A 137,336-nucleotide genomic window follows, 5' to 3' on the forward strand; every position below is an offset into this window, starting at 1 on the left:
GATTATTTTTTGAGCATGTCAACCTGACTATGGACTGAAGGTGTTTAAGTAGAAAGTGTAGCCACTTTATGCTCCTTCAAGGTCTCTAAAGAATCTGCAAATCCTAGATTCTCATCAAATTGATATCAGAGCTTAGAGATTAGATCCCTTGTAGTTCCGTCACATTCAGCCCTCCAAGTGTTCTATAAAAATCCCGGTAGAGTTTCCCTTAGTTGCAAGTCTTCACGTAGTTCATCTATCACACACCATGTGTTCGGGTAATTTCCCCGTTCGTCCAAATTAGTCAATCTTGTCTGTGAGGGCATCTTTAGGTTGTAGGATCTGTTTCCAGATTAGTTAGGTGTCAGTCTTCACCGTCTAGGGTTATCTGACTCTCTATTTAGGTGTCTGTTGTTCTAGAGCCTATAAGGTTATACTATAGCTCGATTATACATATCTAGGCCATGGCTAACTGGGTCAATGCTCCCATCAGAGAGCAGGTTGAGCCCAGCCCCAAGAGGCCCAGCAATAGAACATGTAGGCCATGATGAATCAGCATTCTAACATGTTGGCCGATATTAGTGTCGCACTAACCCGGTTCAGTGAGCACACATGGATATTACCTTGGGCACGTTTCGTGATACCTAGACCTACACCTGGCCAACCTATGTCAGGTGAGGCTGACACCTGAGATTTAGATATGGACAACTCCTCCGAAGGCTGATCTGACCCTGAAGATGAAGTTGAGACTTATGAGGAGCAAAGGTGGTTCTACGATGGACTCCAGACCAACTTAAGGATGGGATAGTGCGAGCCTAAGAGGGATCTAGAGACTATGGGATTCGAGAAGATGTCGGAGATTTTAAGGGTCACCTCGATCCTCGAGAATTCCTTGAGTGGATAGATAGTATCGACCACTTTTTTAAGCAGAAAGATCTCCCAAAAGATAAAAATGCAAGACTTGTTACCATGAAACAAGAAACCAAATTTTGTTCTAACTTCTTACATTACAAACTCCAACTTTATGGTTTAAAGTGCAGAATCATCTCTGCATAGGATTTCAGTTTTGATCAAAATTTAAGCCTAGGTTGATTTAAAGAACCCGCTTCTATAGGATGGAAATGGCTAAAATATACAAATTGGGCCTCTTCTGCCAAAACAAAAAAAAAAAACTTATGGGGACTGTAAAGCCTCCTAAAACAAAATCAAATTAACTTAGTAAATGCACGGAATGAGAAAATGCATCCCTCCCTGCAAAGGGCGACTCATACATGGGAAATATGGACACAAGCTTTCATTAACATGAATTCAATTTAACCAATAGAGATATTCAGACATTGTCCATTTTCTAATTCATGAAAAATGATTTGAAAATATTTATAAGAAGAAATATATGAGTTTAATGCCCACTAACAGGATGGACGCATGATTATGATCAGACCCTTCTCTCTAAAGTTCACATAAAAAAATCAATGAAACAGAGTGACTCTCTTTATTATGGTAAAAATCAGGTAATGTTTTTTTTATCAAAGCTCCAGTTAACGAGTATAAAAGATCGATAAGAGCAAAGAAAGAAAGAAACCAAAAACTTTCTGTGAGTAATATATTAAGAAGAAACATTGTAAGCATCAAAGAGAATGAAAGGGAGAATAAGTTGAGTTACCTGGTAGAAATTGTTGCCGGAATTGCTTGCTGAAATTTCAGAGATGGAATCTCTTGACACAAAGTCAGCTTTGTGACGGAGACAGCAATGGCGCTGATCAGAGAAGGAAATGGTAGTGCCGGTGGGTGGACTCGAGCTTCTCTCTACAACTTCTCTCCTTCTCTACTCTTTCAAATCTGCTTCTAAGACAGATTTGAAATGAAACAACAAAGATTTATTGCCGGATTCCGGCAAGCCTCCGCCGGAGATGATGACCTTTGATCGGAAAAAATGAATGGGTTTGGGTTTTTTTGCGAGATCCGCTTTCTTTCTCTCTTAAATTTGGGGAAAACTTTAACTTCAATGAAAAACTGAGGGTGAAGTCGTATAGCAAAGTGTTGATATTGGCACTACTTGAATTGATGAGCGCGCGGTTGCGCGGATTTTGATAAGCGCACAGTGCTATCGTGTCTTTTCTTCCCCAGATTCGTCCCTTTCGGGATAAATTCGCCTCTCTCTCATGATACATTCACCCCACCTTTTTGAATTTGCACCATGACACTGTCTTAGCTCGTTCGCTAGGCAAACGCGCTCGGATTTCAACAAAATTTTATGGAGATCTTGGTGGGACCCTAACCTAGCCTAGGGTGGAGTTTGGGGTCCTACCTCACTGATTTGATGGAGTTTTGCACAAAATTGGAAGGTTTAGGGCACGGTCAAAATGGGGTGTCTACAGGTCGTTGAGTGTTCGACGTCTTTCCTCTCTTGTCTAGTAGTAGAAATCATGCAAGGTGCCTTTTCTCCAAATTTGCGCAAGGAGTTTAGGTAGGGCATTGGTACTGCTTTGGCCTGGTTCAAGAATTATATCCCCAGAATTACATGAAAATCAAAGGGCGTCATCACTTCAAAGATTTGACGAGCCGCCATATGTGACAACTCATGCGAATTCTTGTCCATGTGCTGCCTAAGGGTGGTTGCCACGTTCGGAAATGACACAGGCGCATCAGGCTTTGTCCATGTGAGGGAGACTCTGGTGGGTGGAGTAGTATTTAGATTTTCTTCTAGCAAAGGATTTTCCTGGTTAGAAGTCCTTCTATCATGTGTATAAGTTCCCTCGGAAACGTTAGAATCACTAGCATTTCCGGGAGCACTGGGACCTGTAGTTTTGCTTCGTGTATTATGAGCCATTTAAACGCCACACAATTCACTGGGTCCCAATGGGCATGCTACAAAATGGTGTTTGGTCTAAAACGTGTGTATGCGGGCATGCAAGCCTCTCTCGAGGCAAGAAATCGGAAACTCAATTCGAGGGGTTCGAAGACCGAACCTTTCCATCCCCTGGGATTTCATTTCACTCAATTGAGAAGAGAGAGGAACGATACTTCTTCCTTCGGCTCCTCTACCTTTGCACAGATGAAAAAAACTCTTTAGGTGTAGAGTGCGACGCTGAACGTAAGGGGGTGTCAACACGCACAGAACTTGCACGACACTCAAGGTCGACAGACTGTCCGACTCAAGCTACAAGACAAAATGGCACAAACAAGACGTCAGTGTGAGGGATAAACGAATTAAAGAAACAGACTCACTTGAGAAGATGAATTCATTGCTTTCTTAATCCTGGTACAACTACAATTACGAAATGTAAATGGTACAAGTGCGCGAAAAGTAAAGATGGAGACTGATGCCTCCTTATATAGCTTTATCTGCGTAACTGTTCCTTATTACCCCATGTTCTCCTTGAGGGAAACTTTTTTTTATAACTACTTACAATGTGTCCCCTTATTCTCACAAGTCTCATCTACCATTGTCCAGGTGGTTATCATCTATCTTCCCACGTTGGCAATAGTTGTGCCACATCCTCAAATCAGCCCAAACAAAAATGGTAACTTGATGATCCGGTCCCGCTTGACCGATTGTCTCCTCCAAGATGAACGCGCTCTGATAAAGTTTTTAATAAGTGTCTACCCTAATAATTTCTAATACATGCACATTTTCCCACACGTCCATTAGGTGCCAGCGTGGCATATAACTCTGTTGGCCCGGTCCAAGTGGACTATACAATTCGGTCATCTATGACTGATTAAACCCCCAAAATGAGTGTAAACACTTGCTGGTGCCTCGGCGAATGCTGACTGCGCTTTCAAAGAATTCTCCTTCTACAGCTCATGGTCTGGAAGGCCTCGCAAAGCTCGATGGGATGCAATTAGGGTCTGTCCCCTCTTCTCTGTAGTGTAGAGGCATGGTTGTTGCCCTCCTATATGGTTTTCTTAAGCAATTAAAAAAACTTGAGAATTTCAGATAATGAAAGTAGTGATTTTTAAAGAAAAAATCTTCTGGGTCTTGTAAGAATATGCACTAGAAATCAGAACTCCACAAAATTGAGATCTCACAGAAGAAAAAAGAAGCAACAACTACTGATCCATTAAAGAGGGATATGACAAGTTTGAATAGAATTCACCATCTAATCTCACAAAAGAAGAGAATGGAATTTTTCTAAGTAAGAAAATTCCACAAAGCTGTGCTGTTCACGGATGAGAAAGATGAGATTTTTAACCAAACCCCACCAATAGAATCAATCACCCACGATCGGCAAGAATCCGAAAAAAAGATGAAGTAAATAGATGAAAAAACCTCAATAGGCAACAAACCCAGATCAAGGATTCTACAACAGAACTCATAGACTTGTGATAGAACAAATCCATCACACAAAAGAGAAAAGCATATGGGTATTGATTGAAACAATAGATTTAAATAGCTCTAGAACTCTATGATTCAACGAATTTGATTGGAATATAGAAAGAAATGGTCAAATTTGGCCAAATTCTGATCTCTTTTATTATTATTATTAAGGCAGGTGGGGGTCTGCCTAACCCCAGAGAGGTTGAATTTATGATCTCTATTTTTGGGTAGCATGATAACTCCAATAGATCAAAGGGTTTTGGCTCATCTTATGGCCCACATTTTTTGGGGCATAGCCTATCTATTGGTGGGGCGCAAGAATGAATGGTTTAGATCAAGTCAAGTGGACCATGCTTGGCTATCTATTACATAAAAATTTAAATTCAGATTAATAGAATTATCTTGTGGGGGAAGTTTTGGGAGCATGATCCATTCACAATGGTTCTTAGCTACCCAATGTGTGAAGGCTAAAGATCACATTGATCAACCTCATTTGTATAGTTGCTTGGCAAAGGAAAATGCAGTTTATTCTTCTAGTAGGAATGCTAAATTGAAGGGCGCACTATATTTTTATGAGTTAGATATGCACTTTGGTTAGATGGTCCAATGGGTAGTTACAAAAAAGGGGCATCTCTCTCTCTCTCTCTCTCTTCCATTATGGGGCAGATATAATGGAAGAAAGATAGACCCTCCCCACTTATTTGTAACAGCCACATTGGTCCATCTCACCAAAGTGCATGTGTGTAATGGTAGGAAAATTAAGACGCCCTTGCAACTGAATTTTTGTAAGGGCGCTCTTCAATTTAGCATTCCTCCTTGAAGAATATGTTTGATTGAAAACTGCAATTTTCTTTGGTAAGCAACTGTGTAAATGAGGTGATCAATGTGATCTAAAGCATTTTCCTTTGGTAAGCAACTGTGTAAATGAGGTTGGTCAATGTGATCTAAACCCTTCATTACCACTGTGATGGGTCATGCTCCCAAAATTTTCCCTGGTAGGCAATCCTAATAATCCAATTTGAATTTTTTTATGTAGTAGTCCACATGAATTGATGATCTAAACCACTCATTATTGGGCCCACCAATAGATAGGTCATGCACCAAAAAAATGTGGGCCATAGGATGAGCCCAAACCCTTCGATTTATCATGATTTGTGTGCCCAAAAAATCAGCTCCATAGGAATATAGGATCATCCTAACCCTTCGATTTGTGGAGACAAAAATGGACGGATTTGTGAAGGTTTACACCCATCCATCTCCAGAAATCGAAGGGCTAGGATGATCCTATGGAGCTGATTTTTCAGTTTCCTAAAAGCGAATTCAAGACCGTTGATATTGTAGAACAACATCACGAAGATAAAGGCTTGATGATCAAGGGCGTAGGATCATCCGATCAAGGTTTTGTCCGTGGCATTTGGCCTGACTTAGATCTGATTTCATAAATAAGGCTTTATGGATCAGGGGCTAGGATCATCTGATCTATATATTCTCCATCGGATCTATGGATCTGATCACAAAAGTGATTTTTTAGCAGTTTCCTTGAAACGTAACGAGAAAGTTTCCCATAAAGGGGTTCTTTTGGTATTAGATTTTGGGAGCTCGGTGGCATTGTCGCATTGACATAATCACATATCCAACGTTCCCATATCCAACGGCCCACGTTCTCCAGCTCAGAAACGGCAATCACAGAGACAGTACCGTTTGTGTTTTGAACTTCTACGAAGAACCTTTTGTCACTTTAAAGGAAGGCTTATAAGTAGCAATAATTTCAAAAGTACCCCTCCAATTAGGGGTAAGATTCAACCCAATTTTTGCACGGGTTGGGTTGGTATTTCCTCCGGTTAGGTTGGGTTAGGGTTGGAAAAAGCTAACCCAATTTAATTTCGGGTTGGGTTAGGGTTGAGGCTTTGGCAACCCAACCCGACCCGACCCGAACCTGACATCTGTCCTCTAATTTTATCATCATTACCTTACGATTATGTTTCTTTCTTGTTTTTTTGTTTGGCGCTAGGTGAACCCGAACCCAATCCTACAACCCGACCCGATTTGCAAAAGATGGGTTGGGTTAGGGTTGAGAAATTTAGAGGCGGGTTTTCTTAGGATTGACCATCCTCAATCTATGGCTCGGGTTGGGTTGGGTTGGGTTGGGGTTGAGGGAATGCTATTCCGGGTTGGGTTAGGGTTGTTCTGAACGTGACCCAAGTTGTACCCCTAGCAAGAGATTGCCGGTTAAAATAAATAGCTCGTCTGAATTAGGCTTAGCTTTTGTTTGTGGATTTTGGTAGGAAATTTTAGGAATATCTTCCTTTCCAAACTTTAGAAGAAAAGTCCTACAATCCGAAAATCATAAAAAAATAATTTCTATAGAAAATAATATTCCAAGAAAAAAAAAAACTAAGGTCTAAGTAGGTTTGCAATTTCCCTCGAAAAAAGGAAGTTTTCCGAATTTAGAAAAAATATCATGGAACTTGAGTTCACTAGACGATAGAACGTTTGTTTTTCCTAGAAAGTTTTATTGAATTTTTTTTCCATACATAGAAACAGTCCCTTTCAGCAACGGTCGAAAAGCAAGGGTGTATATTGAAATTAAAACAAAACTAGAGGGCATTCTCGTAACCAAACTCTCAAAAACGTGGCGTGCCCTACAAACGGCAAGGGACGCCGTTAATTATCGCCGTTAAAAAACTATCAGTTTGCCACTTTGATTTCCTTCTAACGGAAGCTGAAGAGATCTTTTAAAAGAACTGAAAACAAGTGATAATAAATTCGCTCTCTCTATAGGATAATTCGCACCCTAACGTGAATTGATGTGGCAGACTTTAACGCTTGTTCATGTTTAAGGGGGGGTGCGAATTTATTATCTCCCCTGAAAAATTATATATTTCCGTTAGAACTCCTTTTTCGTGGATTTAATACTTCTCTCTCAGTTTTCCCGCGGCTTCGTGTCGATCTCAATATCTTCGAAGAAAAAAAAACCCTAATTTTGGCTTTTCAAAACCCTAATTTTGGCTTTTCAAAACCCTCTCTCCTCTCTCTAAAGGAGCTCGATTTCTTCGAATAAACCAAAATTTTAATCTTCTTCTCATCATTCTCTGATCTGTTTTAGCTTCTTTTTGAGATTCTTTTCTCAGTTTTAGACCTTCAGAATCCATGTAAAAGAAATAAAGAATTAAAAATCCAAGATTCTGTTAAGATCTTGTTTTCTTCTCGCATTTCGGATTTTGCTCTCGATCGGTTTTTCATTAGCTTTGTCACGTGTTGGATCGTCAATAAATTGAGTTCTTGAACGGGATTTAGGGTTCTCCATTTAGGATTTTGATTTGAATAGAATAGAGATTTTCTTTTTTTTGAACTTTCTTAATTGAAGTTTGATCTATGGAGGAGAGTGATGATAGCAGTGCCGATACGAATCTTTCGAAATTGAGGCCTACTCAAGGGTAATCTTTTTTTCTTTTTTTTTTGGTGAAATCAGTTATTAATTATTTTGTTGTTAGCTTAAATTGATTTGATAGTTTTGATTTGGAGATTGAAAATTTTAGATTCTGTGTGGATTTTTCTTCATGTTGATTGTGTTTACTGATTTTAATAGTTTATTTTGAATTGGAAGGGGATGTGACATTCTGTGCATCTGAATCTTAGGTAATTTAGAATAAACAAAATCAAATTCATCGTTCTTGTTTATACTAGGCCCTTTAAACCTGTCTCATACCTGGCTGGGTCCCACCTAGTCCTATACCTAGGCGGGCCCTACTCAAGACTGTAACATTCCACCATGCTTCTGCATCCGCTGTCCTCGGTGCCCACTCTATGATATAATTGATATGATTATCCGTTCTTATACTCTCATGGAAATTGGAAAAGCAGATAGTCTTTAGTCTTTGGACTTGGATCAAAGGAAAGACTGAGTCACTGCTCTTAGCTGTATTCTAGTCCATGCTGTTCTTTCTGTCCCGATATTCTTTAGAATTGTGCATTTCTTTGCCATAATTGATGGTTTGTTGTGGCTGGATGACAACCTTCATTGATTAATTATAAAAGGTGACTTATTACAGCCTTGGGAACCATAGTAGTTAGTTTTATTTATATTTTGGCCAAGTGCATTGAATTTGAAGTTATTATATAACATATGTTTATAAATGTATAATAGTTGATGCAGTATTATGATAATTTGTCATTTTAATTATATATATATATATATATATATATATTTGAATCTCCTGTGTCTGCATCCGTAATTTTTCCTTTTGAAGTTCATAGCATTTTTTGCGGTGCTATAGTATCCAAATTCACATAGTTTTAGTTTAGTTTCTGGTTTCTGTTTTTCATGTTACTATTGAGATATGAATATTTTGCATAATCACTAACTTGATTTTTTTTGTAATTTAATTTCTAGGAGGATAACTGGTCCAACCAGGCGTTCGACAAAGGGAGGCTGGACGGAGATGGAAGTGAGTAGTTTAATTTGTATGGTTAAGATTATACCATTATATGCTATAGTTACGGGTGTACTGAACGAGGTTTATTAATATGTAAACCTGGTTTCACGTGTGCAGTCCTATCCCATCAATGTACCTATTATATCATGCACTCCAGTCAAATTATTGGAAATGTTTTGCTGAAAGGTTTTCTAGAAGTTTTGTAATTTCTCTAACCAATCTTTGACTTGATCTTTTTCTGTTTTGATATCTTCAAACAGGATAGTGCATTAACCAAGGCAGTTACAATGCACAATGGAAAAAACTGGAAGAAAATAGGTGGGCACTATTATATTTACTCTTTTTTTTTTAAAGATAACTATAATATTTACTCTACCATGCTTCTAAATGTCATTTTTTAGTTGGTTTCTGTTTTCAGCTCATAAGTCATAACTAGATACATTTGCATATTTTATCATCCTTCTTCTTTATACTCTATTCTTATCCAATAACAATTATTGGACATGTTTTCTTTTTAAAAAAATGGCTGAAGGTTTAAAGTTAATATTGAATTTCTACACCATTTTAACATTATATTGATCTATTAGTTTATGAGTTTGCAGGGTAGCTGGGGGATCATTGTAATGCACATGTTTTATAACCTATAACGCATGTATCTTAGTTTTATTTTAAATTTTTTAAAATTTGTTGCACTACTTGTGATTCTCTTTACTTGCGGAAAGCGTTTGGTTAGATAACAAGTATGCTTCGAGTTGAAATCCATATATACTTGCACGTCAAACATTTAATTATTATGTTTTTGTTTAGTGGGACATCTTTGTTACACCATGTTATGAGCCGCGAGTCCTAACAAAGACTTAAAAGATATGGCATATCCATTAGTCTTACATCAGATTTGACTCCTTAATCATCCATGTGAGGATTTTAATTTTTGGGGTTTTGAGGAAATTTTTATTGGAGGTTGCTTAGTTTTAAAACCAATCTGAAAAACAATGTGTTTGTCGAGCAAAATTTTGAATTACTTGGAACGCAAGATTGTGTTGATTTAATTATTTAGTTTTTATCATAGGTTCTCTTTTAGTTTGAGTCGAAAAATATGGATGAGAAAGTTGGCTCTTTGATGCAAACCCGGGGGGTTCGCGGGTAATTCAGAGAAATTTAGGAGCGAAATGAGTTAGTTGTCCAACTAAGATAGCCCGAATCAATCCTACAATTTATTCTAAGCATTCAGAATTAATCGGCCTGAGTAGGATGCTTACTTTATGTTAGCCGTTAAGATGATTCAATCAATGAACTTAAAATCAATCTCAAGCATGCAATGACCATAACAATTCTCATCCAAGTAAGCAAAATATATAAATGGCGGCAATAAACAAAAGGGTCTGAATTTAATTGATAATAAGTGGAAAATAAAAAATAATCAACTATGTAGAAAATAAAGGGTCTCTCAAGGGTAATGGATGTGTAATGGTAGCAGCCCAAAGGGTGGAGGTAGATCAAAGAATGTCTAATATAGTCGTTATGGTAGTAGGAAGGATCTCACCCAAGTCGAGCAGTCCATCAACCTCGAATCTCATGTATCGAAGGCCCAAGAGAGTGGTGGAGAAGCCCAAAAGCACCGGTCAGTCCCAAAGTGACAGCAATCAATGGTATGATGCATCCAAATCAAAGAATATGATGTAGATAGGAGACAAGAGAAGACCGTTATAGGATGATCATCCCCTAAAACAATTTCAACAGTCCTAAGGATAGACGGGATTGCAGGAAAGAGAGAAAGATAGCAAAGGGAAGTAGGAAAGTAGAGAAAGGTGAAGAGGAGGGAGTAGGACGTGAAAGAGATAGGGAATATAGGGGCTGTTGCGATCAAGACTGGTAGAAAGAGTCAAGGGATTGTTTGAGGGGGAAAACCATAGAGATTGGAGGGGAAAGCAGGAATGAGGAAGAAAGGAAGAATGAAGAGGAGGAGGAGAAGAAAAGGGGAAGAAGTGGAAGAGGAAATAGAAGAAATTGGAGGGGGGAAGGATACCTTGTGCAAATGAGGAGAGATTTTTCTCTTTTTTGCGTTAAAGGGGTGGAGAACCTTCACTTTTGGCTGCTCCTTGGGGCTTGCACGAAAATCACTTCAAAAAATAAGCTTTTCTCCCCTCTTGGTCTCTTTAAATAGTTCATAAGTGGCTTTGGTGATTGGCCGACTCCAACAACAAATAGGATATAAGTAACTTAAGTCAGTCATTAGGTTAATGGCTTAAATTGCCCCTACCTAATAATAAAACAAGCACTAACCACTTAAGGGTGATATGGGCAATGCAGTTGATGGGATGTGTTGTGGGCCCTAGTTGATGTGGGCAATCCCCACTTCTAGGCTCTGAAATGTCAACGTAATGAAATATGAAGTCCTTGAAACTAAACAAATGGAAAATCTCTATGTCCTGTAGGCAAAGGCCGGATCACATCAATCAGACAGGGTAAAATCACCACACTTTTGTTGCTCTTTTGGTTTGAGTCCGGAATGGCCGATGAGAAAGTTGGATCAGACAGGATAAGTCAGAAAATATTGATGAGAAAGTTGGATTAGACAGGATAAAATCTCCAAACACTTTTGTTGCATTAGGGTTTTCATTATGGAGCATGTGAAGAGGTTGTGTGGAGGACCTATTCAGCATTGTAAACAACACAAGTCCGACATCATGTAGATGTTCTTGAATAGAAGTGTGTTAATTTTTCCTATTGTGGCATGCATTCCTGGTTAGTCAGCTCCTTCGCTTCACAAGTTTGCTCTTTTAGAATCCGTAAGTAGACATATGTTATTAATACTTGTGACATGTTTTGTTCTTTGATTCAAGTTATAACACTAAATTGCCAAAATGGCAGCTTAACGATATAGGTGTCAGTGGTTGTTCTTTGGGTGAGCAAAACATGGATTTGGGGGGCATTTAGTGGTAAAATGTGCCAAGTTTTATCAGTGGGTCCACAGATATGAATCGCACGGTGGGCAGATATGATGTCTCAGAGGAGGCACGGTCTATAAGCAGCCGGGGATTTAGGGAGAGATATGATTACTATAATTGAACTGCAAAAGGAGTGGATTTGACTAGTCAAAGGTATTGATAGACACCTGTTGCTGATTTTGTAGGGTTAAGCTTGCTACACTAGCTAGTGCTGGAAGGAATGGGGTGTGTCGAGCATGTATTTTTTGTAAGCATAATCTGTAGAACATTCTCGCTCCAAAAAGTCAGTCATCTGCTGTCTTGCCTGTAGTTTTAAAACTCCCCCGCGTCCGTGTCGACTCTTCTGAGTCGACTCCCTTTTACCTTGGCTGCGTTCAGCGTTTTGCCATACAGAGTCAATAAAAACTCCTTTGACTACCGAATTATGACCGCGTCAACCTAATACTCAGCCATGTCAACTGAGTCGTCGACCGCGTCGTGCCGAGTCGACTAGGAGTTTCTTCGGCCGCATTCCGCGTTTTTAAACGACTCTTGCCAATTATTTGCAAAGTATATGCTTATTGGACACATACTGAAAAAAATTGGAATGCCTGTTTAAAGGATTACATTTCCAGACAACTTTAGTAAACATTCTATCTCCGAAAGTCAGTAATCTGCTGTCTTGCCAATTATTTGCAGAGTATATGCTTATTGGACACATACTGAAAAAAATTGGAATGCCTGTCTAAAGGATTACATTTCCAGACAACTTCTGTTTTACTTGCTGCTGCTTAGAATTCCTTCTACTGTGGGGAAGGAAGTTATACTAATACGGGAAGTTAATTTACTGGTGATAATAAGCAGCTAAACATGTAAAAATACTCCATAGTGTCTCCTATGAACTGATGTGACAGGATAAGGGATGGTCTGTCAGATTACTTGTTCAGATAAGTGAATTAATTTTGCTTAATTCTCCCAGGGTAGTTTTCATTTATTTATTTTGAAAATTGCATTTAATTTATGGATCATTCAATTCATGTTTTTGTAAGGCAGTTTTGAAATGATTATTAATAGTAACTGGCATTGCTTTGAAATTATTTAGCTCTGGCCATTGCTAGGGGATACCAAGGATCCCCTTGAATCTCCCTGTTGGTGCTGCCGATTGGGTTGATTATCGGAGACTTTAGGGTCTAGTCGTCGAGGAGGTGGACGCAATCCCTTTGCGAGGATTCTGTCGCATTCCATCAATTATTTTTAAATTTTGAGAAGTGAATGTAGCCATTATATAAAGTTCATTTTAAGTGTAGTTAATGATGTCCATATACATCTAGATGGGCATTATATCAATGGGATATCAAACCAGCAATGAAAATATGGAGAAAGGTTCTGAAACGATACAGGGTATATTGGGTCTTTCCAAGAAGCCTCAAAGATTTGTTAAAGGGTTGGTTCTTGAAATGGCGGGGACTTCTTGGCAAAGGTCTATGCTGTCATTCCTTTTCTGCGATTTAGACCTCATGGAAAGAAAGAAACAGTGGAGTGCTTGAGCCGTGCTACTTACTAATGAAGATCAAGTTGATGACGATTGAATGGTCTCAGTGCGAGAGGGATTTTTGAGGCATTGCAGTGATGGGCATCCTGAGAAATTGGAAGAAGCTCATTTGGTCCAAAATCCCAAGAAGGAAGATACGTGCTAGATGGAAACCAGCTCCTACTATGTACACCAAGTTAAAACTTTGATTGCTGTTCTAGAGGAAACCCATGACCATCTTAATGCAAACCTAGGGTTCGGAAATCAGATCCTTTGAACTTTTAGCAGCAATAATAGGGACTAGTTCAATTGGGGCCGCAAGCATATGATTCCAAATATTTAAAACAAAATATGACAGCCATTTACAGCTCGATATGATGCAGGATGTACCTAATCTAGGGGAATCCTACAAGGATGTGTGGCAGATCATTATCCTTAACTCCTAGGCCGAGAATGAAACTAAGGCTCAAACTAACTAAGGAGACTAACGAGGGTAAACTTTCAGGACAGCATCACATAAATGTTGAAAAACACGCATCATTAAGCATACAGAAGTACAACTCGTATAGCTAATGAATCTAACTAAGCAATTGAATTTTGAATTTTCGCACACTTAGACAATCGAGAGCACCAAATAAAGCCCGCAAATACATGGAAATAAGGCCTTCTTTGCTGTTCTAAAGTGCAATTCCAATTAAAGTAGACAAAAAAAAAATATTAACCAATGTTATAGCTTCATTCCATGGATTCCGACAATAAATTCAAAGTAAGCAAACCATGTAGTCATACATAAGCTTTCAAGAGAGCAAATGGAATTTACAACGGGATAATCCATGCTTTTCTAAACATGTTTCAAGGGAATTAAAGGTTCGAACTCATATCTGATTGTAAAAATCCTTAAGTTTCCAGATTTGAACAAAAGGGGTATTTTGGTAATTTGACCAAGCCAATCAACCACCATATGCAAAATTATGTCAACATCCAAGCATAAGGTCAGTAAAATCCAAAAAATGTCAAAACATCACCCAAAATAATGGATTGGAAGTTGACTTTTGACTTCAAAAGGGTTTCTATGGCTGCAATAGATTAAAATAAAGAGATTTTAGTGATAGATCCAAGATAGCTAGAGAAGGGAGAAGAATAGAACGCTCAATGAGTTTGAACTTTGAAGATTTGAGGGAAAATAGAATTATAGAATGGAGAAACATCACAGCTGGTACTGAGGTTATTATAAGAGATGTAAACAGTAACATTATCCTTTCATTTACATGTCCAATTTGGATGAACCACTCAAATGAAATGGAGCACGTTCCTAGCATGGCTACACATTTTTCAGGATACACCGGCGGGTGACCTGCCAACAAATGTTATTGCTCGGGCAAAAAACGATAGCAAATACCCATAGAGATTTTGGCTACTTATATAGACGAAATAATTGACAGCTATAGAGATAGGGATGTTTCTTCGATGCAAATCCTTAGGAGTACAAAATGATTTGGTGGATAGGCTCATCAAAAGCGGAGTTGGCAGATCTGTATTATCTATTTTGCAATCTCTGCGAGATGATATGTTACCATAATTTTTTATTTTGTTTATAAGTCTCTGAATGTCTTGAAACAATAATATCCATGTGATATCATATACCACCGTGTGCAACTACAATGGAAGTGTAGAAGTTATAGCCTTTCTTTATTTAGTGCGTACCCATGTCACATTTGGGTAGCATTTAGTGATGTACCCATGTCACATTTGGGTAGCATGTTGTAAATAAATTACAATGGGTAATATGGTGTACAAGTCAAATGTGGATGGCATAGTGTCAGTTATAAATTAATAGTTATTATAAAGAACTTCCATTTTTCTTAGTTGCTATGTATTTGATAGTTTTGATTTTTTTGCAGCTGAATGTTTCCCCGGACGCTCAGATGTTCAGTGCCTCCATCGCTGGCAGAAGGTTCTTAATCCGGAACTTATTAAAGGACCTTGGACCAAGGAGGTAAAATCAAAATTTTGCTTTCCTGGCCGAAAATGAGGGCATTATATTACAGTCATGATGCCTACTCGTGATTTTCTTTTTTGTTCGGTGTTCAGGAAGACGACTGTATTATTGGGCTAGTTGAAAAGTATGGTTGCAAGAAGTGGTCGATTATAGCCAAATCCTTGCCGGGTCGAATAGGCAAGCAATGCCGTGAAAGGTAGGAAAACCACAGTTATCACATGGTAAACTGAAGTTAAATTTTGAAGTTGCACTCTTTTGAGAAGCGTTGTTTCTTATTGTTTACTATTGTGCAATTTCTCTATCATATGATTTCATATTTATTTTAGTTTTACTGGAGTGGTGTTGATCTAATCCCAAATCCATGTTCATTTTTATTATTCTTCACATGCATATTTTTAGTCAGCCTTCATTTCGGTTTTTTCCCCAGAAAATTTAAAACTGGGCATTCTACCAGGTTATGTAATTAAGAAAAAAACGTGCGGACGGTTTAAGCATCGTTTATTGAACTCACTGTTCTTATTTCAATTGAAATAGAATTCTTGCTTAGGTTGATCATTGTGTAGTAGAAGCCTTGCTTAGGTTGATCATTGTGTTTACTACTTGGCCTGGAAGAATCAAACTGAGTTCCAATAGGATGGGGTATAGAGTATGTGACTATGTATGGTGAAGGCCTCAGACCTCTTGGGCAAGATGTACGGCGCACTACACAAGAGTGAAAAACTTCAAAAAATGCAACTTTGCCTATGTGAACTATATGTTGCAAGGCAGTTGTATCAACTGTGGACCCAAATGACTAAAAACTGAATCAAAACACATTCCAAAGTTATTAAAAGGAATCTCTGTCTCTTCTAGTTAGGCCCCATGAGGCTTTTATTAGCATTATGTGCAAACTTTATGCACGGATCATGGAAGTCCGATCCTACATCAATATTAGGCTATTTTTTTGTTCGTGACAAACCATTAAATCTATTGCCTAACAACTGAAATCCCATCCTAGAGTTTAAGTTATAGAAGGATTCATCATCTTTTTTCGTGATATTTGCACTCTTTCCTTTTGCACCCATAATTCATCTTTTTTCGTGATATTTACACTCTTTCCTTTTGCACACAGAATTCAAGAAGAGCTCCATGATTGTCCAAACATGCGATTGGTAGAACCTCAGGTGTTAGGAGGTTTAAACTAGACACTATTGGTTGTCTTGGTAGGGCATGCAATTAAGATTTTTTTTCTCTGCTAAAACTTCCTCGTATTTATTGTTCTTCTTATTTGTTTCTAGAACCGGAATGAAATTGTGCATGGTACCACTCATTAAGTTTATGGTATGACTGATATAGGTTTATTAATTGTGTATGAAGGAAAACTTTGTTCTTTAGTAATAATTTCTGTACCCTGCCAAAATATCATAGTAGTTGCTAGACTAAGCTGTTAATCATAAATAGCCATGTTTTTCTTGTGTATTATTCAAGAGAAGTAAAATCATGCTTTAAAATTCCATTGTATTTCTTTTTTCTTTTTCTTTTTTTTAAAAAAATTCCATTGTATTTATATTAGGAATAATCATTGACTTTTCAGGTGGCACAACCATTTGAACCCTGCTATAAAGAAAGATGCATGGACGAAGGAGGAGGAAGTGGCTCTTATTCGTGCCCACCAATTATATGGCAACAAATGGGCAGAGATAGCAAGGTTTCTACCTGGAAGGTATCGTTAAAAGCTCAATTTACAAGCCCTCCTACACAAATTGGCACTGAAGTTCTCATGTTACACTATTCCTGTCGTTGTTGAGAATCTACATGTAGCTTGAGTTGAAAGTGTTCTTTCAAACGGTAACTTATGATGGTGTCTCTTGAGTGGTGGACTTGCCTCGAAAATAGCAGCCGTTGTCTTGGATACGTAAATCCCTTGACACATGCACAAGGTGCCAGACATGGTGACCCTAAGAGAATAGAAGAGTATAGAGATAATAATCAAGAAACATAAAAAAAGGTTAAAATGGACATCAAAGCTTTCACTGCTTGCCGAGTGACGATGCTGTGGCCTGCTGTTCCTGACATGGAAAATTTTAGGAAATGAGGTGTTTTGTTGGATATCATAATAGCAAGCAGTAAGAAGATTATTATAATTTGTTAATTGGCTAAAGGTTTCCATCAAATTTATAGGTTTATATTTGATACATCCTTGCATGACTAGTTAACTTGGGGCGGGCATGTCCCAGGGATCTCTCTCTTACTAAATATTTCGTTGTTGTTGAATATCAGCATGTTATTTTTAACATCTTTATGAATTACAGGGCAGATAATTCAATAAAGAATCACTGGAATTGCTCTGTGAAGAAAAAGTTGGATTCCTATTCAGAAGATTTGTATGATCATGTAAAACTAGAGGAGAATGTAGGAGCTGTGATGGGAAGAAAAAATAGCAGCACGGTAGTCTCTCTGGATCAGAAACTAAGAATAAAAGATGATGCTAAAAATTGTCTGGTACATCCCGTGCTTGGAAATGTGAGTGCAGGGGAGTGGCATTCAGATTTGAACCTTGCTGAGAGAAAAGTTTATACAAGTTCAAAAAATTATCGGGAAAAATCGCCTACTAAGATCCCATCTGATGATAAATATTCTATTTTGAGTGGTCCAAGCAGTGTGAGAAATAGACACGATGGTAGTACTAAAAATTGCTCCCATGACACAGTTGCTTCTCCATCAGACTATGTCACTCATGAGACTGCTGACAACACGTATCCATCTCTTAGTCCACTTTCTGAACGTAGTGTTATTCGCCCATCATTTTCTCCCTCTTCCATTCTTGAAACCCAGTTTCCCCTGGGAGTAACTACTCTATGCACTAAAATGAACAATACTTGTGAGTTGGTACCTTTTGTTGCTACCAAGAGGTTTCTTGAATCTCCTAAAACGCCACGACAGGGTGCAATTATAGGAAAGAGTTTGGATGCTATGGACATGAGACCGAGGTGTGAAGCTAACGATATTTCAACTTTACTAGCATCAGCATGTGAATTTGTTGGCAATGTTCAAATTGGAAACCACAGCAAAGTCCCTGTCACACCCATTAATTTTGGAAATTCTTCAACTTTTGGTGATTTATGTTATGTACCACCAAATCTGCCAAATTTGGATGTTCCCTTTGCTGATGGAAAAATTTCCAACACTGGAAATTGCATTGAGCAGGCACACAGTCCGGCCTGTTATTCTACTCCGCCCAATCATGAACTGAATGTTGTGTCTGTTGACAACGGTAGCAGTCCAGAATCTATATTAAGAAGTGCAGCAAAGAGCTTTAAAAATACACCATCTATAATTCGAAAACGAGGGCGTGATTCAAAAGATGTTGATAGTTCTTCTTGCACTCGTCAAGTAATGGACGAAATTTCTGATAATAGCTTGGGATCTATCCATTTGTGTCTGCCCAAGAGTTATGGTGCAGAGGATCTCAACTGTGGTGATCTTATCAATGTTAAGCGGCTTTTCCATTCTCCCTCAGTTTCTTTGAAACATAGCAGTGGAGCTGCTGTGAACTCTGTAGAAAAACGACTGGAATATGCTTTTGATCTGGAATGGGAAAAAGCCAATGCTAAATGTACCACCTCAGGTGCTGTGGGTGGTCATTCTGATGTCAATATTGATGCAAGTAGTACAACATTTATGCCATTGGACAACTTACATAAGTTACGAGGAGGATCACAAGGTCTGAATCGAAACTTCATGCTGCTTGGTGCCAGAGTCAATTGCAGTCTATGACTTGACTTGGGAAAAGAAATTTCTACATCTCTTTTTGATGTAAGTGATCAGTATTCAGTCTTAAAATTAATATTAATACACCAAAGTTTTGGCTGCAATAATCAATGAATGTTTACTTCTATTTGTTGATGCATATTTAATAATGCATTAAGTTATGTCTATGCATTTAACTGTTAATGTTAATGCCTGTTTAGCTGGAGACTTTACATTCCCTTGGTTCATTATTCTTCTATAAATACTCATTCATTAATAAAATCACAATTGGTTATCCTATCAGAAGATCCCATATTGTGTCTTCAGAATCAAATTTTAGGTACACGTTGTGAGCTAAGCTAAGTAAATTTATTGCTCAAAAATGTTACTTGTTGTGGGATTACTAGGAGGCTTTTCTTTTTTGTAAGTAATGACTTGTCATCATATAGTAGTGTTGTGATAATGGAGTATATGTGTGCCATGCTACATAAATGTGGGTGGGTTGCATCTTTTCAGATTTCTAAGTGTGTACAATGGTTCTTTCAGTTGTGGGGATGTCTGTAACCTTGTGAAGATTGGTGGAATCTTTTCTTGATATCATGGCAATATTTTTCTGGTAGTATACTCTATCTTTGTGTTTTGCTGGAGGCAGCTCAGCAAATGGAACTGTGAAAATCTAAAGACAGCTGGGTTAACAATCAGTGGTTCTTTTAAGGTATTTAGAAATGTCTTTTTGACTGTTTAGTTGCAGATAGAGGTCGAAAGCACCTCATTTAGTCATAATATGCATATATCTTCTTTAATTAGGAAGGGGATAAGTGAAGATTGGGAAAATTATAACAAATATTTTTCTATCAACCCTAATCGGATTCTTTTAGGAACCAAGGAAACACAACCATTTTGGTTCCCCGAAACAATGCGGTATTTCTTCTTGGGTTCCTAGCCTTAGAAGCGGGAATCATACCTCATGGGTGCCGCTCCCACTCCCGCTCCTAAACCGCAATTCGGCGTTCCTTAGGAAGGAGCGACCAAGGAGCATGTCAAACCTACTGATGATGCCATTCTCTCCACACAACCTACACCTATTACTCCATCAGTCCCACCATCACTAACTTCCATGCATCAAACTCCCCCAACTCTTCAAAGTACTTCTTTGGAGCAAGCACAAAGGCATCTTCAGAAGACACGAGGAAAGAGGTCACAAAAACGAAGCCGGTTAGAAACTCCTACTTTTTTATGCACTTAAATTTTGAAAGATGTATATGAAGATAGTTAGAAATTACTATTTTTTGATGTACTTGAATTTTGAAAAACATATAAAGAAAATATTACATAAATGCTCCCATGGCTCTCCCAATCTTACACTCTTTTAGACCCCCATGCTTCCCTCCCCGCCTCCTCACCCGCTTCGTGCTTTTAAGTTCCTGGCCTAACTTTTAGGATGTGAAGCTAGGAAATTATCAAAGGCTAATTATTATTACTTGTCCCTCAGTTTCTAACTACAAAAATACCATGTCAGAGCTAACCAACCTTAATTGAACCCAAGATTTGCTCGGTGTTAGATTTTTATATAGCACATGTAGCCATCATGTAACCTTGCAAACTACTAATAATGCAATTCCAGTTGAATAAAAGTGATGAACAGTCAAATGGTCTTCATCACATGGAATAATGTTTAAATATTGGTCAATTTTTCTATTCCTTCTACTTTTTTGCTCCAATATCAGATGTAGGTAAAGGTATATCGGTCTTACCACTATCGTGTAATATTATTTTTTCTAGCTTTTATATGGTTTATCTTCTTAATGATACTTATATCATCATCATTAATAGCATTACATCATGAATAGCTTTGATAAACCATATGTTTAAATATTGGTTCACCTCTGAAAGCAAATCACATCATTGTTTGGTTATCAAAGCCTTCCCTGATTCGGATGTGACTTTCCTTATTACCGGAGCTCTGGTCTTCTAACACCTCTATTTAGAAATAACTAAAAAAGGTTATCCTGTTCCTTCTTCCCCTTGTTTTCTCAAATAGGGTTCATCTTCCAAAACAACTAGCTTCAGCCATGATTCTAAAAGTAGGTCAAGTCTGAATAAATGAGTCATGAGTCTTGGCAGTACAACTTTATTTTGAGCTCAACCTTGTGAAATCATAACATAACATACATATTACTATATGACTTTATATGCATGCACTGTGCTTTTGATGTATGCAATATTTTATCTCCACTTGACTGGGGAGTGAGCCCAAAAGATTTTCTCAACCTTCTCTGTTTGACTGGTGATAGCTTTTTGGGAATTGTATTAGCCTTTTATAGCTGGTTAAAAATTGTAAAACTAGGTGTACTATTAGTTCCTCAAAACATGGTGTTGAGTATATCAGTTCCTACATACAGGGTGATGCGATGTTGAAAGGGGGGTGAATCAGTTTCCCATGTCTGAATTGCTAGCGTCATCGCAAAAGGCATTTCACGGATGGTCTGTTGCATGTGAGAGCAGCCACCTCGTGAATGAAGACAAAAATCTGCTGAAAAGTGAGCCTGGGTGGCTGCTCTCACCACATGCAACAGACCATCTGTGAAATGCCTTCTGCGCCGCATTATTATTTCAAAACTGCATCTTTAGTAAAATTCCCTTTCTTCTTATGTACAGTACAGGACAAGTCAAAGGAATGAGGAAAGGAAGAGTGCCCAATCAAATAACAGGGTGGATGTCAATTCTGCAAGGAGAGGGAGGGTCTTTCATCATTTTTTATTTTTTTTTTCTTGTAAATTTTCTTGATGTGCCTTTGGTCATTCTATGGAATGATATTCTTTTAGAAATTCTTATTCTAGGGGTGGTGGTATCAAAATTGTAAAAATAAAAGTTTAGAGTATCAGAAGGATTGACTTTGGCTTTGAATATATACAATATATAAGTAGTAGGACCTACTAAGACACTATGATCGGACGGTCTGATTTGAAATGGATCATGACCGAGACATGGGAAGTAGTAAGACCACTGTTTTACACTTGTTTAATGAGATTTTCACCACTGTTACAATACTCAAGATGCTATAAACAACCAATCAAAACAAAGTGGGTAGCACAATTATCAAAATATGGCAGTGCCGATATCAGTCCTCCTTCCACTAACCACAATCAATGCTTGATCCCATCTTCAACGGTTCCTAAGTCATTTATTAGGCCGGCCCCACTTTGCCTTATTTACGCGATCAGATCCATTCGATCCGCTCTTTTTCTGTGGGGAGCACCTTGATAGATTGATCCTACGCCTTTTGATCCATGAACCCTCTTTTAGGATTCTATAAGGAAAAGTTGAACCATGAAGTGACAATATGTAGTGGGGCCCACCTTGTTCGAAGATCCAAGCCATTCATTTGTTGGGGCCCAATGTAAGTGGGCCATGCTTCTAATATCGTCTCCATAGGATAATCCTAACCCTCCCATTGGTAGAGAAACAGAATATTATAGAAACCTCTACAAAACGTGTGGCTAGGATCATCCTGTTGAGATGATATTCAGGGCACAGACTTTTTGTTGGGGCCCAACAAATGAATGGTTTGGATATTCAAACAAGACGGCCCTCTCTGTGTTCTTGATGGCGTGTTGAACGGTGGAGATTAGATGTGTTGATGAAGTGCTTATATATAAATCAAATCATATTCTCTCTCATGTTATCTGATTTACAAAATTTTCACAATTGTTATCAGGGTCACAATTCTCTGATTCTAAGATGGAGGATCTAGATTTTTTCGAGACATGCAGGCCCACTATTCTATAAGTAGGGTTACACTTGAAGTGGTAAGAAAAATTCAGGAAAAAGAGAGGAAAAAACAGGGTTGACACAGTTCAGCTTAAAGGAACAATTACCAATGGGGGACGGAATTATCAACAGGACCCATACTTTTCAGAAATTATCAACGAGGGGCAAAAGAGGTCTTGTCATTAAAAGCTGGACGAAAATGCCCTTTTCTTAAGCAGCACATTTTGCCTTTCCACTTTTCCCTCTTCTCTCTTCTTTCCCTCTTTTTTTTACTTTTTCATTTTCAACTTTGTTTTTTTACCTTACCAGTCATCTTCTTCATCATTTAGCCACCATTAGAGGCGGGAAAGCTCGAAAACTTGAAACGTGAGTTCATTCCCATCTATCTCTCTACATTAGGGCTGGCAATTTCACCCGAAAAAGAGGGGATCCGCCCCGCCCCGCCCCGTTTGGGGCGGGGATTCCCCGATTTGATAGGGGAAGGGGAAGGGGAATTTAAAAATTCCCCGGTGCGGGGAGGGGAAGGGGAAGGGGATGTAGTTGTCCCCTCCCCTCCCCGCCCCGCCCCGCTCGCCCCGTTAATCAATGCCATTTTTTGTATATTTTTAAGTGTTTTTTTTTAGGAAAACTACTAGAAACTCTATGGATCGGCTACAAGATTCCCCCAAACATAAACTTAGCTTGTCTTTTCCTTTTAATTAGCTTCTGAGAGCATTTTGGGAACTATAATAACCTTTTGACAGATGTTGAAATAATAAAGACAAGCTGAGTATATGCCATTATCAAAAAATCGTAGTGCCAACATCGGTGGCGAAAATAAAATAATAAATTGGATTTTTATTTTGGTTAGGGACTTAGGGTTTCCTTAATTCCTTCCCACGAAAGAAACATTGCTCATGTTAGGGACACAGTTCACTTTTTGCATTTTGGTGATTCCCAAGCCTCTGAACATTGCTCAGGCATCTATTTAGGTTTATAACGCATGTTGGTGCGACTGCTGCGAGGACACTCAAGAGTCAAGTCAATACTTCAAGGGATTTTGCTATCTTCTAAAGAGTAAGAAATATATCTCATTCGTCTACAAGTATGTTAGTTTATAATATTTTTATATATTGAAATTGCATCAAGTTGATTAGGGACACCCATCATCAGTGTATCAATGACTAAAGAGGGGGTGATGTTGGAGCGGGGCGGGGTGGGGATTTTGTCCCCGAAGGATGGCGGTAGGGGAAGGGGATTAGATATTCCCCGCGGGGAGGGGAGGGGGATTCCCCACCATCCCCGCAAAGGGGAAGGGGAAGGGGAGGGGGGAAATTCCCCGCAAAGGGGAAGGGGTAGGGGACCCCAACATCCGGCCCCGACCCGCCCCGTTGCCAGCCCTACTCTACATCTAGGTTTTGTTTTTCATTTGTTTTAGGGCTTTGCATTTCTACTTCTCCCTTTCAATGGAGGATGAGGAAGATGAATCGTAGGGTAGAAAGAAAAAAACGGTGAAAATTAACGAGTGAAAAAAAAAAAAACAGGAAGTAAAAACGTGTTCATAAGGGACTTGATAAGCTCATTCGGATTTTCTTAACCCCATTTTGATACTGGATAACCCCAACCCCAGAGACTTGAAAACCCCCTTCCAAAACTCCAGTACCCTCGGCCAATTTTAAGGGACTTGATAAGCTCATTCGTAAATTGGTAACCCCATTTTGATATTAGATAACCCCAATCCCAAATACTTGAAAACCCCCTTCCAAAACTCTAGTACCCTCGGCCAATTTTCAGGGACTTGATAAGCCCATTCAGAAATTGGTAACCCCATTTTGATACTTGATAACCCCAATCCCAGCGACTTGAAAACCCCCTTCCAAAACTCCAGTACCCTCGGCCAATTTTCAAGGACTTGATAAGCCCATTCGGAAATTGGTAACCCCATTTTGATATTAGATAACCCCAATCCCAAATACTTGAAAACCCCCTTCCAAAACTCTAGTACCCTCGGCCAATTTTCAAGGACTTGATAAGCCCATTCAGAAATTGGTAACCCCATTTTGATACTTGATAACCCCAATCCCAGAGACTTGAAAACCCCCTTCCAAAACTCCAGTACTCTCGGCCAATGTTCAAGGACTTGACAAGCCCATTTGGAAATTGGTAACCCCATTTTTTATACTAGATAACCCCAATCCCAGAGACTTCAAAACCCCCTTCCAAAACTCCAGTACCCTCGGCCAATTTTTAGAGACTTGATCACCCCATTCGGAAATTGGTAACCCCATTTTTTATACTAGATAACCCCAATCCTAGAGACTTGAAAACCCCCTTCCAAAACTCCAGTCATCTCGGCCAATTTTCAAGCACTTGATAAGCCCATTCGAAAATTGGCAACCCTACTTTTGAGAGTTACTAACCCCCTCCCAGAGAGTTGATAAAGCCCTTCTGCTACAAAACCCCCTGCCTGTAGCAACTCTTCTAATGGTATTACAATGCTGCTCATGATAGAAAAACAAAAGAAACGGATGTTGTTTTCATTAAATGTGATTCATGTATTACATCCCAATTTGTGTATCACAAATTTTTTTTTAAGTAAATCAAAAAATGTGTAGCCATCCTTTCATGTATTACATCAACTTTTTCTCATACACAACCACTTGTCTTCCAAATAAGTGAGTGAAGCCATCCATGCATTATCTCCGGATCACACCCTAAAATACAACCGCTTAAACCCTAAACAAGATAAGGAATGAAAAAAAAAAAAGAATAAAGAAAAACAAAATCTAGATACAGAAAGAGAGATGGTAAGAACTCAACATTCAAGTTTTCAAGATTTGCCAGCAACAATGGTGGCTGAACAAGGAGGAAGATGACTAGTAAGGTAAATAATAAAAAAGGTGATAATGGAAAAGTAAAAAAAGTGGGAAGAAGGAAAAACCGAGGTCAAAACGTCTTGTAAATGCCAAAGGGCATTTTCGTCCAGCTTTTACTGACAACACCTCTTTTGTCCCTCGTTGATAATTTTTGAAAAGCAAGGGTCCTATTGATAATTTCGCCTAATGTTTGTCCCCCATTGGTAATTGACCCTCAGCATAATGACAAAAGCCACCCAGAAAATGCATAGAACTTATCAGTTGAAACTTGAAAGCTGAATAGCACAGTTTTTCAAACAACTGAGTAGAAGAGCATAAAATTCCTACCATATATAAACTTCAATCAGAGCCCCACTTTGGTCATTATGTGATGTCAGAGTGTAATTCATTATCTTTCCATTTACTTATTTTGAAAAGAATTAGTTTTACTAAAGTTGAATGTGGGAGATTGATTAATCCATTTTCTCTTGAGTTTATAACAAACCACTTGAGTTTAGACTTAAGACACAGGTTGAAAGTGATTCACTTTCACAAATTGAGTGGACTGAGCAACGTGTTGTTCTCTCAAATTTTCTCTTTTTCCTTCTCAATGGTTCATGGCCAAAGAAATGGAATTTCAACAGCAAAATCTGGAAGATGGAGTACCCCTGAAGAAGAATCAATGTTTGGCATTGTTCTAAAAGATTTATCAGAATGACACTTCTTCTCCCAAGATCAATCAACTAAACTAGTAGTATTACACAATGGCTTTGTAGTGACTCCTTTCTACAGTTTTAGGTAGATTGGGGGAAGCCCTTCGCTCCGTTCAGCTAAAAGGGCTTTTCACCCTACTCCTTGCCTGAAAAGGAGCTTCCAGATTCAATACCTGGTAGCGAACTAATGGGGTAACCATCCTTTGTACAGTTTTGATTAGATTGAGCAGAATGGATGTTCTTTCAGTAGATATTTTTTCTCTGATTTTCTTTTCAAGGATACAGTCATAGAAACAGAGTTGGACTACAAAATTTAGGAGTTGGAAAATGACAAGACACCCAGAAGCTTTCATTTGATCTTACTGTGTCTTACAATCATGACACATCAGACATGATGTTCAAATCATAGTCGACCAAAATAACCTAAACAAGCTTCAAAGATATCGGGCCCGAAGTGATGCGGTTAATGGGTATATCGAGGTTTAGTCGAGGACCGTGGTGGTTGGAATTTGGGATTTGGATTTTGGATAGGGGAATAAATGAGTCCTTTGCTCATATTATGTGCCACAATGTGAGGCAAATGAAACAGCAGACAGCTTAAAACTCGGAAGTACCAATAGGTCCGCAAAAGCCCATCTCACCATCCGTTTCTCATCCCTGCAATGCCGGCCGGACCCAGATTACCAAGGCTAGAATCATCGAAATTAAGCTTAAGAAATCCCTCTCTGGAGGTTCCCAAACTTAGATTAAGGGGGGCAATGTTCTCAGAATAGAAGCACACTTCCCCCCATCCATTCCATAGCTCAAATGCAGTAACAAAATTAAAAATAGGGAGGGATTAGCCCAAAAAACCGAGAGTGTCATCACCTTCGAAGCCAAGAAGGAAGCACTTTCCGCATGCTGGTTAAAATTCTCACATTCCCTTCTTTCCATAGAACCCGAATTACCGCAAGGAATGAGATACCCCGTAAGACTTTGCCTTTCTTTCGCCACGGAGAAAACTGCTAACACTCCAACACCTGAATAAGATCCTTGGGAAAACCCCAAGAGATACCAAATCTCCCTTGCCATCTTACAATGTAAGAAGTACCCTCTTCTTTTGGGCAATCTGAAGAAAGGACTGCATAGGGTACACTATTGGCGATCTTCATCGCAAGCAGGGAGAGATCATTAGAGATAGAGTGGGGAAACATAAGAAGTCAGTTAGGTCCTCCAAATGTTATCAAGCTGAATTTTGACAGTGCTGCTCTCGGAAATCCAGACCCCACAGGTACTGGAAGGAATCCTTAGAAAAAGCCACAAGGGGCATTACGCATGTGTTCTCAGCTCCCATCAATAGGACTGATTCGAAAGAAGCAGAAGTAAGGGCTCTTCTAGTGGGATTCAGTGTAGAGGATGGATTGTTAGTAAAGGATGGTTTTTCAAATGTTATCTCATGGGTAAAAAAAGAAGTCCCCGGGTCCATAGAGACTGGAGAACACTATCAATAAAGTTTCAGATCCTTGTCAATCTCTTTCGGTTTGCTTCTAAGATTCTCCTCAGCCCGAATGAAATAGCAGATATGTTACAGTGGTGGGAGAAGAGAGGGTTCTTCATAGGGCAATCTCTGCCCCCTTCGTAAATCTGCATTTCTTTACATATGTTATGTTTTTTCCATTGTTAAAAGAGTTTTCCTCGTAGCTCCAAAAAAACCTTCTTTCATATTCATCTCCCGGTGTTAGTCATCTTTTGCTCAAGGGGTGATCTGCTTCTGCCCTCACTTCGGAATTACCTCCTATGACCAAGTACCACCTTTACATTGGTTCTAGCAAGACGAAGATCATCTAACTTTTGCTATGTGTTTTTTTTTTTTTGAATGATTGCTATGTGGTGTTTTTGTCAAATTAAAATCTAAATATCAAAAGTTCTTAGAAATACAATCACTATTTTAGTTAGTTATACATTCAATAAATATGAATGCATATTTTAAAACTCATTTATACTAACATTCCACTTAGGTGCTCCTGCTCCTATCGTTTTTTGTGAGCTACAACTCCCTTTGATACTTCGTGAAATTAAAATAATTTCCTTGACAAGAATTAACACTACCTATGCAACAATAAAAGAAGTAACACCATCAGAAAGTTAATGACCCATCATATTTGTCAGGATCATAGTTGCTAGAGTATGAAGCGAGTGCAAGAAGCGTTACAGAAAGCGGAAGCAGGAAGCAAGGGATCTAGAAAAGAGAAAATGTAGATAAGAAAAAATTTGTAATGAAAGTAAAAAGGGAACGTGTGGGAAGCGCCATGGAAAGTCAACATGAAGTATGTAATAAGCCTTAAGTGAAAAAGAAGCGTATAGAACGAGATAGAGTTGTAATAAGGAATGAAAGGTTAACATAGGTTCTAGTTGTCAGTAAATAGGGCATCGCGTCTGATTAGAATTACAAGTTTTAGGAATTTATAGATTGACATGTTTAATTCATGTAGATTTAATAAAGTTTTTGTAATAAGCTCCACAGAAGTTTTATTTGTAACGTAAGACGAGTTTTAAGCTTTAAATACACTCCCTCGACATAATCAAAAAGAGAAAACACTCTCTCAGGGAAAAATAATCACCTAAACAAGAAGCTTACTACTTATTAAGAGGAAGCATGTAGGAAGCACGCTTTCCCTAAATTTGGAAAGTGAGAAGAATTAGCTTCCGTGAAAGCGAACTTCCTACCCAACTAGGAAGCTTTCGGTAACTACGGTCAATATTTCTTTACACATCTAACCAACCCAAATAGTGCAGATCACAAAAGCTAACGGCACGTTTGGCTACCATGAATTTTTTTCAAGATAAACTAATGTCTTCAAGTGGTGATGAGGGTGAAGTGGCTAAAAATCAGGAAACAAAAAAAAAGAAACTAGTTTCTCCAAGTGATAAGAAGTGGCAAAAAATTAAGAAACAAAAAACTCTACTCAAAATCAGATGGACTTTTTCCAAATTTTTAGCCACTTTTCATGCTCATCATCTCAATGGCGCCCTCTCAAATCTCTCTCCTCCCACTGCCCTATCCCTCTCTCACCACTTGGAGACACCGATTTATCGTGAAAACAAAAAATTCCTGGCAACCAGACATGGCCTAAGAGTAGGAAGCAAAAGAGTTACCATCTGAACCAAATACAACAAAAATGTTGTGTGGCTCTGACTAGAGCAGGTAAACCAACAAACTTGTGTTAGAACCGTCATGTCACACAGTAATCATGGAGAACCTGACATGCTAAAATTTGCATCTACATGAATCCATAATATGCGCGCGCGCGTGTGATAATCTTAAATGGTGTATGATGGTCTTAGTGAGAACATAAAGAAAAACTAAAAGCATATGTAATACGCTCAAGGACCCGAAGCAAAACAAAATGTGTAATGACCCCGATTTGGGGCAAATTTTTTAGACATGATTTTTTTAAAAAAAATTCCAAAATCCGAATCGCTACCCCAAAAAAGGAAACAATAACTAAACAATTCTATTCCATTAACTGAATGCCTATTACATGATTTATCTCAACTGCTAATATCAAACTATGAACTAAAATAAAATAATAACTGAATCCATGACTAAAACTCAACATCTAAGACGAATAAAAATAACTGAACTTCCATCGGGCATAACCACAAGTCAACCCCAAAAGAAATCCTACGAGTGCTTTCTCCCATCCTAAGTGTCACCTATACTTGTTCATCAACAAATGCTCCTTCACTTTTCTCACCTACAAAGTCTGAAAAATAATCTAAGTCAAACAGCAAGTTCATGTGACTGACTTGGATAATAAAAGTGACAAGAATGAAAATCTGCATTATAAAGGTGTTTCTTATGGCATTCACATGTGATAAGGAAAAGCAATAAGAATTATAAGATTTATTGCTAAGGATGAAGAATATCAATAAGTATGTGAGAATGCCAAGGGAATATACCAAGGATGCAGGATTCTTCCCGAGGAGTGGGGAACCTCGATTCCCGGGTTCTCGAATCCGAAACGGGATTCTTCTCGAATCCCAAAAAACTAGGAATCCCGGTTCAGATTCGCCGGAAACCAAATTCCCACTTTTGGGAATTGCGGTTTATGATCCCCGGAAACCCGATTCCTACTTTTGGGAACCGCGGTTTAATGTTATGTGAAACACGATTTCCCGGGGATTCCCCGACAAATCTCCAGCGACTCTCCGGCGACTTCACGATTTCCGCTTCCGACCATCCCGGGAGCCTTCGATTCCAGTTTCGATTCCCTCCTTCGATTCTCACTCTGGCAACCTTGGAATATACTAAAGATGGCAAATCATGGAATCATATAAGAGAGCCTCAATTATACATAGTACATATAGAGATAGGTAAACTACAAGAAGTATCATGTCATCTTGACGAGGTATATGGGTCATATCTATCTTCTCATAAGTATATAAACAATGGAAATCCTCACAAACCCGTCGATAAGTGGCCACACCTAGCTCTATGGCCTTCCCGTACTATAGTACGAGGCGTAAATAAAAACACCGTGTATATAGATTATGGCATAAAAATAAAAAGTTCTACCACAGGAAATACTACGAGGATAATCAATTAATTCAATGACATAGGTGCAAAAAGAATGCGAACAATCATAGGAAACATAAATATAATCACAAAAATTATAATTGTAACTAATATTATAAAAATCAGTCATCACTTGCCTTGTTATTAAAGCTTAAGTAATCGTATGAAGTCCCCTGCCACTGATATGAAGATGGGGATCCTGAAGTCTAAATTTAATAATTAGCTTGGCATCAATTTTTTTCGGTCTTATGTTAAAGTTATTTAACATATGCCTATTATTGTCCTATAATGTGTATTTTTATTTATTTATTCAACTACTCTCTATGTTGTCCCAAAAATCTTATTTTTATACCCTAAAATATATATTTTTTCATCATAATACTCTAAAAATCTGCAGCTAAATCAGCCCTAATAACTATAAAAATTTGCGACTTCATTTATTATGCCCTAAAGACTGTGAAAAATAAGCACTTATTTATGTGTCTAAATACTCAAAATCAACACTGATTTAGGGATATAAAACAATAAAAATCAGCAACTAATTAGGGACGTAAAGCCGTAAAAATCAGCAGTTTTATGGTACAAAACTCTATAAATTCAGCAGTTTTCATGCCCTAAAAACTGAGAAAAATATGCATGTAAAGAGAGGTGATAAAACTATCTTTAAATCACACGTGTGGGTTAAAATATATATAAACAAACCCTCCAACACCTTAAAATAGATTTAGTAATAGTTCACATAAGAATATTAGGATTTCTACATTAAAACCCTAAAAAGAAAATCAAAAACTCTTTTCTAGATTTAAAAGAAATCAAGATTCATGTGAAATACATTTAAAATCCTAATTTGAACAACCAAAAACACTAAAAGCAAAAACACATCAATTTTTTACCTAAAAATACAAAAAATAGGTTTTCGGGCACTTACTCGAAGACGAAAAATCAATCGATGCAAAACCGTAGCTTTTCTTCTTCCTTTCTTCTTCCTTTCTTCTCCCCTCCCTTTCCTTTTCCTTAAATTTTTAGGTGATTCAAAACAACCCTAGATGGGTTTATTTATAAACTTAGCCTGGAGTTTTACTTCAAGAAGAGTTTTTATTATTAGATTCCTAATTATAATCCAATACTAACTTAAGAGGTGTGGAAATATCAATATTGGGTTTCCTAACTTATTCTAATATATTATTAGTATTTATGTTATATTAGGTTACTTTTACATTTTATCTTTTTTAAATAAAACAACATAAAAGTTGTCTGATAAGACAAAGCTCGTAACTATGCATAACCCTAATAGAAAAAGGGTCATAGCTTGCTCAAATCACGTCTGAATCACTAAATCTTGGGTCTATTGGATAGGTATTCGAAATACCCATCTACCAAGACCAAAATCATGTCGAACAGACAAGATTTGATACCCGAAAAATAGGTTGTGTTAAAAGTGACGAAAATATAGTATGACCGTCAATTTTTAAGATCGTTTAATCTAATACAGGATAGGAAATATACAAGAATCTTACAGATTGGGGATCGATCCAATATCTAATTTATATATATCCTACGGTCTGAAAACTCAAAATCGAAGATTTAGCCGTTAATCTTTGATCGAAAGATCTACGGTCTAGATTTTGTATCTTTACAGGCCCTTGTAGACCTGGCAAACGGGCGGGCCGGATTTGACCCGGCCCGTACGGGTCCGGGTCAAACGGGCCGGGTCAAAGTGACCCGGAAAATTCTACGGGTCATTGACATTGGACCCGCACCCGGCCCGTACGGGCCGGATCGACCCGCGGGTCACCCGGATTTTTGACGTATTTTTTAAGAGTTTTTTTTTTTATTTAGGGATTTGCTAGCCACCTTCTCCTGGGCTATTTTTCGGCTTGTAGCCCCTCCTTTGCTGCAAAGATTGGGTGAAGTACGGTCTGGGGCAAAGGTGGCTAGCAATAAAGAGAATAAAGAGAAGTAATCATTACGGATTTTTGAAAGATTCTCAGAATTTGTAAGTTTGAAATGAAAAATTACCGCAAAAAGGTCAAAAGTAAAAAAATTACATATAAAATATGACAATTACCGAGAAACTACGGAAAAAAGTAAAACAATATGACAATTATAAGAAAAAAACCGTCTTTTGCACTTTTTTACGGGCACCCGCGGGTCCACCCGACCCGGCCCACTTTTGACGGGCCGGGTGGACCCGCGGGTCAATTTCTAACGGGTCACCAATAGGTGACCCGGACCCGTAAATTTACGGACGGGCCGGGTGGACCCGCGGGTCCGGGTCACTTTTTGCCAGGTCTAGGCCCTTGTTAGGAGCGGGTCATTACCCCCCCCCCCCCCCCCCCCGCGCGCGCGCGCGCGCGCACAAGTGACTTATTAGAATGGACTTTTTTATAACTAGGACACGCGACGGATCCATTAGTTTTTGGCCATCAGGGCCTCTATCTTAGCTCCACTAGTAGATCATTGATTGGTATACATGTTTTGTAGGAAAGTAATGGAAAGGAGAAGGCTTTCCGAGTAAAGCCCCCTCTTCGTAAAAAGTCCATCCGATAGTCTGGCCCTCAGGAAGGACATGCATCCAAAGTCTACCTGGGCTTGGAGTCTCTCTGCGGCATCCCCAAATCAATTTCCGATTTAAAATTCCATCAACTTACCACTAATTTCAAGAAGACACCAACCTAACCCAGAAGGCCAATGAAAATGAACCTTGAGAGAGTAACAAAAGCCCGGACTATGGCTACTAAATTGAAGACATTATAAGGGATCTGGCTTTCCCAAAATTGGAAGAAGATACAACCTTCGAATCATTTAGTATGGAAGGGATTTCTAGGAGAAACGATACAGCCAACTAATGTTGTTCGTCATGGGCTTTAGGGATAGCTTCCAGGACATGGAAACAAACATGATCAAGTGCCAGAACCACCATAAAAGAGAAACATGGAATGAAACAAGGCTAATGAGAAACACCAAGTTAACCCAACAGTTAATGCTTTTATCCACCAAAGTTACGGCACGATTTGATGGTTTCCAAAGACCTCTGATCAATTAAGAAAACTCAATCCTTTTTTCAACTACTTTGCTGAATTACAGATATTTCATAATTTACCCGCAAGAAAAGAATCAACACCCAAAAGCCATCAACCCAAAGTATATTCTATGGTTGCTAGAGCGGAAATCGAAACTGGAATCAAAAGCGGGAATCGAAGTTCTCCCGGGATGGTCGGAAGAGGGAATCGTGAAGTCGTCGAAGAGTCACCGGGGAATCGCTAAGGAATTGTCGAGGAATCGCTGGGGATTTGGACATCACCAGGAAAATCGCATTTCACATAACATTAAACCGCGGTTCCCAAAAGTATGAATCGGGTTTCTGGGGAATCATAAACCGCGATTCCCAAAAGTGGGAATCGGGTTTCCGGCAAATCCGAACCAGGATTCTCAGTTTTTGGGGATTTGAGAAGATTCCCGTTTCGAATTAGAGAACCTGGGAATCGAGGTTCCCCACTCCCAGGGAAGAATCCTGCTTCCTTGGTATATTCATCTTCCAAGAAGAATAATAAGAATTCGGTTGCATGAAGTGATACTCAGTTGCATGAAGTGATACGTATATATTATGGTGGATAGTAGATAATTACAAGGTAGTTATCCTAGGTTTATGCATTTTAGATTTGTGGGTGTGAGTTACTTATTATGTGTCATGTAAGTGGGTAAATGGGTTGGCGATGTGGCACACCTTTGTTCTTGTATTTAAAAGGCTGTATCATAATGAAAATGGAGAGAATTTTACAGCAAAAAAGGAAACTTTGTTTTAAGGAGAGTCATGGTTCCTCTCGAATTGAACCATTAGGAGTTCCGTTTGCCTCAAAATAACCTTTCTCCCCCTCTTTTCTATCTTTTTCCTTGTTTGTTTGTGTTACAGCCAATTAGCCATGTAACATAAAGAAAAGGAAAAAAAAGAATAATATCAATAATCAAATAAAGTATACTTATCAAATGAATTTGACCGCACAAAACCTCTCCAAAAAAGGCTACTGGTATTTGCAATACCATGTTTTGATAATGACACAAATTCACCTTGTCTTTTATTACTTAACCAGCTATCAAAAGATGTTACAATTCACAAAAAGCTCTCAACATACAATTAAAAAAGAAAAGACAAGGCAAGTTTGTGTCATTATCAAAATACATGAATCCTTCAATGGTAACACGCAACAAGAACCAAATAAACAATAACAATAACGACAGAAAACAACATCATAACAAACAATAACCAATGTGTCTAACCAAACAACATTATTAACAGAACACAACACAAATTTCTACAGATAAAGACAAACACATTCCATGATCTTGATTTTCCATTCAGCAATCAAACCCTAATATAGGAAATTGGGGACACAATGTGTCCAACAAATAATATACGGTGACACAAACGTAACACAAATTTCTACATACAAAGACAATTAGACAAACCCACTTCAGGATCCTAATTTTCGATTCCGAAATCAAACCCTAATATAGGAAATTGGGGAAATACCGACGGTTGAGATCGCAAAAGAGAATCAGAGCTATGTAGAGATCATAACAAATAATAATAACCAATGTGTCTAACCAAACGACATTATTATTAACAGAACAAAGATTTCTACAGACAAAGACAAACCCATCTCAGGATCCTATTTTTCCATTCAGAAATCAAACCCTAATATAGGAAATTAGGGAAATACCGACGGTTGAGATCACACGAGAGAATCAGAGCCATGGAGATATCATAATAAACAATAATAACCAATGTGTCAAACCAAACAACATTCAACACAAATTTCTACAAACAAATACAAACCCATCTCAGGATCCTATTTTTCCATTCAGAAATCAAACCCTGAATATAGGAAATTTGGGAAATACCAACGGTTGAGATCGCACAAGAGAATCAGAGTCATGGAGAGATAATAACAAACAATAATAACCAATATGTCTAACCAAACAACATTATTAACATAACACAAATTTCTACAAACAAATACAAACCCATCTCAGGATCCTATTTTTCCATTCAGAAATCAAACCCTAATATAGGAAATTGGGGAAATACCGACGGTTGAGATTGCACGATAGAATCTAGATAACAAACAATAACCAATGTGTTTAACCAAACAACATTATTATTATTAACATAACGCAACGCAAATTTCTACATAAAAAAACCAAACACATTCCACAATCTTAATCAAACCCTAACATATGAAATTAGGTCAATACCGACGGTTGAGATCGCGCGAGAGAAAATAGATCAGACGGGCAAGATCTTCTCTGGATAGTTCCCCTCAGGTGCATGATGAACAACTGGCTTTGTGAGCATTAAGGGTCGATCTTTTGCCTCTTCTTCATCTTCCAAATCGGTTGTGCTTAGATTTATACAAGAACAACGCTCTAACGAGGCGAAAAACGCAGAGGCCACGCTCGATCCGACCCAACTCGCCATTCGATCGATCTTATCGCATGATATAAAGCTCGAATTCTCCATTTTAGGGATTTGATTTGGGGAATTTGGTTGCAGGATAAGGGTTTTTTTGGGAAGAGATGAGGGTTTTGAAACCTTTTTTGAAGAGGGGAATAACAGAGAGAGAGAGAGAGAGAGAGACAGAGAGGGCGGGTTGTGGTACGCGTAGAAGGGTATTTTAGTCATTTGAGTTGGATAATCCTAGCCGTTAAACTTTAGGGGTGGCAACGGGGCGGGGCGGGGCGGGGCCGGATGTTGGGGTCCCCTTCCCCTTCCCCTCTGCGGGGAATTTTCCCCCTCCCCTTCCCCTTCCCCTCTGCGGGGATGGTGGGGAATCCCCCTCCCCTCCCCGCGGGGAATATCTAATCCCCTTCCCCTTCCCCTCCCCGCATCCTTCGGGGACAAAATCCCCGCCCCGCCCCCTCTTTGGAACCCAATCAAACCAGCAAACAGAGCTTCTTTCTTCTACGTCCATTACAGACAATATTGTGATGAATGCTATGATTCTATTCATGTGATCAACAAACAGATGGACAAAATCAGAAATGCATGGATGAGACAACAAACATAAATAACAACAGGACCTCATCTTTCAGCAATTTTCTGCATAAATTATGGAATGATAAATAGGAAATGAGCACCAGGATTACCTTCATTAACAGACAGCCAATGTGCAAAAAGTAATTATTTCAGTAGTCACAATGAACTTTAAAAGTCCATAAGTGGGCGCTCACACACGCAAAATAATGTTCATTAGTTCATTCTGTATAGCATGTTAACCCCCAGATGAGCATGAGAATGGAGAAGAGAACAAAATCAACAAATGACTTATTTCTTTAACTGCAATTCAGTCTAGTGCTGAAATGAAACAAATTTCTAGTAGCTAAATTTTTCTTGTTGAAAATTAAAACCTGCAATCCAACCCTAAAATTTTGTTGGCACTACGATTTTTTGATAATTGCATACACTCAGCGTCTCAGGCTCTCAGCTTGTCTTTATTATTTCAACATCTGTGAAAAGGTTATTATAGTTCCCAAAATGCTCTCAGAAGCTAATTAAAAGGAAAAGACAAGCTAAGTTTATGTTTGGGGGAATCTTGTAGTCGATCCACAGAGTTTCTAGTAGTTTTCCTTAAAAAAAACACTTAAAAATTTACAAAAAAATGGCATTGATTAGCGGGGCGGGGCGGGGCGGGGCGGGGACAACTCCATCCCCTTCCCCTTCCCCTTCCCCTTTCAAATCGGGGAATCCCCTCCCCAAACGGGGCGGGGCGGGGCGGATCCCCGCTTTTTCGGGTGAAATTGCCAGCCCTATTAAACTTATGATTTGTAATCCAAGCCGTCCATATGTTGGGCCACAAGTAAATAGGTTGTGCCCCAAAAATCATCTCCATATGATTATTCTAACCCTTTGATCTTTTGAAGTTTCCATAGTCTGCAATCCCTCTATAGATTGGAGGGTTAGGATCACCCTATGAAAATATTTTTGGGATTTTTGCTGATTAGCCCCTACATGGCAAAATAATTGCTTATCAGTCCCTAGGAAAAGCATATTAGCTGAACAGTCCTACTTTTAGAAAATATTTGCTAAAAAGTCCCTAAAACCCACGAACTTCAATTTTCTCGGTTAAAAAAATATAAAAGGACAAATTTACCCCCAACCCATTTAATCAGTTTTAGCGTTTTTTTTTAAATTTCCCTTCCAATATCTTTGGAAAAAAACTAGCAAATAAGCAACAATGTCATCTCTTCCAATATTTAAAAAAAGAAAAGAAAATAAGGTAAACCGGTTCTATTCAATTTTTCAGTTAGGGACCTTCGGTTTATGATGTTATCCTCTAAATTAATCAGACACAATTCCTCAATGAAAAAAAAATTCCATAGAATAATTTTCCATCAGAGATATTTTCTTGCAATCTAACCAAGATAGGAATTTCTTAGAAAAGTTAGAAACGAAAAATATTCCTAAAATTTCTTACTTTATTTATCTATGAAGAAAAGATAACTCAAACCGACTCTATTTAATTCATTTTAGAGGGATTTTCAATTTATTTAATTCCAAAAATGATTTTTTTGTTGAAGGTTTTTTGACGAGAATATTGGAAGAGATAATATTGTTGCTTATCACCTAGTTTTTTTCCAAAGATTTTGGAAGGGAAATCAAAAAAACGCTAAAACTGATTAAATGGGTTGGGGCGTAAATTTGCCATTTAAAATTTTTTAACGGAGAAAATTGAAGTTCCTGAATTTTAGGGACCTTTTAGCAAATATTTTCTAAAAGTAGCAATTATTTTGACAGGTAGGGACTAATCGGCAAAAATCCCAATATTTTTTGGGGCATAGTCTTTTTAAGTTTTGGTTGAGCAAATGGATTGCTTGGATCATCAGATGGAGTGCGCCATACATCATATAAAATCTAACTAAAGTAAGCAGTTTTCAAAATAAGAAGCCAGCATGGCAACAATAACAACAAATTGATAGGTTCAGATGCTGGGGAAATTTAGAATGGCCAAGGGAATGAATGGTTTGGATCGGCTCTACTTAGGGGTTGTTTGGATGTAGGGAAAAAGATTTTCCGAGAATATTTTCCATGAGAAACAAAAAAAGAATTGAGATGTTTGGTAAAGTTGTGGAAATTTTTTCAAGAACTGAAAATTTTCCTTATTTTTCAAGGAAAATGCCAACCTACTTAGACTATCGAAGTTCATTTTCCATTTTCTCTTGTTTCTTTTGGAGGAAAATCGCTTATACAGAGGGATTCATTATAAATTGAAGTTTTTCCTAGATAAAACTTAAACTGTTGCGGTTTTGGGTTAATTTTTCATGTGTAATCAAATAATGAAAACGCAAGAAATTCTGAAAATGTTTTTCATTTTATAACTTTTCCATAAAATTCATGAAATCCAAACAGGGCCTTAGTTCATTGGTTCACATGGATTGTGTTTAGTATTACAATTAAAGAGTGGACAATGAAAAATACATAAGGATTAAGGAGGGTCCCTTTGCATTAACCAAAAAGTGGGAAAATTAAATTAAAAGGACATATTTTCCATTTCAAAGGATTGTTTGCTTGTCATTAGTTTTGGCATGGCAGCTTTTGTCAGCTATGAATTTTTCAAATTGAAGTCGTTTTCTATGGCTTGACTTTAATCTCGAATCGAGAATGTTGGGGGCTAAAATGGGCAAATCATCCCTTAGATGCTTAACACATGGCACCAAGTGTATTTAGAAATCCCCATAAAATTAATGAAAAGGGTCAAATCATCCGTCATGTCACTTCCCTTGTCATTTTCCACACGGCATATTAGGAGATGCCACAGCTGTATACTATTGGGAAAGAAATCTTCACCCATTATTAAGTTGTACTAGCAAAAAACCCCGTGCAATGCACAGGCCGACAGAGAATTGTACAGACTACATCATAGGTTGATCTAAACCGTCCATGTGATGGAACACAACATAAATATAAATAGGTTGTGCCCATAAAATAATTTCCATAGGCTGATCCTAGCCCTCCAATTTATAGAGGTTTCATAATTGTTGTTCCTCTTAAGGTGCCCAGAATTCGTCAATATTTTTACAGGTGTTCTGCATTAGTAATATCAAATTTTCCGTAATTTGACCCGCACATAGTGAATAAAGAAAAGTAGTTCCCGATTTCCAACCCGACTGGGTTCAACCTGACCCAACCCGATTTGCAATTTCCTCAACCCGACCCAACCTAATTTCCAATTCGGGTCGGGTTGGGTCGGTTTGATATGGTACCAATTGACCTCAACTCAAGCCGGGTTGCTTTGGATTTTGAGAACCAATAGTGAGTCACGAATAATAAGTTTTTAACTCACAATCGGTTCTCAAAATCCAAATCAAACAGGGACTAACAATTAACAAAGGGAAATGTTATCTCCAGTACTATATTTTGATGATCACACTCCTCACTTTATTAAAGTACGGTATGGCCCGCACCATAGGATTATCCAAACCGTCCATTGTGGACTGTGGAGACTATTTCAATGTTGAAAAAGAAAAACACATATACAGAACTTCTTCAGATTGAACCCAAATTCGGGTTTTGGGTCAGGTCGGTTTGTCCGACAGCCCAACCCGACCCAACCCGATTTCCAATTCGGGTTGATTTTTCCCAACCCAACCCGATTTGCAAAAAAGCTTAACCCGACCCAACCCAAATTCGGGTTGAACCCGACCGGCGTGGGAACATCCAAGTAACAACGATGGTTTCAAATTATATATAGTGCTAATGTCCTCACTATCATATTTTATAATGGCACTACTCACCGTATTTTGATGATCACACTTCTCACTTTATTAAAATGTACGGTATGGCTCGTACCACAGGATGATCCAAACCATCCATTAGATGGGCCACTACCTACATAGGTTGTGCCCCAAAAATAATTTTCATAGGTTGATCCGAACCCTCCGATCTATAGTGGGTTATAGGTTGATCCAAACCGTCCATGTGATGGAACACAACATCAATCGCCTGTGCCGTAAAATCATTTCCATTGGTTGATCCTAGCCCTCCAATCGATATAGGCTGATCCTAGCCCTCAAATCGATAGAGGTTTCCATAATTGTTGTTCCTCTTCAGGTACCCAGAATCCGTCAATATTTTGCAAGTGTCCTGCATGAGTAATATGAAGTAATTCTTTCGTCATTGTCATGTCTTTACCTTTTCTTGGTAGTTTTTTTTCGTAATTGTCATAGACAGGTAACCGGGTCGGTACTTTTCGTATATAGATTACAATTTTATCCTTAAATAATTTCTCATAGAGATATATGTTCAGCAAATGGGTTAATGGTAAAAGAGTAATGCTGATGTGTAAATCTCACAGAAAAAGGAAAGAAATTCCTTTTTTCTTTAGCTATATAGTAGTAGATATCCCTTGTATATTCCCTTTCATTTCCAGCTTCAAATTAGGTTCCTAAATTATATAGTTTCCCTTCAGTCAAGTTCCTAAATGTAGGATACGTTTTGTTAATTCTTGTATTTATACAGCACTAGCGTCAATGAAGATGTATCAAAGAACTCTTAAATAAATTCTTTGTTCTGAATTTTATCATGGTATCAGAGCACTAGGCTCGATCCATCTGTATTCAGTTCTTATCTTCTTTTTTTGTCTATTTATCTTCCTTGCAGCATTTGCAAGCCAACACCACAGATCCGATCATCCACAAATACTCCATCGCAAAGGCAAACCACCCACACGCCACTCGAAAAGGCAAACCAAAGCACCGAGTTATCTCCAGGACTATCACTGTACTTTAGCAGTGCAACCTCTCCCCAATTTGCCGCCTACTTCGTCGACCAGTTCTCAAGTAAGTACTTCTCATCCTTTGTCTCGATACTTATGTTATGATCATCTTTCCCCATCTCATCGGACATTTTCTGTAGCAATATCTTCCCTCACAAAACCTAAGTCTTTCAAACAAGTTGTTTGTGATCCCAAAATGGAGTGACGCCATGGCTGCCGAAATAAGGGCCCTTGAGGACAACAACACTTGGACCCTCACACATCCTCCTCATAAAAAACCCATTGGTTGTAAATGGGTTTACAAAATTAAGTACAATTCTGATAGCTTTGTTGAACGTTACAAGGCACTCCTTGTTGCTAAGGGTTATAGTCAACAAGAGGGCCTGGACTACCAAGAAACTTTTGCTCCCGTTGCCAAATTGGTTACTCTTCGTACCTTATTAGCCGTGACAACTATCCAACAACGGCATCTCCATCAGTTAGATGTCAACAATGCCTTCTTACATGGCAACCTAGAAGAAGTTTACATGCAATTACCCCCTGGTTTTTCTCGTAAGGGGGAGACACGAGTTTGCAATCTCAATAAATCGTTATATGGCCTTAAGCAGGCATACCGTCAATGGTTTGCAAAACTTTCAAATGCGTTAATGGATGCAAGCTTTGTTCAATCTAAGTCCGATTATTCCCTCTTCACAAAGCTTTCAGGATCTTCTTTTGCAGCTGTGCTCGTTTATGTCGATGATATTATCCTTGCTGGAAATGATATTTCCACTATTACTACTCTCAAAGAATTCCTCAACAGCCGATTTAATTTAAAAGACCTTGGCAATCTTAAATATTTCTTAGGCATTGAGGTCGCTCGTTCAAAGCATGGCATACATCTCTCTCAACGCAAATATGCACTTGAGATCTTGGAAAATACTAGCTTTCTTGGATCCCAACCAGCAACATCTCCCACGGAACAAAATCTTAAATTAACGTCAAAGGATGGTGATCTCTTGCCCGATCCTACCAGCTATCGTCATCTTGTTGGCCGTCTAATCTATCTCACAATTACGCGCCCATATATTGTGTTTTCTGTGCAAATGCTTTCGCCAATTTATGGACAAGCCTAGACAGCCACATCTTGATGCTGTTCATCGTGTCCTTTGATATCTCAAGCAATCTCCTGGCCAAGGCATTCTCTTGTCATCTTCTAGCGCTCTCCAATTACAGGCATTTTGTGATTCTGATTGGGCCCGTTGTACAGAATCTCAAAGATCTACCACCGGATATTGCATCATGTTAGGACTCTCTCCTATCTCATGGAAATCTAAAAAGCAAGGCACCGTCTCTAAGTCATCTGCATAGGCTGAATATCGTGCAATGGCCACCGCCTGTTGTGAAATCACTTGGCTTCTTTATCTGTTTCGCGATTTGCAAGTGATTCATTCTCAACCTGCCTTAATATTTTGCGACAATCAGGCCGCCTTGCACATTGCCGCCAACCCGATCTTTCATGAACGCACCAAGCATATTGAGATTGACTGCCACATCATTCGAGAAAAGATTCAGGCAGGCCTCCTTAGTACAGCCTACATTCCTACTCACCAACAGCCTGCTGATTTATTTACCAAACCTCTTGATGCGGGACAGTTTTATGCACTCATTCGCAAGTTGGGTGTGCTCAACATTCACACATTAGCTTGAGGGGGAGTATTAGGAAATGCCACAGCTGTATACCCTATTCAAGAATATTGGGAAAGAAATCCTCACCCAGATCCTAAATGTAGGATACGTTTTGTTAATTCTTGTATTTATACATCACTAGCGTCAATGAAGATGTATCAAAGAACGAACTCTTAAATAAATTATTTGTTCTGAATTTTATCACGGCATCCCGTGTTTTCCTGCTCCGTTTGGTTGCCAGTAAAATTTTTGTCCTAGGAAGTTTTAGCAAAATTTTGGTCCCATCTCATGTTTGGTTGCCTTTTAGCACTAGAATTTTTTTAATCTCACTCTTGTAATGATTGCTTGTGTGGTGAATTTTTTTAATCCCACTCTTGTAATGATTGCTTGTGTGGTGAATTTTTTTAATCCCACTCTTGTAATGATTGCTTGTGTGGTGAATTTTTTTAATCCCACTCTTGTAATGATTGCCTTTTCATCCCATCCCAAAATAATCCCAGGAGCCAAAAATAAGCTTGAGAAGAATTTTTTTCTTCCCAACAGTTCAAGCAACCAAACAAAGTTTTTTTTTTCCCCACCATAGTCCGGTCAACCAAACATGGGATTTTTATTTTACCGGGATACTTCTAGGACTTTTTTCCCCCTACCATTCTCCTTGGATTTTTTTTCTCCCACATAAATCCCAGGAACCAAAAAAAACCCGGCAAAAATGTGACAAACTCACCTAGTCTTTTCCTTTTCAAGAACTCTTTGGCAGCTGTAATAACTTGTAACAGCTGGTTATATAATAAAAGGACAATATGAGTTTGTCTTATTATCAAATCATGGGAGGGGGAATATAATTAGCTTTTTTTTTTCCTCCTTATTTTGGCTGTTGGGGTCAGAGGAGGCTTCAGACCTGCCATTCCATCCAACACCTACGATTCTTCTTCAACAAACTTCCCAACTTCTTTCTTCTTCCAATGGCAGCCACCTGTCTAACCGGCTCTTCCGGTCAGGGAAAGGCCATTTTTCATATTCCAAAAGTGCCCCATGTGCTAAGACATTTTCTGTGCTAAAATCTGAGAAAAATAAATAAATGTCTGAGATTTTGAGGCATAGTTGATAGGGTGTTATTGGCAAATTAATTATCACAGAGAATAAAAAATAATTTCAAGATATTTTAATCAATATTAGTGAATTAAATGCAGGTAATTACCAAAGTATTGGAAAAAATATTATGAAATTTAATTTCGAAAAATTGATTTCTTCTTAGCTAAATCTGGGGAGAAATGTTTTAAATTGCTTTCTGTAACCATTCTCAACATCGCTTTTTTGATGTGTGTGTTTTTTGTTGCAAAGAATGAATAAAATGAAAAATGGCGTTTGACAAGCTCGACCCGTGTCTCCCATTTCTCCGAATGTCGAATTTCGAGTAGCTAAAATCGCTTAGGGACCGTTTGGATACTCAGATTTTAGAACCCAGGTTTCAGTGTAAAAGAGGGTTCATAATCAAGCAGTTGTATGTTGTACTGACAGCGTTTCTTGGATTTTAAGTGAGAAATTCAGATTTTAAAAATCTCTCCTGCATCTTGAGATTTCTAAAACCTGAAAATATGGGAGGATCTGCTACTCTCTTGTTGTCGGAAAGAAGGGTGAGAAGTCAAAGACGAGTCAAAAACGACGGCTGGCCCGCTTCTTCTCTTGTCTCTTAGCTACAATTTTTTGAAATTCTGGATTCTAAAATCCGTGTATCCAAACGGCCCCTTTCTCGAAGAGATTTTTTATTTTTTTATTTTTTTAAAAAATAGCTGAAATTTGTTTTAGGCACAGTTAATAGGGTATTATTGGCAAATTAAGGATAATAAATAATAATAAAAATTCATTTCCTTTTTGTCTTGAATTTTATCGGAAACTTGTGGCTATGATCTAAAGTTGCATGTGGTTGGTGGTTTTGGGATTCATGTGGAGGATGAAGAGACATGCTTGATGCCACTCGGCATCATTCTAGACGCTAGGATCATGTGGTAAAGAATAGCCTTAACCACCAACAACCATCCATATCAATTTTCAGGAAAACAAAAACAAAAGAGATTGGAAATATAATTTCCCTTGTGAACTACTGAACTATTAAAACTTCCATGGAATAAAGTAGTAGTAGTTTGGTCATTTTGCCAAAACAAGCAAAGGTCTATTTCTTTGACTCCTATCAAAATATTCCTTCCTCCCTAACAAACTTTCCATTGCCTTTTCTTCCACATTAGAAGGAACCCTCGTTCCAAGTTCCACCAACCACCAAGGGACATTTTTTTAGACCTCTTCCCTATATCAAGGAAAGACTATTTTTCTACTTCCTTCTCTTTCTCATCTGTCTTGTAATGTTTCTTGCTCAAATGAGTATTCCAACTGCTGTTACTTTTGCTCTTGTTGGGATATTCATTTGGGCACGCAATATTATACTGGAGATTATGTTGCCTTAGTACAAAGCAAAGCAAACGCCCATTTATACTTCTTATGGTTTGTCCTTCACCCAGCGAGTTTGGATTGCCAGAATCAGGCTTTGGAATCGGTATGTGACTCTAAGGGGGATTTTTTAATCTTGGATTTCGTCAAAATATTGGATGGGAGATGAGAGAAGAAGGAGATCGTCTGTCATTTTCTGATTTCTCGCCCATGTTTCCAGGTTTAGAAATCTCAGGATGGGGGAGAGATTCCTAAAACCTGGATTTCAATTCTTACTTGAAATCCAGGATTGTAAAGATAAGCGAAACGGGCGGTCTCCTTCTTCTCTTGTCTCCCATCAATGATTTTGAGGAAATCCAAGATTCTAAAATCTGCGCATCCAGACAGCCCCAGGATTTGCTTTTCTACTTCATTTAGATTCTCTTTGATCTGTCTTAAGCATATCAGCTAAGGGTTTTGCTAACACCATGAAGGCAGTCGTTGAGGAGCATTTAAATGCTCTTTGAAACATCAATTTACACATTTTTTTTTATGATAAAAAAAAAGACTGTGTAAAAGTTTCAAATCATGTGTAAATTGATGTTTCCAAGAGTATTTAAATGTTCCTTACGGCACTCGTTAGCAAAACCCATCAGCTAAACCTTCATTCATTTGATCAATGGCATTTAATCAAATAATTTTGTATGTCGGTTCTGTTGTTTTTAATATCAACCTCACTTACTCACAAAATTCATTGCTAGTTACCCATTCATTGATCGATCTTCATCCCAATCTCTATTGTTTGACCACTTTTATCAATACAATGTTTTCAAGAATCAAGCACTGCCATATTTAATAAGCTTTCTCTTACCTCCAAAAGTCATTTCAACCTAATAAAGTGTGAAACAAATCAATCTAGTCTTCCCTTATTTCAACTTACAGGTAGATCTAAATATAGCCAAGGCATGCCTATGATTTGTAATACACTTCACAATATCCTTCCATGTCTATCGGTGCCCATTCTTTTGATAGATCTTTGGAAATTAGATTTAAAGTATACACTATGTAAGGAGACCAAAGGATATGTGGACATAATTTAGGAACTTATTTACTAACGTTTACACAATTTATAACACTACCAGTGAGCACTTGAGCAACATTAGAAGACCCTAATTTCTCAGTCTTCTTCACTATTAGTGATGTCATCTATATTGGAGTAATTTTCATCATATAAAAACATTTATAGCCACTCAACTAATCAGGGGAATCTGCTTAATACTAGTGCACCCATAGAAACTATAGAAACTCCAAGCAAGGTTTTAAATTTCGACCGAAATCCAAAAGGATTTATGTCAACAACGAAACCGAAATTCCCCAAAACGTACCAAATTTCATAAATTTCTGTTAAAATTTCAATATAATATTATTATTTTATTTCTTTACGGAATTTCGGCCAAAATTTCTGTAATTTTGGGAGAAAAATTCACTGTTTCTATAACTTGTACCGAATTTCGACCCAAATTTCAGAAATTTCGGGATTTCAGCTGAAATTTCGGTTTCGATGAAGCCCGAAGTTATAGCCGAAACCGAAATTTAAAACCTTGATTCCAAGTATCGGCCAAGTGTCTATTCATGGAATTCCTTGCCCAATTTATGTTTCTCATTATCTAACACTGTCGTACTAGCTTTGTCAAATGACGAACATTTATAACCTTTTGGTCTATTATTTGTTGCACTTATCATATCATGAAAACAACGATATCATAGGGCATTGAAATAAATGCCACCATCACATAAGAATCAAAGGATTTTAGCATCTATCTCATATATTTATTGTTGCTTGAATGAATTTTCAAGTTATCCTTTTCAAATTTGAGGAGTAAAAATACATGATGTCTTCTTTAGTTGTGAGTGTGAGCATTCTTTTTTATCATCTTCTATAATGTTTATTTATTTGTGAAAGTAATGACAGGTCATGTAACAACAATTTACATACTTCTTCTCTCTGAAACAACCAGTTACTCTAGAAGCTTGAGCTTTTTAAGCTTTTAGAGATGGTGTTAATTAATCTTTTATACTTTTAACAACCCCCCCCCCAACGATCTATTTTTTATGAGTTGGCCTACACATGGCACATGTGGCCCGTCCTTCGGATTTGGCAATAAGGAGGTTCGAACCGGTGTTGGAGATGGCGTTGTTTAATCTTTTATACTTTAACGTTCTCAGTCGGTCTTATTCTAAGAACTTAGCATATACTCCTGTATAAGCACTTGTCTACTCTTTGCTACAATGGAGGAATTCCCACTTCTTTGCATCACCACAATTTTTATTTTTGGCAGCTTCATTAATATGTACTTGTTTCCACAAAGGTTTATCAATCTTAATGCTAGTGCTAGATTAAATGTCATCCTCCTGAGATTCAACATATGCTACTTCATCTAAATTTTTAAGTTCAACATCAATTTCGCTTCGATCATTATCTATATTTGGATTTTTCTTTTGCTGCTACGAACAGGGTTAATTATATGTAAAATGATAGGCATCATATGAGGTTGAAAATCAAATTATATGACGTACTGGATTTTGTAAGAGGTAAAATATCGTTGGAAATTTTTGTTGGAAAAAATCTGTGTAGTGGTTGAGAATGAAATGAGAAGATGCTTCAAGGCGTGTAAACGCTCTCCTTAAGACGATATTCGCCCCCACCAGTAGTGTGCAAAGGGGACCACGAACTCGCCTCCAAGATACAATGAAGCCCGATTCCAAACCGATTGCTTGACGACGTTCTGTACTGAACGGAATCAAGCCTGAATCACCTTTGCATTTTGCAAGTATTTGAGACACAAGAGTTCTGTTTCTGCAGAAAACAGAATACTTGAAAGGATTTCTAAAAATAGTAAAACAGTAACTTTGTAGGGGTTTAGAGAGAGAATTGTGCTAGTATTTCTGGGTATGCCAAAGTAGAAATCCGAATTATCTTTAGAATGAGAATTTTCTACTAATTTTATAGAGCTTCTGGTGGCTTTTCCCTTTGAAAAACACCATTTCTGGACATCCTTCAGCGGGTTTGAATTCTGACCGTTAGATCGCGACTCTACGGTTCAAATCAATCCTGGAGTGACCGTTGGCTTATGTAAAAACCCTTTCAACTCCGTAACCGCTAGATCTTCCATCCACGGTGCAGATTGCACCGTTTAGGAACTTGGCCGTTGTGTAGAAGAGACACAATCCAATAGTCATCATCCACTAGCTGTTACACCACGATCCGACGGTTTGGATCGCACCTGCTCACGCACTATCCATTGGAGCCCTTAGGCCTGTTGGGCCAACCGTTGGGCCCGAACTCAGGCCCAACCCGACCGAACCATTTGGTCTACCCACTTGACCGATCCAAGTCGATCTTGATCCAACGGTCCGGATCAAATCGGAAAAAATGAAAGGCTCCAATTGTTCATCGCTACGATGCGGCGTGCAAAGTGCTCCTAAAAAGCGCCCTATAGCCCATTGCCCATTGCCCACGCCGGGCGCGTGTGCGAACGGTGCGTTGCACTCCCGCGGTTCAACCTAAGGCTAAGACCATTGTGCACCATAATAAAGAAGAGAAAAAGGTAAAGCTTTATAAGCCCAATTTATCTTTTCTTATGAATCGGTACGGGACTATCTTTTTTACACTACTTTTGCACTCTTCTCTTTCTCTTGCAAAAAGCAAATCTTTCTAAAGAAAAGTTTTTCCTTTTCCAAAACACACTTAGAAAATATTTTCCAAACACTTTCTTTTGACCAAAAAATCAAAATTTGAAAATCAAAATCTAACAATTTTTCCCAATGCCTTGAGCATAATAGGATGCTTTCTTTTTACAGATTTACATCATAAAGATTACAAAGGATAAAAAAGGATTGGAAAAAAGAAAAGAAGAAAAAAATCATGCCAGGATATATCGTCACTTTATCTTTTTACCATTTTTCTCTCCCGTTTTAACTCTCCTTGACCTCGTTCTCTCTCATATCTTTGTAGTTGCCAGAGATGAAATCCCTAGACCTAGCAGTGTTTAATCGCAAGATATGACCTAAGACCTTTCTCTGCAAGCCTAATCAGCAAAGAAGAAAGGGACTTTAGCATGCATACAAATTGTTGGACGTAGGATCTTACGACCAGCCATTGGGTTGGGATGTGTTGCCTGAGTGAGGCGGCTAATGACAACAGATGTGTTGTCCATTCAAAAAGGATTTCTATAAGACTTTTGTCTGCCAGATTCCGCCTCAGGAATGTGGGCGGCATCCAAATTCGTTGAAATCGGCAAGTGTAGGCTACGGAGGGAAGGTAGATGGAGTAGTTTCTCGGCCGCCATTTCATGTATGAGCATCATTTATCCTTGCAAATATCATTAGGAATAATTAATAAAATTGAGAAAAGAGATGCAAAGTATTCATTAGAAGTAACTATAATATGCAACATTTAAAAATCAAAACATCAAAGAAGTTCTTATTATCAATAACCAATCTAGGAAATGCATATGGATGTAACTTCAAAGGAGACAAAAGGGCTGAAACTGGTGAACCAATGAACAAAGAAGCTTGAATCCTGCACATCAAAGTAAAACAACTATAAGAAGATACTTCAATGATCGGCATTGGGATGCGACTAATATTATTACCGTCAATTTAAATTTGAAAAGCCATCTTGTGTTCCACATTTATCCTTGAAAGGGCTCTTGCAAGCTACATTGATTGCCAATACTTGTTGGATTAGTTGGGACATATCGTTTCTGCGAAAGATATAAAAAATGAATTATTAGCATAAAAAGTAATTAGTTCAAGTTCTTAAAATTTACAACACAATTAAGAAAAAATCTCTATCTAACTTAAAACCATACACTACCTCCTTGCAAGTAGTTTTGGTGTGACCGATTTTAGTGCACTGGCTACATAATTTTGACCTTGTCTTCTTGATGGTTTTCTCTCTAGCAGACTTTAATCTTGTATTTCGTGGGCGCCCCACTCTCATCACTTGAAGAGGACTATGTATAGTGATCATCGGTGATGCTTCATTTACTTGAGTTGCTTCGCTCCCGTGTCTAGTAATGGTCTTCGTGCTAGTGTGTATGCCAACAGTACTTCTATGCTTCCTCTTTTTATTAGATTTCTCGACTCCATCGAGAGATTCATTTGCAAAACAAAGTTTATCTAACCCTTCCTCAAGTATATGTAATGCAACTTTATACTTCTTTGCGGATAGTGCCCCTTCTTCTGCAAAAGCAATGGACCGTTGACACAGATCATCAAAACGCTCCATACAATTATCTGGTTGAACTGGATCACGACCTTGATCAAATATATGTGTGCGCTTTGCATCCTTTCTCCATCGTGGTAGTATGTAATGAGTTTGAATTTTTTCAACATCGGAATTTATAAATACAAGTATTGAATGCTTACATAAATACCTTGGAATTCAAATAAACGACAAATGCAAGAAACTTGCTTTAGAGGCATTAAACAACACTTCATACTCCTTACATTCTATCTCTCCTTTGTGATTTTGTTTCCGCTCTTTCACAACATAAGTTGTTATTTCGATCACCATCTTCCTTGACAAACTTTGCAGTAAAATTGGTGAGAGCAGAAATCTCCTCTTGGAATTTTTTGAATATTCTCCTAGTGTAATAAATGTTAGCAGCCTCTCTTTCAAAAATCGACACAGTCTTCAATGTGGGGTTTGAATGAAATGAATCAAAATCTGCCTGGGCCTCTTTTTCATATTGACTTTGTAGGGCTAACTCATATGGTGGGGTTTGAATGAAATGAATCAAAATCTGCCTGGGCCTCTTTTTCATATTGACTTTGTAGGGCTAACTCATATGGTGGGGTTTGAATGAAATGAATCAAAATCTGCCTGGGCCTCTTTTTCATATTGACTTTGTAGGGCTAACTCATATTGCTCATTAAACTCTTTCAAACTAGTCTTTGAATGTACATATCCATCAAAAAAATGATTTATGCTCTCACTTTTTTTAGAACTAGACATCCCTGCAAAGATAGTATCCTTTAAGAACACAGGCACCCACCTATCGCGAATTTCGTATAATGTTTTCAGCCACTCGTTATCTGTAAGATTATAATCTTTGATCATTTTATCCCATTCTCTTTCGAATTCTTCAGCTCTCAAACAATCATAAATGCATTTATTAAACGTTTCCATAAACATAACATTTTTTTGTCGAGAGCCCAACTTCTGTGGTACTTTCTGCATGATCTGCCATAAGCAAAGACGATGACAGACTGTTGGAAACACCTCTGCAATTGCTGCTTGTATGGATTTACTTTGGTCGGTAATTATTGAGATCGGTGGTCGTTCTGACTTTCCTGCTAGCCATGTCTTAAACAGCCAAATAAAACTCTCTATTTTCTCATCTGAAAGCAAACCGCAACCTAACAAAATAGATTGGCCGTGATGGTTAACTCCTACAAATGGAGCAAATGGCATCTCATACTTATTTGTCAAGTATGCCGTATCAAAGGTAACTACATCACCGAAGTATTTATTGGAAGCCCTAGACTTGGCGTCAACCCAAAAAATATTTCTCAAATGTCCTTCATTATCAAGATCCATTGCATAAAAGAAATTAAAGCAGGATTCTTCTTAGATGCGTTTATGAACAACTGATAAATAGCTTGTGCATCACCTTGTGCTAGAGACATCCATCTTGTCTCATTAATAAAATTTCTAGTATATTTTTCAGTGAACCCCACATTTGCAACTCCTCCTTTTTCCTTAGCAATCACTTTAATTGCTCTACTAGGCCTTACCCCCGAAGCACTTAAAAGGGTCAATCTGCGTTTCACACTGGGCAATAATAATCTATGTGATCTATAGATGTGAGATTTTGATGGACTGACTATATGAGTATGTTCGTCATGAAATTCAATGACAACCCACTTCTTATAGTCATTTATTTTGATCCTCATCACTGCCTTGCAATTTGCCTTCCTGTTATGTCTTGGATTTAACGTGTTTTCACTGTTTCTTTTTTTACCCTCTCTGTCGCATGCAAATTTACAATGAGAAATAGCATCCCTCCCTGAAACCTTATATGATAATCGATCTATCTTGCCTTCAGAGTTATTTTATTACAATGGTAATCGATCTATCTTGCCTTCAGAGTTATTTTTGGAATAATTTTCGTCGATTATCTTCTCAGTTATGGTTTTCTTGATCATATGATTTTCTTCATCTTCATAATGACCCATATCATCTCTATCGCTATCATTATTAATACCAAAATCCATTGATGTAGTAGGAGACTATAAAACATATAAACAAATATGTTACATAATGCATATTTTATAATTACAAAATTAAGCTTACAAGAAGGGAAAGAAAAATTGTGCATCTTTTCAATATTATCGACTTGATCTTTCACCTCCATAAGATCATCAATGGTCACTATAAAGTATTTATGTGCGTTTTTCTTAGCTTAGGCCTATTTTATTTAAGAAAACTTATCGGCGTACGAGATAGAGAAAGAAAAAAAAGACAAAAAATGGTAAAAGAGAGTAAAAAACCTGAGAAAGATGACAAAGAATAAAGAGATGAATATCATAAGAGAGAGAGAAGTAAAGATAAAAAACAAAAGAGAACAATAAGTAGCCATGAAGAGAGACGTGAGAAACAAGAGAGAAGAGAGAGAGAGAGAGAGGAAAAATAAAAATAAATAAAAGAGAGAAGAAATCGTAGAGAGATGAGAGAATTAAGAGAAAGAGGGGGACAGATGGAGAGCGAGAGAGAAGAAGAAAAGAAAAAAAAGAGAGAGAGAGCACGAAGTTATCGTAGAGAGATGGTAAAGAGTTGTAGAGAGGGAGGAAAGAGAGAAAAGAAGCGTGATAGGTATGATTGTGGAAAAAAAATTGGTGGAGAGAAAATAGGCATCAATTTAGGATGGAAAAGTTATTTAGGATTTTCTAGTTACAATAAATATTAAAAATGGAAAAGTCAGTAACCGAGGCTTTGTTTAGCTGGTTTCCCATGACAGGTGGAGTGTAATAATTGGTGGGCTCCTTCATTGGGCGTAATATAGGTCTTCGTAGTAACACTCAAAAGGATTTGAGTTTGTTGTGCCAAGAAGGAAAGAAGAACGTTTATGAGATATTCGTAATCTCCTAATCAATTTCTATGAGTTAGGCAATAGTGTATAAGAAGATATACATGATCTTCTCGATTGCTATGAATTCGGTGACTCAATCCTATCCTTAACACACCCTTGCAGGTGAAATGGTCGTTGAGATACCGTCATCTTGTCAAGTAGGCGTTGAAATTAAGAAGAGCTAAGAAGTTTGGTGAGAACATCGTGTTGAATGTTAATGTCTTTTCTAGGACTTTCTAAAATACTGGAAATCTTTCTTGGAAAAGTGTCCATTCTAGATATTCTCAGAGTGTATTGTAAGACCAAAAGTGATTCATGATCTTCAACAACTTAGCGATTTGATCCTTTTTAATAGCTTGTGATGGAGACATGGTGACGGCTATTAATTTTCCAACCCAAGATTACAAAGCAGATGGAATCCTCTAATCCCTTAGCTATGGTACCAAATAACGCAGGGCGGATTGGAGATAATGGAAACTTGAAGAAGATTCCAAAGAACCTTCAAATCGAGGCTAATCTTGCGGCAACGTAAAGCAAGTAGCAGGTGTTAGAATTTGTGGGATCCAACGGTTAGATTGAGTTAGGATCTCACCGTTGGATCATCTTGGAGGTGGATTGGGTAAGTTGGCTAGATGACGCAACTAAATAAATTAGGCAAGTAGATTAGAAGGGGAAAGCAAGAGAGATTAGAAAGTAGATTTGATTATGATTATTTCCTTCCACGATTATCTTGATTTACTTTCTATGTTCATCATGTAAGTGCTCTATAAAAGCACCATTAATTCTTTGTAAAGCATTCAAGTTTAGTGAAATCTCCTAAAATTATCATGGTATCAAAGCAGAACGATCCTACGCCCTAAGCACAACACTAGGATTATTTTCCTCCGGCGGACGGCGGTGCGCCGTCCGCCCGGCCCGTTTCAATCAATAGGTATCTTGTTTTTTTCTTCTTTCCCACTTTGTTTCATCTAGCACCCACTACCACTATCTATCCTACCTCCATACAGACCCCGAATACCAATCAGTGAGCCAAGGCATTGGCGTCCACAGTCCACTCCAATGGCATTTCCATGCTGCCTTTACTTTTCAATGCCCCGATTGGATTTTGAAAAATTCTTCTTCTCGTATGAACATATGGAAGTCAAGCTGCTGGGTGGATGCACTCACGATGGCTACAATACAAGATGGAAGTTGATGGTTCATAAATGTTTCCTCTTCTCGTATGAACATATGGAAGTCAAGTTGCTGGGTGGATGCACTCACGATGGCTACAATACAAGATGGAAGTTGATGGTTCATAAATGTTTAATCTCCCATTCAATATGGATGTAAATGAGGTTTGAATTCCAAAACAGAAAGTTTACTGCCATTTTACTCGATGTGCCCTCCCTTCCATCTTTAAGACAAATAGCACTCCATTATTGCTCATGACATCCACCTCTTTTGGCTTAGGCAAAATATCTCCCTTCCTATGTATCGGAATAACACATTTTCCTTTACCTCTAGCAAAACAGCACCCATCCAGTTGTCTTAAGAAGGATTTCACATCTAGTCATTGATAATGGCACCCTTTTCCATTTCTAGTGCCAATTTTCTTGCAAATATTCCTTTTGCATCATCCTTTGTGAAAGACCCCCCGAATTTGATATCAACACTCCTTAAAAAAAAAAAATCGTCGCATTGTCTTAATTCTTATGATGTTCGTACTGCCATTGATAATTGTTGTGAGCCTTTTGTTGTCACTCATCTCATTCTCCTTTTCTCACAAATTTTATTTCAGTTGAGGTGCCTTTCTTAAGGTGCGTGCCTAAAATTGATCGCTCTACTCAGTTGAGGGGCATCGATTCTTTGAGGTTCGTGCCTGAGAGTGTTTCAAATTCCATGAGGATCGACTCATGATGTCTCATTCCATGAGAATTGGTCCATGATGTCTTGCCCATCGAGGCTTCTTTTTGCCAATCAAGGCTTTGGTCCATAGTGGCCCACTTTTATGAGGTTCGGTATTCCAAAACCGGCCCATAATAACTCGCCCATCGAGGCTTGAGTTCGATTCAGCCCACCGAGGCTTTTCGCAACACATCAACAAGCGGCATCTTATTCAGTAACCATCATCAATGATTATTGGCAACAACATCCATCTTCATCAAAGGATCTTCATCATCGACTTTTGGAAGTGTGCATCAAATCGGTTGATTTTGATTACATTTGTAATTTGGGGAATTCTATTGTATTGGGGAATTTTTGTTGTTGTTGTCAAACGTATATCGATTTTCAATCTATATACGTTTGAGGGGGCATGTTAGAATTTGTGGGATCCAACGGTTAGATTGAGTTAGGATCTCACCGTTGGATCATCTTGGAGGTGGATTGGGTAAGTTGGCTAGATGAAGCAACTAAATAAATTAGGCAAGTAGATTAGAAGGGGAAAGCAAGAGAGATTAGAAAGTAGATTTGATTAGGATTATTTCCTTCCACAATTATCTTGATTTACTTTCTATGTTCATCATGTAAGTGCTCTATATAAGCCCCATTAATTCTCTTTGTAAAGCATTCAAGTTTAGTGAAATCTCCTAAAATTATCAGCAGGTGGCTTGGCTTTTCTCCGGCGGGACATAGACAATTTCGAGCGCCAAATTGATAGAAATTTCTATCTAAAACAGAATATATTTCATAATCAAAAGCTTGTGATAGTTTATAGAGGTAGTCTAAATTGAAGGACTCCTTTGCATAAATAAGGTGAAAGGGCTCCCCTATTGGTTGAAAGTTATCAATCTACATTTAATACCTTTGACTGTCACATTTTCAGTTCTACTATAAATGCCCTTTGACAATTTTCAACCAATGAAGGCATCCTTTCACCTTATTTATAAAAGGGCGCCTTTAGTTTAGACTTCCTCTAGTTTGCAATGCATGGCCTTTTATAGGAATTCCATTGCCCAAATCCTAGAATCCTAAAATAAAGGGAAAAAACTTCCAACTCCAACATTAATTTTTGTCCAACATAAAATCTCATAAAAACTCTACAACTCAACTCAACTCAACTAAGGCTTTGTCCTAAAAACTGTCTAATTCCTAAAATTTCTCTTAAAGAAATTCGTGCAGTCTATCTCCTATAACTACTAAAATTACACCAACGTTGGACTTTCTAGAAAAAACTCCTAAAATTTCTCTGAATCAAATTCTAAAAGATATGAAATCCACTTTCTTAGTTGTACTAAAACTAAAACTTTGCTATGATGAGCTAAAATAAAGAAGGCTCCTAATAAAACTCCAACTCCCTAAATTATCTCTCTACTTGGATGACCAAAATAAAGAAAAATGTTAATTAAGCAAACATAAAAAGGCATTTTGTGGCTAGTCTGTCGCATGTTAGACCCGCCACCTCGTGAATGGAGACAACAGCTTTTGTCTCCATTCACGAGGTGGCTGGTCTGTCGCATGACAGACCAGCCGCGAAATGACTTTTACGATGGACGCTGGCAATTCCCCAAAAAAAAGAAGGACTCGTTTAAAACTACTAATCAATGAGGATCAACATGGGCTGTCGATCCGGTCGCCGTCTAATATCTTCCGCTCTAAGGGATATAGGTGGTCGATCAGGGATTTGATGATCTTGATCGTCGATCGGTGCGATTTGGAGGGATGCACCTGCGTCAGTTCCTTTGCTTTTCATGGCTTTAATTAGATTCAAACTGTTGACGGTGTTCTGAGTTGAGCGTTGGAGGGTTCCTCCTGGAGTCCAAACTCTGGGCTCTCCAAACGAGTTTCTCTCTGGGCCCTCGTCAACTTCAACAGTGGAGCTCAGCACTAACGGTTCCTCGAAGCTTGGGTATGTAGATTACGGCATCAACCATCTCCATTTCGTTTAAGATTATGGCAACCGATTGCGAGTTCCAAACTGATTATTAGACTCGAAGTTACGTTTAAATTTGAGTCGAACTATTGGTTTAGCACTCATAATCGGTTTTCATAATCTTAAACGATTAGCAGGGCACAATCACGAGCAGATTATAGATCGGATCATGTCATTTTCTTTAACAAGAGACGAGGTTATTTTGCATCAGACCCGGGCCCACTCATCAAGCAAGTATGCCACGTATGCAATAGATCATAATCATTTTTTGTTTTCATCGGATGTCATTTTGCCAACCCATCTCGTGAAAAGAAAAAAAAAAGCAAAGAGTGCGATTATTAAAACAAGGGCCTGCGTGTAGCATATACTTTTTTTTGTGCCCTGCGAGGAATTTGGACCTAATAGCGTCAGCTGGCTCCGAAAATAGCTTTTTGCCCTTTTAATAGAGTAGATAGGATTACCACCATGATAAATTCACCCCCTGTAGAATAATTCGCACCACTGTAACGTCAATTGATGATAAATTCGCAGCTCCTTAGGATAATTCGCACCCTTGTAACATGAATTGGCGTGCAGACTTTAACGCTTTTTAACGTTTTAAAGTGGTGGGAATTATCCTACAGCGGGTGCGAATTTATCATTACCCTAGGATTAATGGCCAGCTATTCATCCTGTGAGCCTCTTTTGGCGCCACCTACTCTCTCTGCCAATTTCTAGGGTTCATATGTTCCCCCAATTTTCTACTACTTCTCAATTGATTCTAAGTGTTGCTCAAATTTCAACTATTTCTTCTTACTTTTGCATCTTATAGCCCTTATGATTCGTCTCTCTAAGTTTTGAGCGTTTTTCAATCGCTTCTGATCGATTTCAATTGGTTACTTTTTTTAGGGTTTCATTTTGGTTACAGTTCTGCCAGGTTTTCTAGGGTTTTTGATTATTGAATTGATATTATAAGGATTTTGTAACTTTTGTTTGATCTCTGAAACTATTCTACTCTCTCTCTCTCTAGGTCTTCTTTTTTCATTTTTTTACCAATTTATAAGCTCTTTGTTACATTTCTCTGTAGTGCTTACTGATTCATCTTTCTAATATTTTTTTTGTTGGGTTTCTATTACTTCCCACAAAATCTCTAAGCAAATTTATAGGGTTTTTGGTCTATATTTCATTTTTTTTTCTATGAACCCTATTGCCATGGGGGACTGGCAAGAGCATGCTCAGTCTATATTCATAGGTCTCATATTCTCCTTCCTAGTTGCAAAGCTCATATCCATGGTAATAACATTTAGAGATGAGAACCTTAGAATTGTCCACTCAGATGATTTATCTATGGACCCAGTTGAAACTAGTCCAGAAGAATTGTCAAATATAGAAGAGATAATTGAACCCAACCCTATTGTTTCGGAGTTTGGCGAAATTAGGGCTAGTGAGGAATCACAAGGAGTTTCTAATAACTCAATGAATGAGAGTCTTTTGGGAGAAGATGAGGATGATTGGGAAGGGGTTGAGAGTACTGAACTTGATGAGGAATTTAGTGCGGCCACTGCTTTTGTGGCTGCGTCTGCTGCTGATCGTTTGTCGCAGAAAGTTTCTAATGATTTACAGTTACAGCTTTACGGGCTTTATAAGATCGTTACTGAGGGTCCTTGTAGTATTCCCCAGCCCTCTGCACTCAAGATTTCGGCTCGTGCCAAGTGGTATGTCTCTGACTTCTTCTTCTTCTTTTTTGAATGGTAAAAGAGATTTCAAATTTTAAAGCTTCTTATGGTCTGACTTCTTATTCGATCGTTTTGATGTTTGATTCACATTTGCACAGCTAGTATGGCATGGGTTACTTGCTATTGGGTCGGTTTTAATTTGTTTGTTTTGTTCTGATTAGTAATGTTATTTTGTTAAGAATAACAAAGGCATAGTACAAAAATAAAATGAAAGAAGAGAGAAAGCGAATAGGGAAGGGGTGGCATGGGTATTTAGATGCACAATGCTCGTCTGTGGAAAGTAGGATTGTGCACACAGTTTGTATATGGTATATACAAGTTGTGATGTGTGTCTGTGTGTGTGTGTGTGTGTGTGTTGCGTATACAAGTAGGGAGTGTTTATATGTTAATGTGTGTATAAGTCGTAGGATTAGGAGCGTACACCAAAAAGGGGAATGATGTAATTTGTTTTATGATTCATTTCTCTCCTCTTCTCCTTGTATTCTTTCTCCTCAAACCCACTATGGGTTGACAAATTTAAAGCTTCTATATTGAGCGATGAGTTTCATTAAGTAAGACAACCATCCATAATAGTTTAAAACCATCGAACGCCTAGTGACATGCACAACCACATGTGTTTAATAATTTAGTATATACCAAATTTCACATGAAATTCATATATTTATACATAATATATGGACCACAATTTGCATACAATTCATATAAATATAATTATTTAATATATACTAATAAAGTATACCATTCAAAAAAATATACTAATAAAGTATACCACTATTACACCGATGATTTTGGTTTATGCATTTCGATCTTTTTGGTTTCGGTGGAAATTTAAAACCATGCCGGGAAGGGTGAAGAAGAAAAGAGGGAAAGAAGGAAAAAACAAAGAGAGACTAGAAGAAAGGAAGAGGAGAAGAGAAAAGAAAGAAAGTGAAGAGGAGTTTATGGATTGAAAACTGATCTAATATGAAGCACCATACTTCAAAAAATGCATCGCACCTCATGAACGCAAGGAAACATCAATTTTTATTCATATCTAAAAAATGCCCCTACCACTTTTTACTCCATCAACTTGGCACGAGTCGCCTCTTCTCACTGGAGCATCCAAAGGCCTATGTTGGATGTGTCCAAACCATCTTAAGCGGTGCTCTCTCATCTTCTCCCCAATTGGTGCCACCCCCACCTTTTTACGAATGTCTTCATTTTTAATTCTATCTAACCTTGTGTAGCCGCACATCCATCTAAGCATTCGCATCTCCGCTACACTCATCTTATGCACATGTTGCTTCTTGGTGGCCCAACATTCTGAGCCGTACAACATGGCTGGCCTCACAGCAATCTTATAAACCACCTTTTTAATCTGTCATAAACTACTGAATTTTCATATCACCTGAAAATCCAGTCCATTTCTAAATCTGCACGTAATACAAACAGTCTAGATCTGTTATTACAGTCCTCTTATTCACCCTATTATTCATCCAACCTATTTCCTATCGGCTACCGATGTGTCTCCTTTATTCCCTTACAATATATCCATCCAATAGTCCAAAAGCTTAACCTATTACCTTACTTCCCTCATATGTGATAAAAAATCAGCATACCTAGATTGCCTTACATACCTAGTACCGCATCAAGTGGTGTTAGAGGTACAATATCTAGTTTCATTCCTTTTGGTCCCGAATCAATTTGGTACCTGGGCCTAGGTTTTTCGTATGGCAATTCTAAGCATAAGGGAAATGGAAACCTGAATCAATTTTGGTTTATGCATTTCGTTCATTTCGGTTTCGGTGGGGATGGAAATGGAAACATTTTAGTCATTTCGTGTCGGTTTTGGTGGGAATTTAAAACCATGTAAAGTGTTTATCCTTTTCCCCTTATCTTTTCTTCACCTTAATCTTCATTCCTTGAAGTTTTCAAGATCTTGATCGTTTCTTGTTTCTTGATCTTGATCTCTCGGATCTTGATCTTGATTCTTCTTTCCTTCATCTTCCTTATCTTGGCTAAGATCAACACATCCTTCTCATATCTCTATCTATATTTCTTTCTTGTGTGGGAGGCTACCCTATACGCTACACATATCCCTACCCTTATTCTATTACCCCTCGTAGATTTCTTTTGGCCATAGTTAGGGAATTTATTTTATATCTTTTTCGCATTGTGGGCAGGCTAGTTCATCATTATTCCATCTTAGTTGCATATTTGATTTCTTTAGCATACTACTTGCTGTTTATTCTACTATGAGATTGTATGGTGCATATTCCCATAAATCAACCAACCAAACCTATACTCGCATTAATTGGTGAGCTCAGATCCTTTACAGGGTTCCTTCATTTTCAGCTCTCCAAGTATTCGATTAAAGTCCAGTTAGAGTCTCCCTTATTTATACGCTTTAGGTAATTTCATCTAGCGCCCTTAAGGTGTTCAATAAAATTTCTAATAACGCCATAGGTCCCAAATTACATTCCTCATTCCTTCGAGTCGATTCGTGATCATCCCCTTCCTGACATCTTTCCTAACATCCTAGATCACACTCTTTTATTCTATCCTAAGAAGTCCAGTGCCGAGGTCGACGCTGTTGTCCACTACATCAAGGTGGTACACCGTTAGGTGTTAGAAACATTGCAACGGAGATCACTTCTACAACATGGGGTTTCTATTGACCATGTTCCTACGATGTGATCGGTTTGCGAATGGATTCTCGTCATACACGCTTTACCATCGTCACTTCTTAGCTTTTGGAGTTTTACCACATGGACGTTCATATGACGGATATGCACCATGGATTTCATTGGAGATACCTTGTTCGTTGGTCAAGGCGTTCACTGATCAGTTGTTCATTGATGGATGTAGTACAGCTAAGAATGCTTTTTAGCATATGACCGACTTTTACTCGACGGAGTTGGGTTCTTTCCACATGGGGGGAACTGATGTGTTTCAGGCATCTTAGCATCCGTTAGATTTATTTTTCTCCTATTGAACAATTAGACATGTTATTTTTTTACTACTATTTTATTTGGGTTACTAGTATTTTATTTAGCCCAGATGTGGTTGATGCCCACATCAAGGAAGCATGATTCTTCCCTGGGAGTGGGGAACCTCGATTCCCAGGTTCTCGAATCCGAAACGGGAATCTTCTCGAATCCCGAAAAACTGGGAATCCCGGTTCGGATTCGACGGTAACCCGATTCCCACTTTGGGAATCGTGGTTTATGATTCCCCTGAAACTCGATTCCTACTTTTGGGAACCACGGTTTAATGTTATGTGAAACGGGATTTTCCGACGATTCCCCAAATATTCCTTGGTGATGCCCAACTCTCCGGCGTTTCCCCAACAATTCCTTGGCGATTCCCCGGCGACTCCCTAGTGACTTTCCGGCGACTTTACGATTCCCGCTTCCGATAATTCCAGGAGCCTTCGATTCCCGCTCTGGCAACCTTGGTCCACATCACCTATGGTCCACCATAATCTTTTTCCTCAACGACCCACCGCTTTTCTCAAGGCATACCATCAATTAAGCCTTAACCCACACATCACCCATTAAAAAAATACGGACTTACTATTTATAGTAGTTGTGAACTTACTATTTATTGTAATCGCAGACTTACTATTGATACTAACCGCGGATTTATTATTTATATTAAGCGCCGAATTAGTTTTCTTAGAAAAATATACAAAATACCCCTTAGCCCTCCTTATAACAGCCCCAAAGTAGGAAGTCCCAGAAAGTTGCTTTAGAAATCTTGTAAAAGATGTGAGAAAAAGTCTCTCTTGTGTCAAGGCAAGCCCTTCTCTCTCCTTTTCTTTCTCTTCTCTTCTTTCTCCTCTTCTACAATCTTCCACTTTTCCATCTTGTTTATTCCCCCTTTTCGGTTGGGTTTATAAATCGTTTCCTCTTTTCCCTCTTTTCATCCTTCCCAGTTGGCTTTATAGACCGTTTTGGCTTTATAAACTGTTTCCCCTCTTTTCCCCTTATCTTTTCTTCACATTGATTTTCATTCCTTGAAGTTTTCAAGATCTTGATCGTTTCTTGTTTCTTGATCTTGATCTCGATCTCTCAGATCTTGATATTAATTCTTCTTTCCTTCATCTTCCTTATCTTGACTAAGATTTACACATCCTCCTCATATCTCAATCTATATTTCTTTCTTGTCTGGTACCCTACACGTATCCCTACGCTTATTCCATCACCTCTCCTAGATTTCTTTTGGCCATATAGTTAGGGAATTTATTTTATATTTTTTCGCATTGTGGACAAACTAGTACATCATTATTCCATCTTAGTTGCATATCTGATTTCTTTGGCATACTGCTTGCTGTTTATTCTACTATGAGAATTTATGGTGCGTATTCCCAAAATCAACCAACCAACCCTAGATTCGCATTAAGATGTATGTTGCAAAGAAAGCTTACAAAAATTTGCTTTCTTCAACTACTACTATTCAGTCTTGTTTGCGTGGGATGATCAACCGTAAATAGATTAACTAAGTTACAGACAAAAGCTGTGATCGTTATCCAAAGTTAGTTCCGACATTGCTTCGCTCGCCTATACTATTTGCGGATAAAGAAGGCAACCATTACTACTCAGAGTACTCGGGAAGGAGCGATTACTAGGAAGAGAGCTACACAAACTTCAAATAGCGGTAGGGGAAACTAGTGCTCTTCAAATTGCCAAGATAAAATTGTATAAGCAAGCTGAAGAACCTACTTGGCATCTACAGGTGGAGTAGAGCATGAGGATTGATATGGAAGAATCCTTAACCAAAGAGAATGCATCACTGTAATCTACAAAATACGCAACTTCAATTTAAGGAAACCATAGCATTGCTGATAAAGGAGCGAGGCTGCAAAAACAGGAACATAAGAGTTCTAAAAAGCCAATTTGTTTCATTCACAGCACATGGATTGAGTTTACCTATAAATATTGTCTGTGGAATTGAAAGGGCAACTTCTAAATTCCTACAACACAGTCAAGAATGAGAAAGATGAATCTGATGATGTTACATAGACAAATGAGCCAACTTTTACTTAAAGCTTGTCTTTCTCAGTTGGAGTATCTTGTCAGGTGTAAAGGACAACAATTCCCTCCTCGCAAGTGGGGATATCTACCGAAGACTTCTAGCATGTCAACCGTAATCTCTATATTCGGCGGAGTCAAGTCTTTTCCAAGCAGGGGTGAATGATGGAGGATGTAAATGAATGAGGACCATCCTTCACTAGAATTAAGTAGTCAACTCGAATGGTGGTGGCCATCACGACTGTTAGGGTGTTTCTCTTATATCTTATTCACAGGGTTGAGTCTTTAATACTATGTTGCATGGATTCGGATTCGCGTGTTGGAATCCGACACGGATTCAAGGTGTCGGATTCGGCAAACCCCAAAAAGGAGGATTCGGTAATTTTTAAATAAAAGAAAATTTTAAAAATTAAAATTATATATATATAGGAAATGGTTTGTGTGCAGCTTCACAGATAGCATATATGTGCATGGCTGCACAAACCATGGGGGGGCACATTTTTTGGGGGATCCAAAGCATTCATTTGGAAGGCCTTTCCATGGATAGGGTGTGTACCAAAAATCAGCCCTTTAGGATCATGCTAACCCTGCCATTTGTGGAGGGAAAAAATGGGCAGAAACATTGTCTGTCCATTTTCCCCTCCAACTTTGATTGGGTTAGGATGATCCTATAGGGCTGATTTTTGGTACACACCCTATCCATGGAAGTGCCTTCCAAATGAATGCTTTGGATCCCCCAAAAATGTGACCCCCACCATGGTTTGTGCAGCCATGCACAAATAAGCTATCTGTGCAGCAGCACACAAACCATATCCATGTCCAATTCACGTGTGGAGACGTGTCGACACGGATTCGGCATAGGGGGGCAAAGAATCCGTGCAACACAGCTTTAATAAGGTTAAGCTAATAAGGGCAAATTAAGGATTTTGATTTTGTCACTTAAATCACTTAAGTTATAAAAGAGGGCCTGCTTTACTATTCATTACACTATTCACAGGGCCTTGAGTGAAAGGTATTTTAGTCCAAGTTATAAGAGGTTTTATTTGCTTTGGTGGTAGTATGAGTTTTAATATCCCACAACCACTTTCTTTTTACTTCAATCTCTGCTGTTTTCACTTCTTGAATCCTCTGGCTTCAAATTGTGTTTCTTGTGAAAGAAAACCACCTGCTTTCATCAACCTATTTTAACCTGAAAATTTCCCACCACAGATCCAACACCTAATCCACGATTCCAAGCAACCCTGCACCTAATTTGTTTTTTAATCTGTCATAAACTACAGAATTTTCTTATCACGAGAAATTCCAGACCAGTTCTAAATCTGTTCATAATACTCCATCCAGTCCCATCAGTCCAGATTTATCAAGCCCAAAACAAATGTTTTCAAGTCAACCTAAACAGATGACTTGAAATAGCTTTTTTTTTTTTTTTGCTGCTAGAATTGTGTTGAAACTTTACTTAGGTTCTTGGCCTGGTATATGATTTGTTTGATTTGCATTCATACAGGTGAAGCTTACAAACTGTACATTGTTTTCAGTTGGAACTCCTTTGGCAATGTGTACAGACTCCAACATCCTTCCATTGAGAAAACCAGCTGAATATATTTCTGTTTTTTCTTTGTGCAGTGAGTTTGTCTTATGGTTAAACATGCACTTTTAGATTTTTTTAGAACAATTATTAATAGATTGTTCCTTTATAGAGATAGTTAATAGTTTTTTCTTTATGCAGTGAGTTTGTCTTATGGTTACCAATGTACTTTTAGATTTTTCAAGAACAATTATTAATAGATTGTTCCTTTATAGAGATAGTTGCCTTGCATGCTTTGTAATTCTCTGGATTCTTTAATAAGCTCTTACACTCTTGATTTTTGTTCTGCTGTAAATTCGTGAAAAGGGTATTATATATTTGATATGCATTTTTTGTTTCTCTAAATCTTCTATTTGTTAGATATTCCAGCAATCTTGCTACTTACGATTCTCTGTATTCTCTACTGGCTTGGAACGGCTGAATATTTTTCACTATATTGGTTATTAGTTCTTGCATGGTTTAGTGATATAAATACTTTTTTTTTTGTGACATGTGAAAGGAATGCATGGCAGAGATTGGGTGCTATGCCTCCAGAGGAAGCTATGCAGAACTACATTATGATCGTGAGTGATCTCTATCCTTCCTGGGCAGCTGGCTCTTCTACTGTGAGTTTCCATCCTTCTCAGTTATATGCATATGGTTCTATGGTATTATTATTTTTTTATTATTTTTTTGACATAAAAACCAGGGTAAGCTCTATGGTATTCTTGTTTTCTATGACTAAATTTATCATGATTTTCATAGTTGATCTCTTTAGTATTCACTACTATCATGCTGATCATCAGAAGAAAGATCGAAATAGTGATGAACCTAGTTCAGCTGCTAAAGGAGGACCGATGGGACCCGTTTTCAGTACTTTTGTTTATGAGGAAGAGTCTGACAATGAATTGTAAGGTTTTCTGCTACACCTATATCAGTAAGGTTCATTGTTGCATGTCGTGTTTTCCAGGTATTGAATTCTTACGTGTCAAAGATGATTGTATATGCACATTGTTTTCATTGTATTATTAGTATGAAAGCAAACATGCCATAGAAGTGATACTTTCTTTTTGTATATGTTGCCTATGCCATTTGAAAATAACAGTGGTAATGATTGGGATCAGGGAAAGGAAGCAAGAAGCTTGAGAGGTGGTTGCCCTCTAGCATGTTCTCAAGTGGGGCCTACATGAGCCTCCCACGACTTATTGAACCCAAGCAAATGAAGCCACATGGGTGAAGGGGCTTTTTTGACAATTTATGACAGATATAACTTTGCTCAAACTGTCGTGGATAATTTAGGGTTCCACTTTGGGTTGCCATGCCATGCCACCTTTTGCGCACATGGAGAAATTTTATTATATTAGTTTCTATTTTAGTTATGGAGCTCCTAGAGTCTAATTTAGGATAGTTTATTTGTTCCTAAATGTTTGTTTCTATTTCGGGACAGTTGTCTTTTAGATATTTGACTGAACATGAGGTACCTAAGAAGGATATCTTTTGCTATCTTGGTTCAATCCTACATAAGGAAGGAGAGATTGAAGAGGATGTTAACCACAGAATAAGAGCAGGTTGGTTGAAGACTTGAAGTGGAAGCATGCTTCAGAAGTTCTGTGCTATCGTAAAATACCTATCAAGTTGAAGGGAAAGTTTTATAAGACAGTTGTGAGGCCGACCATGTTGTACGGCTCATAATGTTCAGCCACCAAGAAGTAGCATGTGCATAAGATGAGTGTAGCGGAGATGCGAATGCTTAGATGAATGTGTGGCTGCACAAGGTTAGATCGAATTAAAAATGAAGACATCCGTAAAAAGGTGGGGGTGGCACCGATTGAGGAGAAGATGAGAGAGCACTGCTTAAAATGGTTTGAGCATATCCAACGTAGGCCTTTGGAAACTCCAGTGAGAAGAAGTGACTCGTGCCAAGTTGATGGAGTAAAAAGGAGTAGGGACAGAGCAAAAACAACTTGGGTGGAAACTGTGAGGAAAGACTTGAGGGCTAGGAACATAATAGAGAACATGACCCTCGATAGGATTGAATAGAAGAAAATGATCCATGTAGACGAACCCAACTAGTGTCAGAATTAGACCTAGTCAATTTGAGCCAGGTAGATCCTTTCACCTTCTTCATGAAAATTTTCTAAAGGATTCATTAGCCGACCCCAACTAGTTTGGGACAATGGCTTAGTTGAGTTGAGTTGTCTTTTAGATATTTGATGCAATATAGATAGTTTTGATTTCGGGACTGTCACGATTTAGAAGGTTTAGTTATTAGGTGTAACGACCCGATTTTTCTTGCATGGATCGCTACGAGCAACAAAACATATTTATTCCAGTAATTACGCAGCGGGAGGTTAAAGTACATCCTGTATTTACAAAAATCCCAAGTATGACATATTTAAAACATTTTAACATCTGAGGAGATTGACTAGGTGCAAGCTTGTGGAAGAAATACTTTACAGTTGTAGCTGTTTACCATTCTGTACATAGTACACATACATATCTACAAATCTACGACTACTAGCACCTAATTTCTGTGTAGATTTTGTTCTTTGGTTGAATGCAAAGTTATTTACCATGAAGTGCCCTTTATTTGTACCTGAACTGAATCCCAGTGCTTAAGAAACGATTTGACTTGTTAGTCTAGGTGCTACTAAATAAAGTTTCGTCAACTCCGTTGTAATGGGGACAAATTTACAGTTCTTAATCCTCACCATCCAAATATTCAAAACCTTGCATACCCGACTCAGAATTCTTCCGAGTTGACTTAGGGCGTGTCTGGCAACCATTCTCCCCTTGAGCGCTTTCGACTTGGGGTGACTTTATCAATCATTCTGCTTGAGTGCTTTTTCTCCTTTTCTGCTCAACAGCTGGTAGCCAAGAAATACGTTTGGCAAACCTGACCCCACTCTGCACGCTTCTCTGATTCCTGATTTTCGAGCAGCGAAAAGAGCAGAATTCCCAAAGCAAATCACAGTCACTTTGGGCGATTCTATTCCACCTTATTTACCTACTTCAAAATCGGAGAATCAGAATTGTTGCCAAACACGCCCTTAGTTTTCAATCTTCCAAGTTCTGCAGAAATCAATGCTTTAGAAACCATTTGACTTATTTAGTTTAGGTGCTAGTAAAAAGTAAAGCTTCATCAACTCTGTTGTAATGGGGACAAATTTACACTTAGTCCTCATCATCTGAATATTCAAAAACTTGCTTACTTGGCTCAGAACTCCGCTGAGTAAACTTAGTTTTCAATCTACCAAGTTCTCTGCGTGCATGAACTTGATGAGTATGAATCGAAGCCTGAACACTAACAGTTAAGGCAGGTTGTTAAGGGGTTTTAGCTGAGTTGTGTCTTTCTCTTTCTTCGCCGCCTTCTTGTTGCTGCTTCTCTTTCTTCCCTGTTTCTTTTTTTTCCCAGTTTCTAGAAGCACCATGGTTGGATAAGCTTGAGAAATTGTGTGGGGCCCATCTAAGCTCTCAATCTTATCTCTTCTTATTCATAATATGATAAGGTAACACATGTAGAATCTCTCAATTATACCCTTAGGATGATGTTACCTACTCATTTTAAATAAACTGTCTCACAAACATTACGAGAAAGAGTAGGGAAGGGAAAAATCCCTTACTCTTCAGGTTACACATTGAGGTTTGTGTTTCATTTATTTTTTGATGTATAACTGCGGTTTTTGCCCTTTAAGTTAAGGGATAATTGTAGTCCAGCAAACCTCTGCTTCTATTCCTTTTAACATTTTCTCACATTTTCTATGAATGTGTTTGTATTGGTTGGCTGACTTTTCTCAGGTGCTTTTGGGCGGTTTTTTCGACTCCTAAGATTTTAAGCATTGCATCATGCTAAATGGTTGATAACTAGATGGCCACATAAATTCCATTTTTAAACCATCAATTTTACTCGGCTAGTGTCATATTTTGATTGTGGGTGGAAAATGTTGTGTAAAACATCCAATTTATTATCTATCTCTACTAGTGGTTGTTCATCGATACCAATTCTGTGCGATTGGATTAAATGTTTTGGAAACCTATGCCAGTTGTGCTAATATGTGGTGGAGTATCATCAGTTTTCTCTGCCAGCAAAGTTTGAAAATACTTTGGTAATCAGGATTGACATTAATTTCTTAGATATAGATCCTGGTAATGATTAGTCAAATTTCTCTGTTGTCTTTTCACAGGAAGCTAGATGCTATACATGCCAGTGCAAGAGAAGGAGAAATCAATGAGTTATTGAGATGTATAGAAAGTAGTGTTCCGGTGAATTTACGTGGTATGTTTGTATTTTTTTATCCTCTATTAGAAGAGGAATGATCGACTGAAGGGCGTCCTTGCAAAAACCAGTTACAAGGGCACCCCTATTGGTCCATCTCAAGAGACTGCATTTATAAGGGGACATGGAAATACAGAAATGGCTTTGACAAATATAATTTTTAAGGAACCAGAAATGCACTTTGTTTACAAGACCAATAGGAGCGCCCAAGGCCGTCCTTCAGTCTATTACTCCTATTAGAAAGCTTTCATTGTTCTTTTTAAATTCACATTTTTACAGTTTTCCTTCTAGAATTACTACCACATTAGATTGTTGATGTTTAGTAATGACCTTCATGATTATAGGCTTACACTGTCAAGGAATGCAGCTTTATAAAGCCTTATAATTAGAGTAGAATTAGGCATAGATGCACAGATCATTATTCGGTGTCCATCCTGGCACCAATGTATGCATCCAAGATTGTTACATCCATGAATAATTTTCGGATTCCATTATTTTGTAAAAAAAAAGAAGGGAAAAAGACACTTAGACCCCCTGTGGTTTCTGACACATTCAACTTAACTCCTAATGTTTAAAAAGTTACAAGTAGACCCCTTGTGGTTTCAATTTGTGTAAGGTAGACCCCCTCAGTCGACGGTTCGTCCACAGATTGAAGGATGATCCGATGGAGCTGATTTTTTAGGCACACCCTATCTATGTCAGGACCCATCAAATGAATGCTTTGGATCATCCAAACAATGTGGGCCCACTGTGTTTTTGGTAGTGTTTGGATTCGGGTATGGGCCCACATTGTTTGGATCATTGTTTTGAAAATCTTACGATTTACGGTTCGATTTCGATTCTTAGGCAAAACGATTTGAATCCCATGATGAATCTTAATTTGTATGAATCTTACGATTTTTTATTGAATCTTACGATTCGATCGTAAATCGTACGATTCATACGATTTATGCGATTTATCCAAATTAAGTTTTGTATTAAAGAAAATATGTCTTTCTTTCAAAAAACCTCATTTCCTTTATACATTACAAGAAGCCTTTGAAATCCCTCTCATTAGAAGGAAGAAGACAGAGGAGGATTAGGGCATCGAATGAATCGAACCGATCGAGCACAGAACATTTGTTGAGGGCATTACTCACATCGAGATGGGAGTCGACGTGAGAGACTACCATAATAAGGACAACATCGATTCCCGTCTTTTATGTTTGATATTTCTCATTTGATGTTTGAGACTTTGAGAATTGATATGATCATGTGTCTTTTTTTAAAGATTATTAACCAAGATTCATGGTTTTGGATGAGAATTAGATGATTAGAATGTGTCAAGTTTGTCAGCAAACAATTTGTATTACGATATTGAATGCTTATCATGGTAGTTTCTGTTTGAATTAATGAATTTGGATGAAAAATGAATAATTGGCTATTTTTATTCTTTAATTTATTTATAATTTTTTATTATACATATTTTTTTAATATTTTTGAATGAATCTTACGATTTACAAACCGATACGATTTGACCCCGATTACGATTTACGATTCGATTCCGATTTTCAAAACATTGGTTTGGATGATCCAAAGTGTTCATTTGATGGGCACTGACATAGATAGGGTGTGCCCAAAAAATCAGCTTCATCGGATCATCCTAACCCTTCAATCTATGGACGAACCGTCAACTGAGGGGGCCTACCTCATACAAATTGAAACCACAGGAGGTCTACTTGTAACTTTTTAAACATTGGGGGTTAAGTTGAATGTGTCAGAAACCAAAGGGCATCTAAGTGTATTTTTCCCAAAAAAAAAAACTGGCATATTTTGTTTGAGAAGTGTGTGAAAACCGGAATGTTTTTTTTTTTTTTTGGAGTGTGAAACTACATAGAACAGTGAGATTCATTTAGGCGAGTTCAGTTATATGTATCTATATAAAAAATGAAGGGTGGGTCCATAACTGTTGCTACAAATTCTGATGTGTAGAATGCCATGCTTAAGATCTCCACACAGCAGCGGGAATTAAATACCTGATATTTGATTTCTTGAACTGGTATTGATTCGAGTTGATTGACGAGTGCTGTTGTTTAGTTGGTTATGTATGTCCATGGCTTGTTCCTTATTGGTTTTACTTTTTTGAGGATCCCTCGTGTCTTCTAAGTTCTCAGTTCAAGTTCATTGGATTTCCAAAGTTTTGTTTTCGGTTTTCCAAGCTCTACTCCGACTTAGATTGAAACCGATTTTTAAGGAAAAGTTGACCCACATCATGCTCACATCTTAGATATGACACTTTTGAATGGACTCCTTTAGTCTTTAATCCACGGACAAAGGTAAAGCCAATAAGGCCCACGTCACTCTTCCTCGGGAGGGTAATTTTGGGATCCTTTTGTTCCCATTACTGGGACAAATGGGACCTATGTTCAATGAAATATACCTGTTACGCTTGGCTTCTGAACTTTTCCTTGTTCAATAATTTTCAAAAAAAATGTTAATACTCAGGGGGGAGAAGACATCGCCTCTTGGCAAGTAAGAGATGTAATAGTAGAAGGAAGAGATGCAACAAAACTTTTACATGTAGATGACAAGCAAAAGAAATGAAATGCTGAGTGTAGCTCCGTGTACCTTTTCGAACTGCATGTATGTGTCAAGGTAGCAGAGGAAGAAGATGGACAGACATAAGAAGGTTGGTTAGAATTAACCAGTGTGTCGAATTCATCTCGTAAGAGCACCCCACTGAGTCACATGCAGAGGAAGCCTGTAGCGGAATCCTATTAGAAGCACTCTAAGAAGTAACATCATAATCATCAGTAGGCATAACCTGATTTGGCAAATTTGCCCCAACACTTGTCCGGGTTGTGATTAGCATGGTTTTAAATTTCGGCCGAAATCCAAAATTTCTTTCCAAAATTTTGGATTTCGGCCGGCACTGAAACCAAAATTTATACCGAAATTTCCATCAAAATTTTGTTTTCGGCCGAGAACGAAACCGAAATTTCAAACCTTGGTGATTAGGTCATTCACATTGTACACACTTGCGAGTACTATGACTTCAACTACTGCCACGTCGACCACCGCCACGACCTCAACCACGACGTCCACAACCACCATCATTGTTGCCAACAGTAGTAGCCAAAGCAGTGAGGAAGATGATTTGGACAAGAGTCCTATATGAAGTATAGACTACTAAGAAAGGGTAGTTCTTCACTTGCCAAGATTTTTCCACATACAAAATTGTAGTCTGGGCTAAAAACCAGAGAGAAATTTTACCACGATAAACTTCCCATGCTGAAGATTTAAGGTTGTCATGTCATTATAAGCGGTTGATATACATGGAGTATTTCCCATGTCACACAATTTGATTAGTTCTCCTGGAGCCAATCATCATACTTTGAGTCTGATTTCGGTGGGCTTGCTTCTGTTAAAATCTTCAATTTACCACATGCATTCAAGGCAACTTTGACAGATTGGGCCCACAATATGTAATTGAGCCCATTTAGCTTGAAGGAAGTCAATTGAAGATATAGGTTTTGGGCTTGGGGAAGGAGGTGGAGTCCGCGAAAGAGGGGGGAGGGGGGAGATGAGTTTTGGAGTTTTGGGTGGGATTCAAATGGGATGTAGATCTAGGGTTTTGAACTATGTCGCAAATCACGTTCTCAGGAATCTCTCGGCAAGGGAAAATCTCGGGATATATATTTTTTTTTCTGTTTTTTTCGGGTTTATATCGGGAAAAAATGGTAAACATAAAATTATTTATAAATATTAAATGTCGGAAAAAATGGTAAAAATAAGAGGGGTGTAGATCGGGTCTTACCATTGGCCGAGGGTTTATATCGGGAAAAAAACCGTAAAAATAAATTATTCAACAAAAAAAACATCACAACAAGATATTCACAGGATTTTGAAAGTCTAATACAATTATTTGATGATATTGAAAATATTTTTATTATTATTCTAATATTAATGCATACAAGCATGAGATACAAACTCGTGGCTAAGATCAGCAAATGATTTGGCAGATGATCTTGTGAAAGAGGGGGTGTAGATCGGGTCTTACCACTGGCAATAATGTACATCTATTATTACTACATGTTGTATGTGATTTATGTGATGTTTAATCCTGCGACAGCTGCCCTTTGACATTTGCATCTTTGCTATGTTTACATTTTATTCTGATTTTTATCATTTTGTTAGCAATGCCTTAGAACCTGGCACATTGATTGTCTGTACAGTATTTATATATGGAAACATATTTTGCAGAATTTTTTTTTGAATAGTTGTATTTTACAGAAAATATTAACTCGTATATACATAAAATATCAAGAAACATTTCAAAAAAAGAATGCTCTTTCTTTTTGAGTGATTAAAGACATCAATATTTCTGAACAGGCACAGAGCAAAGATGAGAAATTTAGGTCTTGGCTGAATTGCTGATACATCTGATGAGGAAATATTCTAGAAAAACTGTATGACCATAGGTTTTCATAACGTCCACAGCACATGCTGACAAACAGTTGTTGTTATGTTCGGTTATTTTATAGGATTACATATACCCATGAAAAGCGTTACCTGACACTGACTCTCATGGTTGTTTGGTATGATGGTCCCTTACAGTATAAGAATGCTGAGGAAACATGGGGAAATTGCTGGTCTTTTCTCTCTTTTAATAAAATAATGGATTTTTTTTTCTTTTTGAAAGATATATACATGAAGGGACAACAATTTTCATCCCGAGTTGATTTTGCTCATTTTTAGAAAATTGGAATCTATTTCTAGTTGTTTCTAACTCGCTCTTGTTATAATTACAGACAGTGAGGGAAGGACTCCATTGCATTGGGCTGTAGATCGTGGCCACCTTAATATGGTGGAGCTGCTTATTAGCAAGAATGCAGATGTGAATGCTCAGGTAACAGTTAATGTCTTCTGCCCCCATTTCTTTTCTCAAACTTCATTATCTGTAGTAGTCTGTTTTTTTTTCTATTGTGGCCATTGGACCATGGGTGGGGCAAAGATTTTGCAAGAAATAGAAGTGCAAAGGCAATCAAGCCTGTAGAGTCCAATGAAGGATGATTTTTCATGAAATTATCTCTTTCAACTTACAAGTACTCGGATACATTAATACCACTTCTAAATTCGGCTTATCAACTCAACTCAACTCTCAGCTCAACAAAGCCTTTGTCCCAAACTAGTGGGGGTCGACTAAATGAATCCTTTAAAAAATTTCATGAAGAATGTGAAAGGAATCTATCCGGCTCTAATCTTGGCTCTAGTTGGGTTCTTCTACATGGATCATTTTCTTCCATTCTATCCTATCCAAGGCCATGTTCCCTGTTATGTTCCTAGCTATCAAGTCTTTCCTCACTGTTTCTACCCAAGTTGTTTTCGGTCTGTCCCTACCTCTTTTTACTCCATCAATTTGGGGCTTATCGACTATTCTTCAAATAAATAAATGAAAAGGTAAAACATGGTTATGGATTTCAATTGATTCCATTTAGCCTATAGTTCTCAATGGAGACAACCCTTTTGCAAATTTTTTCATTTAAGATATAGGTGTGATTCCCATAATAGCATCAATCTTCTACTTTAGCACCAAAATGTTGTTTTTGCTTGCAAACCTCATGTCCTGTCACCAACTAATGTTATAATAATTATTTTCTCTAACACTACCTTAAACACATTCACTGGAAAAGTTAAATATCTATATTGTTTTTTTTTTTTTTTTTTTTTTGAATGGTAATATCTATATTGTTTTAAGAGGGAAAATCTAGTGTATAACATATACTGTGCGTAATCATTCAACAACAAAAAAAACTTATATACTGTAGGTAGTTGGTGGATTGTTCAAGGTGAGTTCATAATTTGACTATATGAGGGTGGGGCCCACCATCTGCTAAGAGCTCTAGGGTCAATGTTATAATAATGATTACCCCTACTCTAACATTGCCTTAAACTCAACACTGGAAAAGTTAAAAGATCTATATTGTTTTAAGAGGGAAAATCTAGTGTAGAACATATATTGTAGGTAATTGGTATACTGTGTGGATTGTTCAAGTTTATGTCATAATTTGACCGTATAAGGGTGGAGCCCACCATCTGGTAAGAGCTCTAGGGCTAACGAACCTTGCCTTTTCACTTAAGCTAGTTGTGGACTCCAGAATTCGATCGCCATCATATCATGTTTTGGCTTCAGGAAATGATATCAGCACAACCGTGTTTTGATATATGCGGTAACCGATCTTGTCTTTTAGTATTTAAAGAGCTGTCAAAAGGTTATTGCAGTTCCCAAAAAGCTCTTAGAGTCCAATTAAAAAAGAAAAGACATGCTAGAACCGCTCAAATAACAAAACGTGGTTGTGCTGATCTCATAACCCTTGGCTTCTATTTGTGATCATTCTACTTTATGCCATGATACAGTATATTGTTAGAATTAGTTTTCCTAATTTAGATTGTCTTCTTTATTTAAGTTATTTCCATATTAGAGTAGGGTTTCCTTGTTTCCTTTTTTCTATTCTGCTGATTTCTGTTTCCATGTTTTGCTTTCCCTAATTTCTATATAATGTAGATGTTGTATGGCTTTTGAGCAATGAATAATCAAATTTAGCGCAATTAGCATATTGGAGGCCAAGTTTCCTCGAATTAACTCATTCTTTCCCTTTTTCTATCTTCTTCCCTATTTTCTTTTCTAATAGAACGGTGTTCTACCAAGTTGGTATCAGAGCGGTTTACTGGTGGTTGCCTCTTACTCGCCGTCAAAAGAACGAGACTGGTATCAAGGATTTGAAGGCTTATCCCATGGCTACATGAAACAAGAATGGATTGTCCCCAGAAGAACTAGCCTTAGAAGCAAAGTTGGATGCGCGGATCGAAGCACGAATCCAAGCCGTTGAGGCAAAGATCGAATCGAGAATCCAATCCCTCGAAGAGAATATAATGAAGATGTTTAGAGAATTGATCTCGCAGAATCCCAATCCTCCACTAACGATGGCCACCCGAGAGAGACCTGACTAATGTCAAAATCTACCATTGTGCACAAGGATCAATCTGAACTAGGCGCTACAAACTTCCGTTTTCATCGAGTCAATGAACGTGATAATCGAGGTGGAAAAATGTATGTTGATAGGGATCAAATTTTTCCTCGCATTAAAATCGAGTTTCCACGGTGTCCTGAGCGGAGCGTTATTTTCGATTCCATCAGACAACGGAGGATCTCATGGTCGCAATCGCTTCTATCAATCTCGAGGGAGATGCTACTCAATGTTATGATTGGTATCAAGCACTTGTCATGAAATTCCTACTTGGAAGGAATTCGTAGAGGGTCTATTAGTTTGTTTTGGACCATCTTACCTGAAGATTTCCATGGCGAGCTAGCAAAATACAGCAAACAACAACTGTCTTGGAGTATCAAGGTCTCTTCAAACGACTCTCAAACCGAGCCAGAGACTGGTTAGAGCCACAGTTAGTTGGGACGTTTGTCGCAGGACTTCATCCCGACATTAGGCGGGAAGTCAAGATGTATCGTCCTCGCACGATGACGACTGCTATTTGTTATGCGCGATTGCAGGAGGAAAGACTCACTGAAGAGTCGACCTTCATATGAAGGCTTTAATGGCCGACCTCCTGATCTTCTTCAAGAAGGTCCTATTGAATCCACGAGTCGTAACATGCATGAGAAGCGATTGATGGAAGAGGAACTCAAGGACCGAAGAGGGTCTATGTTGGCACTGTGATGCGCATAAGGGTCATCGTTGCGGACAAAAATGGTTGTTGATGATCATCCGACGATGATGATGAGGATAATCAACCTTGACGACAAGGTTGAAATTAAGGGCGGGGGAAATGTTAGAATTAGTTTTCCTAATTTAGATTGCCTTCTTTATTTAAGTTATTTCCATATTAGAGTAGGGTTTCCTTATTTCCTTTTTTTCTATTCTGCTGATTTCTTTTTACTTATTTTGCTTTCCCAAATGTCTATATAATGTAGATGTTGTATGGCTTTTGAGCAAGGTATAATCAAATGTAGTACAGTTAGCATATTAGAGGCCGAGTTTCCTCGAATTAACTCATTCTTTCCCTTTTTCTATCATCTTCTTCCCTATTTTCTTTTGTTCTATCATATATATGTTATACTTGATTGCTTCTTTATTAAATGTAAACATCTATTTAATTATTATTTTTATTCTTAATTTAGATATGCTTAAGTGCTCTTCTTCATGGTTTTACTTGACACTTGGACTAGTTCTTTAATTCGCCTGCCCAGCTTTTTGCGCCACAGAAATTTTGTGAAAATCTTTTTTTAGGGATTTTAGCTAGTAATGTTTCGTGATTTCTTTTAGAACTTACTTTATAACTATCATATCTTTAAATCAGGACAACGAGGGCCAAACCCCACTGCATTATGCAGTTGTTTGCGAAAGAGAAGAAATTGCCGAGTTGCTCGTGAAACGAAAAGCTGACCGGGGTATAAAGGATAACGATGGGAAATCCCCATGTGATCTGTGCGAATTGGCTTGGGGTTGGATGCTCTCTGGTAACTAATCACCTTTCTTACATAAAATTTTACAAATTCTCATAGTATGTATATTTATCTTTTCCAAGTTATATCTGTGCTATCCGGCATTGATTCCACAAACATTACTGTCTTCATGAAGTAAACTGCGGACTGAATTTAACGGCGAAATTGTGAAACTTCCATTTATAATAGACTGTTACAACTTAAGGGTTCTACCTGTGTTGCATGGGTCACCAATCATCTAACACAGTCATTTGTTTTCTGAATGATCTAGGGTTTTCACATACAACTACGCTTTGTGGTAAAATCAATGGTTTGGCTTATCTTACAAAAATGGGATGTCTGTTCAGGAAGGGTTCTTATATTATAGATGTGCATGTGTCAATAGTAAAATATGAGCAGGAATCCAAACAACTTATCTGTTAGGCCTTATGCCATGGATGGGCCATGCATTAAAACCATCTAAATGTAGAACTAACCACATTGTGACACTTTTAGTCAATGGTAAACGACAATTTTTAGGGTTCTATGATGGAGCATCGGGGTGATGTATGTAGCTGGCTGGTATGAGCAAAAATGGTGGTTTGGTTTGCTTTCCACAATTATATTTAATTTCCTCAAGCTATGGAGTTGTATGCTTTGAATTTGAAGAAGAGGAGGAGGGAAGAAAAATGACTAGCGTTTTTTTCATTGTTTTTGGCAAAATATACTAAAAGCCCTCTACATCAATAAGTATGTGCAGTAATCTCCCAAAAAATTTCTTATTTATCTATACTATGTCCTGTTCTTTAAATAATTTTTTTTTACTGATTTTACCCTTAATTATAGATAAAATTTAATTCTGGTTAGAAGATAAAGATAGCAAATATGACCATTGAAAAAGATTAAAAAAAAGTAATAAAGATAGCAAATATGTTTGCTACTCAGGTCGGTCGGGTCGGGTTTTTCAAAACCCTATCCTATGGAAAACCCGACCCTACCGGAGTAATTATCTCAGGTTGGGTCGGGTTGAATTTTTTTATTGGAAAGCCCAGGATTCAGAAACCTAACCCTACCGAAGATAGTTTCTCGGGCCGAGTTTGGTCGGGTTTATAATGTTTAGGTTAGCATAGTGACTCACGTTTAAGATTGTAGAAGACAATAAATCTTCACACACAAAATCCTTAAAGAGTTGGTGCGCTTAAGTGGTTATAACGTCTCCCATTCGTTTAAATGTTTGGGTCCCATATACAGGAACCAATGGGAGGCATTATAACCACTTGAGCGCACCAACGTTTTTCTCATCCTTAAATGACTTTATTTAAAGTAAGTACATAAATTTAAGAAGGAAAGCCATTCAAAAATAAATTCAAGAAATATTTAAGGATTTTATAATATGGCTATAAGAGTGGAGTCGGATTTAACCATTCAAAAAAAAAAAAAGGGTTTGTGGGTAGGATTTCGGGTTTTTCAACCCAAAACCCATGATATAGGGTTTAGGTTTGATACTCTATATTTTGGCACATTAGTTAAAAGAAGTGACTAAAGAAAGTAGTCAATGGGAAACACTAAGTAAGGTGGAAGTTCGATCCTCGCTTACTAAAAGGGTGTGGTAAGCAGAGTTTATGAAAAAGAAGGCTAAGAAACACAGAGGAGGTGTGGTAAGCAGAGTTATCAGAGCTGTGTTTATTTTGTTGTTATTAGGCTGTTCACCGATTCCTAATATTCTATCAACAGCATATTATAAGAAGACATTTGCTAGGCAATTTTGCGCGCTCACTTTTGCGTAAGAGAACAACCATACAGGCTCACTTTATAGCTAATGTTGTCTTATTCATTTAATTCATGTGAGGTTGATGTTGTCTCCTGCAACCCCAAGAAATGCTATAAGGTGCAAAGTGGCTTTCTAGGAAATTACCTAGCAAATCCCTTGTAAGAATTATATAATAAAATGAGGAGTGTTATTATCAGATCAAGGGAATGGAGAGGGAGAGGGAGAGAGAGAGAGAGAGAGAGATTATAATCTAGGAATTTGTGTATTGCTATTTTTAGTCATCTAATCAAGTATCTAAAATTAAGGCTATATTTGGTAACAAAAATTAGGTAGGTTAAATTTGTTAAAGAAAGTGAGTCAAACAAGTTGCTAAGAAAATTGTTTAGTTTAAGGTGGTGATATTGGTAAGTAAGAAAATCTTTAGAGGGTTTTATATAGGGGGTATTAGTAAGAGCAGTGTTAAAGTGAGGGGCGCCCTTGCAAAAATCAGATGGAAGGGTGCACCCATTGATTCAATGTCACCAAACTACATTTAATGTTCTCTGATTTTTGCATGTTATAAATGCATTTTGGTGGAATGGGGGCGTCCTTCAGTTTAGCATTTCCCATTTAGTAATCAAGCCATATTTTATATTAGATGGATGCAGTTCATCAAGCTGATAGGTTTGCAACTTGGGTCGGGCTAAACCCGAACCTGACAAGTTCAACCGGATTTTGCTAGGGTTGGGTTGGGTTAGGGTTAGGAAAAGCCAACCCGATTTAATTTCTGGTTGGGTTAGGGTTGAGGCCTTGGCAACCCGACCTAACCCAAAACCGACCTCAGTCCTCTAATTTTATCTTAATTTTCTTTGGGTTATGTTTTTTTCTTGTATTTTTCTGTTTTGACCTAGGTGAACTCGAACCCAACCGGGCCCGATTTCAGGTTAGAAGGGTTGCATTAAGGTTAAGAAATTTAGAGGCAGGTTGGGTTAGGGTTGACCATCAGCCTCGGGTTGAGGCCAACCCGACCCAAGTTGCACCCCTACAAACTGACCTTTAACTCCTCTTTTGTCCAAATCATTACACAAGGGAGGGGATGGTGACATTTTTGCTCATTTTTTTCAAAGCCATGAGTAGTCGCTTTGATAATTCATATTCTCAAATTTTCACCCGTTTCCTTTGCTCAAAAATAGCCCTGTGGAGAAGGTTTGCCAAACACACCCAAAGTAAATTGAAACTCCTAAAGGCATAGTTAAAACCTTAAGCGGCCCAGAAAATGAAGGCAATTCTAGAGGAGAGATGGAATTTGGATAGGGAAACCATACCAGCATCTGTCGTTTTTAATTGGCTTGTGAGAGCTTTTTGGGAAATGTAATAACCTTTTGACAGCTCTTTAAACACTAAACGACAAGATGCATTAGTGAAAATATCAAGACATGGTTGTGCTGATATCATTTCCCTTTAAAACAAATATAAAATAAAACGAAAGAACAGAAACCCCTTGAACACCCTATGTTTCTATCCATAATCCCCACCTGAAATTATAATTAGGCTCAGTAAAAATCATGTTTTTTAATCTTAGCCCTTCACAGAAATGGAAAAGGGCCTCTTTAAAGGCTGAGATTAGTATTTCCACACCTGTTGTCTTTTCATCTACATCATGTCAATCTCAGGAGTAGGTGCATAAGGCAGACAAAATAAAAGTGTCTCATCAATCTAGAGCTCAAAAACAGAGGCTTCCCGGAACAATTACAGTACATACATGCCTTCTCAATAACTTCTACCTTCCAAAAACAAGATAGAGAAATACCATAACACTACCTCCCTTCCTTTTTCTCTCCTTTTCTCTCTTTCTATCTCCTCTCTATTCCTTTCTAAAGTTCATCGTGTGAATCATCATCATCATCATCAGCCGACCCACCGGAGGGAGCCCCACCGGATCTCTGATAGACAGCCGCAATGATGGGATTGCACACGGCCTCCACCTCCTTTAGTTTCTCATCATAATCTTCCTTTTCTGCAGACTGGTTCTCGTCTAACCACTCGAGAGTCTCCTTAACCGCAGTCTCCACCTTCTCCTTCTCTTCAGATTCCAACTTGTCCGCGAGCTTGTCCTTATCATTGATCTGGTTCTTCATGTTGTAGACGTATGTTTCCAGGCTGTTTCGGGCATCGATCTTCTCCTTCACCTTCTTGTCTTCGTCCGCAAACTCCTCTGCTTCTCGGACCATTCGGTCGATCTCTTCCTGACTTAACCGACCCTTGTCGTTGGTGATTGTGATCTTCTCAGACTTGCCTGTGCCCTTGTCTTCGGCCTTCACGTTTAAGATCCCATTTGCGTCTACTTCGAATGTGACTTCAATCTGAGGCGTGCCCCTGTTCATAAAACAAACATGTATAAGTTTTGTTAAGCCCATACGCGTATTTGGTGGCTTGTTTTCACGAGTCTTTATATAGTGCCCAAGCGTAAGGTCCTGTGTGGGCGCTACCACCCTTGATATTCCACACGGGACTTCATGGGTGGGCACCATATAATTTCTCTTTTTCACAATGTAAATGGATGGTCTGAATCGTCCTATGGTGCAAGCCGTACATTACTTTTTGAAAAATACTAGACCATACGGGCTTACACCATGAAAAAGACTCATAGTTTCAAAACTACCCCCACATCATCGTACACTTGGCCTAAGTCAACTCACTTTTAGCTTGTACGAGTTTGAATTTTGCACTACAAAGTTGATCAGAACTCATTTGACTCTCTTCAGTTATGACCACGTCAACCGAGTATCTGGCCGCATGCATGAACTGAGTACTCGATCGTCCACTAGGGTTTTCTTTGCATTAGACAAAGTGACAATATATTTCTACTTGCTGGTAAAAGCCACGAGACAAACCTTGCAGCTGGAGGGATTCCTGAGAGATCGAATTTCCCGAGTTCCCTGCAGTCCTTTGTGAGACTCCTCTCACCCTCATAAACCTGAAAAAAAGCCACGCAAATTCACCAACACATGAGAACTGATCAGATCTAAATAGAGTGCAACAACAGGCAAATGAAGTCTTCAAACAAATTTTTATGCAACTAATTGATGATCATATAAGGTTAATACAACTCAGATACTAGGCTAACACTCGTTTACAGTGCTGAAAATCGTAAAAGACAAATAGTTAAGATGTGCGAGAACAGGAGAAAAATCATCAGTACCTGAATTGAGACGGTTGTCTGCTGGTCCTGGTAAGTGGTGAACACCTGAGATTTTTTCGTTGGGATGACAGTGTTCCTCGGAATCAACTTAGTCATCACCCCACCGACAGTCTCAATACCGAGAGTAAGAGGGGCAACATCCAAGAGAAGTATGTCTGCATCCAATAATAAATCAATGCAAATCTCAGTAACTCCAGAAAACAACTCTATCAAAGCTCACCACAATGAAGAATTAAGCAACATACATATGGATGGTCTCAGGACAAAAAAACTAAAAATAAAAACCAAGTGAGACATGGAATTCCACTAAGATAATCTTAAGGCATGTTCGGCAACCAATCTCATTCTCCCACAGGAAGAGCAGACGAAATGAGCGGAAACTAGAGAATCATAATCATCCAAATAAATTCTGCGTGAGTAAGATATCTAAGGGCGTGTTTTGAAACAATTCTCATTCCCCCACAGGAAGAGCAGACGAAATGAGCAGAAACTGGAGTGATAATCATCCGAATCAAATCCACGTGGCTTCAAAATATGGGTCAAAAACTCATTTTTTGCATGGAGCCGCTCATTGAACCAGAGAAACAAACGGAAATGGGTCTGCTTGCCGCCGAACAGGATCTTCCTGATTTTTCATCTTTTCTCATTCTCCTCAAGGCAAGACACCCTGTGGAATGGTTACCTAACACACCACAGTACCCTTCGGCCCTGTTTATTTTGAATTTGGAGAACCGATTGTTTTTTAGTCCAATAATTAAATTTTAAACTCAAAATCCAAAAACAAACAGGGCCTAAGTTTTCGCAAATTCACAGCTAATCTTGCCGTAACTATATGAAACATTGAAGCCAAGTGAGACATGAAATTCGCTTAATATGTCAAGTATTTATTTTAGTCTATTTTTTTTTTTTTTTATTTTTATTTTTTTGCAAATTCAAACCTAATTTTGCTATGACTATGATGAAATCCCACATCAAAGCAAATTATACTATAACGTTAAGAAGCTAAGCCTACACTCAAATATCAGTCAAGAAGCTCTGAGTAGTAAGACTAGGGTCATGAATAAAAAAATTGGAGGCAAACTCATTTGATATTTTTTTGTGGCAAGTAGAGAAGAAATATATACCTTTTGTTTCTTCGCCACCTTCTCCACTCAAGATGCTTCCTTGTACAGCAGCACCAAAGGCAACAGCCTCGTCTGGGTTCACCCCCTTGTTGGGCTCTTTCCCGTCGAAGTAATCCTTAAGAAGCTGTTGAACCTTAGGAATCCTGGTGCTTCCTCCAACAAGAACAATCTCATCAATTTGCCTCTTCTCCAATCCAGCATCTTCCATGGCCTTCTTCACAGGCCCCATAGTCTTCCTAAACAGATCATTGTTTATTTCTTCAAACCGGGCTCGGGTTAGCGGTTCTGAGAAATCCAACCCATCATACAGAGATTCAATCTCCACTCTGATCTGGTGCTGACTGCTCAAGGCTCTCTTGGCACGCTCAGCCTCCCTTCTCAGCTTTCCTAGAGCCCTGTTGTCTTTGCTGATGTCCTTTCCGTGTTTCTTCTTGATCAATTTGATGAAGTACTCCATGATTCTATAATCAAAGTCCTCACCTGCAGGAGTATAAAATATTAACTTCAATAAATGCTTCCTCACAGTTAAGATACTAGTAGTTCTTTGGAACCTTTTGTATTTATGCGACTTTGCATCAACTAGTAACCAATCCAAATTGCTAATCCTATTCCGAGCTATTCTTCAAAAATGTTTCTCAAAGTTGACAAATAATTCGGGTGACAAAGTTTTTATGAAAAGCATAACCGTTAACCAACCAAGAAAGCTATATGAGCAAGGTTTGATAAACTAGACACTTAATTTGAGTCTACTGAAAATTCAGTGGTGTGCTTCACATGGTTAGAAAAATATAAAGTGGTTCAATTTTTTCAGTCAAAGACCAGGACAATCCTTGAATCAACTTGGCCATCTTTCCTAACACAGTCTAGGACAACAAAACTACATGAACTATAATTAAGTTTTGTATCCAATTAGCAACGAAAGGGAGTACAATGTTGAATGATTTCCTAAAAATTTTCCTCAAATGTTTTTCAGCCCATTAAATGGCAGCTATTTATAGGAAAAAAAAACAACAGGAAAAAGTCAATGGTAACTGGTAAAGGTCTTACCTCCCAAGTGAGTGTCTCCATTTGTGGCCAGAACCTCAAAAACCCCATTGTCAATTGTCAAGATACTCACATCAAATGTGCCACCGCCAAGGTCAAACACAAGGATGTTCTTCTCCCCACCCTTCTTATCCAACCCATAAGCAATTGCTGCGGCAGTTGGCTCATTAATAATTCTCGCTACGTTTAGTCCAGCTATCACACCAGCATCCTTAGTAGCCTGCCTCTGGGCATCATTAAAATAAGCTGGACAGTATAAAGAAGATAAACCAAGTTAAAATTCCACATTGCAAATGAGGAAATTTGCATCCATTGCAATTAGACCCCATAAAAACCGTCATGTTAATAGCTCGAGTACAAGCGGAAAAAAATATGAAATCCAAAGAAGAATGTCTTTTACCAGGCACGGTAACAACAGCATCCTTTATTTTCTTCCCAAGGAATGCTTCAGCTGTCTCTTTCATTTTAGTTAGAATCATAGCGCTGAGCTCCTCAGGGCTGAAAACCTTGGTCTCCCCATCCTTAATTTTGACTTGAATATAGGGCTTGCCATCTCTGTTAACAATCTTGTATGGAACAAGCTTCATGTCTTTCTGCACCTCTTTGTCTTCAAACCTGTGGGGCAGATAAATTAGTGCTTTGATAAGCATATTCCAGCTAAGTTACATATACAAGAAAAAGATTACATTCTCAGGTTAGTTAATAATATAGATGGGAGGGGGTGAAATCTCACTTTCTTCCGATCAGTCTTTTAACATCAAAAATAGTTCTTTCGGCATTGACGGCTGCTTGGTTCTTCGCAGCCTCGCCAATCAATCTCTCATTATCAGTGAATGCCACCCAAGATGGGGTGATGCGGTTTCCTTGGTCATTGGCAATGATTTCCACATGACCGTTCTTGTAAACACCAACACATGAATAGGTGGTACCAAGGTCTATCCCAATGACTGTTCCCAACTTCGAAGCTTCCTCTTTTGCAATGGTGAATGCAAATAAACATCCTGAGACAAAAATACAAAAATGTAAATTAGCAGATTGACACCAAATTACAAGATTAAGAGACTGCCAACAAGGCAAAGCAGCCCTGACTACAGCTTGTTTATGATGACCAATGCAACCATACCAAAGCATATGGCAGTATAAAAGAGACAGTGTTTACACACAAAGTGACTAAGGGTGCTAATATTGCTACAACCTTGGATTTGTATTTCCCACAGTTGTAAATCCTGCCTTTTTTTAGAATCATCCTTTTCGAAATGATCCAATATCCTTGTTACATAGGCAGGCTACTTAAATTCAACAAATGAACCATGAGTCAATATCAGACATGGAGACTATGGAAAACCTGGCACAATGAGATCTCCATGTACCTGATGATGAACTCAAAAGACATGGTTATGTAAATATAAGTAGAAAACACAACAAAGCTATCAAAAGTAAATAGTAGAAAACACAAGAAAAATGACAGTTTTCCAAAAATAAAGTTCTTTTTTTACAAAGTAGACAGTGGTTTACTAGTAAAAAAAGAGGGCAGCTGTAGCAGAAGTGAATACTCGTCAAGAATGGGCAGTTGACAGTTGTTAATTTTTGTTGGTGCAAATAATGGAACCATACCAATATATGGGGTTCCCATAACATTTTGTGGAGTCATTATGGTTTCCCCAGTGAGAGCGGTTTTTGTTGTGACCATGGTTTTAAATTTCGGCCGTAATCAGATTTCGGTTGGGACAAAAACCGAAATGTTCCAAATTGAAAATTTTGGCAATTTCGAAGAAATCATCAATAAAATACGCAACTCAACTCAACTAAGCCTTTGTCCCAAACTAGTTGGTGTCAGCTAAATGAATCCTTTAGAAAATTTTCATGAAGAAGGTGAAAGGACCTACCTGACTCAAATTGACTAAGTATAATTCTGACACTAGTTGGGTTCGTCTACATGGATCATTTTCTTCCATTCTATCCTATCCAGGGTCATGTTCTCTGTTATGTTCCTAGCCCTCAAGTCTTTCCTCACTATTTCTATCGAAGTGGTTTTCAGTCTGCCCTTACCTTGTTTTACTCCATCAACTTGGTACGAGTCACTTCTTCTCACTGGAGCATCCAAAGGCCTACGTTGAATATGCCGAAACCATCTTAAGCGGTGCTCTCTCATCTTCTCCTCAATTGGTGCCACCTCCACCGTTTTACGGATGTCTTCATTTTTAATTCAATCTAACCTTGTGTGACCGTACACATCCATCTCCATCTAAGCATTCGCATCTTTGCTACACTCATCTCATGCACATGCTGCTTCTTGGTGGCCCAACATTCTGAGCCGTATAGCATGCCTAGCCTCATAGCTGTCTTATAAAACTTTCCCTTCAGCTTGGTAGGTATTTTACGATCGCACAGAACTCCTGAAGCATGCTTCCACTTCAACCAATCTGCTCTTATTATGTGGTTAACATCCTCTTCAATCTCTCCTTTTCTTATGTAGGATTGAACCAAGATAGCGAAAGATATCCCTCATAGGTACCTCCTATCCAGTCATATTTACTACATCCTCGCCCTGCCGCCTTACATTACTAAAGTTGCACTCCATAGACTCTGTCTTAGTCATCCTCGCCCTGCCGCCTTACATTACTAAAGTTGCACTCCATAGACTCTGTCTTAGTCATGCTCAGTCTAAAACCTTTGGATTCCAAAGTAGTTCTTCATAACTCTAACTTAGCATTAACTCCTGCTTTGATTTCATCAATTAATACTATGTCATCAGCAAATAACATACACCATGGCACCTCGTTCTGGATACCCTCTGTAAGTTCATCCATAACTAGAGTAAAATGATAAGGGCTTAGAACTGATCCTTGGTGCAGTCCTATTGCAATTGAAAACTCACTAGACGTGCCACCCGCAATTCTGACACTAGCTACTGCTCCATCATACATATCCTTAATCATATCGACATATTTAGTAGGAACTTTTTTCCTTTCAATGACCACTACATAACACTCCTGGGATCCCTATCATATGCTTTCTCCAAATCAAAGAAAACCATAGAAATTTTTAATAAAATATTATTTTTTATTTCTTTACAGAATTTCGTTAATTTCGGACAAAATTTCAGCCCAAAAACCGACATTATGAACGCTCCTACTGAATTTCAGCCGAAATTTCAGTTTTGGTGAGGACCGAAATTATACCCGAAACCGAAATTTAAAACCTTGGTTGTGACAGGCGAGTATTACAGAACCATTTTTTAAAAGCACCGAAAAGATTTAAAAGACAACCAGAATAAGTTAGTTTCAAATTAATATTCCACCAATAAAAAAAGTATTAACTTATGGAAATCGAACAAGAAAATAACATGGTTGTACATCATCATTTGAAAAAATCACGGCAAGCAAACAGCTAGTGGTGATTCAGTTCATAATTTTCAATTTAGGAAACAAGGAACCATGACAAGGTTCAATGACTTTGGGAGAGAGACATTCCATTTCAATGGCTTGAAAAAATAACGGGGAAATTTTTCAAACTTCCAATAGACTTTCATTGTTATACTTTTTATCAATGACTATTTTTTTGGAATGGCACAAGGACTAGAATTATTTTCAATATAAATTTCTTATAGATTTTACAGAAAAATAAAGCTACTTTCATATCTTCAATAGTACTTTAACAAAAAGTAAAGTGTCAAGGAAGCAGATCCATTCAGATCTCAGTTCTAACAGATACAAAAATTTCTAGTTAATTCTAATTGAAAAAAAAAAAAGCTGTTTCAGCTGAATAACTGCAAGCCAGTGCGGCAGTGCTACTACAAAGACTACTTTCAAAGTCTAATCCAACATTCAACAAAAATCATAAAATTTCAAGCAGATCTACCAATCCACGTTCCATATTAATTACAGATAATTACAAAAATCTGCATAAATAAGGTTATTTGCTAAATCTTTCCGAGCTTAAACAATCCACGAACTCAACAAAAATCGCAACAACGACATCAGATCTTCTCCTAATGACATCAGATCTACTCCTAAAAAATTCAAACGAAAATTTTTTTTAATCTAATTAATGAATTTCCCGATCCACTTGAAAACCTCAATAATCATAGAGAAAACCAAAGGAATTCAACCAGATCTACTACATATCCCTATCCAAAACAAAATCAGTAATAAAAAAAAAATCAAGCAAATGAATTTCCCGACCTATTTGAAAACCTCAATAATAAAAGAGAAACCAAAAGAATTCAACCAGATCTACTACAGATCTCTATTCAAAACAAAATCAGTAATCAAATCCTAACATTGTAAACGAATTAAAGAAAAAACAAGCGGAAAGTAGAACAGAAATGGAAGCAGATCTAAAAATAAATAAATCGGTTAACATAAAAACTTCCAATCCAGTACATGCAAAACAGATCGATCCGAAAAAAAAGAAAAAGAAAGAATGAGATCTAAAAAAGCTCCGGATAACATAAAAAGCTGCAATTCAGTACATGCAAAACAGATCGATCCAATAAAAATGTAATGGATGAGATCGAATGAAGGAAATTAAAGGTACCTGATAATAAAAGGCCGAACAATATCAAAGAGCCTCGATCTTTCCACGATCGATCCATGGCGAAAATTAGGGTTTTTTTTTCTTCTTTTTGAGGTTTTTCTCGACTTTCAGTAGAAGTAGAACGCGAGTGAACGGATCTGAGGTTTTTCTCTCTCTGAAGAGTGATTTAAAATGAGTTCTCGTGAGAACGAGTAGCTATTAACTGTATTTTATAGAGCGCTTCATGTCCGGAGGAAAATAGAGAGCGTCATGAGGGCTGACGTGGACCAATAGGAAGTTGACGAGTTTATGGTTCAGCCAATCGGATTTGCTCTAGTGTTGGGACAATCTTGACCGTTAGTTTGTCTCTGTTTCGATTGCTGGAATTCTCTAGAAAAGTTTGGAAGGAAACATGTTTCTAAACTTTTTTGAATAAAATAATCCCTCCAAATTATTCATCATCATATCATTTCCCACTGAATAAATTGAGGAAAGAAAAACTTTTCCAGAGAAAAAAATTCCATAAGAATTGCTTTTCTTGTAATCCAAACTGGGCCAAGGTTTTTTTTTTGTATTTTTATCATTAAACTAACTTTCTGTGATTTGCTAGGGACCATCGCAGAAGGCATTTCGCAGGCTGGTTGCTGAATGAGAGAGCAGCCACATAGGCTTACTTTTTGAACAGATTTTGTCTTATTTATTATTCATTCATCTGAGTTGGCTGTTCTCTTATGCAGCAGCGCGAAATGCCTTCTGCTTTGGCCCCTCGCAAATCTCTAAATTTCTATTATGCAGGAAATGACCATGATACCCTTTTCAGGTCCTTTTTCTCATGTTTTTCTGAACTGTATATCTACCGACTACCGGTTCCACATAGGTGTGCCACGTCACCTAAACTTATGAGCATCCGATTTTTCGGTTGATCTGACTGTTAGTACCACATAAGCCCAGCCCATTTTTGTGGACCCCGACTTAATCAGATGATCCTGGCCCTTGATCCATCAATCCTACATCCAGGGTCCATTCGATGAAATAAAAGTTGCAGATGGTCTACAAGATCGAGGGTCTCTATTTCATGGCCCATGTGGGGCCCAAAAGGACACATTTGACAATCGATAGGTGATCGAAATTAGGCCTTTCAAACGTACGATTAGGATCTATGAGACGGGACCCACCATGCTCAGGCGTCATAGAGACCTTTTAGGAAATGATTTCAGCACAACCAATGTTTTATAATTGCACAAACTTCCTTTGTCTTTTTCTCTTTAGTTAGCTGCCCAGCCCGGTTTATGGACCCCGCCTTAATTAGATGATCCTGGCCCTTGATCCATCAATCCTACATTCAGGGTTCCATTCGAAGAAATAAAAGTTGCAGATGGTATACTGATCCATGGTATCTATTTCATAATTCATATATATGGCCCATGTGGGGCCCAAAAGTTGATCTCAATGATTCATTGCCTCTATTTCACATATATGGCTCATGTGGGGCCCAAAATTTGATCTCACGATCAATGGACACATTTGACAATCAATAGGTGATCCAAACCAGGCGTTTCAAATGTATGATTAAGATCGATCTAAGACGGGACCACTATGCTGTACCCAACATTCTTCAAGCTTTATAGAGAACTTTTGGGAAATGATATCGTAGGGGTGTTCGTTCGGTTATAACCGAATAGACCAAAATTTGATAACCGAAATAATTTCGGTTATCAAATTTCGATAACCGAAACCGATTAAAAATTCGGTTATTCGGTTATAACCGAATAGTGGGAGAAAAGAGGGGAAAAGGCAAACTCTCGGTTTGGATCGGAGGGCTAGGATCATCCTATCGAAATGATTTTTTGAGCACAACCTAATTAAGTTGTGTTCAATCAAATGGACGGTTTGGATCGTCCTGCGGAGTGCCCATATAACACTTTTTTTTGGAAAAAATAATGGTTTATATCCATAATTTCGGTTATTCGGTTAACCGATTTTTTATTTTTTATTTATTTTTAGATAACTGAAATAACCGAATTTCCAAAAAACAATAACCGAAACCGAACCGAAAAGGGAAAAAACTGAACGAAACCGACCAAACCAATTCAGTTCGGTTATTCGGTTATAACCGAATAATGAACACCCCTAGATATCAGCACAGCCATGTTTTAATACGGCACAAACTTACTTTGTCTTTTATTTTTAGTTAGCTTGTGAGAGTTTTTGGGGAACTCTAATAACCTTTTACAGCTCCTTAAATAATAAAAAAATGAGATTTTATCCGGAAACCATGGTTTAATCATTGCAATATAATTCAAAATGTATTGTTGTGCCACAACATATACATGTGTGCCATACCCTAACTTTTGAAAAATAGGGGAGGGTTTGGATTATCCCACCTAAGATTTTATACGGTGGTGTAAGCCCTTATAGTCCCATATTTTTGAAAAATTACTGTACGGACCACACTAAAATGATGATCCAAACCGTCCATGTGATGGGCCATAACGTAAATAGGTTGTGTCCAAAAAATCATTTCCATAGGATGATCCAAGCCCTCCGATCTATAAAGGGTTTCCCTAATAAGCAGTTCATCTATAGATCTGAGGGTTGAGATCATCCTACAGAATTGATGTTTTGGGCACAACCTATTTACGTTATGGCCCATCATATGAACGGTTTGGATCATCCTATGGTGTGGTCCGTACAGTACTTTTTAAACAAATAGGGGATATATGGGCTTACACTGTAAAATCTCGTCCTAGATTTAGTAGATTGTGCCAACAGTACTTTTTGGAAAATACCAGTGGCCGCACGCCGTAAAAAACCCATAGAATACAAGGTGAGTTAGTGCCATTATCAAACCACTTCGTGCTGATATCCCTTCCGTGTTTGCATTTTTATATCTCTCTAGTCTCAACCCAACAGCAAATTTACAGTTTTTTTCATATATATTCTCTCCTTCTCAGATCTCACAATCTTTCCAGTGGCAGTTCTGTAATTCTCTCTCCTTTTTTTTTTTCCATGGCCTCCTTGCTTGAAACCCTTCCCGTTCCTCGTGCTTCTCTAATTCGGAAATCTATCTCAAGGTCACCGCCGGCATCTTTTTCCGGCTGCCGGAAAATAAGGTTTATGCCGGAATTGAAAGGTTTGAGAATCGAAACGCGATCTCCAAAACTTACTTTGGTGACGAGCAAGAGAAATGCTAGGGTTCTTCGCCAAGGGATTGTTTGCGAGATTCAGGAGACTACTTTTCAAGGTTAGGGTTTTGAATTTCCTGAAAAACATTTCTGTTGGAAAATCTTTTCTTGGGATTTTTTTCTTTTTTTTTTACTATTTAGAGGAATATATGATATGATTATGATTAATTTAGATGGATGTAATCATAGATTGAAGGTTGGTTTAAGTAATCTTTTTTGGTATGTAAAAAGTAGGAATATTTTGGAAATATTTTTCCTTTCCAAACTTTGCGCGAAAATTCCTGCAATTCAAGGAGAGGAAGTTTTCTAGAATTAACTAATCTTTGACACATAGTTATATATTATAAGCTCTTAATAGTTTCTAATGCTTCTTCTTTGGCTCAGAAATCGGTAGATTATGTAAGAAAAGTCTGGGAAAAGGTATACTATTTAGTATCTGTAAGAAGGGGGGTGAAAAGAACAAATTAGCAGCTACCTTTCCTGTTCTGAAGAACCATTTTATGAAATGTATGTTGTTAGATTGTTAGGATCAGTTGAATTGGTTATACCCATTTCTTAATACTCTCGTTAGATCTCGAATAACAATTTTAAAGATTTTACTGATTTGTTTTTGCTAATTCTTAGGCCCCTGTTTTATACATATTAAGTTTCTTTGTGTGGGCAACTGATATTCTTACATTCAGAATTTTAACATGTTTTTAGGAGGTTGGATGGGTTTTCCCCACTTAATTTTGTGGGGTACTTTCAATTTTTTTTATTTTTTTTCTGGGGTGCTTTCTTAAGCGAACATTCTATTCTAAAACTGTGACAATTACAACAATTCACATGCAAACAAACATATTTCTCATAGAAGAGCACCTAAGAAGACAACAGAAATACAAAACTTAACCAACTTTTTTTTTTGATGGGCACCAACGGACACCGGGAGTGGCTCGTGAATCACTTGATAGGAAATCTTCCCTCTTTCTGTGAAGGAAAAAGGAAGGATCATGCAGCTTTGAAGATGTAAAATTTGAAGATATTTGATGATGGATGTCTCTAAGCCTCATAAACCAGTAGCCCTTTTAAAGATTCTTGACAAGCATCAGCAAGGTTTTTTTATGGTATCAGTTGCTTGGATCTGAGAATATCTTGGGATACTTGTGATTGTGAATAGCCAGGCCTCATTGGTATGAGTAGATGTTACGTGTAGGCCCCCTCCTAATTTATCAATTGGATTTTGATTGCTCTAACTTTGGTAGTTCTAGCCCTATTGGAATTGGTTTTATGATAGGAGATCTCGGAACGGTGGTTAGATTATTTTTGCCAAGACCTGTTAATTTTAAAGATGGTACTGAGGTGGAGAATCTAGCATGATGGAAAGGAATGCAACTTCTAGGGGAGTATTTCAGTGATTATTTATGCTAGAGAATGACTCCTCAGATAATAGGCAAAAAGATCGTTGGAGGGTAGGAGATCCCATTGAGGAGATATTTTTTGAAAGCAAAAAATTTATTAAAATGAATAAAGGGACGAGTGGTCTCCGAAATAAGAAAAGAGCGCAAAGCAACAAAACCAATTAGAGATTGACAAGCAGTCCTTATTTGAACCACTTGTCCCTAGCTCATCAGCCATGAATTTTCTAGTTGAGGGATGAGATAGATGTTGGAATCCAACTTTTCTTAGATTTCGCTAATTTGCACCGTCAAATTGGAGAATCTCCAAGATTGGTTGTTTTTACCTAATGTCCAAGAGATGATGTTGGCGAGTCTCCCTCAACCTACAACTGAACCTATGGGAATCGAAGGTAATCTCAAACCGTCAAGAAGATCCTTAACGTCAACTCCATTAGAATAATCAATTGCAATGGGCCAGAGTAGGCCTTGAGAATGTCTCCCTCCTCATTCCTGATCAAGATTTTAAATTTTGGTTTCGGTCACCACAAAAATGGAAACATTTGGTTTCGGTTGAAAATTTTGGTTGAAATCATGTAAAATCAGAAACACATGGAAACATATGCAAATGATAGAATTTTAAGATAAAATTTCAGGAAATGCCAGAATAAGCACAAATATGCACTCTGAAACCATACATAAGCAAGAGAGCTGTTCATAATGGTTTAATAGCATCGAACATCTACCACATTTCACATGCAAATAATATAAATATATTTATGTAACACATATTGATACATTATACCACTAATGTACTTACGATTTTAGTTCGGTTTGCGTTTCGATTTCGGTATTGTTTCGGTGGGGATCAAGACAGAAAAATTTAGGTAATTTCATGTTGGAATCGGTAGAAATTTAAAACCATGTTCCTGATCACTCGTCCCATGCCCGCCAACCCCAGATTTCCTTTTTAGCTATTGTCAAAGTTTAAATCCATCGAGTTGGGAGGAGGGGGCTTCCAATGAGTCAGGCAGTCAGCTTCTTAGTTGGGACAGATCTATCCTAGGCCAAATCTTTTCAGCTTCTAAGAGTATCTGACACCAAAAACTTCCATTTGGAATCATAAGCCTTAGCACATGACTGCAAAAGTGACTAGACTACAGAGGATTTTGTTGCGCTTATGAATATTGTTTATGAGGGATTCGTCATTGGAATTTCCCTTCAAATATCCTTAAGTTGTTCTCCTTTCTAATACCATACATGACTGCAAAAGTGACTAGACTACGGAGGATTTTGTTGCGCTTATCCTGAGTTTTTAGCCACCAGCTTCTAAGGAGATCACCCACCAATTCTGAGAAAATCCACTCCAAACCGAAGCATTTTAGAATGGCCCTCCAACTGATCTGCGCAGATCTACAGCGTATGAAAATATGCACTGTAAATTTGCAATCCTTGCAACATAAACCACATATATTCGCCAATTTGAACTCGTTGTGTTGAAGCTTATCACAGTTAGATACTCCCACTCTTTGAATAAAAGAAAGCTATCCAGCATGCTAATAATTGGGGGGTTGGAACTTGGTTGTTTGACCCAGTATGTTTCATCCCAGACATCCAAAATTCAATCAACTCCATATATTGAATGAACTTAGAAAAATTGCACATGCTTGTCTAGTACCAACCTATATCATTCTTTTCATATGCAAATCTAACAGTGTTGAAATCTCCCTAAAAGCGACACTGGCGATTCTATTTCGATTTTTTTGTTTTAAGATCTTCCCAAAAACTATCCCTCCTTGGATCTAGTGGACCATACACTACGATGAAAATCCACTCTAATCCATCCTCCATTGGCCTGAACTTAGTGGATATTAGTTCATATTAGATGTTCTCTATTCATCATATACAATGGGAGGCAAATTGGGAGGCTGATTCATTGGTCAAAGACGGTGTATTGATGACCAATTTCCTGTTTTGGATCATTTGGACTAGTGTCTTATTGTCTTGTTGAGTTTACGCCAAACTTAGTCATTCTCTGCTTTCTCTTTTCTTATTATTTTTATATGTCTTAAGATGGTTTGGGCATATCCAACGTAGGCCTTTGGATGCTCCAGTGAGATGAAGTGACTCGTGCCAAGTTGATGGAGTAAAAGGAGATAGGGGCTTCCCATCCCACTGAAGTTAGATGGATTCCAACGGAAGTCCTTCCGTTTCATCTTTGGCTGTGGATTGAATGAATAAACAGATGAAGTTAAGGATATGGAAGAGAAAGAGCGAAGAATTGAAAGAATGGTTCGGAACAAAGAAATGGAAGCTCCCTTACTATTCATATAGAGGGAGAAGCTGGTCGGTCGAGAATTTTGAGTATATAATGGAGGAGGTAGGGGCAGACCGAAAACAGCTTGGGTAGAAATAGTGAGGAAAGACTTGAGAGCTACGAACATAATAGAGAACATGACCCTAGAAAATGATCCAGTAGACGAATCCAACTAGTCTCAGGATTAGACTTAGTCAATTTGAGCCGGGTAGATCCTTTCACCTTCTTCATGAAAATTTTCTGAAGGATTCATTAGCTGACCCCAACTAGTTTGGGACAAAGGCTTAGTTGAGTTGAGAACTGTTCAAGGGAGGGAAAGTAGCCTTATATTTTATCTTATTCCTTGTGTGGGCCAGGGCTGGTCCTATGTATCCTTTGTATGTAGTCCATAATATTAATACGATTACTAAGAAAAAGAAAACATAAGAATACCAGAGCACTGTCATTCTCATGGTAATAAAACATTCATATGTAGAGTATGCAATTTTGAAAGGCGTATACAACTGAATGTCAATGAGGCTGGACGAAAATTGCTCACATTGAAGGTTACTGTCATGATACTCATCTGAATTTGGGGAGAGATGTTAGTCTAGAAGCTCCTCAGACTCCTTTTGGCAGCCTTGCTTCTCCTTCCTTTTCTTCTCAGCCTTTGCCTTTTCTCCTCGCCCTCTTACAGTCTTACTCTTCACTGTCTTCCTCTTTCTTTCTTATTCTACTCTTGTTTCGTGCACATACAATGCAGCTGTTAAACTTGCCTATGTTTTTTTAGGTTAAGAAGGTTTTTCTCATATGGAATTATGGAGCATGATACAACTTGAAAACAGTTATTTTGGATTGTGGAAACCGAAGGGGTGAATTGGCGCTAAATGATTCTACTCAGTTTGAGGCATTTCCCTCTACATGGGAACCAAGGCTATTGCTGATCCCCTTATGGGCCTTTTTAGTGATGGAAGGAGACTCACTAATGTCATCATATGGATAAAGAGTTGATCTATGTTCCCTTGGAGATTGGGAGATTGTTTTGAGGAGATTAAATGCAGATGTAAAGATATCTATGTCGCCTTTAATCATGTGCACTGAGCAGCAAATGTGGAAGCTGACTCTCTGGGTGGATTTGAATATTGTGGGAGAATGTTTTTATCAGTCCCCATTGGCCTTCTCTTTAATGTACTGCTCCTTACTACGGTTGTTGTCTTTGTGGTGTACCCTAACCATTGGAGTTAGTATGTGCTTGACAGTTTATCCTCATATTTCCCTCTGCCTTAATGGACCCATTTTAGTTTGAGAGAGCAAGTTTGGCCGGAGATGGGTATCTTTTCTTTTTATTTATTGAAGACTTACACATGTTGAGATAGAGAAATGAAAGGAAAGGACAGTAGGTTTTACCAAACATTATCTTAATTGATTCGCAACAAGGACATTCTGTTAAAAATAAAATGGTATTTCATCGTCGACACATGTCGGACTCCTAATAAGGGTAAATAGTGGGTAGATCAGATTAGAAAGTCGTATCCAAAATTCTAGTGGCCAGTGGGACCCCATGACATAATCAGGTAATTTGAACGAGATGATCTCAAGCAATATAACTACTAAACCAGACTCATCCTGTTTTGTTCTATATGTAGGCCCTTTATCTAAGTCGAATTTATGATTCTCTTCTCTTTGATTGGACTTGCACTGTTTGGATTGCAGGAAAAACATTTCTCGTGAAAAAAGATTTTCCTAGGAAAATCTTTTGTGTCCACAATTTAGTAGAAAATGATATGGTTGTGGCTTCTTTAGAAGGATATCATTCTACATTTAAGGTCCTTGAAAAAAATTTGAACTGCAGCGGTTCAAATTACCTTTTTACCATGTGTAATCAAACTATGGAAAGCAGGAACTTCCAGAAAAAAATTTCTTTCCAAACTTTCCAGAAAATTCCTTCAATCCAAACGGGGCCTAGTTATTCTGAAAATTGAGAGTGCATATGACCTTTCTTTTCTGAGAATGCCATCCTAAAGGCCCCTACCTTTTCCAAATACCTGATGCGCGTCCTACCAAAACTTGCCACTTACCCAGGCCTCTTCCATATCTAATAGGACATGTGTCCCTGGGGTAGGCAGATGCAGCCTTATGCCAGCTGCCCCTCAAAAGATGCGGGCGTACCATAGCCGCCATTCTTTCCATCGTATGTGCTTCATTCCATGAAACAACCGCCAACCCCAAAAGGGACACTACTTGAGGGTACACCGCCCACCTAATGATCAACCCCAACAAGTAGGATGTTCTGAAATCATGTATTACTGAAGTTAAGTCACATTCTTGACCAAGTGATCTCTCTATGTTGTTTATTTCATAGTACATATCCTCAACAGGTCCCAATCTCATCAAAGATTTCTTGTTATTCATATTCCCATTTACTAACTCAACCAGCTGACGTCTATTGTACATACCACGAAAAGTTAATAAGACACTGAAATCTGCAAAGTTCCTCATTTTCTCTATTTATTAGCCCTATATATGTATTTTTTGTGAAGTCCTGCATTTTCAAGTTGCAGTTTTAAGAAATTACTACAATCAAAACATTGCTTTCTCTCTGTAGTAGTTGGGCTGCATACATTATTAAATTTCTGTCATCTTTAAAAAAAACCACTTGTGAACATTCTTTCGACGTAAAATGGGTGTAAAGCAAATTTTAGGCCCATTTTTTCACTTAAAAATGGGCATCAAATTTGTTTTACACCCATTTTACATTGAAATAAACAGAACCTGACTGAAAATACTTACCCTACATTCTCATAATGCAGTGCCTGATGTGACTGAAAAGACATGGAAGTCACTTGTCATTGAGTGTGATCTCCCTGTTCTTGTTGAGTTCTGGGCGCCATGGTGTGGGCCCTGCCGTATGATCCACCCCGTGATAGATGAACTGTCGAGGCAGTATTCTGGGAAGTTAAAGTGCTTTAAACTGAACACTGATGAGAGCCCCGAAATCGCAACCCAGTACGGAATCCGAAGCATCCCAACTGTAATGGTCTTCAAAAGCGGCGAAAAGAAAGATACAATCATTGGCGCTGTACCCAAAAGCACGCTAACTGCGAGCATTGAGAAATTTCTGGAGAGATAAGCATTCTTTGAAAGGATCGGGTTGGTTCTGAGATTCTCTGCTGCCATGGTATATCTATCTATATTGTATGTATATATAGTTGTGGAGGTTGTAATCTCTCCCCTGTTTTTCTGTAAGACTTGTGTTCTCCTATATGTTGAACCTCTCTTTTCTTTAATAAAGATGCTTTTTACCAAAAACACTCCTTTCTTTGAGGTATTATAACTTGGGAAATGATATCATCATAATCATGTTTTAACAGTTGCACTAACATAGCTTGTCTTTTCTTTTGTAACTGTTTTGTGAGTGCTTTTTGGAACTGTAATGAGTAATAGCCTTTGACAGCTCCTTTAAATGATAAAAGAAAAGATGACTTAGTGCACTTATAAAAAGAAGGTGTTCCTGATAATATTTCCCTATAACTTGTTTTGAAGTGCCCAAGATGCCCCATCTAGAAACAAGCCAAAAGGGTAGAGAAAGGAGAGGAGAGGAGAGGGCAGGGCTTTAGTGACTTTAAGAACGCATTCTCCTTTACTATCCTTGAAAACTGTTTTATTGCACAGAGGGAGGCTCTGATGGCCATAATAATAATAATAATAATAATAATAATGAAAGCCTTACATGTATAATAATCAATAGTATAGATATAGGATCCATTGTCTTTTGGGCCATTAGGTCCTCTATGCAGGTCCAGAGTAGCAGTTAGATACTGGTGGGGCCTACATAGACTGGCTAAAAAAGCAATGGATCCCACGTATATGGGAATCACTAGTCCATTGGTTGGGCTAGGTATGGATGTTCCAATAACCAAAAATCAATTGAGCCTTGAATACTACTAGTGGAGCTCCATAAAGGACATAATGGCCAAAAAATAATGAACCCCACATGTAAAATCGATGACCCACAAGTGAGGCTAAAATGGAGGCCAATTGTAAAAAGTAATGGGACTCACATGTATGATAACAAGTTATAGGGAAATTTTATATTCACCCCTTTTTCTTCCCTGGGCCAACCCCTTGTCTAGTAAAAGAGTAATCATAAATACACTCGATGGGGCTGGCCCAGGGAGGAAAAGGGGTGGACATATCACTTCGAAAGTTATAAACTCGGTCGATTTTTGGAATTTCGAGTTGAGATTTTACCTTAAATCGAGTCGGAGTCGGGTTCGGGTTCGGTCGATTCCAAAATTTCATAACTATGAATAACAAAAACCTAATGCTCACTCTAATCTTAATAAAAAAGCAAAAAAAAAAAAACATATGTAGCCATTAACAACCAGACCCAAAACGGCGTGAGGAGGTTGAGATCATTGCTTTGAGCGGCATCATGGAACTCATGAAGAATGAATCTAAGCTCATGTGGATTAGCATGCCTACCTTTCATCATTTCATCCATAAATCAATCCATTTAAGATTTAACAAGGCCCAATTGGCTAACAAGATTCGTCGATTGAAGTGGAAATACAGGAACATGATTATGGAAAACTGGGGAAACCCCAATTTTTACCAGCCTTCGTGAGAAAAATGCTTATAATCTCTTGAAAATAATATGGGATACCAACGAAAAAACTGAAGATGAGGAGCCCACTAAGAAACCGCATATCAATGAACATGGAGAAATATAATGACATGCTAGCCTTTGTCGGAATTCATTAACAAAGGCTCTAACCTCCTGTAAAAAGACATGCCAACCTTTCACTATTTCATCTAGAAATCTATCAACTTCAAATTCAGTGAGACTCAATTCAGTGACAAGATACGTTGGTTGAATTAGAAATACAAGAAGATGAGAATAAAAAAGGAGACAGATCTTGTTTTTTTATTGCACTCTATAAGAAAGATTCTTACAGTCTCTCAAAAATGATATGTGGCACACACACAACAAGGTTGGAGATGAAGAGCCCACAAAGAAGTAGTAGAATCAACGGTAGTGGTGCACATATGTGAAGCGTTATAACATTGAGCATGTTTCCTACTTTGCATTGCTCCATATAATAATCATGCAAGTGAACTTAAAAAATTGAAGTCTAATTTCTCATATCTCGTAAGAACTTGTACGCTTTCATTATGTCTTCTTTGCAACACTACGAATTAGAACTATAAATGTTATACAATCTAGTGATCATAAGCCTCATTGAATTGGGGGTATCGACCATATGGATGCAGTGCATAATGCAGCCGAAGAAAATCCTAGTTGACTCATCATGACATGGTTGAGTACCCGGTTAACGCGGTCATAGTTCGGGAGAGTTAGAGGAGTTCCTATCGACTCTATAAGGCAAAACACAGAAAGCGGCGGCAAAACATAAAACACTGTCAAGGTAAAAGGGAGTTGACTATGGGGGAATCCACGATGACGCAGGGGAGTTTTAAACTATAGTTTTAACTAAGAAAAAATTGTTACCATCATGATGGTGAGGTCAAAACGATAAGAGTTAGGGGTGCAACTCAGGTCGGATTGCGGCTAGCCCGAGCCCAACCCAACATAGCATTATCATGTGGGGAGTTTTTTATTATTTATTTCTTGTTATTGGTTTTCTTAGTCCTCCTTTAATTAGAAGTTAGATGTTTGGATTATAAGAGTTATGCTTATGAAAGGAATCCTAGTCTTAGTTAGGGAAGAGTTCAAAGTCTTAAAATATGTCGTTAAGTGGTGAGTTAAAGGAGATGCTTCCTTGAATAACAATATAGCTTCTGTTTTTATCTATTTACTTGCGGGTTTAGGGTTTTTCTTTTATTTATTTATTAAAGGAAGACGATGTTCTTCTTCGAAAGGTTGAAGACGGTGGCGATCTTCACCTTCTTTCCACACGATCTGCCGAGTCACATTCCTTCAACCCTAATCCGACCCAACCTGAGCCTCTGGTTGAGAACGATCAACACTAACCCAACCCGCCTCTTAATCGCTCAACCCCAACCCAACTCTAGCTTTTTCCAAATCGGGTTGGGTTCGGTTCAGGTTCACCTTGGGCCAAACCAAAAAAAAATAAAAATTAACATTTAGAAATCAAAATAAAATTAGAAAGGACGAAGTTGGGTTGGGCCCGGTTGCCCAAGTCTTCAACCTTGACCCAACCCAAAATTAAATGATGTTGTCTTTTCCCAACCCAGCCCAACCCAACCCAAGGAAATGTCAAGCGAACCTGAGACAAAATCGGGCTGAACCCGGGTTTCGGGTCGAGCCCGACACAAGTTGCAACCCTAATAACAATGTTTGCCGAACACGCCCTTAAGGGGGTGAGTGTCACTATCAAAAGTAGGGGATAAAACCCTAATCCATGAACCCCAAATGAACTATAAAGGGTCGTGTATGTCCCTCCCTGCCTCCATATCTCTCCCACTTCCTTTTATCTTCCTCTCCAAAATAGAGAAGAAACGGCAACAGGGGTGGGAGATTTTTGTTAGGGTTTCGATTTACTTCTTCTTTTTCATTTTTCATCTTCAGTTTTTTTATTGCTTTTGCTTTTGGCCTATGAATGGAAGATTTTTGTTCATGTTTTAGTTATTTTTTCCCGATTTTGATCGAACCTATCACTCCATTTCATTGGCAAAATCATTTCCATTGGATGATCATAGCCCTTGTATCTATACCTCTATACAGTATCTAGCTTGTGCAAAGAAAATCATTTCCATATGATGAGGATCTTACTATGAGAATGGTTTTCTGGGCACAATCCATTTACCTTGTAGCCCATCAAATGGACGGTTTGGATCATCCTATTTATACAGTACATAGGTTGCGCCCAAAAATTCATTTCCATAGGATGATCCTATTGGAGGGCTTGGATCATCCTATGAAAATGATTTTTTTTTGGGCACAATCTATTTACCGTGTGGCCCATCAAATGGACGGTTTGGATCATCCTATGATGGTGGGAATTGACCAAAACAAGTTGGTAGCAATACCATCTTGAGTGTATTCATTGGAGAGAAAACAGATAATGATGAAGTAAATATTATCTATCCAACACTTGATCTGAGTTTCATTTCATGGTGATGTAACATCATTGGCTTCTGAATCTGACCTTCATCTTTTAAATTGTTTTATTTGATCTTTCATCTTCTAAATATGGTGATTTGTCTTTTCAATTGGTTTAATGAATATTGATTTACACCATTGCTCATTGAGTTTGTTGAACTTTTGGATGATCGATATTGTGTTAGTCTGTTAATATCTGTTGCTAATATTCTTTTTTTTTTTTTTTGGGTTTTGTTAGTTTCTGAATTATTATTGTAAATAGCTCTTTCCAACATTAATATGATTTGAGGAAGGCTTTTTCTGATATTTTTAATCATCTTTGTTCTAGTATTTTGGGCTGTTCTTGCTTTCTTCAATATAATGCGTGGTGATGTTCTTACTTTTTCTTCCAGAAAGTTCTTATTTGATGGATTGCTCCTTTCTTTTCTTTGTTTGATTCTTTATTCTTGTCAGTTTCTCTTTGTAGTTTATGTTATATCATAAGATGGAAAGGAGTTGCATTGAAGAAGTTGGGCTTCTCTTATTTTTTGTTTTGTTTTGGGTTTTGTTAGTTTCTGAATTATTAATGTTGGTAGCTCTTCCAACATAAATACGATTTGAGGAAGGCAGCTTCTAATATTTCTAATTATCATATTTTAGGATTTTGGGCTTTTCTTGATTTATTAGTAAAATGCTTGGTGATGTTTTTCCTTTTTTCTTTTTGAAAGTTCTTAATTGATGGTTTCTTTCTTTCTTTTCTTTTTATTTGTTTGATTCTATATCTTTTTCTTTCTTGAGATGCATTTAATAAGTTGGGCTTTGAACTAATCTCGTGTTTTTGGTGAGAATCATCACCAATGTAATACATGCTAACTTAATAGTGAAGTTAAGGTTTGATAGTTCTCTTTTGGGAGAATTCCAATGCAGTTATAGCGTACTTTTTATTTTTTTTCCTTTGTGGATAGCAATTTTCTAATTAGAAAATAGTTAGGTTGTAGTAATTTTTTTTGCTTTCAATTTCTGGTAGTTATTTCTGTTTAGGAAAAATGAAACCTAAGAATGAGTGGTTTGGGGAGTTTGTAACTAACACTGAAGACTTCCACATACCTTAATTCCAATATAGAGGAATAAAACAAAGCTACTGGGAGTAGTCATTGAGGTTCATTGGTTCCAAAATCTCTAAATCAAGTACTAATAAAATGGCGACGCAAAAAGAAGTTTAGCAATAGATCTTAACTTTGAAGAGATGCAGCTATGCCTTCGAATCAGCTCATAATCTGTTTTTCCGCTACACGAACCTTCTGTTGTTAACTGGGTTTTTATTTTTTCTTTTAACATTTTTCATAAGCTTTCTGTTTTATTTTGATTATGTTTGGCATATGAATAAAAGATTGCGGTGATGACTCCAAAATTTCAAGCTCAACAGACCGGATTGTAGGTCTCTCTTTCTTGAGAGATTTGCATGTCGACAACCCCGCTGAACTGAGCAATCTTTTTGAGCCTCTAAGATGTTTTATTTTTTCATGTTAAGGTTGAGGTTTTGTTTCATAAATTTATGCTAAACATTTATTCTTTTTTGTTAGTTTTGCCTGTTTTTGATTCACATACTCAGCTGGGTATGATTTATTTTATCCATAATTTCTCATTCTTAGTATATTTTTATTATGAGCAAAAAGGTTACAATGAGGAAAAAAAGCTCCCTCTTCTGATTTTAAGTTGAGGAAGACCACTGGCAGAATCGAACCTTACACTTAGTTGCCACGACTGAGTAGCCTTTCTGCCTCTCTATATTTACCAGATTCTGATTTGCTTAATTTTTTTTCCATTTTTGCTTAATTTTTTTTCCATTTATAAACTACATTATTTTCCACTTCAGTGTTTTCTACTTGACTTGATGTTTTGCACCAATTTATTTTGTTTGCAATTTTTAGTGGTTCTTACTGAGTATATTTTTATGATGAGCTGGGTGTTATTTATCTTATCCATAATTTCTCATTCTTAGTATATTTTTATGATGAGCAAAAATGTTACAATGAGGAAAAAAAAGCTCCCTCTTCTGATGTTAAGTTGAGGAGGACCACTGGCAGAATCGAACCTTATACTCAATTGCCACCACTGAGTAACCTTTATGCCTCTCTATATTTACCTGATTCTGATTTGGTTTTTTTTCCATTTATAAACTACTTTATTTTCCATTTCTGTATTTTCTACTTGATTTGATGTTTTGCACCAATCTATTTTGTTTGCCATTTTTAGTGGTTCTTACTTCTTAGTTCTTACAACTTACAATGATTTGTTCCAACAAATGAGAAAAGCAAGTTGGTGAGTAGGAGTGCTTATCTGCTTTGTCTATTGGATAAAATTATAGATGAGAATGAGGTATCAATTCTTATCCAATCCGTTGCACGACCCTATGAGTTTCATTAGATGATGTAAGACACTTTGCTTTTGAATTTGAGTTGTTAGTGGTTGTACAAGTTATGATTTATTTGAACCTTGCTATTCAGAATTGTTTATGTGCATCTGATGAGTGTTTTTTCATACTTTCTTGACTTACTGTTGTATAATGTTATAGGTCAAGATTACGGAAAATGTCTAAAGAGTAGTTCTCTTAGTTTTGAATCTTATTCCTTGGACTTAGGGAGAACCCTTATTAGAATGTAGGTAGATTAGTGATAGTTGCACTGGTTCAGAACGAGTCAAACCTAATGACAATCTTATGTGGAGGTACATTACTTTGCAAGGGGATTGCTTCAAGTCTTGTAATAGTCCTGCAATGCACAAAAGAGATCCTCATACTTTTGAATCCTTTTATGTGAAAAGGCTGAGTTATTGGCAATGCATTTAAGATTTACTGTTTCCAAAGTTCTTAAATACTACTATATAAATAAGATTCCAAATGAAAATAGGTCCATTAGGTCTGAGTGTTTGTATTCATTTTTCTACAATGAGTTGTACATCCCAAAGAAAAATATTCTAATTAAAAGAGCTGCTGGAAATAACCAAAAAATGTTTGTGCTTTATAGAAACATTACTATGTTTATTCGAGAAGAAGTCATGGACAACAATGCAATGGTAGTAACCCTATACATGATCTGAATTTAATTTTATGGTGATGTGACCCTTTACTTTTGAGCATTCTTATTTTTTATTGAATCTTTCATCATGTGAAGCATAAGAATGTAATATTTTATCTCTTGATATGGTGACTGCATTTAATTTGGAATTGGTGAGATTATTTTTCTCAGAATTGTCAAAAGTAGACCATTTCTATGAAGACGGTTTCCTTTTTCCTATTCATCTTTTTAGGCTTTGTTAGGTTCTGTAGGACTATTATTTTTAGTCTTCTAGCAGGAGAGTGGGAGATGAATAAAAGTAGCATTCTTATTAGTACAGTAATTGAGGAATAGTTTTCTTATTCTTTTAAATTTCCATAGGTGGGCAATGCTAATATGCTTATAGGGTTGCTGTGGCTCTGCAAATTTTGATTGATATGGACATGGGAATTGCGAGGGCATAGATTTCTTTAGATGGGATCGTGATTTACAAATGTTGATGTCTTCGATTATTATTTTATGGGTGGCTTTATTTATTTGTTTTTTAGTTCTACATCAAGATGACCATAAGCTTATAAGACAACAATTTCATTGATGGTGTTGAACACAACCATGACCAAGTCCATAAACTTGTGAGTTGTGAGGCATGTGCCACATCTTCATGTTCACTTTTTAATATTCTGCTCAAAGATTTTATTTTGTATTTTTCTCAATTTTTTTTTTCATTTCTGTCAGTGTCCATCTTTCTCTCAATTCTATATTTTTGCTACTATAGTCGTATCAATGGAAGATTGCAGTGATGACTTTGAAAATTCAAGCTCAACAGACCGGATTGCAGGCTTCTTTTTTGAGAACTTTGCATGTCGACTACCCCCACTGAACTTAGCTATCTTTCCAAGTCTAGTCTATTTCTAAATCCATAATCATCCTTTTCTTTTTGTTTTTTTCCAGTTTGCTTCTAAATCCGATCTTAACGTTTTAACTCTTAACGATCTTTCAAGCGACGGGACAAAAACATTTATTCTTAGAACACCTTCCTACACAACTTTAGTTACTGTGGATGAGAAGATGTTTTTCTTTCCTGACCTGCCTGAATTTGAGTTTTTTTTTTTTGGGTCTATCTGGGCCTTTTGTGGTAGTTTATTGTGGTAGCGTGATGCATCTTTTTTGAGGAATTATCCAATACTTGGCTCTAGAAAATTAATGGTCTTGAATTTAAAACAAATTATACTGATGATAGTTCCGTGATATAAGTTGTGAGTTCAGGAGTTCCACCTATTGATTGGCTACGCCTTAAGGATCTCTCCCAAAATCCTTTGGATGACTAGTATGGTGGATATCTTGAGGAAAATTCCCTGATGCGTTCCTCTATTGATTCCTCCTTTTTTTTTTCCGGTTCCATTTAGAAGTAGAAATACATTGCTAGGCAAGGTCACAAGTGGGACACTTTTTTGATGGCCCAAATGCTTCACGTATTTCTCTCCATAATGAGTGAGCTTTGACCCAAATATTCAGAACGTCTTGTGATACTAACCCTCCTCTTTGTGAAATGAGTGATTGAGAAACAAAAAGGTAATCCTTTCAAAACCAACCAATGTTTATATTCATCTAGAATGTCTGCACCTTTGTTAGGTCTGGTATGCAATAAAGTTGCCTTGATGGTTTTGCGGTGATATTATCATTCTCTCGAATATGATGTCACTAAGAACTCTTTTCTTTGATTGCACTTTGGTGTTCTTTCTATCTATTCTATGTTTTTAATGTGATCATGCATTTGGGATGTGAGAAAAAACATTTAGAAATGTGATGTGTTGGCTTTGCTGGACTATGATCATGTTTTTATGTTTTAGACAGGTATTAATAATGATCTCTAGGCTAGGAGTTTTATCTTTCTTTTATGACGATTTGTAGTAATGTCTTTCTCTTGTTTTGGATGTTCTTAATGTCCTCCTTTGTTTTTGTTTTTTGTTTATTTTATTTATCTCTGTTAGTTTCTCTTTCTCTCTCAAGCATAGCGGAGGTGAAAACTGAAAACATGGCAACAGATCTTCCTAATCTTTTCTTTCAACAATTCATTTTTAGTGTTCTTTTATTGAGCAGTTAGTGTTCTTGGGAGATAGTTACCCACTTTTCTCGTCAAAACACATTATATGTGGAGCGTGCATGTAATGTATGGGGAGTGAAAATATCATCTCCCGTGGTCTTTTGTGGTTTCTTTAGAACTATTCTTTGTTAAGTTTATTCTTTTTCCTTACTGAATGTTCTTATTCTAGTGATTGCTTGTTTTTCTTTTCTTTTTCTTGATTTTGTATCTTGGTCGGTTTCTTGTAGTATTTTATGATCTATAGCAAGAAAATAAAAATTGCTCATTTAATAAGGATGTGAAGTTAAGGTTGAATAGTTCTCTTTCAGGAGTATGCCTAAATAATTCTCTCATGTTTTTAATCTTTGTCCTTCGTGGTTAGCAATTGTCTAATTAGAAAATAGTGAAGTTATAGGAATTTTCACTTTCAAATTTTGGTAATTACTTCTGATTTGGAAAACTCAAACCTAAAAATGAACAATTCAAGTGGGGACTTGAGGTTTTGTAGCAGAATATCTTGAAGAGTTGTCATATTTTAATTGCAATGTGTAGAAAAAAAATTATGCTACTGATAGTGGGCGCTGAGGTTTGGGGACTCCAGAAACATTAAATCCAATTCTAGAAATAAAATGGCTTCCAACGAGAGTTAGATTTGAACTCAAGAAACACAATTGTGTCTTTTAGTCAGCTCATACTCTAGAGTTTTAAGCAATAATGTACTTCTGTCGTCAACTGACTTTTTATTTTTTCTTTTCACTATTTCATAAACCTTCGGATTTCTTTTGGTTACATTAGGCATATGAGTAGAAGATTGCAGTGATGACTCCAAAAATTCAAGCTCAACAGACCGGATTGCAGTTCTCTCTTTCTTGAGAGATTTGCATGTCGACAACCCCGCTGACCTGAGCAATCTTTCTAAGCCAGTCTCTTAGATGTTTTATTTTTTCATGTTAAGGTTGGGGGTTTTCAGTTTTGTGTCATAAATTTATGTTCAGCCCTACCACCTTTTTATTTTATTTTTTCCTAATTTTTGTTTTCTTTTTGGGTTGGGTTTATTTTTTTATTTTATCCATTATTTATCCAACTTTATTATATATTTATGATGAGCGAAAAGATTACGATGAGGAAAAAAAGCTCCCTCTTCTGATGTTGAGTTGAGGAAGACCGCTGGCAGAATCGAACCTTATACTTAATTGCCATTAACTGAGTAATCTTTTCACCCCTCTTTCAAAGCCATAATAATTTGCTTAGTTTTCCTTTTCATTTTGTTGTATTTTTCACGTTAGTATTTTTTGTTCTGATAGACATATCCAACATAGGCCTTTGGATGGTCCGGTGAGGAGAGGCGACCTGTGCCAAATTAATGGAGTAAAAAGAGGTAGGGGCAGATCAAAAACAACTTGTGTAGAAACAGTGAGGAAAGACTTGATAGCTAGGAACATAATAGAGAACATGACCTTGGATATGATAGAATGGAAGAAAATGATCTACATAGAAGAACCCAACTAGAGTGAGGATTAGAGCCGGATAGATTCCTTTCACATTCTTCATGAAATTTTTCTAAAGGATTCAAATTGGACTCCAACTAGTTTGGGACAAAGGCTTTGTTGAGTTGAGTTGAGCTGATTATGTTGAAAATCTACTCACCAGTAAATGAAAATCTGCTGGTGAGTAAGAATGCATATTTGCTTTGTTTCTTGGAGAAAAATGTAGATTCTAATGAAGTAATAATAATTATCCTACATTGGGTCAGAATTTCATTACATGGTTATCCAAGACAAATTGCTTCTGAATCTGAGTTGGTTGTTGTATAAGTCATATTTTATTTGAACCTTGCCATTCAAAATTGTTTATAGGCAGTTCCCCTACATTTTATATTATTCCTTTTGTGCTCTGGTGCTCATCCTCTATATCCTTTGTATTTAGTGTTTGAATTACTCGGAGAAAGAAAACACAAGAATATCATAGCAAATTCATTCCATGGTAATGAAACTTATTCATGTGTAGGGTATACAATTTGGGAAGACACATACAAACTGAATTTCAATGAGGGTGAACCTAAGTTGGTCACATATTTGATGTCGTGATCCTCATCTGAATTTGATTATTGATGCCAATCTAGAATCTCCTCGGAATCCTTTCGACAGCATTTCTTTTTTTTTTTGAATGGTACTTCTTCCTCTTCCTCTTTTATCCTTTATTCTTTATTTTCACTTTTTAGTTACATTAGACATGAATTGAAGATTGCGGTGATGACTCTGAAATTCCAGGTCAAAAGACTGAGTTGCTGGTTTCACTCTGTTGAGAGATTTGCATGTCTTTGTAAGCCTCTTAGATGTTTTATTTTTTCATTTTAAGGTTGATTTTTTCTTCTTAAATTAGCATGCAATCCATTACCTTTTTGGTTAATTTTTCCATATTTTGATTTACTTTTTTGGCTGGGTATAATCTTATTTTATTTAATAGTACTCATTCTTTATTATATTCTCATGATGAATGAAGAGGTTACCATGAGGGAAAAAAAAAACTTCATCTTCTAATTTTTTAGTTTCCTTTATATTTGGTCAGAGTTTCATTACATGGGTGATGTGAGGCAATCTGCTTCTGAATCTGAGTTAGAATCTGAGTCTGATTCTGAGTTGTCTGAATCTGAGTCTGATGGTTTATTGGTTGGCCTATATTTTATCATATTACTTCTATGACCCGGGGCTCGTGTCCTCCATAGAGTTTGTATTAAATGTTTGATATTGTTACAATTGCAAAGAAAAGAAAACAGAAGAATACCATAGAAAATTCATTCTCATGGTAACAATACTTCACTCATATATCGTCTGTACAATTTTTTAAAGAGGTTATACAACTGAATGTCAGTGTGGTTAAGCAAAAGTTGGGTCAAACATTGGAAGTAATGTCATGATAGGAATGCCAATCTAGAATCTCCTCAGAATCCTTTTGCCCCCTTTTCTTTCTCTTGTTCCTATCCTTTTCTTTTTTTTTACTTGTCCTCTTGCTCTACACAATCATACTTTTTCATCTTTTGAAAGGTCACTATGGGATCCTTGACCATCTCACTCTTTCTTCCCTAGTCACCATGATTAAAGAAGGGTAGTGTGCGTGGGTGGGAGGAGAGAGAAATTTGAGAGGACTATTGAGAAAAAAGGGTGAGAAGTGGTTAAATATCAGGAAAAAGTTATGGGATTTTGAGTTGAGTTTTCTTTTATCTCGAGTTTCAACCACTTTTGACATTAGTTTTCTGGTTTTTGTTTTCTTATTTTTAGCTACTTCATCCTCCCATCCGCTTTCACCACGTGGAAGTAGAAGTTATTTATTGAAGATAATGTCACAACTAATTGGGTTTTATTCCAAAAAAAAAAACCTTCGACCAACTTATTTATTTTGCACCATGAGAGTTATGGGCTAATCTAGTTAAGGGATAAGCAAATAAGATAACTCAAGTGTATAATGAGAAATTAATTGGTGGCTGCCCGTGAAGTCCTGTGTGGGTCGTACGACAAAGGTACCGCCCTTGATATTTGATCGAACACCATCATCTTAAAAAGTATGCTTCTGATGGATCAAATATCAAGGGCGGTACTGCCTGCACGTGACTTCACAGGCGGCCACCACATAAAAATTCAGTGTGCCATAATATATATATCAGATGATCTTAAAAAGGAAAAGAATTTTGCTGATTCTTATTGTTCTTCATAGATTTTTTATTCAGACAAATTTTGATCCCATTTGTTGATTAGTAGCCTCTTCAATCACAAGCTACTACTGATTTGGAATGACTCAATGTTTAGGCAGAGTCTGATGGGCTTATAAGGCCTGATTGGGTTCAGTTTGTATGGGAGCTCTTCAAGCGTATTTGAAAATTGGGCTGAGAAGGTACCTTAATAACTAGTCTTAATATGCAGCCCAGTATAGGCCCAATGTAATTCAATTCGGGCCTGTGCAAATCTTAATGGGCCAATTAATTCTGATCACTAGATTATATTGGTCGAAACGGGTTGGAATTAATCAAATGTTTAGCCCAAAACTCAAAACCCAAAATAAACTTTTAACAGTAATTTTTATTAAGGCCCTCTTATGCAAGAGCTAAAGAAGGGCTCTTGAAAAGATCCACGCCATTACGCGCAACCGAATTCTGTTTCTGTTTCTCAACCGACTTTAAAAATAATACTTTCGCTATATAGGGTAGATAGTTAAAATCTTCTAAATAAGCTAAGTAAAGAATTTTTCAAATAATAGTCAAAATAAATAAAAAGGTAGCTTATTTTGGATTGATCTAGTACTTGATTGAATGTTGCAGATCGAATTTTGCCGCACTTTGTTTAGACACTTCCATTCTAAAATTATAGGGAAAATGACCAAAAAAAAGCTGTTTTTTACTATTCACTAAAAAGTAGTGGGAATTTCAAAAGGACAAAAAAATAAAAATAGTGCCTTTCGTTGTTCATGTTTTTTGAGCACCCTTTTACCCTTCACCCTATTGAATAAAGAAATAATTTTTTTTTTTTAACTTCTACATTTAGTTTTAAAAGTGACATTTCTCTATTCCTTTCTCTCTCATTTGAAGTGACGTTTCTTTTTCCTTTCATAGTTTTTTTGAATAAAGTAGTGGTTGAAACTCTCTAGGAATGGTATCGAAGAAGTAGAGGTTGAAATTGGTAAAGATAGTAGGGGGTGCAACTTGGGTCGGGTCAACCCGAACCCGACGGGTTCAACCCGATTTTTTGGGCGGGTTGGGTTGAACTTTTCCGGGTCGGGCTCTGGTTGGGAATTGTCAACCTGACTGAAATTTGGGTTGGGTACTGAGCAATCCGACCCAACCCGTAACCCGACTTAATGTGGTTCTTTCTTAGTCATTCCCCATGTTTGAGAATTAATTTTCAGTTTAAAATAGATTGTTGAACTTAGAATTAATGCCCTGTTTGATTTGGTTTTGAGTGGAAAACTGATTATTAGATTAGAATTAAATGCCAAATGTTTTGCCAGGGAGATTTATATAAAAATGATTTTTTTGGAGTTCGAACACCATTCCTGCCTCTCAAAATAGTGGAGCCTGCCTCAACGGGTCAACCCGACCCAACCCAACCCGATTTAGGAAATCAGGCGGGGTTGGGTCGGGTTCGGGTTGGGGAAAAACAAATCCAGGTTGGGTCGGGTTAACCAAACCGGGTTAAGAGTCGGGTTGGGTTGGATTAGGGTTGAAGGTTGAGGTTTTCAGGTTGGGTCAGGTTGGCCTTAACCCGACCCAACCCGACCCGAGTTGCACCCTTAAAAGATAATGGTTGAACTCTGTTTTAATGGTTGAAATTGATTAAAATAGTGGTTGAATTCTGTACTTATTGTTTGAAATTATGTAAATAGTGGTTGAAATTATCTAAATAGTGGTTGAACTCTGTACTTATTGAACCTACTAATTGGCCCATTCAAAATGTAGATATAACTACATTTCAAGGGGTTGAACCTACTCATCGGTCCATTAAAAAAAAGGTGATGTTACCAAATTTGAATTGGTCACCATAACTATGAAATTTGGTCAGTTCTAACTTCATCTAATCTTACCTTCTTGCAAGTTTGACTGAGGGCTATTTGTTATTAAGGAAATGGATTGCCTCAGCAGAGATGGAGCTTTGGACTTCTGGCATGGTGATGTTACTGCTATGAGAAGAACTCTACTCAATGAATTCTTAGAAGGTGTGTACGGGCATGTGAATGTATAAAACTTTGCTAATCTTTGGCCTATTGTTATTAAAGAACATGTGGTTCATTGTTTTATGTAATTAAACTACTTATCTATGTTTTTGAATGTAAAGTTCACTATTTTCTTCTCATATATATCAAGTGCATCATAATTAGAAAATGTAACTGACATTGTAAACGAATCACTTTGTTATAATGTAATCCGGACATAATTTGAAATAGAATTTATTCCCCTCGAAATGTTGTTCATTTGAACAAACATGAACCAATGTGGGAAGAGTTTGAACAACTCCATACACACATTAACCACTATTGACAGTGTTGCAACCACTATTGATACCATTTCAACCACTAATTATATGGATTTAACAACTATTCCAACAATCATAAACCATTATTAAATTAGATGAAATCCAATCCAATGACAGAAACCCTCGACTAGATGAAATCCAATTCAATGAACAACATTTGAACAACCATGGACCAGTTTAGGAAGAGTTTGAACAACTCCTTACACACATTAACCACTATTGACAGTGTTGTAAATACAATTGATATCCTTTTAACAACTGATTACACAATTTTAACCACTATTCCAACACTCATAAACCACTATTAAATTAGATGAAATCCAATCCAATGACAGAAACCTTCGACTGGATGGAATCCAATCCAATGAACAACCATGAACCAGTTTAGGAAGAGTTTGAACAACTCATTATGCACATTAACCACTATTGATACCCTTTCAATCACTAATTACACAGTTTTAACCACTATTCCAACAATCATAAACCATTATTAAATTAGATAGAATCTAACCCAATGAAAGAAACCCTTGACTAGATGGAATCCAATCCAATGAACAACATTTGAACAACCATGAACCAATTTAGGAAGAGTATGAACAACTCCTTGCACACGTTAACCACTATTGACAATGTTTCAACCACTACTTACACAGTTTTAACCACTATTTCAACAATCATCAACCATTATTAAAGTAGATGAAATCCAATTAATGAGACAAATCCTTAACTAGATGGAATCCAATGCAATGAACAACATTGGAACAACCATAAACCAGTTTAGGAAGAGTTTGAACAACTTTTTACATACATTAACCACTATTGACAGTGCTACAACTACCATTGATACATTTTCAACCACTATTCCAATATTCATCAACCACTATTAAAGTAAATGAAATTCAATCCAATGACACAACCCCTCAATTAGATGGAATCCAATCAATGAACAACATTTGAATAACCATGAACAAGTTTGTGAAGAGTTTGAACAACTCCTTACACACATTGACCACTATTGACAGTGTTGCAACTACTATTGATACCATTTCAACCACTAATTACACAGTTGTAACCACTACTCCTACAATCATAAACCACTATTAAATTAGATGAAATCCAATCTAATGACAGAAACCCTCGACTGGATGGAATCCAATCCAATGAACAACATTTGAACAACCATGGACTAGTTTAGGAAGAGTTTGAACAACTCTTTACATACATTAACCACTATTGACAGTGTTGTAACCACAATTGATACCCTTTCAACAACTAATTACACAATTTTAACCACTATTCCAACACTCATAAACCACTATTAAATTAGATGAAATCCAATCTAATGACGAAAACCCTCGACTAGATGGAATCCAATCCAATGAACAACCATGAACCAGTTTAGGAAGAGTTTGAATAACTCCTTACGCACAATAACCACTATTGACAGTGTTGCAACCACTATTGATATACTTTCAACCACTAATTACATAGTTTTAACCACTATTCCAACAATCATAAACCACTATTAAATTAGATAGAATCCAACCCAATGAAAGAAATCCTTGACTGGATGGAATCCAATCCAATGAACAACATTTGAACAACCATGAACCAATTTAGGAAGACTTTGAACAACTCCTTGCACACATTAACCACTATTGACAATGTTGCAACTACTATTGATACCCTTTCAACCACTACTTACACAGTTTTAACCACAATTTCAACAATCATCAACCACTATTAAAGTAGATGAAATCCAATCCAATGAGACAAATCCTTAACTAGATGGAATCCAATCCAATGAACAACATTGGAACAACCATAAACCAGTTTAGGAAGAGTTTGAACAACTCCTTACATACTTTAACCACTATTGACAGTGCTACAACTGCCATTGATACATTTTCAACCACTATTCCAATATTCATCAACCACTATTAAAGTAAATGAAATTCAATCCAATGACATAACCGTCAATTAGATGGAATCCAATCTAATGAACAACAATTGAACAACCATGAACAAGTTTGGGAAGAGTTTGAACAACTCCTTACACACATTAACCACTATTGACAGTGTTGCAACTACTATTGATACCCTTTCAACCACTAATTACACAGTTGTAACCACTACTCCTACAATCATAAACCACTATTAAATTAGATGAAATCCAATCCAATGAACAACATTTGAACAACCATGAACCAGTTTATGAAGAGTTTGAACAACTCCTTACACACATTAACCACTATTGACAGTGTTGCACCCACTATTGATACCCTTTCAACCACTAATTACACAGTTTTAACCACTATTCCAACAATCATAAACCACTATTAAATCAGATGAAATCCAATCCAATGACAGAAACCCTCGACTAGATGGAATCCAATTCAATGAACAAAATTTGAACACCCATGAACCAGTTTAGGAAGAGTTTGAACAACTCCTTACACATATTAACCACTATTGACAGTGTTGCAACTACTATTGATACCCTTTCAACCACTACTTACACAGTTTTAACCACTATTCCAACAATCACCAATAACTATCAAAGTAGATGAAATTCAATCCAATGACACAAACCCTTAACAAGATGGAATCCAATCCAATGAACAACATTTGAACAATAATAAATCAGTTTGGGAAGAGTTTCAACAACTCCTTACACACATTAACCATTATTGACAGTGCTACAACTACTATTGATATTTTTTCAACCACTACTTACACGGTTTTAAGCACTATTCCAATAATCATCAACCACTATTAAAGTAGATAAAATTCAATCCAATGACACAAACCCTCAATTAGATGGAATCCAATCTAATGAACAACATTTGAACAACCATGAACAAGTTTGGGAAGAGTTTGAACAACTCCTTATACACATTAACCACTATTGACAGTGCAACTACTATTGATACCCTTTCAACTACTAATTACACAGTTGTAACCACTATTCCAACAATTATAAATCACTAGTAAATTAGAAGAAATCCAATCTAATGACACAAACCCTCAACTAGATGGAATCCAATCTAATGAATAACATTTGAACAATCATGAACCAGTTTAGGAAGAGTTTGAACAACTCCTTACACACATTAACCACTATTGACAGTGTTGCAACCACTATTGATACCCTTTCAACCACTAATTACACAGTTTTAACCACTATTCCAACAATCATAAACCACTATTAAATTAAATAAAATCTAATCCAATGACAGAAACCCTTAACTAGATGGAATCCAATCGAATGAACAACATTTGAACAACCCTGAATCAGTGTTAGAAGAGTTTCAACAACTACTTACACACATTAATCACTATTGACAACTACATAGAGTTTGAACAACTACATTATGTTTCACAAGCATTAAACAAGGGTTTACCTCAACCAACTGGATTAAGCTCAACCACTATACAACAAAAACTGAAAAATGGAGAGAAAGATAGAGATATATGAAGAAAGAGAGAGTACCCACCGTCAAGGTTTTAAATTTCGGATTTCCCCCAAGACCGAAATCGAAATGGGCGAAATCCGAAATCAGCGAAATGTAACTTATTTCCGTCGAAATTTCAGAAAATTCGGCCGAAAAGTAGGAAATTTCAGTAATTTCGTCGAAATTTCAATTAATTAATTTGGTAAAGGATTTACAAATTAATTTTCAAAGGAGAGAGAAACGTCACTTTCAAAGGGAGAGAGAAACATAACTTTCAAAACTAAAGGTAAAATTAAAAAAAAACTATTTCTTTATTCAATAGGGTGAAGGGTAAAAGGGTCCTAAACAACATGAACAGTGAAAAGCACTGCTTTTTGGTCCTTTTGAACAACCCAATGCTTCTTTGTGAATAGTAAAAAAACAGGTTTTTTTTTGTCATTTTCCCAATAAGTCGTAAGCCCCAATCCAATAGTCAGATTAAAGTTGGGGTCGGTTGAAGTTTTGACCTTCTTTCTTTTGATCCCATTCTTTTAGAAATTCTTTGACTACTTATTATATGCATAAATCTTTTTTTAGTTGAGCTAGTTATTGATTAAAACAAGATATAAACAATTATTTGGAAGCATTTGCAGGTTTACTAAGGATAAGCTAGGAAATCCCAAACTTAGTTAACAAGTTAGATAGATATGACATTTTAACAAAAAACATTCAAGTATATCTCTACCTTGGTGATAATTTGACATGTTATTATAATAATAATCCAAGCATATTTTATGATTTGATAATTGGGACGATCCTGATAGTTCTATCTTACATGTTGAATGTGAGTTTTCGTCTATTTGACCAGACACCGATCATCTGACCAATCAAAAGCCCGGCCCACTATTCAACTTATCAAATATATAAGAGAATGACCAACCACCCAAAACTAGATATTTTCATTTGAAATTCGCTGTTGAAGATAAGACCACAACTAATAGGGTTTTATTTAAGAAACCGAGTACATGAAAGCTACATTTGATAAGTATATGACATGTCTACTTATACGAAAGATAGAAAAATAATAATTAAAGGATAAGCAAACGATGTCCCGATCAAGCAAGAGGGTTGGATTATCTTGGAGACAACAGGCAAGCAAAGTAGCAAACCCTAATCCCACCTAGATATCTTATCCTAGAGATTTTATATGGTGTGGGTGGGAAATCCAATATTTTTTTTTCAAAAAATACCATGGGACCCACTTCGTGTTGAAAACAAAAATCAAAACATAATAAGCACAACCCACGAGAACAGAAATCCCATCCTTTCCCTTCAAGGCTTTAGATAGGTCTAGTTGAACTAAGATGTCCTTCACCCTCATCTGCCATTGGGTAAAACTACCCTTTCTCGGCTCGGCTCGTTAAGGCACGATTTTATACACACACACACTAAAAGGTCTGTCTAGGGAGTGAAAGGGGGAGGCAAAATATATCACTCCTTTTTTGAAACCCTTTTTGTTGCTTGGACCACCTCCTGTGGTGTAAAAAGAGTAGTCGAATTACACTAGATAGGGCTGTCCAGGAAAGATGAGGGGTGTGAATATAGAATTTTAGGTGTCCATTAACGAGCTCGGTAAAGCTTGCGAGCCGAGCCGAGCCTGGCCGAGCTGACCTGAGCCTGGTTCGAGCCCAAGCCCAGGTAACGAGCTTAATGAGCCGACCGAGCCGAGCCAAGCTAGGACAAGTCCGGCTCATCTCAGCTCATCTACACCCCTAATAGAAGACATTATGCGCCACTACAGCATAGTGGGTCCCATCTTAGTTTGATAAGAACTGTTCATCTTGATGCCTTTCTTTGAATCCCCTATGGCCCAAAAATCACGCAGATCATGTAATAGTAATGTAAAATGTTTTTCTTTTGTAACTGCAAAAAACTAATATATAGGAAACAATTCATAATCAAAGATAATAAGAGTACATTATTGAATGTTAAGCTTACATGATTTGCGTGAATTTTGGGCTACGAGGGATCCAGACCAAGCCCTGTAAAATGAACCGGTCAGATCAATCTAAGGTCCCTACTGAAGCATTCCTTGGTTAGTATTGTGGGACCCTGTCATTTGGTGTGGGTCCCATACTTTGTAGATACTCGAGGCAACGGGCCCCATGTGTAGCTGTGAATCAAAATCTACACCCGTGTGTGGATCCCGTCCCGAGCAAAATGAGGGTGTCTACACCGTGCCACGTGTTAAGACACCATATGTCTTTCTTTAATAAGATCAGAAGGTGATAATTAAGAAACTCGTCCATTTAAGTTTTCGTGTACGAGTTTCATGGTTATCTACTTGCTTTGACATGAGGGTGTTTGAATGCGCAGCATAGCCTCGGAGAGTAGTGGGACAAGAAGTCAAACAAGGAGAAGCCATGCCAAGTGTTAAGACACTGTGTCTTTTGGATGATTTAATAAGATCAAAAGTTACTCATAATGAGTTTTTATATGGTGGCCGACCGTCCAACATAAAGGGCAGAGGGTGAAAAAATTCTCTCCCTGGTCAAACAACCTTTTTTGACTTTTAGGTTGATAAAAAATCAACATGGTGGATATTTTCTCTCTCCGCCCTTTACATATAAAGGGTGGCCACCATATAATTTCTCATAATTAAGAAACTCGTACACGTAAGTTTCCGTCTAAGAGTTTCATGTTTATCTACTTGCTTTGACACAAGGGTGTTTGAATGCGCAGCATAGCCTCGGAGAGTAGTGGGACAAGAAGTCAAACAAGGAGAAGCCGTGCCAAGTGTTAAGACACTGTCTTTCGTGATGATTTAATAAGATCAAAAGGTTACTCAAAATGAGTTTTTATATGGCGGCCGACCGTCCAACTTAAAGAGCAGAGAGAGAAAAAACTCTCGGACTTTTAGGTTGATCAAAAATCAACATGGTGCATATAAAGGGTGGCCACCATATAATTTCTCATAATTAAGAAATAGAGGAATAAGAATTCAACAATCAAGGAGGAAACATGCATTGGATTTGCCTCGAATTACCTGGGAGAATAATGTTTGGAAGGCATCGCATAGACTCAGAGAGTAAGGGGTGTCCAATGAGAGAGAGAGAGAGAGAGAGAGAGAGAGAGAGAGAGAGGCACTGTCCCCAAGATTTCTCAAGCAAACTCCCACCGTTTTGGTAGATTTTTGCTCGGCAGTCATAGAGAGGGGATACAAGAATTTCACCTCAACAGACATGTAATAATTATCAAGGAGACATCTCAGGGAGTCTCCAGAGAGTTCAATGCAATATTGGCAACGAATTCAATTTTATGATAGGAGAGCATCTCTTGTACGATACTCTTCTACATGTTGTGGCTAGGATTATGTAACGTAGAAAAACATGCAAAGACCTTTGACTAAACAAAAACAAAAACAAAAACAATGTGGGCCCATACCCGAATCCAAACACTACCAAAAACACAGTGGGCTCACATTGTTTGGATGATCCAAAGCGTTCATTTGATGGGCCCTGACATAGATAGGGTCATGTGCGTAAAAAATCATCTCCATCGGATCATCCTAACTGTGAGACCCTGATCCCGCGAGAGGGGCGTGGGGCGCGAGCCGCCGCGCGCTCTCTCTTGGTCTCTCGTTCCCACGCGATTGGCGTGTGCATTTTATTTGTTGATTTGAATTCGTCTTTCCTGTGAACTTGGGATCACTAAGGCAATCCGAATTCCACACGAAAGAGATTGACAGAGTCGCCACCTAGATGTGGGATCTAGGACCCATAATTAACCAGAAATCTAGACTCGCTACCTGGTTACGAGAATGGAAGGTATGGGGAGTTATCCACCACATGCACCATTCTTGCCCGATAATCGGTCTTCGATTCCAAAAGCTAACTCTTTTAAATTTATTTTAAATGGCTCATTCAACTCTATGTTATTGTGCGAACTAAGTGACATGCATCCTATGATCTAATTTCAATGTGAATCCTAAATGTGTATCTTGATTTCTTAATTTGTCTGGATTCAATCTAGGTGAAAGTTCTCCTAAAATTCTAATTTCATGAAAAATCCTAAGTGATTTGATTAAGCATTTACAAGAAAATTAATATACAAAACACCACAATTTGTTGTGGTGCCGACTCGCGGGTGGTATGCCGTCAGACATCCAAGCTGCCTACGTACCCAAGCCTCACTGGGATCAGAGTCGACGTAGTTCGGTGCACCTAAGCTAAGCTACATATGCCTAACTCAACTAGGACACCGACTTAGACGGATTTGACTGTTTCAACAGTTTTAAGAGGAATTATTTAATTCAAGTTGAGGATTTTATTATCTTAGGATTTCATCTAAGATGCTATATGATTCTTATCTGAATGCAAGTTGTCCCTTAGACTAATGCAGGTTTGCCTACATCCTAGTTTACTATGCTTGTCTTAAGGAAAGATTGGGCGACTAGTGTAACTAGATCTATGGTACGGTTGCTATACATAGCAAGCGTCCGTGATGAGGCTGGACTCCTAACTCTAGGACTCCCTAAAACTTAGGACACGACACAACACTAGTGTTCCTAAATTGGGCTCTAATGGTTCTTAGATTGGAAACCATAATCCAATGGTTCCGGAAGACTCGAGACAAATCAATTCAAATTCTTGAAGTTAATTAATTTCAGATTTCATGGATTTTCGATTTATGGACACTTGAGGATTACCAATGGTTCTAGGGTTCACCAATTTCGGCCCAGAATAGCATCCAAGGAAGGGAATCGTGCGTTCTTTCCTTGCGCAATTTAATACTTAGGTTATAACATCTTATTGCCTGGCATATCTCAGGATTTCCGTGGACAGTAACCTCGGAGCCAACAACATGCTATAGCTTAAGTATTCAAATTGTCAAAGATCGGTTGCAATTGGGATACGATTATGGATGCACTGACCATTTTTTCAGGGAATTCTAATGATCCTAAGATTTCTGTTTTAATGGATTAAGGAGTTAATGTGTGACAGAGATTTAAGGTTCTTTAGAAATATTCAGATGATTTTCAATTAATTTCGGATTTTCAATGAATTTTATCAATTTTAAACATATGAGTGATTTTACAAGTGAAATTGTAGCAAACGAATTCGAAATGAGTTGAAATTTCTACAGCAGCAAGATATGATGAAATGTAGCTTACGGAAAGAGTTTTACAGATTTTTACATTAAGCTCATATTTAATTTCGATTTAACAATTGATTGACCAGATTGCACAAATAACACAGAAACCACTAGAAATATGAATCTAAATTCAATGAAATTTCTACATTAATAAGATATAAGTAAAAATAACATACTGAGAAATTTTCATGAATTTTGGAAACCATTTACTATCAGTTTTAGATTTTTTAATTTTCAGACCAGATTATGAATTAACCCTACATCCCATATGAAACCAGATCCAAATCACTTGAAACTTTTACAGTAACTAGAAATGTGAGATTGAAGACTACTGTAAAACTTTTAAGAATTTTAGTTGTGATCTGATGTCAGTAACAATTCCTCCAAAAGCTGGTAAATTTCAAAGAAAGCATAAAATAATATACCAAACAAATTCTCAAAATTCTCAAAATTTCATGGTAGAATGTACTGGTATCATATTAGTTTCCCACGAAATTTCATTAATTTTGGAATTCATTTAGTATATATTTTATTTTCGAAACACTCATGGAGATCATGATTTTGAGCATACATATTTAATTTTCAACTAAATCCAATTAAATACTAAAAATCATGCAAATATACCAAATAATTCTAGAAAAATCTAAAAATTAAGTACCTACCTGTGATCGAAATCCTCGCCGAATCCGAGAGCCGAAAAATTCGAAAATCGCACCGCCGCTTGATCCGCTTCCGCTTTCTTTCTCTTTTTCTTTGTTTTATTTTCTTTTATATTTTTTTTTTATATGGAACAAGGGAGTGAGATGGGGAGAAACAAATAAGGAAAGAAAGTAGATAATGATAGTGTGAGAGTGAGAGAGTGAGAGATATTGAGGGAGAGAAAGAGAAAACTATCCAAAAACAATGTGTTCCTTTTTTTTTTTTTTTTTTCTCCTCTCATCACCTCTCTTTATATAGTGAAAAACTTAGTGGAGAGGTGGAAATAAACAATGAGAATGGTGGGTGTGGTGGAGAATAATGGAAATAAACAATGAGAATGGTGGGTGTGGTGGAGAATAATGGAATATATAATGGTAATGGTGGGAATTGTGGTGGGGAATAATGGAATATATAATGTGAATGGTGGGTGTGGTGGAGAATAATGGAAATAAACAATGGTAATTGTGGGAATGGTGGTGGGAATAATGGAATATATAATGGTAATGGTGGGAATGGTGGTGGGAATAATGGAATATATAATGGTAATGGTGGGAATGGTGGTGGGAATAATGGAATATATAATGGTAATGGTGGGAATGGTGGTGGGGATAATGGAATATATAATGGTAATGGTGGGAATGGTGGTGGGGATAATGGAATATATAATGGTAATGGTGGGAATGGTGGTGGGGATAATGGAATATATAATGGTAATGGAGATAATGGTGTTATTTTAAAGGGAAAAATGAAGTTAGTGGAAATGGTAGAGAAAGTTAAGTCATGCTAATGGTGAGTCCCACATCAGCGGGTTCCGCACAAGCGGGTCCCACATCAGCGGGCCCTACACAAGCGGGTCCCACATCAGCGGGTCCCACACAAACGGGTCCCGCATCAGCGGGTCCCACACAAACGGGTCCCACACTAGCAGGTCCCACACTAGCAGGTCCCACACCAGCGGGTCCCACACAAACGGGTACAAATTCTCCCTAGTTTAGATTTTTCTGAATAATCCTTCTCAACATTTAGCGGGAAAATGCGAAACACGACGGAAATGACCAAAAATATTTAGAAATGTAACAAACGGATGCGGGAAAGAAAGACATTGGAAAACCGACGGAAAACAAACCCTAATTTCTTTATCGATTAAGGTAGAGCAAAATGGGGTGTCTACAGATGCCCCTCTTTGGTAGAGATGACGTAGTAATCGAATACCAAAGTCAAAATGACAGAGCCATTTTGCGTAGCTTTAATCGACAAAAGACTCTACACAAAACGGAGCCTAGACGCAAACATTTACTTCCTAATGCAAGACCCTAAATGAAATCCTAGAATTAGAACATAATAAGAAATCCTGATGCGGTGCCGTTCACAAACGGGCAACGAGAGAATGAGATACCAGTTTCGAATGGATTCCGAAGAGAAAGAACAAAGATCGTTCTCAAGCGGTTTTTTAAAGAAAATGAGACATCTTTCACAAGCGGGCTCAAGGAGGATAAGAGACCATTCACAAATGGACTCAGAAAATGAGGTACCGTTTACAAACGGGCTCAAAGAGAACACGGGACCATTCACAAATGGACTCGAGAAACGAGGCACCGTTCACAAACGGGCTCAAGGAGAACATGAGACCATTCACAAATGGACTCAGAAAATGAGGTACCGTTCACAAACGGGCTTAAGGAGAGGACGAGACCATTCACAAATGGACTCGAGAAACGAGGCACTGTTCACAAACGTGCTCAAGGAGAACATGAGACCATTCACAAATAGACTCAGAAAATGAGGTACCGTTCACAAACGGGCTCAAAGAGAAGACGAGACCATTCACAAATGGACTCGAGAAACGAGGCACCGTTCACAAACGGGTTTAAGGAGAAGACGAGACCATTCACAAATGGACTCGAGAAACGAGGCACCGTTCACAAACGGGCTCAAGGAGAATAAGAGACCATTCACAAATGGACTCAGAAAATGAGGTACCGTTCACAAACGGGCTCAAGGAGAAGACGAGACCATTCACAAATGGACTCGAGAAACGAGGCACCGTTCACAAACGGGCTTAAGGAGAAGACGAGACCATTCACAAATGGACTCGAGAAACGAGGCACCGTTCACAAACGGGCTCAAGGAGAACATGAGACCATTCATAAATGGACTCGAGAAATGAGGCACCGTTCACAAACGGGCTCAAAGAAACAAGATAGCTTCAACAACGAAGAATTTAGAGATTTTTCATAAACTTGAATTTGACGTAGGATTGGATTTGATGAATTTTTTATTTTTCAGAAATAAGGCACCGTCCACAAACGGGCTCAAGGAGGACATGAGATCATTCACAAATGGACTCAGAAAAATGAGACACCGTTCACAAACGGGTTCAAGGAGAAGACGGGACCATTCACAAATGGACTCGAGAAACGAGGCACCGTTCACAAACGGGCTCAAAGAAACAAGATAGCTTTGATTGATGAATTCAACAATGAAGAATTTAGAGTTTTTTCATGAACTTGAATTTGACATAGGATTGGATTTGATGAATTTTTGATTTTTCAGAAATAAGGCACCGTCCACAAACGGGCTCAAGGAGGACATGAGACCATAAATGGACTCAGAAAAATGAGACACCGTTCACAAACGGGTTCAAGGAGAAGATGAGACCATTTAGAAATGGACTCGAGAAAAGAGGCACCGTTCACAAACAGGCTCAAAGAAACAAGATAGCTTTGATTGATGAATTCAACAACGAAGAATTTAGAAATTTTTCATGAACTTGAATTTGACATAGGATTGGATTTGATGAATTTTTGATTTTTTTGAACTTAATGAAATCGAGGATGTTATAGATCGTGCCTGACAAAGATATCGGAAACTAGGACTTTGACGAATGATGAAACGGCAAACCGAAGAACCATTACTAACAAGAATGGATTAGAAACACTTTTATGAAACTTCAACAAGATTTTTCTCAAAGAGACTGCTGGTCTTGTCTTTGGGGATTTGGATGACTGAAACCTTGAACAAGACACTTGAAATTGGTAATCTAGAACAGCGGCTCTCTTGGATATAATCATGGAAAAGTGGGACTTGCCTCTTGATAGGTGTTTAGATAAACATTTCTTGACCAGGAAAGTATTTAACTAACTGGAAGGAAATTCTGAATTTTAACGGTTCATCTTTCTGAGAAATTGGCTCGACCATCATTGCATCTGAGGCTCTTCCAAGTTTAAGATGCCTTTTTGAGGTATGATCTTTTTACGGAAGCTGGGCTTTCTGATGTTTCCACTTCTGAATTTTTCTGAGCTGATCTTTTTTGAAATGAAGTTGTTTGACTAAATTCTCGAGCTCTTTCAGGTACAATTGAAGGGAGCTGCCTAGGCCGGGCCTCCTTCACCAAGACAGTTACATCATTTGGACATAGGAACGACGATTGACTCTTTCTAAAGAGAAAACTTAGATAAAAGACACTACTCAAAGGATTGAGGAGCTCTGAAGGAATGAACATAGAATAACAACGATTGATTAACTACACTGACAGACACAGTAATGCTTCTGACTTAGTTAACGTTTTATTTGGTAAGTCTATCCTTTCAAGGAATATTTTTTTTTTTTTAATTGGTAAACACTGGACTTTTTCCTTAAAATAGTAATGCCTCAATGATTTAATTACAACTCCTAGGATTGCTTAGCTCCAATGCCCCCAGTTTTGAGGATGTCACTTGAATTTGCTTGAACTTCAGTTGATCTTCAGTCCTGATACCGGCTGTAGCCTTCTTACAATGATTCTCTTACCATGACCAAGTCACCTCTTCAGGGTTTTTAACTTGGCGGACCGTGGTGGCCTTAACTTTTGCCTGAACCGCCCTTCTAGGTTTTCGATTCAGCAGGCTATCCCCTTAGCTTTTGCCTAAGCCGCCCTTTCGGGTTTTCAACTTAGCAGGGGAACGATCTTAAATTTTGCCTAGACCGCCCTTTCAGGTTTTCAGTCTAGCAGATCTTCAAACTCCGTTCCTTTTTTTTTTTTCACTTTTTGTGTTTTCGGTACCTAGATCAATAATTCTGAACACTGGAAGGACTTTATAGGTAGGATAGGGTTTTTCAAAGAATGGCTTAAGGCTCGACAAAGATTTCGACCGAACCTATGAATAGGTTGCATACATATCCCAAGATAGGAATCAGGTCGTGTGTAGTTCAGGGCGAATGCCCCTAGTTTGAAGATAAATTGTTTGAAGGTTAATTGATTTTTTCCTTTTTTTCTTTCTTTCTGGAATGATTGACCTCTCTTCTTTTGGAACTGGTCCCTCTTTTTTTTTTTTTTTTTTTTTTTTTTTTTTTTTTTTGGAACGATTACATTTCTTTTCCTTTTTTCTTTTTTTTTTGAATCGACCGAACTCGGTTTAACCGAGCTGCCTACGTACCCCAGTGTAGGGATCAGGTCTCGCGTAGTTCGGGGCGAATGCCCCTAGTTTGATGGGTTTTCAAGAAAATTTCATTTAGGCTCGAAGGGTTTGCAAACCAGTATTCTTTTGACGTTGGGTTCTGATTTTGGGATTTATTCGGCCAAAGGAGGCCTTCCGATGTTCAGATTGGGAGTCGATCTAGTTTACTAGAGTCCCTCTGGTACTGATTATTTATTTTTTTATTTTCTTTTTCTTTTTTTTACGGAGTTTGACGGCATTTCCAGGTAAGAGATAATAAATCTTCTTCTTTCAAGATTCTAATACGTGCCTTCGACTTTCATAGAGCGAAACTTGTTCTTCGACATCCTCCATCTATGGATTTGTAACTCTTGATATCTGATGATCACTTTTCAATGCTTGCTCTTGAACTTCTTATCTTGAATTTGATGGCTTCATGTTATGAATTTGAGAACCAAGGTCATTGATTGGAAATATGAAAGTTGTTTCCACTCCATGCCCCTTGCATAGCATATGATATTCACTTCATTCTTTCTTGAACCTTCTATCCGGGTCTTTCTCTTGGCATTAATGGTAACGCTTACCGGACCATCTTTTTATCCTCAAAATGGGTTTACCAATTCTTCACACTCTTCAGAGGGTAATGTATTTTCAATCGGCATTTACTGGATCAAGGTTTCAGTGCCAGTGTTTACCACTTTAATTTCATCTTTGAAAGGCTGAGATTGGCGCTCCTCCTCTTGTTCAAGTAATCGTTGTGACTCAAGTGGAGTTTCGTCAATTTTGTCCTCATTTGAGGAGGGAGTCTTATTTTAAGATCAGAAGCACACTTAAGAAATAGACACAAGTGAACTATTGGAACTGAAATTTTATTTAAAGAAAAAGATACTACATCTCACAACCTATCCTGAACATGTTCAGGATTCACAATTCTAAAAGAAAAGCAAAAGATAACTTGCCTGGACTAGGCATTAACCTTGAACTGTAGAACCGGACTCAACAATTGTACTGACCATGATGGCTGACTCAAAATAAAATAATAAACGACTAAAACTTTAACTGCCGCAACTGTCTAGCTTCGGAGGCTCGGCGAAAGCTGGCTCATAAATGGTACTTTCAACTTCTGATTCTTTTCATTGCAACCGGACCTGTGCCCCTTTGAACCTTCAGTTATTTAAGCATTGCGAACGGCTGGTGGCAGTACTGCATGATTTGATAATGGGTTATTGGTAGCAACGGGACTTGGCTCAAACACAAGGCTTTTATTGTCGAGCAACCTCTGGATTCTGAATTTTAGGGCAATGCAATTATTAGTGAGATGGCCAGAATTTCTATGGTATTCGCAGTGTTGATCTGTTCGCCAATTTGCTGGTAAAGGATTAGGAAGAGCCCTAATGTCGGGCAGGATTATGCAACCTGAGGCTAGACACTCCTTGAGTATCACAGATGGTGGAAGAGGGAGAGGGGTAAATTCTGTCTGGGCCTGTGGCCGAGGTGCGACAGCAGGTTGGGTATAATCCATCACCATAGGGTTCTGAGGTTTTGAAGGCTGAGGCTTGGAGCGGGAAAGGTTATTAATTTCAGCTGATGGAGGCTTCCTGAATTCTTTGGTATTCGGGTTACTTCGGTTGAACACACCTTGAGCCATAGCCTCCTCTATTTGGGTGCCTGCCACGATAAAGTGTTTGAAGTCCGGATAATACTGCAACGACATGTGATACTGGAGCTGGGGGGAAATATTTTTCATGATTATTTGGACCTGCTCTTCCTCAGAAGGGCGCTCCATCATCTGAGCTGCTATTCTCCTCCATCTTTTCACAAAGGTCAGAAAGGATTCCCTCAAGTCTTGCTTTGTCCTTTCCAAATCCTTTCTGGTGATTTCTGTCCCGTCATCATATTTGAATTGCCTGATGAACTGCTCGCCGATATCCTTCCATGTCCTGTAACGAGTCTTGTCCAAGACCATGAACCACCTCCTGGCAACCTTGGTTAGGGAAACCGGGAACAATTGAGCCATTTGCTCAGAAGATAAGCCTTGAGGCTGACACATGATGGTGAACATTTGCAAATGTGTGATTGGACAACCCACACCATCATATTTATCAAAGTCCGGCATTTGAAAATTGGCTGGGAGACGGATTTCTGGGAACAGTGTGAGGTCACTTGGATTGAAACCACCCTGGTCCTGAAACTGAATGTCCTGAACCTTCCTGGTAAGACTTTCTAATTTCTCCATAACTACTTTATCAACCATGGACTGAGAAGGCCTGCTGCGATCTTCGCTGTACTGCTCTTTTTCAAAATCTTCTTCAGTTTTGTCAGGGATAGGAATGAACACTGGCTGGGCAGGTGCGGCTGAAGTAACTGTATGGTGCATGGACCCTTTATCTTTGGACAACGATGGCCCCAACTTTTCAGAAAGCTGGGCCTTGATAACTTGGTTCTCTTCTTTGAGTTCTTGAAGCTGCCGGAGAATCAAGGTGAGAGTATCGGTAATAGCAGCGGGTGGAAGACTACTGTTCTGGTTTTCTGCCATTGGGGAGGATGAGGATGGGAAAGAAGGAGATGCTGGGGTCCTCAGAGAAGGTGGCGGGGAGACAGATTTCCTCTGCAATCGAGAAGAGATCCGAACCCAAGGAATAGTAGGGTTAGCTATGGTGTTTAGTGCCCTGTCATGGAAATAATGAACACGAGGTATATGAGCTTGACATTCATGGAGTGTTTCTTCTCAATGACTGAAAAATATTACACATTTAAGCAAGTAATTGGGACAATAGAATGAATCCAAATGATGAGGGGAATGCCCTTAGTTCAAGGATTATGAGAGTAAACTCTGAAGGATTTAGCAGAAATATTCTTGAAAAAGGTAGCCCCTTAGAGGAGGAAGAGATCAAGGGTACATGCAAGATTGGATCATCAAGATTGCACGATCAAATGATTGAGACACAATTTCCGCCAATGAAGACACAATCGAATCCCACAAGAGACGAATGATAGACACATGATCAAAATGTGAGATTGCATAGGATTACTTTCAACGGGTAGATCAAGAATAACTAATCCTATGAGATCTTTGGAAATGATGGGATTTATATCCTAACCCCAAAGGAAAAGTTTTTAGTCTTCGCACATTTTAACAGTGTTACCTGAAGGCATCAACCCTAATCCTAATCTAGCGGAGTGGAGAGAGGATCTCGACTCATGACTTTGTTTGTGTACCTAGGACCGATCGTAGCCATTGGAAGATGGACTACGGCCTAATCTAGACACAAATGGGTAAGATATCCTAAACTAGGCTCACACATGTGGTGCACATGTGTTCGTATACTGCATGCATGTGTGGGTTAATCTAGGGGTAAGGCCAAGAGTCCCCTTAGCGCGAATCCATGTTCGATATACTGTACCAGTGTCCGGCGTATCAGTACGTGAACAAGAGATCCGTTTACGCACCATAAAGGTACTAGGCTAAGGGTGGAATGCTTCTCTAGCACAGAGGCACCAGGTGATGAAATCCCAGTCAACCATGCTAGATAACACTCCGGGTTCCTAAAATAGGACGTGTGTGCATGTGAAATGCAAGGGTTTAGATGCAAGTGATGTAAGTGTGTGCAATAAGTTCGCGCAATCTATGATGCCTTCAGGTTTTGTTAATTAAGTTCGAGTAAAATATGATGAGAAAATAAAACGAGACAAACTAATCTAACAAGTATAGAGTTTTTATGAGCCAGTTAAATTAAATTCAAATGAATTATCTTTTGAAATTTTAATGAAGTTAGGTGGTCCCCAGCAGAGTCGCCAGACTGTGAGACCCTGATCCCGCGAGAGGGGCGTGGGGCGCGAGCCGCCGCGCGCTCTCTCTTGGTCTCTCGTTCCCACGCGATTGGCGTGTGCATTTTATTTGTTGATTTGAATTCGTCTTTCCTGTGAACTTGGGATCACTAAGGCAATCCGAATTCCACACGAAAGAGATTGACAGAGTCGCCACCTAGATGTGGGATCTAGGACCCATAATTAACCAGAAATCTAGACTCGCTACCTGGTTACGAGAATGGAAGGTATGGGGAGTTATCCACCACATGCACCATTCTTGCCCGATAATCGGTCTTCGATTCCAAAAGCTAACTCTTTTAAATTTATTTTAAATGGCTCATTCAACTCTATGTTATTGTGCGAACTAAGTGACATGCATCCTATGATCTAATTTCAATGTGAATCCTAAATGTGTATCTTGATTTCTTAATTTGTCTGGATTCAATCTAGGTGAAAGTTCTCCTAAAATTCTAATTTCATGAAAAATCCTAAGTGATTTGATTAAGCATTTACAAGAAAATTAATATACAAAACACCACAATTTGTTGTGGTGCCGACTCGCGGGTGGTATGCCGTCAGACATCCAAGCTGCCTACGTACCCAAGCCTCACTGGGATCAGAGTCGACGTAGTTCGGTGCACCTAAGCTAAGCTACATATGCCTAACTCAACTAGGACACCGACTTAGACGGATTTGACTGTTTCAACAGTTTTAAGAGGAATTATTTAATTCAAGTTGAGGATTTTATTATCTTAGGATTTCATCTAAGATGCTATATGATTCTTATCTGAATGCAAGTTGTCCCTTAGACTAATGCAGGTTTGCCTACATCCTAGTTTACTATGCTTGTCTTAAGGAAAGATTGGGCGACTAGTGTAACTAGATCTATGGTACGGTTGCTATACATAGCAAGCGTCCGTGATGAGGCTGGACTCCTAACTCTAGGACTCCCTAAAACTTAGGACACGACACAACACTAGTGTTCCTAAATTGGGCTCTAATGGTTCTTAGATTGGAAACCATAATCCAATGGTTCCGGAAGACTCGAGACAAATCAATTCAAATTCTTGAAGTTAATTAATTTCAGATTTCATGGATTTTCGATTTATGGACACTTGAGGATTACCAATGGTTCTAGGGTTCACCAATTTCGGCCCAGAATAGCATCCAAGGAAGGGAATCGTGCGTTCTTTCCTTGCGCAATTTAATACTTAGGTTATAACATCTTATTGCCTGGCATATCTCAGGATTTCCGTGGACAGTAACCTCGGAGCCAACAACATGCTATAGCTTAAGTATTCAAATTGTCAAAGATCGGTTGCAATTGGGATACGATTATGGATGCACTGACCATTTTTTCAGGGAATTCTAATGATCCTAAGATTTCTGTTTTAATGGATTAAGGAGTTAATGTGTGACAGAGATTTAAGGTTCTTTAGAAATATTCAGATGATTTTCAATTAATTTCGGATTTTCAATGAATTTTATCAATTTTAAACATATGAGTGATTTTACAAGTGAAATTGTAGCAAACGAATTCGAAATGAGTTGAAATTTCTACAGCAGCAAGATATGATGAAATGTAGCTTACGGAAAGAGTTTTACAGATTTTTACATTAAGCTCATATTTAATTTCGATTTAACAATTGATTGACCAGATTGCACAAATAACACAGAAACCACTAGAAATATGAATCTAAATTCAATGAAATTTCTACATTAATAAGATATAAGTAAAAATAACATACTGAGAAATTTTCATGAATTTTGGAAACCATTTACTATCAGTTTTAGATTTTTTAATTTTCAGACCAGATTATGAATTAACCCTACATCCCATATGAAACCAGATCCAAATCACTTGAAACTTTTACAGTAACTAGAAATGTGAGATTGAAGACTACTGTAAAACTTTTAAGAATTTTAGTTGTGATCTGATGTCAGTAACAATTCCTCCAAAAGCTGGTAAATTTCAAAGAAAGCATAAAATAATATACCAAACAAATTCTCAAAATTCTCAAAATTTCATGGTAGAATGTACTGGTATCATATTAGTTTCCCACGAAATTTCATTAATTTTGGAATTCATTTAGTATATATTTTATTTTCGAAACACTCATGGAGATCATGATTTTGAGCATACATATTTAATTTTCAACTAAATCCAATTAAATACTAAAAATCATGCAAATATACCAAATAATTCTAGAAAAATCTAAAAATTAAGTACCTACCTGTGATCGAAATCCTCGCCGAATCCGAGAGCCGAAAAATTCGAAAATCGCACCGCCGCTTGATCCGCTTCCGCTTTCTTTCTCTTTTTCTTTGTTTTATTTTCTTTTATATTTTTTTTTTATATGGAACAAGGGAGTGAGATGGGGAGAAACAAATAAGGAAAGAAAGTAGATAATGATAGTGTGAGAGTGAGAGAGTGAGAGATATTGAGGGAGAGAAAGAGAAAACTATCCAAAAACAATGTGTTCCTTTTTTTTTTTTTTTTTCTCCTCTCATCACCTCTCTTTATATAGTGAAAAACTTAGTGGAGAGGTGGAAATAAACAATGAGAATGGTGGGTGTGGTGGAGAATAATGGAAATAAACAATGAGAATGGTGGGTGTGGTGGAGAATAATGGAATATATAATGGTAATGGTGGGAATTGTGGTGGGGAATAATGGAATATATAATGTGAATGGTGGGTGTGGTGGAGAATAATGGAAATAAACAATGGTAATTGTGGGAATGGTGGTGGGAATAATGGAATATATAATGGTAATGGTGGGAATGGTGGTGGGAATAATGGAATATATAATGGTAATGGTGGGAATGGTGGTGGGAATAATGGAATATATAATGGTAATGGTGGGAATGGTGGTGGGGATAATGGAATATATAATGGTAATGGTGGGAATGGTGGTGGGGATAATGGAATATATAATGGTAATGGTGGGAATGGTGGTGGGGATAATGGAATATATAATGGTAATGGAGATAATGGTGTTATTTTAAAGGGAAAAATGAAGTTAGTGGAAATGGTAGAGAAAGTTAAGTCATGCTAATGGTGAGTCCCACATCAGCGGGTTCCGCACAAGCGGGTCCCACATCAGCGGGCCCTACACAAGCGGGTCCCACATCAGCGGGTCCCACACAAACGGGTCCCGCATCAGCGGGTCCCACACAAACGGGTCCCACACTAGCAGGTCCCACACTAGCAGGTCCCACACCAGCGGGTCCCACACAAACGGGTACAAATTCTCCCTAGTTTAGATTTTTCTGAATAATCCTTCTCAACATTTAGCGGGAAAATGCGAAACACGACGGAAATGACCAAAAATATTTAGAAATGTAACAAACGGATGCGGGAAAGAAAGACATTGGAAAACCGACGGAAAACAAACCCTAATTTCTTTATCGATTAAGGTAGAGCAAAATGGGGTGTCTACACTAACCCTTCAATCTGTGGACGAACCGTCAACTGAGGAGGTCTACCTTACACAAATTGAAACCACAGGGGGTCTACTTGTGACTTTTTAAACATTAGGGGTTAAGTTGAATGAGTCGAAACCTCAGGGGGTGTAAGTGTATTTTTCCCAAAAAACTTTGTTATTTTATTCTATAATGAAAAATATGATACTTGGCGTGCACAAACATTACCCATGTGAAAAATATATGTTTTTGTGACTAAATTTTTAAAACACGAAAGTAGACTGTAAGGTAATTGGATTACTAATCCTTAGCCTCACACTTGTGTAACGCTTGTGCACGCAGACAAATATTAGGCTGGAGTTAGCCTTATGTCCTTATCTAAGTAGCAATGGACATGACCTAAGGTAAGAATGACAATTAGAGGTGTTTCGATCTGGGGAAATGAAAAATTATCACTGAGATTTACCCCCAAACTAGGGTTGGTTTTGTGGACGAAGGATTTTGGCCCCAACTATTAGGCTCTCGTATCTTTTGTCTTTCTGTGAACGTAGAGTTAAACCTGCAACTCGTACACTTACAGAGACTATGTTTTTGAAATTTTACATAGGAAATATTCTTCTTAGAAAGAAAAAAACAGACTTTAAAGAGCAAGACAGCCATAAACATAGTCAAAATTGTTGGTAGGGGAGATGGCCCTAAAGAGTTGGGGGTCATATCAGAGAAGTTCGATTTGAATACTCTTTCTACAGAGAGAGAGAGAGAGAGAGAGAGAGAGAGAGAGAGAGAGAGATGCTTGGGCCATTTTTGGCCACCATTAAAAATATTCCAAGAATATTTGTAGGGCCATTTGTAAGAGATTGGAGGGAGATAGATACTTGAGAGGGTTAGACCGAGGGCACCATGACAAGCTCATAAAAACCAAATCTAAATAAGTATTTTACTTTCAGTGGTTTTAGGGAATTTTGTTGCTATCTCTACTCCTTGCCACTTAAT

General features: G+C 37.8%; 5 protein-coding genes, 1 long non-coding RNA gene, 8 other non-coding genes and 1 pseudogene across 15 annotated transcripts; 12 read left to right on the plus strand and 3 right to left on the minus strand.

Moving 5' to 3' along the window:
• Window positions 1-7,050: 7,050 nt before the first annotated feature.
• On the plus strand, window positions 7,051-21,948 carry LOC143859328 (transcription factor MYB3R-2-like). 2 transcript variants are annotated; one of them, XR_013239236.1, is made up of 10 exons: window positions 7,051-7,737; window positions 8,694-8,748; window positions 8,997-9,054; window positions 15,096-15,190; window positions 15,286-15,389; window positions 16,767-16,895; window positions 17,485-18,988; window positions 19,469-19,637; window positions 19,801-20,137; window positions 21,581-21,948. XR_013239236.1 is itself a non-coding variant. In XM_077370052.1 (8 exons), exons 1-7 carry the CDS (start codon window positions 7,676-7,678, stop codon window positions 18,947-18,949), a joined length of 1,968 nt encoding a protein of 655 aa, XP_077226167.1. In that variant the 5' UTR covers window positions 7,051-7,675; the 3' UTR covers window positions 18,950-18,988; window positions 21,581-21,943. The 2 variants fall into 2 exon arrangements, 1 of the variants encoding a protein (XP_077226167.1); XM_077370052.1 differs by lacking the exons at window positions 19,469-19,637; window positions 19,801-20,137 and having other exon boundaries at window positions 21,581-21,943.
• Window positions 21,949-29,714: 7,766 nt separating this feature from the next.
• LOC143859109 (uncharacterized) lies at window positions 29,715-36,434 on the minus strand. The gene is made up of 2 exons (XM_077369786.1): window positions 36,055-36,434; window positions 29,715-29,986 (listed from the first exon to the last, which is right to left on the minus strand). The coding sequence occupies exon 1, from the start codon at window positions 36,317-36,319 to the stop codon at window positions 36,086-36,088; it is 234 nt and encodes a 77-aa protein (XP_077225901.1). The 5' UTR covers window positions 36,320-36,434; the 3' UTR covers window positions 29,715-29,986; window positions 36,055-36,085.
• Window positions 36,435-50,353: 13,919 nt separating this feature from the next.
• Window positions 50,354-52,943, minus strand: LOC143859424 (protein FAR-RED IMPAIRED RESPONSE 1-like; annotated as a pseudogene).
• A 5,231-nt stretch (window positions 52,944-58,174) lies between these two features.
• LOC143858886 (acyl-CoA-binding domain-containing protein 1-like) lies at window positions 58,175-78,921 on the plus strand. The gene is made up of 6 exons (XM_077369574.1): window positions 58,175-59,344; window positions 66,462-66,567; window positions 66,748-66,851; window positions 70,126-70,217; window positions 75,008-75,105; window positions 78,567-78,921. The coding sequence occupies exons 1-6, from the start codon at window positions 58,827-58,829 to the stop codon at window positions 78,732-78,734; spliced, it is 1,086 nt and encodes a 361-aa protein (XP_077225689.1). The 5' UTR covers window positions 58,175-58,826; the 3' UTR covers window positions 78,735-78,921.
• Window positions 78,922-82,126: 3,205 nt separating this feature from the next.
• Window positions 82,127-90,532, minus strand: LOC143859356 (luminal-binding protein 5-like). Its single transcript, XM_077370076.1, has 8 exons — window positions 90,350-90,532; window positions 86,544-86,811; window positions 86,211-86,425; window positions 85,814-86,056; window positions 84,767-85,246; window positions 83,643-83,797; window positions 83,335-83,417; window positions 82,127-82,816 (listed from the first exon to the last, which is right to left on the minus strand). Exons 1-8 carry the CDS (start codon window positions 90,405-90,407, stop codon window positions 82,315-82,317), a joined length of 2,004 nt encoding a protein of 667 aa, XP_077226191.1. The 5' UTR covers window positions 90,408-90,532; the 3' UTR covers window positions 82,127-82,314.
• A 2,698-nt stretch (window positions 90,533-93,230) lies between these two features.
• On the plus strand, window positions 93,231-100,491 carry TRX-M4 (thioredoxin M-type 4). Its single transcript, XM_077369968.1, has 2 exons — window positions 93,231-93,572; window positions 99,993-100,491. The coding sequence occupies exons 1-2, from the start codon at window positions 93,338-93,340 to the stop codon at window positions 100,310-100,312; spliced, it is 555 nt and encodes a 184-aa protein (XP_077226083.1). The 5' UTR covers window positions 93,231-93,337; the 3' UTR covers window positions 100,313-100,491.
• Window positions 100,492-103,613: 3,122 nt separating this feature from the next.
• Window positions 103,614-111,866, plus strand: LOC143859099 (uncharacterized). Its single transcript, XR_013239150.1, has 2 exons — window positions 103,614-111,556; window positions 111,658-111,866. It is a non-coding gene; the product is annotated as an uncharacterized LOC143859099 (long non-coding RNA).
• On the plus strand, window positions 104,226-104,314 carry LOC143859493 (small nucleolar RNA snoR31). The gene has a single exon (XR_013239273.1). It is a non-coding gene; the product is annotated as a small nucleolar RNA snoR31 (small nucleolar RNA).
• Window positions 105,638-105,740, plus strand: LOC143859489 (small nucleolar RNA Z107/R87). The gene has a single exon (XR_013239270.1). It is a non-coding gene; the product is annotated as a small nucleolar RNA Z107/R87 (small nucleolar RNA).
• On the plus strand, window positions 105,921-106,020 carry LOC143859483 (small nucleolar RNA R30/Z108). Its single transcript, XR_013239264.1, has one exon. It is a non-coding gene; the product is annotated as a small nucleolar RNA R30/Z108 (small nucleolar RNA).
• Window positions 106,271-106,371, plus strand: LOC143859482 (small nucleolar RNA R30/Z108). The gene has a single exon (XR_013239263.1). It is a non-coding gene; the product is annotated as a small nucleolar RNA R30/Z108 (small nucleolar RNA).
• LOC143859490 (small nucleolar RNA Z107/R87) lies at window positions 108,094-108,195 on the plus strand. The gene has a single exon (XR_013239271.1). It is a non-coding gene; the product is annotated as a small nucleolar RNA Z107/R87 (small nucleolar RNA).
• Window positions 110,197-110,299, plus strand: LOC143859488 (small nucleolar RNA Z107/R87). The gene has a single exon (XR_013239269.1). It is a non-coding gene; the product is annotated as a small nucleolar RNA Z107/R87 (small nucleolar RNA).
• LOC143859481 (small nucleolar RNA R30/Z108) lies at window positions 110,498-110,598 on the plus strand. The gene has a single exon (XR_013239262.1). It is a non-coding gene; the product is annotated as a small nucleolar RNA R30/Z108 (small nucleolar RNA).
• On the plus strand, window positions 111,098-111,185 carry LOC143859494 (small nucleolar RNA snoR31). Its single transcript, XR_013239274.1, has one exon. It is a non-coding gene; the product is annotated as a small nucleolar RNA snoR31 (small nucleolar RNA).
• Window positions 111,867-137,336: the final 25,470 nt, after the last annotated feature.

Source organism: Tasmannia lanceolata, unplaced genomic scaffold, assembly GCF_043159265.1.
Source record: "Tasmannia lanceolata isolate RefF3 unplaced genomic scaffold, GAP_Taslan_0.1 ptg000029l, whole genome shotgun sequence".
Lineage (NCBI taxonomy): Eukaryota > Viridiplantae > Streptophyta > Magnoliopsida > Canellales > Winteraceae > Tasmannia > Tasmannia lanceolata.

Coding starts and splice junctions, on each gene's coding strand:
- LOC143859328 (XM_077370052.1), top strand. CDS start 7,676: ATGGAGGAGAGTGATGATAGCAGTGCCGATACGAATCTTTCGAAATTG. Junction 15,191..15,285: donor AAGGACCTTGGACCAAGGAG/GTAAAATCAAAA, acceptor TTCGGTGTTCAG/GAAGACGACTGTATTATTGG. Junction 15,390..16,766: donor GGCAAGCAATGCCGTGAAAG/GTAGGAAAACCA, acceptor TTGACTTTTCAG/GTGGCACAACCATTTGAACC.
- LOC143859109 (XM_077369786.1), bottom strand. CDS start 36,319: ATGGAGAATTCGAGCTTTATATCATGCGATAAGATCGATCGAATGGCG.
- LOC143858886 (XM_077369574.1), top strand. CDS start 58,827: ATGAACCCTATTGCCATGGGGGACTGGCAAGAGCATGCTCAGTCTATA. Junction 66,568..66,747: donor GGGCAGCTGGCTCTTCTACT/GTGAGTTTCCAT, acceptor GCTGATCATCAG/AAGAAAGATCGAAATAGTGA. Junction 66,852..70,125: donor GAAGAGTCTGACAATGAATT/GTAAGGTTTTCT, acceptor GTCTTTTCACAG/GAAGCTAGATGCTATACATG.
- LOC143859356 (XM_077370076.1), bottom strand. CDS start 90,407: ATGGATCGATCGTGGAAAGATCGAGGCTCTTTGATATTGTTCGGCCTT. Junction 83,798..84,766: donor AGGTGGCGAAGAAACAAAAG/GTATATATTTCT, acceptor TATTGGATGCAG/ACATACTTCTCTTGGATGTT. Junction 82,817..83,334: donor GGAATCCCTCCAGCTGCAAG/GTTTGTCTCGTG, acceptor TTTTATGAACAG/GGGCACGCCTCAGATTGAAG.
- TRX-M4 (XM_077369968.1), top strand. CDS start 93,338: ATGGCCTCCTTGCTTGAAACCCTTCCCGTTCCTCGTGCTTCTCTAATT. Junction 93,573..99,992: donor TCAGGAGACTACTTTTCAAG/GTTAGGGTTTTG, acceptor CTCATAATGCAG/TGCCTGATGTGACTGAAAAG.